At 38.3% G+C, this 144,179-nt stretch overlaps 2 protein-coding genes across 4 annotated transcripts; both read right to left on the bottom strand.

The window, feature by feature from the left end:
* Positions 1-26,520: 26,520 nt before the first annotated feature.
* Positions 26,521-26,949, bottom strand: KCNE5 (potassium voltage-gated channel subfamily E regulatory subunit 5). The gene has a single exon (XM_063083014.1). The coding sequence runs from the start codon at positions 26,947-26,949 to the stop codon at positions 26,521-26,523; it is 429 nt and encodes a 142-aa protein (XP_062939084.1).
* Positions 26,950-40,302: 13,353 nt separating this feature from the next.
* Positions 40,303-113,115, bottom strand: ACSL4 (acyl-CoA synthetase long chain family member 4). Of its 3 annotated transcripts, none has more exons than XM_063083657.1 (16): positions 112,983-113,115; positions 84,625-84,674; positions 72,177-72,413; positions 71,756-71,933; positions 69,977-70,086; positions 69,716-69,854; positions 66,845-66,995; positions 66,566-66,689; positions 63,419-63,490; positions 60,453-60,592; positions 59,529-59,701; positions 57,415-57,489; positions 54,781-54,972; positions 52,865-52,979; positions 50,726-50,883; positions 40,303-43,145 (listed from the first exon to the last, which is right to left on the bottom strand). In XM_063083657.1, exons 3-16 carry the CDS (start codon positions 72,402-72,404, stop codon positions 42,988-42,990), a joined length of 2,013 nt encoding a protein of 670 aa, XP_062939727.1. In that variant the 5' UTR covers positions 72,405-72,413; positions 84,625-84,674; positions 112,983-113,115; the 3' UTR covers positions 40,303-42,987. The 3 variants fall into 3 exon arrangements, with proteins under 3 accessions (XP_062939727.1, XP_062939726.1, XP_062939724.1); XM_063083656.1 differs by having other exon boundaries at positions 72,177-72,416; XM_063083654.1 differs by having other exon boundaries at positions 72,177-72,708.
* Between the last annotated feature and the right edge of the window lie 31,064 nt (positions 113,116-144,179).

A 144,179-nucleotide genomic window follows, 5' to 3' on the forward strand; every position in this document is an offset into this window, starting at 1 on the left:
ACAGATCAATGACCACAGAAAAAAAATAAGAAATTTCTGAGTTTTATCTAATCTTCAAAGAGGTAATTTTTGTGTTACTCAAACTGTGCAAGATTTGTATGGAATACCTTAATTTTTTCTACACCTAACCTTTTAAAAAATGTGATAAAAGAATACCACAAAGAAAAAAAAAACTGTAGACCACTTTTACTTATGAATATAGATGCAAAATAAAATATTAGTAAATAGATTCCAGCATAGTAGTAAAAAAAGGCAATTCACTCTGATTAAGCAGAGTTTATCCGAGGAATATAGATATGATTAAATCAGGCAACCTATCAGTATAATTCATTACATCCACAAATTCAAGGAGACGAACATTATAGAATTGTATCAAAAAATAATAGAGAAGTATTTGATATAACTCAGCAGGCATGGCCAATAATAAAATCTTTTAAAAACAAAGAAGGAAGCCACCTCTATCTGATGATTGTTTATCAAAATCCAATGAATACTTTGGGACATACTGGGGGTAAAAAAGGTAACATTAAGCCTGGGCTGCTGCAGGCCTCCCTGAGAATGAACTTGGTCTCCCACAGAGATGAAACAGAAGAGTTAAAGATAAATGAACCTGAGGAACATTATGCTAAGCAAAATAAGCAAGGCAAAGAAAGAGAAGTACTACATAATCTCACTTTTATGTGGAATCTAAAAATGTTGAACTCATAAAGACAGAGAATAGAATGGTGGTTGCCAGGGGCTGGGGGAGTGGGGGTTGAAGAAAAGACAGATATAGGTATAAAATTTCAAAGGGTATAAAGTTTCAGTTAGACTGAAGGAATAAGTTTTAGTGATTTATTGCACAGTATTGTGACCATAATTAATTATAATGTATATTTCAAAATTGCTAGAAAAGTAGATTTTAAATGTTCTCACCACAAAAAAATAAGTAGGTGAGGTGATGAATATGTTAATTAGCCTGATTTAATCTTTCTACAATGTATACATATATCAAAACATCACATTGTACCCCATAAATATATACTATTATTATTTTTCAATTTAAAAATATTTAAAAATAAATGTAAGTATACAATTTTTTTGGAAAAGGATAAATGGAAAATGTGTCTGTCTTGATGGTTAAAGTAACTGCCTCTGGGTTAGGCCATCTGTGAGCTGCCTCTCAAGCCTCAGGCCCTCAAGGGGCCTGTTATATGATAAAACAGATACTGTTTTTCATTGAGAAAGAATGTACTGTGGCTAGATAACTGGGATCAAATTTTTAGACTATTAGCTTGTGTCACACATTAAATAAATTCCAGATGGATTAAAGATTTAAATTTTCACATGAAAATCATAGAAGAATATAGTCATAACCTCAGAATGGGGGAGGCCTTCTTGAGCCAGATAAGAAACTTAGAAGCCATAAAGAAGACTGACCAATTTGACACCATAAAATTTTAAAACTTCCTGTGGGGCAAAAGACTCTAAAAATCCCACTGAGGGGAATATCTACAAGTCAAATGGAAGAAAATAGATCAATAACCCTATAAAATAAAGAGCTCCTAAAATTTTCTATGAAAAAGCCAATAACCCAAAAATCATGGCAAAGGTCATGAAAAGACAAACCACAGAAGTGGAAACACAGATAAAAGAAGCATATAAAGTTTTCAACCTTACAGGTTGTTAAAGACATAAAATGTAATGAACGATGGGATGGTATTTTTTTACCCGTCACACCAGCACCATTTGAAAATGTTGATAATATTCAGTTCTGGCAAGTCCAGGGTTCGATACCTGTACTGGCCATTTGCCAAAAAAAAAAAAAAAAAAGAATATGGCAGAACAACAACTCTCTTATACCTATCTCTAGTAGACAAGTGAGTTGCTTCAACCGTTTTGGAAGGTAATCTGGTAGTAACTCAAAATTTTTAAATATGCAAACCTTTGACCTGGCAATACCTTTTCTGGAAATGTATCCTAATATGTTATTCTTACAAATCAGTACTGATTTATGCCCGAGGATATTCACTGCAGTTGGTATTGGCGCGCACACACACACACACACACACACACACACACACACACACACACACACACACACACACACACACACAATCTGAAGGTCTAATGAAAGTTGATGGTTGAATAAGTTAGCCAGGAGCCATACACTAAAAACTAAAATATGGAGCATGAGTTGATAGCTCTCTGTTGACTCGAAGAGTTGTCTATGACCTATTGTTGTTGTTGTTGTTTTCAAAAATGATGCAGTCCTGTGCATAGGATGATGTTATTTTTTTTTAATAGGTGGGGGAAGGGGCCACATATATCTGTATGCATATTTAACTACATTGAGTAGAATTCAGAGAAGGATCTGCCCACATTCACATATAGATCCTTCTCTGAATTTCTACTCAGTGTAGTTCACGAAATGGTTCTGAGTAACAGACTACAAATTGAACATTGATTTGGTAAATGTACACTTGTTTATCAAGCCAAAATGCTTCACTTCTGTTAAAAGTTTCTGATATCGTGGCTAGGTATACTTATTAAAGGAAGATGTAATAAGCCACACTGGTAAGTATTCAAATAACAGAGACATCTACAATTTTGGTTAGGTCTTCAAGTCTGAAGAAAGCCTGTATCAAAACTTAAAAACTAAGGTGTGTGTGGGCGTGTGTGTGTGTACTCATGAAAAAAGTGTGAAAGGACACACATCAAACTGTCAAAACTAGTTTTACCCCAGAAGTTGTATAGGAAGGGAAAACTTTTTCTAAATATATCTTTGTATTGATCACAACAAACAAGTAATTTTAAAAAGCATTGAGCAAAATGAAATTAGGCAAAGAAAAAGCAAGAAAGACAGCAAGCAGCAATACAGCCAGATGAGAAAAAGAATGAAGAAAGAGAAAGGGAAAGAAAGAGAGGAGGAGAAAGGAAGGGAGAGGAGAGGAGAAGAGAAGTAGGCGAAGGAGTGGTTGAGGAGCAGGGGGTCTGCGTGGCGCAGAGCCGGGCGCTGGTCACCGGCAGCCTGGGAGCTGCTAATCCCCGCGCGGCGGCGGCCAGCTGCCTGCAGCGGCCTGGACAGGCGGGCGCTCCGGTACCGTGGGAAGAAGCAGGACCTGAAGGAGGCGTGATCTGCACTGAGGGAAAGAGAGCAGGCCTCGGAAGCCCGGCTTCGAGGAGACCGTTCGCCCGCCCGCAGGGGTCAGCTCGCTAGAGACGCCCTTGTGGAAGCTCTGGCTGTGCCGCCCACCTCTTGATCCATTAAGCTCAGATGCAGCAAGTACCTCTTGTTACAAGAGGGTGAGAATCTGAAAGAGGGGGTGAGGAAGCACAGATGATCACAGAGGACAGGAGTGGGCCAGAGAGACAGGCCAGCTATTTCCATCCCGCCCCCCACGGAGCCCTGCCTTTGAAAGGGGAGTCGGTGGAAGGCTCCTGTCCCCGCACCCTGGGGATGGGCAGGTTTGGGGGGGCGGGGGGGTAGGGAAGGGGAGGAGTATTACTGGCAAGACGGGGAGGCCTGACTCTGAGACTGAAGAGCTTGGAGCTGGAGACATTAGCTAGGAAGTGAGCCCCTCATCCTGCCAACCCTGACCGACCACTTTGAGGCCTTTTACACCAGAAAAGAAACTGAGCGCGCAGGCTCTGGATTCAAATCCCCACTCTGCCACTTGCTCATTGTGACCTTAGACAAGTTGCTCTACCTCTCTGAGATTCATTATCTTATTTGTCAAATGGGGACAATAATATCACTACCCCTCCCACAGGGTATTGCGTGATTAAAGATGATAATGCGTATGAAACATAGCGCCTTAGAAAATTTAAGTGCTCAATAAATCTTAGTTATTATTAGAACGTTAATTAATGTGTCATTTGTCTGCAGAGCCCTGGACCAGGTGCTGAGCTTTAATAGTCACAGAGGCTTCTAGATTCCATCTCTTTCCACCATCTCCAGCTCTCCCCATCTCTTCTTCCTGCCCCCACCAATGCCGGATCTAAAATTCTATCTTGCTTTGGAGTGTCTCCAGCTGTTTGCTCATTTTCCACCAGCCCGCTCTGCCCGCCCTCCCCCCGAAACACACACACATTCCCTTGGGGCACACCTTCACTTGGAGAGTGAAGCCCCCCTGCCCAAGCCTTCTCTTGTCCATGTTCTTGTGGAACCGAGGTGGGCTGCTGCAGGGGTTTGAGGGGCAGTCCAGAGAGAACCAAGAAAGGATACATAACCCCACATGTGAGGCCCTTCGGGGTGCTCAAGGCAGCCAGCAAATAGCAAATGCTTAAGATTGGTTTTTTTAAATCAAGCATCTGCAGTTGCTGGGTGTAACCCTAGCCTCCTTCCTCTGCGAAATGTGTCAATGTGCTATGGTCAAGCATTCCACATATTGATTCTCTCACATTTCACTGACTTGATCCCTCTCTGCGCCCATTAACCCCGCATAATGGGCACTTGCTCTTTCAAATCCAGGTCGACCCCTGCAGATGGCAGTGTCATAATTGTTAACCGGCAACCCCCTCTCCCCATCTCTGCACAGATTATGCCATTCTATAGACAAAAATGTGGGGCGTAAGGGGGAAACCAAGGATTATTTCTTTGAACCTCTAGTTTTGCCAGAGTATAAATATGATGCTGCAGAATATGTCCAAATGTTCCCAGAATAGACCCAGTGCTGAGGCTGTGCTCATGCCTGGCCATTCCCAGAACTGGTTTCTCTATCCAACTTCAAGTCACTATCCTCACAGAAGGTGGTGAGAAATTCTCACTTGATGTGGTGCTGAATAGTCCATCCTCCAAGATTAGAAAATCTTGATTTAGGAGACATTTGTTATGGAAAGATCACACTCCCCCTTGGGGAATCTCCATCCCTCCCCCCATGGCGCCCCTCCCCCCAGCGCCTTCTCAGGCAGGTTATAGCCATTGCAGAATGTGCCTGCCTATGGTCAGCCGGAACCACTCTGGGCAACAGTGACTTTCCACATTTTCATGTATTTTCTCCAAGTTGCTCAAAGTAGACATGCTTCTTTTTAGCTGGTTACTGTCAGCTGCCTCACTCTTCCTCATCACCATCCACTATGCGCCTTTAAACAGTATGTATTTTTAATTAGTTTGATCACAAAAGTTAAACATAATTAGTATAAATATTGAAAAGTTACAGAGCCATACTGTAACCATGAGAAAAACATCACCCAAGCCTAAATGGAGAGACATTCTATAACACCTTAGCCGGTACTTCCCAAAACTATCATGATCACTAAAAACAAGGACAATCTGAAAAACTGTCACAGCCCAGAGGAACCTAAGGATACATGATGACTAAATGTAATGTGGTATCCTGGATGGCATCTTGGAACAGGAAAATGGCACTAGAGAAAAACTAGTGAAATCTGAAAACGTGTGGACAACAGTTAATAATAATATATGAATACTGGTTCATCAGTTGTAACAAATGTACCATAGTGATGTAAAGTGTTAATGGGGAAACTAGGTGCAGAGTATATGGGAACTCTGTACTATCTTTGCAATTTTTTTAAATGTAAAACTATTCTAAAATTAGAGGTATATTTAAATATTTTCAAAGTTACAGAAGGGTATGGGATGGAGATTGACTGGGATGGATGTGAGAGAACTTTCTGGGGTGATGACAATGCTCTGTGTCTTGATAGGGTTTTGGATTACACAGGTGTATCCATTTGTCCAAATTTGTTGAATCATTTATTAAGATTTGTACAATTCAGGTAATGATATTCAACTCTGTACCCCACAGATATGTAGAATCAACTATGTTACAATAAAAAATAAATAAAACTTGGAAATTAAAAAAAAGATTTGTGCAATTCATTGCATGTAAATATTATTACAAAAGAAAAAACTGTAAATAAATATTGAGCTCCAGTAAATAATATGAATGCAGAGGTATTTTGGAAAAAAAAAAGTATACCGATGTCAGCAACTCACTTTAAATTTAAATATAAAATATTTCAAAATATGAAATGGATTGAAGGGGTGGATAATTGGAGAGATAAATAATAAAGCAAGTAAAGTAAAGTGTTCATGGAAGAACCTAAGTGGTGAGGTGTTCTCTGTACAGGCCTTTCTTATTTTCTGTATTTTTAAATATTTTCATGATGAAATGTTCGGGAAAAATTACAGACAGATGTAAGGTAGAATGTTCTTATAATCCCCACCTCCATGAATAACCACTGTTAAATCTGTTGTATATTCCTCCACATATTTTTCTACCATACACATATATTTTTTAAATGGGGTATAACGATACTCTTATAACTCTGCACTCAGATTAATTATCATTGCATTATTTATCTTGGGCATTTTCTCAAGGCATTGTTTTTAATGTGGCTGTATAATATTTCATCATATGCTTATACAATTTAATTATTTTTCTAGTGAGGGAAATTTTAGTTGTGCATGAAGGTTTTTGTTTGTTGGCTTGTTTTTACTATTACAAACTTTGAAGCAACAGATATCATTACATGTGTCTGTGTGTGTTTGTGTGAGTCAATCTGTGGGATAAATTGCTAGAAATGGAATTCCTGGGTTAAAAATCTTGTGCCAGTTTGCACTCCCACCCACAGTGGATGAGAATGCTTGGGTCCCCCTGCCTTCACCAACACTAGTTATTACTGATTTGTTTTAATTTTTTAAATCTGACAGGTGAAAAAAAGATAAGTAATTGCTGTTTGTTTTCATTTTAATTTCTACATTAGTGAGGCTGAACATCATTTCTGTGTTTATTGGTTCTTTGTATTTCTTCTTCTGTTAATTACATATCATTCCTTTTACACATTTTTCCTGCTTTCTTTTTTTTATTTTAACATCTACTTAAACATTTTGGGGGAGTACAGTCTGTTTCTTTTTTTTTTTTTCCAAGTTGTTTCATCTTTTATTTATTTATTTTTATTTTAACTTCTCAATATACATTGTAGTTGGTTTTTGTGACCTTTTACCCATTCCTCTTTCCCGCCTCCCTCTCTCCCCTCCCCTCCACATCATATCTGTTCACTTGTCTTAATAAGTACAATGAATTGTTCTGATTGTTGTGTCTTCTTTCGTCCCCGTTATTTGTTTCTGTGTTTATCTATTTATTTATTTTTAGCTCCCACAAATAAGTGAGAACATGTGGTATTTCTCTTCCTGTGCCTGACTTGTTTCACTTAATATGATTTTCTCAAAGTCCATCCATGTTGTTGAGAATGGTAGTATTTCATTTTTTTTTATAACAGAGTAGTATTCCATTGTGTAGATATACCACAGTTTCCTTATCCACTCATCGGATGATGGACGTTTGGGCTGGTTCCAACTCTTGGCTATTGTAAATAGTGCTGCAATAAACATGGGAAGACAGGTATCCCTTCTACATGATGATTTCCATTCCTCTGAGTATATTTCCAGCAGTGGGATAGCTGGGTCATATGGTAGATCTATCTGCAATTGTTTGAGGAACCTCCATACCATTTTCCATAGAGGCTGCACCATTTTGGAGTCCCACCAACAATGTATGAGAGTTCCTTTTTCTCCGCAACCTCGCCAGCATTTATCGTTCATAGTCTTTTGGATTTTAGCCATCCTAACTGGGGTTAGATGGTATCTCAAAGTGAAATGTTTTGATTTGCATTTCCTGAATGCTGAGTAATGTTGAGTATTTTTTCATGTGTCTGTTGGCCATTTGTATATCTTCCTTTGAGAAATGCCTGTTCAGCTCCTTTGACCATTTTTTAATTGTGTTATTTGTTGTTGTTTTTTTTTTTTTTTTTTTTTTTTTTTGCTGTTAAGCTGTTTGAGTTCCTTGTATACTCTGGATATTAATCATTTGTCAGATGTATATTTTGTAAATATTTTCTCCCACTCTGTTGGTTGTCTTTCTACTCTGTTGATTGTTTCTTTTGCTGTGCAGAAGCTTTTTAGTTTGATATAATCCCATTTGTTTACTCTTCCTTTAGTTGCCTGTGCTACTGGGGTCATATTCATGAAGTCTGTACCCACTCCTACTTCCTGGAGTGCTTCCTGTATGTTTTCTTTAAGGACTTTTATTGTTTCAGGATGTATATTTAATTCTTGAATCCATTTTGAGTTGATTTTGGTGTATGGTGAGAGGTATGGGTCTAGTTTCATTCTCCTATGTATGAATATCCAGTTTTCCCAGAACCATTTACTGAAGAGGCAGTCTCTTCACCAGTGTATAGACTTGGTGCCTTTGTCAAAGATCAGATGGCTGTAGGTGTGTGGGTTGATTTTTGGGTTCTCTATTATATTTCATTGATCTGTGTGTCTGTTATTATTCGAGTACCATGCTGTTTTGGTTATTATAGCTTTGTAGTATAGTTTAAAGTCAGGTAGTGTTATGCCTCCAGCTTTATCTTTTTTGCTCAGGTTGCTTTGGCTATGCATGGTCTTTTCTTATTGCATATAAATGTCTGGATAGGTTTTTCAGTTTCTTAGGAAAATATCATTGGAATTTTGATGGGGATTGCATTGAATCTGTAGATCACTTTGGGTTATATGGATATTTTTTCACAATGTTGATTCTTCCAATCCAAGAGCATGTGATATCTTTCCGTCTACTTGTGTCCTCTTTAATTTCTCTCAACAGTGGTTTGTAGTTATCTTTGCAGAGAATTTTCACATCCTTGGTTAAATTAATTCCTAAGTATTTTATTTTTTTGGTGGCTATTTCTTGATTTCTTTTTCTGCATGTTCACTGTTGGAGTATAGAAATGCTAATGATTTTTGTGTGTTGATTTTGTATCCTGCAACTTTGTTAAAATCATTTATCAACTCTAAGAGTTTTTTTGTAGAGGCTTTAGGCTGTTCAATATATAGGATCATATCTTCTGCAAACAGGGACTGTTTGGCTTCATCTATTCCAATCTGGTGCCTTTTATTTCCTCCTCTTCTGTGACTGCTCTGGCTAGTACTTCCAACACTCTCTTGAATAGGAGTGGTGAGAGTGGGCATCCTTGTCTAGTTCCTATTCAAATGCTTTTTCAGGATCTAGAGAGATGATCATATGGTTTTTGTCTTTGCTTTTAATGATGTGGTGTATCACATTTGTTGATTTGCATATGTTGAACCAACCTTGCTTCCCTAGGACGAATCCCACTTGATCATGGTGTATAATTTTGTGTATGTGTTGCTTTGTTCGGTTAGCTAGTGTTTTACTGAGGACTTTTGCATCTATATTCATCAGGGATATTGGCCTGTAGTTTTCTATTTTTGATGTATCTTTGTCTGGTTTTGGTATCAGGGTGGTGTTTGCCACATAGAATGAGTTTGGGAGAATGGCCTCTGTTTCAATCTTTTGGAATAGTTTGTAGAGGATTGGCATCAGTTCCTCTTTGAAGGTTTGGTAGAACTCTGCAGTGAACCCATCCAGTCCTGGACTTTACTTCGTTGGGAGCTTTGTGATAACAGCTTCAATCTCTTTTATCGTTATTGGTCTGTTTAGATTTTCTATACCTTCTTAGCTCAGTTTTGTTAGTTTGTCTGTGTCCAGAAATTTATCCATTTCCTCCAGATTTAAAAATTTGTTGTCATGTAGTTGTTTATAGTAGCCTCTAATGACTCCTTGTATTTCTGAGGTATCAGTTGTAATATTACCTATTTCATTTCTAATTTTCATTCTTCTTTTCTCTCTTCTTTTCTTAGTTAGCCTTGCTAAAGCTTTGTCAAATTTATTTATCTTTTCAAAAAACCAACTTTTTGTTTCATTGATCTTTTGTATCATTTTTCAGGTTTCTATTTCATTTAGTTCTGCTCTGATCTTAATGATTTCTTTCCATCTACTAACTTTGGGTTTGGATTGTTCTTGTTTTTCTAGTTCTTTAACGTGAAGTGTTAGGTTGTTTATTTGCCATCTTTCCATTCTTCTGAAGTAAGCATTTAATGTAATAAGTTTCCCTGTCAGTACTGCTTTTGCAGTATCCCACAGGTTTTGGTATGATATGTCATTATTTTCATTATTTTCCAGAAATTTCTTGATTTCCTGTTTAATTTCTTCCTGGACTCATAAATCATTAAATAGAATGTTGTTTAATTTCCATGTGTTTGTATAGTTTCCAGAGTTTTGTTTGTTATTGATTTCTAATTTTAATCCATTGTGATCTGAAAAAATTCATGGAATAATTCCAATTTTTTTGAATTTGTTGAGACTTGCTTTGTGACCTAACATGTGGTCTACCCTGGAGAATGTTTCAGGAGCTGATGAGAGAATGAATATTCTGAGGTTGTTGGATGGAATGTTCTGTTGATATCTGCCAAGTCCAATTGGTCTAAAGTGTTCTTTAGATCTTGTGTTTCTCTATTGATTTTTTTCCTAGATGACCTGTCCAATTTTGAGAGTGGGGTGTTTGGGTCCCCTGCTATTATGATGTTTGTGTCTATTTCATTCTTTAGATCTAATAGTGTTTGCTTTATAAATCTGGCTGCTCCAATTTTGGGTGCATATATATTTATGATTGTTATGTCTTCTTGATGGATAGATCCTTTTATCATTATATAGTGGCCTTCTTTATCTCTTTTTACCATTTTTGCTTTAAGGTCTATTTTATCTGATACACGAATAGCTACTCCAGCTCGTTTTTCATTTCTATTTGCATGGTATATCTTTTTCCATCCTTTCACTCTTAGTCTACGTGTGTCTTTACAGGTGAGGTGAGTCTCTTGAAGGCAGCATATGTTGGGTTCATCTTTTTAATATAGTCACTCAGTCTGTGCCCCTTGAGTGGGGAATTTAAACCCTTTACATTTAGAGTTATTATTAAAAGTTGTTCATTTACTCCTGGCATTTTATTGATTTTTGTTTAGATGTCCAAAGTATCTTTTTTCTTTCTTTCTGATTTTCTGTTTGTCTTCTGTGTTTGTTGGTTTCTTGGGGTGGTACATAAACTATTTTTTCTTTTTATTGTTAGCACTTTTTTTTACTGGTAGGTTTTGTTCTTTCTTGTGTATCCATGGCAGTGATGGTTGTTTTTCAGGTATCAAACCCAGTACTCCCTCGAGAATTACTTGTAAGGCTGGTCGTGTGGTAGTGAACTCCTGCAGTTTTTGTTTTTCTGAGAAATATACTATTGGCCCTTCATTTCGGAAAGATAGCCTTGCTGGGCAAAGTATTCTTGGCTGGCAATTTTTGTCCTTTAGTATTTTGAATATATCATCTCATTCTTTTCTGGCTTTTAGGGTTTCTGATGAAAAGTCTGATGTTATTCTGATTGGGGCTCCCTTATAGGTGACTTGCTGGTTCTGTCTTGCAGCTTATAAAATTCTCTCTTTGTCTTTGAGTTTTGCCAGTTTGACTACAACATGTCTTGGAGAAGACCTTTTTGGGTTGAATATGTTTGGGGATCTTTGGGCCTCCTGATTCTGAAGATCTGTGACTTTCCCTACCTGGGAAGTTTTCTGCTTTTATTTTGTTGAATATGTTTTCAATGCCATTTCCTTTTTCCTCCTCTTCTGGAATGCCCATGATTCAGATATTTGTGTGCTTAAGGTTGTCTGTTATCTCACTTAGATTTTCTTCAATTTTTAAAATTCTTTTCCTTTTTTTGGTCTGCCCGTGTTAATTCAAACAGCCTGTCTTCAAGGTCAGAAATTTTCTCTTCTGCTTGTTTTAGCCTGCTGGTTATAATCTCTGTTGTGTTTTTTTATTTCATTGAATGAATCCTTCAGCTCCACAGCTCTACTACATTCTTTTTCAGGGCATTGATTTCTTTGTACATTTCTTCTTTCAGATCCTGTATATTTTTTCTCATTTCATTTTGCTGTCTAACTGAGTTTTCTTGTATCTCGTTTCGTTTCCTTAGAATTGTTGCCTGAAATTCCTTGTCAGTCATTTCAAGGACTTCTTGTTCTGTAGGAATTAGAGCTTGAGAGTTATTATTTTCCTTTGGTGCTGATGTACTTCTTGATTTTTCATATTTCTGGTATCTTTCCTTTGGTGTTTAGTCATTGTGGCATGGGGTATCATGGTACACTTGTTCCAACATGATGTGTGGCCTGGATCCTGAAGGGACTGCCATTTCTGGGCAGTGGGGACTAGCCTGGGCTAGGGGGGTCCTGTGGCGCCTGCCTGTTCTGGCATGGCTGGCTCAAGGCATGTGGGCCTGGCTGCTCTCAGGCCTCTCTGGGCAGTGGGGACTGGCCTGTCCTGGAAGTCCTACAGCACTTGCCTGCTCTGGTATAGCTGACTCGGGATGTATGGGCCCAGCAGCTTTCGGGCCTCTCTGGGCAGCAGAGACTGACCTGTGCTGGAAGTCCCACAGCGTCTGCGTGTTCAGGCACAGCTGACTCTGCGTGTGTGTGCCTGGCAGGTCTCGGGCCTCTCGGGGCTGCAGGGACTGGCCTAGACTGGAGGTCCCATGATATCTGCCCATTCCGGCATGGCTTTCTCTGGGCATGTGGGCCCGGTGGCTCTCAGGCCTCTCTGGGTGGTGGGTACTGGCCTGGGCTGGGAGTCCCACAGCACCTGCCTATTCCAGCATGGCTGACTTGGGGCATCTGTTTCTTTCCTTTTGATTTATAAGAACTATTTGTATAGTAAGCCCTTTGTAGTACAGATATGTGTTGCAAATGTTTCCTTTTGGAAATTTCTAGCAGTTTATCTTTCAAAGTGCTTTTGGTAGAGTTGCTTTTCATTTTCTTTGGTTTTGCCATTTTCATGCCTTGCATAGGGCTTTTGCCATTCTCTATCTCCTTTCTTTCACATAACAGCCCTTTTAGGTAGATAGAGTAAGGGATGTGAAAAGGTCACATTTATTGCCCCATGGTCACACAAATGATGATGAAACTGGAACTTGAACCCAGGTCTCTCCACTCCTAGTCCAGTACCTTTTCCATAACCAGAAAAGAGCATAAAGAGTTATTTCCACTTAATAGAAGGAAAATGTCTTTCTTCAGTGCCTGCTGCTAACCCCTGCTGGAGAGATACACAACTGGACAGACACGATAGTCATGATGACCAGTCTCAACTGGGCCCTTCCTGCTGTCACACAATCTTTTTGGTTTCCTAATTAGCTTGTTCAAACCACCTCCACAATGACAATTTTAAACATTTTTCACTTTTATCAAGCCTCTGATCATCATCCTTCACCTTCTCCCTCTCTTATTTCTCAGAGAAAATAGAACTTTTCAGGTGGGAATGCTCAACTTCCTATCCCACCACATTTAAATTGTCTGAATAGACAGGTCCCCATCCAATGCTCCCTCCCCCCTCTAGTCACAAAAGGGAGCATAGGGTATCCAACTCTTCCCTTCCCCTAGAAGACAGGCTCCAGTTATTATCCCCTTCTGTTTCCTGCATCTTTACCTTCTCCCTCTCTGCTAACTCTCCTATCAGCATTTAAACAAGCTCAAGCCTCTAGTTTCTTAAAAGATAGAAACAAACACAAACATGCTTCTTCAACCCTAGGTCGTCCTCCAAGTTGCTCTTTCTAATTACGCAACTGTAAAAGCAAAGACCCTGCCTTGGAATGGAGAAGTCTGAGATACTTCCTCTGTGGTACCAAGTTGCTACAAACTTGCCTTGAAGGGAAGAGAAAAGATACTGCTTGTGGTAGGGGAGAGAGAACTGCTCTGGGGGAAATGGGCTTTCACCTGGGGAGAGAGGAGACTGACGTGGAAGACTGTCCTGGCTCCTAGTCCCCCTCTGGTCCACTGGGCTGAATTTAAGCCTCTCTGGTGAAAAGAGTGGCCAGAAACCTACAGAGATTTTGCGAGCTTCTGGGTGAGTGATGAGGCTCAGAGGCTGATAAAATTCACTCACAAATTGGTGGGACTCTAGGCTCAAGCAAGCCTGGCTCTGAGCTCCACTGACCCAGTGACGAAAAGAACGAGAAAGTATGGTTTTTCCTGCCTCTGACCATAACTTTGCTCCCCAGTGGTGCCCACAGGAGCGTGTGTTGCCAGACAGATCCCTAGGCATGGACACCAGCATACGTATTATGGCCACCCTCAGCAATAACAGCCAATGTGGGCAATGGGTTCTGGAGGAGAAGAAAGAGAGCAGGGTAATGAGTGCAGCTGACAGATCGTTTTATAGGCACAGGGGAGGCGTCACTTTGGGGGATTTTCAAAAATAAGCGGGTAAAAAGCTTCTGAACAGCAAAAGAAACAATTAACAGCATTAAAAGACAACCAACAGAGTGGGAGAAAATATTTGCAAAATATACATCTGACAAAGGATTAATATCCAGAATATATAAGGAACTCAAACAACTTTACAAGAAGAAAACAAGCAACCCAATTAAAAAATGGGCAAAAGAGCTAAGTAGGCATTTCTCTAAGGAAGATATCCAAATGGCCAACAGACATATGAAAAAATGCTCAACATCACTCAGCACCCGGGAAATGCAAATCAAAACCACACTGAGATACCATCTCACCCCAGTTAGGATGGCTAAAATCCAAAAGACTCTGAACGATCAATGCTGGCGAGGTTGCGGAGAAAAAGGAACTCTCATGCATTGTTGGTGGGACTGCAAAATGGTGCAGCCTCTATGGAAAATGGTATGGAGATTCCTCAAACAATTGCAGATAGATCTACCATACGACCCAGCTATCCCACTGCTGGGAACATACCCAGAGGAATGGAAATCATCAAGTCGAAGGTATACCTGTTCCCCAATGTTCATCGCAGCACTCTTTACAATAGCCAAGAGTTGGAACCAGCCCAAATGTCCATCATCAGATGAGTGGATACGGAAAATGTGGTACATCTACACAATGGAATACTACTCAGCTATAAAAACGAATGAAATACTGCCATTTGCAACAACATGGATGGACCTTGAGAGAATTATATTAAGTGAAACGAGTCAGGCACAGAAAGAGAAATACCACATGTTCTCACTTATTGGTGGGAGCTAAAAATTAATATATAAATTCACACACACACACAAAAATAAAAGACCGGGGGGGGTGGGAAAGATATAACAACCACAATTACTTGAAGTTGATACGACAAGCAAACAGAAAGGACATTGTTGGGGGGAGGGGGGGAGGGAGAAGGGAGGGAGGTTTTGGTGATGGGGAGCAATAATCAGCCACAATGTATATCGACAAAATCAAATTAAAAAAAAAAAAGAAGCGGGGGTCTCTGAGAAGGTCAACTTCCAACCTAGAGCAGCTGAGGAATGGGGAAGCATAGGAACTTGAGCATATCTATGAGCATGACCCAGAGTCGCAGGCTGGAGGGGCTGGGAGGCCTTTGATCTTATAGGCCCATGCACAATCACTCAATTTCCAAAGGCAGAACTCACTCCCTGAGACATCCTTTCTTCTTTCCCAAAGGATGACCACCAGATGTTGAACATGGCCCCAGCAGCCTGTGGACTGCCCTTTCTACTCTTCATGGGAGTGAGCAGCATAAGAAGTAGGCTCTGTCATATTGTATTTGGATTGGGGTCTTGGCTTGGAAGAGAAATGTTGCTTTTCTATAGATAGATGAGAACAGGCTTGTTTCAGTGAAGCCTGGGACTCCATTCTGATCAGCTGACAGAGCACGGTGGCAGGTTTCCCTGAATCTGCTGCAGAAACCACTGCTCCCACTTCTCCCCTACCAGGCATTTTACTTGCATTCCAGTTCTCTGCCGAAATGGACTCCCATTTAGGAAAGCTCTGGGGAGCGTCACCAGGCACACAGAGGCAGCAACATCAACCACGGGAAATGGGTCCTTCCAGTTGGCAAATGGCTATGAGGCTGACCTAGGTGAGGCCTCCGAGGAGCAGGAAAGGATGTAATTGTGGGTGATCACTCCAAAGCCTCAAAGGAACAAAGACAAGGAGATAAAGAAACTGGGGTGGGATAGAGAGGAAAAATGCAGAGGAGAAATGAAACATCCCTTTCCATGTAAGTTGCTTTTGGACCTAAGCTTCTGGAATCCAGGGCCTACATTTTGCCCAGAGAGCATTAAGTCAGTACTCGTTCTCTGTAGCTCTGTAAGGTGAGCACTCAACTCAGTTGCCAGACCCAGCAGATGGGCTGCATCACCGCTGCTGTATGCCCTGAGCGTGAGAGGAATTTTCCCCAGGAAAAATGTATCTCTGATAAACTCCTGTTGATCCTGAACTTGGAAATCTCAAATAACAGCAAGTCTGCCTTTGGGTCATGATGCACTAAAGTTCAAGGAAAAGCAGGTGGCAGGAGAGATTATTTTATTAAAGTGAAAACAACTTTCAAAAAGTGACTCAGGATCAGTGCAGATTCTTGAAATTTTTTTTTTTTTTTTTTTATGTGACTGAGGGATTGAATTTTATTTTATTTATTTATTTATTTTTAATTTGATTTTGTCGATATACATTGTGGCTGATTATTGCTCCCCATCACCAAAACCTCCCTCCCTTCTCCCTCCCCCCCTCCCCCCAACAATGTCCTTTCTGTTTGCTTGTCGTATCAACTTCAAGTAGTTGTGGTTGTTATATCTTCTCCCCCCCCCCCGGTTTGTGTGTGTGTGTGTGTGTGTGTGCGTGTGTGTGCGTGTGTGTGTGAATTTATATATTAATTTTTAGCTCCCACCAATAAGTGAGAACATGTGGTATTTTACTTTCTGTGCCTGACTTGTTTCACTTAATACAATTCTCTCGAGGTCCATCCATGTTGTTGCAAATGGCAGTATTTCATTCGTTTTTATAGCTGAGTAGTATTCCGTTGTGTAGATGTACCACATTTTCCGTATCCACTCATCTGATGATGGATTAAGGATTTAAATATACACCCTGAAACAATAAAACTTCTTAAAGAAAACATAGGAGAAACACTTCAGGAAATAGGACTGGACACAGACTTCATGAATACGACCCCAAAAGCACGGGCAACCAAAGGAAAAATAAACAAATGGGATTATATCAAACTAAAAAGCTTCTGCACAGCAAAAGAAACAATTAACAGAGTTAAAAGACAACCAACAGAGTGGGAGAAAATATTTGCAAAATATACATCTGACAAAGGATTAATATCCAGAATATATAAGGAACTCAAACAACTTTACAAGAAGAAAACAAGCAACCCAATTAAAAAATGGGCAAAAGATTCTGGAAATTTTTCTACACTTTGTATAGTCTTCTGACATCTGAGGTCTTGCAAGGTCCTAAAATGCATCCCGAATCCTGAAAGAAAAACTCAGTAACATTTAGGAGAGTTTTGGCATTGCATACATTGCATCATATTCTCATTTTTTGAAAAGATGTAATATTTGTGTGGTGTTTATGGGAGCTTTTCAGAGAGGGGGGGAGGAAGGGAGGAGGAGGAAGGAAGGAGGGAGAGAGAGAACTTCCTATCTTACAAGTGAGCAATCTCCTTAAAAATTTAATGCCAAGAAGCTTTAGGCTTTTATTTGGTTTTTTAGATGCTTAGAGAAAACAGGCCAGGGAGTGTCTGTGATAAGTCATTTCTCCTTCAAAGGGAAACTCTGGTTCTCTACCTAGTGACCCATATACTAAGTTTATACAAGCTTTATCCTTTTCACTGTACAGAGAAGTAATGAGTTGAAGGGTCTTCTATTTTAAGCTGCTCTGATTTGAGTTTAACCCCCACAATGTGGCTCTAGTCTGAGGTGACCTCAGGAGGACTGCTTTTATTGACAGAAGTTGGTGACTCCAGTCCAGCCGTCACTGATCTCAAAGACCCTGAGGAGGCTGGATTCAGAAGTTTTATAGATACTCAAGATAACCGAACTACATTCAATGGCATTTATTGAGCAACTAATAACAGTAGCTAATCATGTGCCAGCTCCCTCAGTGTACATTTTACATGCAACATCTCACTTTCCAACCCTCTGAGGTAGGGAGGCCCTATTATTATCATGGAGAAACTGAGGCTCCAAGAAGTTCAAACACTTACCCAAAGTTACTCAGCAAATAAGTGGCAGAACAGGGACTGATTTGTCTGCATGACCCAAGATGCTGTGCTGATTCCTTCCAAAGATTTATATCATTCCATAATCTTTCTTCTTTACTTCATTTCCAACATTCTCCAAAGAATAGTCCACACTAGCTGCTTTCTGTACATACCAAAAACTCCCTCCTTAACCCTTTCCCTCTGGCTTTCCCTGTCACCCACTAACTAGCCATCTGGAAAGTGACCAGTGACAGTCACTAGGAAATCAAATGTCCCCTTCTTAGCCTTCATTTGCAATATGCCTGCAGGATCAGACGCTCCCTCCTTCTTGAAGCTCTCCTCTCCTTTGGCCTCTGCAATTTTTCCACTTTCCTGTTACTTTCCTTATCTGTCCTTCTCTGTCTTCTTCAATGGGTTCCTCTGATGCCTTTCTCCTCCTGTAGACATGAATTTTTCTTAAGGCTCTGCCCTTTGTCTTGCCTCTACTCTCCTAGATTCAAAATGAAATGGCCTCAGGGAGAGGCATCATAGCATAATGGCTGTGAGCACTGACTCTCAAGAGAGTGTCTGCCTGAATTCCAATCCTCCTCTGTCACATGCTAGTAACTTTGGCAAGTTTCTTTGTGCCTCTGTTTGCACATCTGTAACATGAGGATTCATCAAGATCATGTATACAGAGCATTTGGACCAGTGTCTGACAAATAGTAAGCCTCATACAACTGTCTGCTATTGTATAGGCTGGGCCCCCAGGTTCTAACTTTCACCCACACTCCAGGTCCACTCCAACTCATTGCTTCATATCTCCCCCTGAGGTCTCTAAGAAATTCACCATGGCCGTAACTGCCTTCATATCTCCATTCCTACTCTTGAAAGATCCCACTTTTTAATAACACATTTCTATTAGATATCACCACTATCCCCATTAGCGTGCTGTCAAAACCTCGTGAACTTTACCGTACCTTCTAGCTTTCCATCTATATTCTATTGGTTACATAGCTCTGCCAGTTCTACCTTTTAAAATTCTCCAATCTGGGCAGCAAAAGTGTTTTGGAATTGATAGTGGTGATGGTTGCACACCATGTAAATATACCAAATGCCACCAAATTGTACACTTCAAAATGGTTCTTATGGTAAGTTTTATGCTATGTGTATTTTACCACGATAATAAATAAATAAATAAATAACTGACCATATCTTTCTACCTCCATTGCTATAATCATAGTACAGAGGACACTGTCATTTCTCCTCTGGAATACTGTCACAGCCTCCTAACCAGTCCTTTATGCTTCTGCTTTTGCCTACCCCCACAGGTACTGATCCTATAAGTCTGAGGGTGGAGCCTGGGAATCTGCCCTGTTATCGAGCACCCCCGGGAGTGCTTATTAAAGTTTGGGAATCCCCACCTACAGGATGAAGTTCAAACTCCTTAGTCTGGCAAGATCCTTCATGTCTTCCCCTAGTGTGTCTCTTTTCCTCTTTATTTTACTTTTTCTTATAATTGCTTTATAGTTTGGCCAAGGATAATAATTTGCCATGAACTAATAGTAGGATTAAGATAACCCTCTGACGTTCAAGGCAAAAGAAAGAGAGGAGAAGAAAGAGGAGGAGGAGAGGGAGGAGAGAGGAAAGAGGGAAAGGTGGAGCTCGGGGTTTAAACCTTAGCTCAAATCCTAGCTCCACCACTTAACTAGCTATATGACCCAAAGTAAGTCAGTTGACCTCTCTGACCCTCAGTCTCCTTATCTGTTAATAATAATAATAAAAAAAAAAACTACCACCCTACGTACAATCTTGCTGTGCAGATTAAATTAGATAACACATGCAAAATGCTTAGTATTTATGTATTTGCAATAATTTTGTAAAAAAAAATTAATGAGTTTTTAAGCTTAGAAAAAGAAAAGGAATGATACATGTTAATGACATAGTTTTTCCATAAAAGAGTGTTTTCTCAGTACTTAGCCCAGTGTGTGGCCTATATTGAGGGCTAAATACATTTTCTCTCTTGCTGTTGTTATTAATATCACTAATGTTGGGGCTAGGAGCAAGCACACCAGCAGAGAACTTAACCTTGGCAAGGTAAAGGAGCACATCTTCCTGAGAGCCGGAAGTGTGTGAGATGGCTGTGTGGACATGGCGCAGAGGGGAGCTGAAGGAGCTTCTGTCAGTTGGCCTCCAACTCATCAGTAATGAAGGAGGTGAAGTCATCTCCTGAGAATGAGGGAGAGGGCTGGGGCTGGGGGCTTGAGGAGAGGGCAGGAAGTTTGTAGCAGCTGCTGTAGGGAATGTGATAGGGAGCCAGCAAGAGAGGAATGAACGGATTGCTGAGCAGTCAGAGGGGCCAGCTTAGGGAAGAGAGCAGGCACTGGCAGGGAACCCACTAAGCAATGTTTCTTCAACAAGCCAAGAGTGGAATCAGCTACCTTCAAGGGGTCACTCAGGGCTGCAGATTGGAAAGGCAAGAATGGGACAAAGCGTAGGGGTAGGGAAGGATTCTAGGGTGGGCACAGGAACAGTGGGACTGTCTATGGACCTGGGCTAAAAAGGAAGGTTCATTTATCCTTCAACAGATATTTAGTGAGCACATATTTCATAAATATTATACAAGTGCCTGGGCATGGAGGATGCTGCAGAGAACCAAACAGACAAACTCTTTGCATTCAGCGTGTGTCCACACAAAGGCTTGCACACGAATGTTCATAGAAGCTTTATTCATTATTGTGAAAACTGGAAACAACCCAGATATTCTTCAGCAGGTGAATGGATAAACAAACTGTCAAGATGAGAGGGAAGTACAGAATGAGTAGTAGCACTACTGAACACTTACCCTGGGCTGGGCACTATGTCAACTACTCAGTCATCACAACAGCCCTGGGGAGGTAGGTGCTACTTAGTACATTCATTTTGTATGTAGGGAAAGGAGGCTTAGAGGAGGTTAAATAACTTTCCTGATGTCACTCAGCTAGTGAAAGACAGCCCACAGGTCTGGACTCAGGCAGTCTGGCGCTTGAGCCTACACCCTACGCGCCTCACTCTTCTGTTTTAATGGGTGAAGGAGAAATCAAAATGTGGGGACTCTTGAACTGACCAGCCCCCTGGACTTGCTAGAGGGAAATCCCAAACTTCCAAGGGATGGTGCCAGTTACTCAAGACACAGGATGGAGACTAATCCAGCTGATTCCAGGGCAGACAAACAGGGCTTGTCATTTGACCATGGCCTTGGTTTAGTACACACTTATAGGTAGACGGCAGGAAATTGATGACAATTCCATCCTTACGGTCCTCAGGAGACCCGTCCTAGTTTTTCTCCCCTCACTCCCCTCAGCCATTCCTCTCAGTGTCCTATTTGCTAACCTTCCGATGGACAGAGGGCCAACTGGGGAGCAAGCCAAGGGCTTCTCTCCCCTTCTGGCTGCCCCAATTACTCCCGTCTCCACCCCTATCTCATCCCCCACCCTAGGAGACTCCCATGGAAATGCAGGTGCCCTCCCAGAAGGCTGAAGGTTACAGTGTTCCGAACTCCCCCAGAAGCAGTGGGGTTGGACAAAAAGCAAGAGTTCTGTCCTTGAGGAGCTTAGCACAATGGTGTGACTGCCAGAGCAACTCTTATCCATATCAGACTTGAGTGTCCTTCGTACCTCTCTCCCTCGCCCAGTGTCTGGAAGCTACTGCTAACGATGCATTCCTTGTATCGTTTCTGGGATGAATAGCAGAACAGATGTAAATGAGTAAGATCATTAGATCCTGGCGGGAGGGAAGGAACAGTTTGGGACTACTAGGACTGGGAATGGCAGGGGGAAGCTTGGAACAGGAAGGGGGGAAAGGAGATAAGTACCAATCCCATAGCTATGCCAAGGGCTTTTCCTGACCACAGTGCTCCTAGAGAAATGGCCCCATGAAAGTAAGAGCAAAATTAACAGGTCCTTTGTCTCCATTCTTTCTCTTGCTAGGCCTACTGGAGCTGCTAGCCCTACTAGATCGCATTTAGATCCTAAAAAGAGGCAACGAAAGGCTCCTGTCTTTCCAGGGACCTGAGGTGTTTTCATGAATGGACATGTTGTGGGTCAGGTATGTGGGAATTCAGTAAACTTGTACTGCAATTCAGTCATTTATGGCCACCCCAGTCCTCCCCAGGGTCCCAAGAGCATCTGATAGTAAGAGCAGAATGTGACTTGAGAAATTGCAGGACCACCCCCCCGTCCCCTCCCCAACACATGCAAACATTTCGAGGTATCTCTCCATCCAGAGTCCACTGACATCCACAGCCAGAGATTCTTTCCTTGAGTTTCACCTTTACATTATCCTAAATGATCTATTATAAAATGTGAACACCCTTGGAGGGGGAAGTCATTTGAAGCGATGATAAGCTCTTCCACACCTGTATGAAGTAACTCAGCTGTTTGCCTTTTTCTCTGACTTAAAAGGGCACTGCAGCACCATGTGAACGTACCTAACACTACTGAACTGCACACTTACAAAGTGGTTAAGATGGTAAATTGTGTGTTTTAGCACATCGTAAGAAATGTATCTGAGGTCTGTCCTGCTGTCTGCTCTGACTGCACTCTCTTCGGAGGAAGAGGCACAGGCCACAGCTTTGACTATGACTCTGCTCTCCCTCAAAACACAGCTGATGGGGGACTGGTGGGACCACTTGGACACATGCTCTGAGGCCAAGCACAGAAATAAAAGTTGCCTTAATCACATTATTTGTCTTCCTGGGCAGGCTATAGGTTGTGTTAAGTAACAAAAGGGCTGAAAAGTGACTTCCCATCCAATTTCTTCTCCCAAGGCCATTTTTGGTGAGTGGTTCAAGTTCACCTACGCTGACTATTGACCACTCTAATCTCTTCACCCTTGGCTGTTCTCGGCCATGTTCCCGTACCTTCACAGAGCATTCTAGACTGCTCTTCCTCCTACCTTCCTCACAAAGCCCACAGCTTCTGATTTTTTGCCCTTCATTCCCCTCTCGTATGCCTTCTACCAATCCCTGAGGACCCGTGTCTTCAAAAGTCGAGACCCTGGGCCTGGTGGAACTCTGTAAATTAAGTATTACTGTCATAATTTTTTTAAAGGGCACTGTGGGCCTGACGGTAAAGGGAAATATAGTTAGGATGGTGAGATATTTATGCAGTTTTCTAGCCAGACAAGATTCTAAGAATGCAGGAGACAGGCCAGAAATCTGGGAGCTAGTGGCTAAGTATTAGCAATCCTCTTCTTTGGGCAATAAGAGTAGACTCTACATACTGAAGAATTTTCTTTTCCCCCCACCTCCCCCACCCAACTGCCAAAAGGCACTCCCCAAAGGAAGGAACAGGAAAATATACACTCAACACCTTATACTTCTATAGCTGCTGAGTACACGTACTTCTCCTAGCTCTTTCCCATACATCCTCTCATTTGATCCTCAAATCCCCACAGCTGTGGAGATGAGGGCCTGGAGAGGTTAAGCAGATCAGCCGAGAAACAGCCTGTTAATTGGCACAGCCAGGTCTGGACCCCGGTTCTCCTGATTTCTGGTTCTGTCCTCTCTCCACGACATCCCAGTACATTTGCTCTAGCCGCTAGGCAAGATTGTTTGGAAAACAGCCCAGGCCTTTTTCTCTTTGTTGATACAAATTATGTGCACATCTTGGAAAGAAATGGCAAATTGAAAAGGAGAAGATGGTAACTACAAACAAATGAAAGAAAGACTCCATTTATATCCCTCTAGAAAAGTAAAATTGACAACACAGAAATTTGTCTGTAATGGAAGAAAAGTTTCCTTTTATTTTTGTACTGTCAACGAGCACTGCCAGACATTGGAACTTAAAACATGTCCTAGCCCCTCTTTGGTGAAAGCTTCAGGTTACAAGTAAGGAAGCGCAGGTCTTCTGCTTCATTATTAATAAGGAGCAAAGATCTGAACCTGAATTGAAACAGGATCTGCTTATGCAGAGGGGAGAACTAGACTGCTGGGTGGGGTAAAAAAAAAAAAAAGGGAATCACTCTATTTTATTAGCATGTTTAACATTTTTGAAGTTACGTTAAGGACAAGGCTAGCAGTTCCCCAGTTTTACAGTCAGCTCATGCTTATCGGGGATACATTATCAAAACTGGGGCTTGGCCAAGCACCTAGTTTTCCGTTTTTCTCTCTCTTTGCTCACCATAATATGATCACTTCAATGCTGTTGACATACCAACTCGTTGCTAGAAAATTGAGTGTCCAGTCTTCTGGGAAACTTCATTATCTGGGACACATTGCAATGCTGAAAGTGCTTGAAAAAAACAACTGGGCAGTAAAGTAAATCGCTCTCCCCAGGCCAATTTTCTTACCAGGGGAGTTCTTAATGGATACTCTAAGTCATCATAAAAAAGGTTAAAGTGTCTTTAAAAGCAGGAATATTTTGCTGTGGGATTTGTTTCCCACAGCTGACACATTAATGTGCATTATGGGCATTGCCTCAACTGCTCCCAGTTTTCTTTATTTTATTTTATTTTTGGCAATATATTCTTTTAAATGTCTATGGAAAAATGGTACAAATATGTTTACAAAGTTTCAACACCTAAAGAAGTGATTATGCCTTATTATCAAAATAATTTTGTGTCCTCAGTTATGCCAGATAAATGTGCGACATTGTTGTACTAAAAACAAAGGGCTGGAGACTGTCCCCTCCAGATGCCCTGACATTGCTCTATATCAGTGCCCTCCCTCCATATCTTGCTCAGGCCTCCCTGCCTTTCAGAGATGGCTCTCACAGCACGCCCTCTCTTCCGTCATCGTCTTGAACTACTGCCCAATCCCTGGCCCCCACCTACAAGGAGAGGGGGCGACTTGAGAGCTGGAACTAGGACTGGAGAAGAGCCAGTGGGACAAGGCCAGTAGAGTTTCAAGGAGTGAATCCTAGGAATGAAAGTAAGTTCATTTAAATTATTAATAGCTCCAGTAAAATACCAGATGGGTAGGTCAAAACCAATGCCTTGAATGAGGTTTGTATATTATTGATGCATTTAAGTGACCCATAATATCTTTGTCCTGCTATTACTGAAAAGTCAACTGTATTTAAGCAAATTGGCTTATTGCTAAGAGGTGATTTTTACGTGTGTTTGATGAAGCCCAAACAGCCATCATCAGGTATAAGCATTCTAGCTCTAAGCAGGTAATTTTCTGAAATCCTTCTTGAGACAAAGAGAATAAGTCAATAAAAACATGCCTCTAACTTTACCCACCAGTAGTAAAGATTGCTTAGTTTAAGCATCTTCTCTTTGACTTCAGATTTACACTATTTGGTGGCTTTCTTCTTATTTAATAAGCCACTTTTCTGCGAGAGTTATGAAGGTGGCTTTTAAAAATTACCTTTGATAATGGCTAATACTGATGGGCCTGAGAGCTTTTTTTTTTTTTTAAGCGCAGCCTGAAAAACTGCAAAAGGAAAGTAGGAAATCCTTATTTAGCATTGTGATATTTGAAAGTGCTTCAGAATTAAGAAAAAAGGAGGGGGAAGCAGGTCTATCTTTTGAAACACTTGAAAAAAACAAGCCGGTTAGCCATATAACAAACGGCTTCCTTCACTCACAATCACACCTATTGTATTGAAACTGGATATGAGGGTACTTCAAAAAATTCATGGAAAAATAGAATTAAAGGTAATATTAATGCTTCCATGAACTTTTTGAAGTATCCTCTTATAGATATATAGACTTTACAACAACTCAACCCTCAAATCCAAACATCATTTCCAAAAGCAAGAATTTCTTCTCTATATGGCAGGGGGTCTCGAGGCTGGGATCTTTGAGAGAAGAGTCTTAGGTTATTGTTTAAACGGTCTTTATTACCTGCCTCTGACATTCCCCAGGGTTACAGAGCAGGCGCCATCTGAGCCTCATGTCCCATGGATGAAGCAGACACTTCAATAACAACTGAATCAATGCAGGAGAGGCATTTAGAAGTATTGGGGTGATACACCCAGTAATAGTTCGTTCCCTAGGGCAGAAGATGGCAAAGCTACTAAAAATCAGGCAAGTTACCTTTGGGATGACAACTGGGGAGATAAGAAAACCGTACAGTTAGGGTCATTCATAGATGTTCTCCTCCCCAAATAGACCGCCTCCCCCTTCAGTCCGCATTAAGTCCATATCCCACAGACTAGTCCTAGTGTCCCGCTAGCTCCCTGCTGAAGTGGAGAGGGAGGGAAAAGATGTCTGAGGTCTCTTCATTTTCTTTGTCTCTGTCCCTAAGGCAACAGGAAGCTGGAGCTGCTGCAGCCGGCCTGGCACTGATGGCGAGCCCGTTGGCTCTGCAGAGTGAGCAGTCCCTGGCTGCCCCTGGAGCAGCTGCCAGCTAGACGGCCCAGCGTTCTGATAGACTTCAGTGCTTCCGTTCAATGCCAAGTGTTGGACGTGTTGGATTCAGTTCCCAGAGGGCTGGAGCGTGTTGTCAGGGCTGTCTGAAGACAAGAGAGCAGAGGCAGTTTAGTGCAGTTGGATTTGCGGGGTCGGGGTGGAGGCGGGGGGTGGGGGAGGTGGAGAAGAGGGAGAAACTGGCCAGAAGGGTGGGGCTTCTCCTTCCAGGGCCTTCCAGACAATGTCTCCTGGCCTCTCATCATTGTCTGGGCCTCAGGTGAGGCGAACCCAGGAAGGGGAGGAAAGGGCGGGAGCCGCGCCCAAGGATAAGCGAGACGAGGAGGGCGCGAGCCAGCAAACTGAGGCTGTGGCTCTAGACCCGCTCGGCGCCCTGGGCAAGAGCAGGCAGCCCCCCGGGGGCGAGCTGGCGGCGGCCCTCGGCCGGGGAGCCGGCGGCAGTCTCGGCGTCGGTGGCCAGGGCGCCTCCAGGGGCCCATTCGTGCTCAGCGCAGGCCTGGGACAGCTCGTCCTTGGCCTCGACGAGCTTGCGGGAGCGGGTGTAGGCCAGGATGAGGCCTCCGGCCAGGCAGGCGTAGAAGATCATGATGAGCAGGATGTAGAGATAGGCGTCGTCGCCCTTGGCGCTGGTCACCTCGCGGCCCACGAAAGGGTCAGGCACGACCCCCATGCCCATACTGGGGCCGGGGCCGGCGCCCAGGCCGCTGGCGTTGCCCCGATGGTGCAGCTCGAGCAGCAGACGGCTCAGGAGGGTTCGCAGCCGCTGGCTCTCGCTGCAGTTCATGGCTGTCGGGGAGTGACACGGGGGCTCCAGGACGCTGCTGACCTTTCCCCCGCGCGAGGGCGAGCGAGCGAGCGGGCGGGCCGGGCGCGGCGACCGCAACGACGACGACGACGGAGGCACCCAACTCTCGGGCGGGCGCGCAGTGGCTGGGGGCGCCGGCCGCCGGCCTCCTTATCCCCTCACCCCCGCCCCTCCTCCCCGTCCCCACCACGCCCCCTCCGGCCCGAGGCCGCCTCTTCCCAGGCTCCGGCTGTCTCGCTGCTCCGGGGAAAGGAGACAGCTGGTGGGGGGGGGAGAGGAGAAAGGGACAAGGGAGGGGGCGAGGCCGGGGGAGGGGCGGAGGGGGCGGGGGCTCGGAATGTGCACGGCCCCAGGCAGCAGAGGCTGGCAGGGCAGCTCGCTGGGGCCAGGCCTGGACCCTGGGCTGCGGAAGAGAATTCTTTCCAAGTTCTGGCCACGTGCCCCGCAGGCCCGGCTTGGCCCAAATAAGCATCTGGTCCCCCAAGGCAGGCCCTGCCTGGGGCACTCAAGTGCACTCACAGACACCTTCTGCCTCCCGGCAGCTCCCCCTAAACGTGCCTCTTCCACATCTTATGGCGGTTACTTCCATAGACAAGGTCCCTGGCCTATCTTTCTAGTCCTCAATCCTTTCTCCCACCCCCATCCCCGGTCGGAGGAGAGCGTCTTATTCAGAAGATGCTCAGGCCAAATTTGGTGACTGCGTGGTCCGGCACTTGCTAGAAGGCCAATGCAGAGTAAGACTCCCGGGTTTAAAATGGTTTGTGATAATATACCAACCTCCTTGAAGGTACCCCTGCTCCGGTCTTGTGTCACAATTTTTGAGGGGCCCACACATCTTAGCATGTGAGTGTGCCATCCATGATGTGCCCTGTTTCCTTTGGGTAAGCCAGCTTCCTGGAAATGAGACCAAGTTCTTCCATTAAGAGGAGCTGGGATATTAAAAAGGCCCTTTGACTACACTGTCTAGATGTCTCAGGATCTGAAAAGTGCCCTTTCTAGAAAATCTGCTCACCTCACTCCCAGCTAGGCGAGCAAACAGCTCTGTGCTTGCTTCCCCAGGGCCTGGTTACAGGTCTAGGCCCTGATGGCTTCTGGAGCAGCCATTTTTTCTCAGAGGGTATCTTCTTTTAGGGGAAAACAAGCCACTGAGACAAAAATCAATCCAGAATATGTTAAACTGGAAGCAGGCTGGGCTTCACAAAGGAAAAAGGTTGATTTATAGACCATGAGGTAAAAAAAAAAAAAAAAAAAAAATGAGGTAGTGCTGGTCAGGTCTGGTTGTACAAGTGTACTTCAAAAAGTTCCTGGAAAAATTCTTATCTTTCCATTCTAGTTTTCCAGGAACTTTTTGAAGTACCCTCATATATTGAAGGCAAATGAGAATAGAAGGGAAGAAAGGAACATGTATATGCCCTTATGCACACTTTGAAAACCAACCTGTTCAAGACCATTCTGTCCCAGGGCCATTCAATCTGTAGACGCCACGGGTTGAAAAAGGAAGGTTTTCTGGTGCCTCTGCCCAGCCACCCTTCAGCTCACTATTCTTCTCAGGTGTTGCAGCCTTCTGTCTGTTGAGGTGAGGTTGGCACCAAACTGTATCCCGGATCTCAAACCTGAGGCCTTGCTTCACAGCCTCTACACAGGCCTCAGAGACATTCCACATGACCCTGACCACTGATCACCCTGCCTCAGTGTTCTCACCTCAGAGGGGCTCAGAGAAGAATTGTTAAAATGACTTGGCATGATGAATGCCAGAGTACACAGCTAGGGAATTTCCAAAGCAGTACCAACCTAGGGATATGACTGTTGAGCTAAAGGACTCCTCTTATCTGTTAAAACATGGCCAGAAATAGGTAGGGGTTTTGGTGGGGGAGAATAATCATTTAAACTTCTACTTTTCAACAGCCTTTTGAGCTAGTAGGATTATTCCCATTTTCAGAAAGGGAAACTGAGGTTCAGAATGGTTACATAGCAGGAGAGAATTATAAAGTTTGACTTTGTTTTTCTCAGTCCTAACACATTACTCTTGTCAAATGGGCGGTGTCCATCAGCTACCTCCATTTCCCCTCCTCTCCCTCCTCTGGAATCTTCTAGAGTCCAGTGCTTTCTGCCAAAACTGTTCTCTGTTAAGTTCACCAGTGACCTCCCAGCCAAATTCAAGGGTCTCTGCTCAGTTTGCATCTTTGACCTCAAGGATGAATTTGATACCATCAACCACCCACTCTTTCCTGTAACTGTCCTACCCTTGGCTCTCATGGCATTGCATTCTCAAATTTCTTATCTCTCTGACCCAATCTTTCTCTGTCTCTGCTGGCTCCTCTTTTTTCCTCTTCCCATTAACTGTTGGAATCCCCGAAGACTCAGTCCTCAGCTATTCTCTTTTAACACCCATTTCCTTGGAAAGTGTCTCCTTACATAGTTTCACCAACCAGCTTGCATATATTTAGCCAAATTTGAATCTCTAGCTCTGATTCTTTCTTGGTATGTCTCTCAGATCCATCCGCTGCTTCCTTTCTGGTTTTATTGCCGCAGGCTTAATCCAAGCTCTCCTTACTTCAGGTCAAATATGCAAACTGAGAGTCCCCTGGCAGATCTCCTTGCCTACAACCCAATCAACAATGCTATAGCTAGAATATTTTCCAACACCACTTCCATCAATTCGCCTCTATATTCAGAAACCCAGAGTCACTCCTCAGTGTTTCATTAATGTAGTTCAGTCTTCTTTGGTGGACCTTAGGTCCTCACCACCAATAGACCCCACCTTCTCTCCTTTGAACTTGAAAAACAGCATAGTCCTGGAGTTCTTCTCCAATGCTCTGTGCCTTTCACCTTCCTCAAAATTCACTGACTGAAGGAAACCTTGCTTGACACCCCTGTTTGTGCTCTCAGATTCTTCACCCTAACTCATATTGCAGCATACAGTGAATAAAACTTGGAAAACACAGGAAAGCATCCAAAAAAATTACCAATAGTGCACACATGTGCCACACACACACACACACACACACACACACACACACACACGTACACACACACTCATTATTTTGCGGTTGGTCTTTTTCACTTAACAACATATTTACTATTTTTCTATATCATCATTTTATTGTCTACACAGTATTCCAGATTATGGATCTACCATAATTTATTTAAATTTGTCTTTATTGCAAGATTTCTGTTATTTCCAGGTTTTGCTATTAAAAATAATGTTTTAATGAACACATACAAGGGTACTTCTAATTCCACTAAAAGAAATTATTACCAGAGAGAAAGTGAATTACTAATTTACAGAAGACTGGTGTGGGAGTGGTAGATGTGTAGAAGAGGGTGAAAATAGACATGGAGAATAGTCATCAAATTTAAAAAGGCCCAACCCTCAGAAAAAAACAACAGGTGTATGCGGGGGTGATTATGGCTTTCTTTTCACACCAGGGACTGCTGGGCATTTTTCTAAATCCCAGTCCCAAGCCAGCTCTGAATGGCTGAGATGCCAACGCCTTTCCCCACCACACTTAATAAAACTGCAAATCCATCAAACAAGGTTTGGTTTTCATTCCTCCCCACCCTTCCACACCTGCCCCATACCTGTCGAATAATCATCTGTCTACTTATCATCTAGAATTCACTTATTTTCTGAATGATAATCAATGTGTTGACAAAGAGAAGTGATTTATAATCATGTATTTAGACTTTCAAAAAGTCCTAGAAAAGGTTCTGTTCCATGCCAAGGTTATTTTTTAGAGTACAATAGAGGCGCCATGGACTAGGAAATGCTTTCGCCATTCCTTGAGACTGTGAGTACTTCCTGCCAATAGTGCAGCTCCATGGAAGTTGGTTGAATGGAACTGAGTTTGGCTAGTTGCCAATGGACAGGCACAGATGGTAAGCACTGCTGGAGTCCAGGAGGCTGGCCAGAGCCAGAATGGGCTCTGAAAGAGGGGGAGGAAAGAAGGCTTCATGAAGCACCAACTACAAACTGAGAAAGAATCATTCATTCAACAAATATTTATTGCATGTTACTTTGTGCAAGGCACTGTGCTAGGTCCTACAGACACATCGGTGAGCAAGTCACATCAGTGAACAGTTTGTGCCTTTGTAACTCTCACAGCCATTTCTTTGTGAATTAGGGACAAACAGGGAGCACCAGGACATGGAACAGGGTGAGCAGTGGGCAGGAAGGCCAGCCAGAATTCTGGTTTGTTGAGAATTGTGACTCTTGACCCCAAGCTCTAAGCACTAGAGTCCGAGGCCTTGTTTGAAAAAGAAAGATCCACCTGGGGCTTCTCAGTTGTTTCATGGGAATAGGTACAGTATTTGGGAGTAACTGGGGTTTGACAAAGACCACAATATCTATGTGCTGAAATGGGCCTCAAGGACTTCAAGTGCCTACCTTAAAGACTTCTTGGGAATCTTCATGGGCTTGTGTTTTGATTGCCCTATATCCAAGCCCCATACTGGAGCACCAAACATGGTCCAGGATCTCATTTATTGAGTGCCTAGCATGTGTCAGGCATATCACATACATTATCTTAATAAACCTTACAACAACCCTATGAGGTGGGCTGAGGTGATAGCAACACTATTTAACAGCAGTATGTCTTGAGCACTGACCAATCAGAATGGACTAACAATCAGAACAGATGCTGGCTGGAAACAACTAGTATGGCCTTACAGAGCCATAACATCATGGGGAAAAGAAGTAGGAGAGGGGCACAGACTATATATATATTCCCATTTCCCAGAGTATCAAGCCAGGATCTCATCTCCTTGCACTTCAGGGCTGTCCTGGGTCATTCTGAACCCCCCTTCTCCTTATGGATGCTTCCACCTGCTCCTGGTGCTCATTACAGGTGCATGAAAAGCTCCCTTGCCTAACAGCCCTCCTAAAGCAATGGTATCTATTGCAGCTGCCCTTTTCTCCTAGTAACTTCCTAGGGATGTCACTGTTTGTCTCAAAATTCTTCAGTGGGTTTGCTGGACTGCCAAATGATAACCTTAGTGTGGCCTTCAGGACTCTGTGCTCTGGCTTGAAGATGCCTTCCAACCATACTTGCAGTAATAACTACCCAAAATGTCTTCAATGCCAGACATTTTCTCAACTAGATGAAATCTCACTCTCCTCAGCAATCCAACAGGGCAGGATAACAGTGATGGATGTACTTGTCAGATGGCCCCTACAGTCCTTCTAAGGGCAGGTGCTGTAGTCTTTCTATCCCTCACCTTGCCTGGTGCAGTGCCTGCCTGGCACATAGTAGGTGCTCAGGAAATATTTACCTAGGTCTCAGGTCTGCCTTCCTCTAATGCAGCTTTCCAAGTTTGAAAAAGTTTCCCTCTGTAGAGAATGTGAAATTTTGCAGTTACTTTTTTCCAAAAAAAAAAAAATATATATATATATATTATGTAAAATTTCAAATATACTTAAAGTTCCAGTGAATACCTTGTTACCACCTAGATTTTACCACTAGTATTTTCCTGTACTGGTTTTATCCATTCCTCACCTATCCATCTATCTATCCATTGTCTTTTTTCTTTTTTTTTTTGGAAGTCGAAGCCATTAGTATTTGCTTATTATTCTTTTGTCCTATTGAGGTAAAATATACATACAATGAAATACATTAACATTAATTGTACATTTTCTGAGTTTTGACAAATGTAACCCCTACTAAGATATAGACCATTACCACCACTCAAGAAAGTTTTCCCTTGTCCCTTCTTAGGCAATCCCCTCCCTACATCCCCAGAGGCAACCAGTGTTTTGATTTTTTTCCATCATCGATTAGTTTTATCTGTTATTGAACTTCATATAAATGGAATAATATAGGATGAACCACTGTGAATAAGACTTCTTCTACTCAGCCTGTTTTGGAGAATCATCCATACCGTTTCAAATATCAGCAGTTTGTTCCTTTTTTTTGCTGAGTAGTACACCATTGTGTGACTACACCACAGTTTAGCCATTCTCCTACTGATGCACACTTGGGCTGTTTGCAGTTTCTGGCTAGTGAAAATAAAGCTGTTGTGAATGTTCTCATACAAATTCTTCTGTGGACATGTGTTTTCCTTTTTCTTGGGTAGGTACCTAGGAGTGGAAATGCTGGGTCATAGGAAAGATATAATTTAGTTTTATAAGAAACTTCCAGCCTTTTCCCAAAGTGGTTGTATCTTTTTACATTCCCACGAACAATGTATGAGGATTCTAATCGTTTGTGGTTACTTTTGCAGCTCTCTGCTTCAGTCGCATACTTAGCCTTGTTTTATACCCATGGAATGCATTTACCCTTATACTTACGGAAGTAAGTTTGTGGTTTATTACTTAAAACCTCCCCCAATTTTGATGACTACTAAACGTAAATCCAAACTCCAGAAAGCTGCTAAAATGTGAGTCAGCTCTATGTGATAATAGCTTTTAGTGAACATTTATGTGCTGAGCACTGTTAAGCATTTTACATGCATTATCTCACTTAATCCTTAACAACATCCCTGTGAGGTAGGTGCAATATCATTCCCATTATACAGGCTATGAAACTGAGGCCCAGAGAGGTTAAGTAACTTGCCCAAAGTCATGTAGCTCATACATGGCCAAGCTGAAACTTGAACCAGGGTCCGTGATCTTTACTACCACGCTAAAATGCTGCTGTCTAGGCCGGCCCGTGGCTCACTCGGTAGAGTGCGGTGCTGATAAAATGCTGCTGTCTAATGTCCTTTGTATACAGAATAACAGGGGGAAAAACGTTTCTGAGTTGGAAGTCTCATCTAACTCCCTTATATTACAGCTGAGGATACTGAAGTCTAGAGAGGAGAAGAGATTTGCCTGAAGTCCCCCATTAGTTAATGGCGAGCCACCAGAATCCAAGTCTCCGCCTGCCTCCCAATCAGGAAACCTTTCCACTCCACGGCATGGCTTCCTTCAATGCTTTGGGCAATTCAGATTTTATTTCTGGCTTTTTAATTGTGACAAGGATCTGAAAACTACTTTGAGATCTTTGAAAGAAGTGCATGAATGTAAAAAGGTGGAGTACGGTCAACCTTCCCTTTTGGGCCAAGTCATTAGGTCATAAATGAAATTGTCAAACTTGTGTCAATTCCTACCTAAACGTTATCTTGAAAATGTTTTTCCCACCTATTCAGTCTTCTCTGGGGAAGGAAAGAAAACAATGAAGATACGTGCGGTATTCTGTGGGAAAGGAGTGGGAAAGAGTCCCTGCCGGCACTTTTCTCTTAGACTCCCACAGCACCACCTGGTGGACACTCAGGGTTTTTGTTTTCTTCGTTTATTTATTTATTTTTAATTTTAATATTTACTTATACATATTTGTGGGGTACAGTGTGTTGTTTCAGTGCATGCATATACTGCACAATGATTCACTTAGGACAGATAGCATATGGATACAAAAATATGCTATCTACCACGTTTTTCTCCATTTAGAATGTTTTTTCAACTCAAACGTCTAGGTGCTAGGGATCCAAGTGAGACTTGGTCACTTGGTTCCTGCCGTGGTGGGGTTAACATTCTAGTGGGGCAGAGGAAAGGCAGACACTACCAAGACCATTACAACAAGGTGTGGTAAAGGCGCTGCTAGAGGTAAGTAGAAGAGCATAGTGCTTAAGAACAGCAGCGACAGCCTCAGACAGACCTGCCTTTTGGTTCTGGCTTGGCTACCTACCAGCTGTGTTATCTTGAGCAAAGTCACTAGATTTCTCTGTGCTCCAGTTTGCTCATCTATAAAATGGAGATAACAGTGCTTATCATAGGATTTTGTGGCAAGGATTGCATAAAGCACTTAGCATAGCACCAGGAACATATTAAATGTTCAATAATGTAGGCTGTGGGTATTTCATTATTAACAATAAGCATATGGTGCTGTAGGAACCAGAGGAGAGACATTTAACTGAACCTCCAAGAGCTCAGGGCAGACTTGCCTGAGGATGTGGCACCTGAGATGAGTTTTGACTAGGAAATAGCCACTCGGATCCTTTTCTACATGTGGAAAGCAATGCCTGTAACATTAGGAGAAAGAAAACAACAGGGTTCACCTCCCCTCACCCCTACATCATGAGAGATGGCACAGCATCCTTTGCTTTAGGGGTGCCAGGGGTTTCAGGGAGGGCTTCTGAGCTGGAAGATGATATGGGAACATTTAGCAATTATTGGAATCAGGCTCCAGACCATTTGAGAAGTTCCCATGCAGGGTAGACAGAGCTTTACTTGAAATTGGATACTAAGAGAGAAATCAAGACCAGTTGTGTCCACTACCATCAGTTTGTTTAATTTTGACTTTGTTCTTGGGTAATAATGTTTTGGTGGCTCTTTATTCATCCAGAATTGTGATAAATAGGCATGATGGGGCCTCGTAAATTTCCACTGCCTCAAAACATGTACAGTTCTGGGTCCCTCCACTTCTCACCAAATTGTGCCTGGCACACACCATGACCATATCTGACCCTATTCATGTTTTTCATCTCCCCTGCAAATGCTTAACCCTTCTAGGTTATCCAAGTTTTACTCATCCTTAAAGGCCTAGATTTTCTCATTCATTTTTTCATTTATTCATTCATGAAGTATTTTCTGAGCACTAACTATGTGTCAGGCATGGTGGCAGGCAGTGGAGATATACAGTCACGTGCTGCATAATGTTTCAATCAACGATGAACTGCATATACGACAGTGGTCCCATAAGATTATGACGGCTTTACCATATAGCATAGGCATGCAGTAGGCTATACCATCTAGGTTTGTGTAAGTACACTGTATGATGTTCACACGATGAAATTGCCTAACGATGAATTTCTCAGAACATATATCTTTGTCATTAAGGGATGACTGTAACAGTGAATGAGAAAGACAGTGTTTAACTTAGCAGAGCCTACAGTCTGCCTGGGACTACAGAGAGGAAAACAAAGCATTGAGACCATGTGTTACCAATGCTCTCAAAGAAGAGGGATACATCTAGAATAGTGTCTTCCAACAGTTTTCATCACATAACAGATGCAGATAACATATACTAACCCTGGGATAAATGAGTAAGAAAGCAACCCTGCCAGGGAGCTGTGGCCACCCCAAGGGCAGAAGGCATCAGTATCTCAGGCACACGTGGAATCTCTTGGAGATGTCTGAACCTCAAGCCCATGAGATTCTTGTTGCTCTCACCCCACTTAGTCCTTGAAGGCTGATGGTGCACACAGGGGATGCTGTTGTGGACGAATGCACATTCCTTGGAATTAGGCGGAATTTGGTGAGAGTCACTCTTGCCTCTTCAGCCTTATCCTCAGACTGGAGGCGTTCAAGGAAGCCTTCCCATACAAGTAAAGCTTAAAAAGTTCTCTGTCTTTTCCAAATTCCTACATATGTAGAGTCTTTAGCTCACAGTTCTAATTCATCCCCATGGTCTGATAGCACAAGACTTTCTTTTGTCTCCTCATAGCATCTAGCACTACTAAACAAGAGAGGGCCCAGGAGCACTTATTAGTGTCATGTTTTAAGACAAAGGATATCTAATAATATTGGAACTTAACAGGGCCTTAAAACAAAAATGGCTTTGCTAAGAAAAGTCTAATGCCTGACCTGTCTTTCAAAACTTTTAAGAGAAAAAGTCCCAAAGTTTTAAGAGAGAGAATGAAGTCAACAGCTCGAGCTAACAGATTTGTACAGCCTTACTCCTGGAGACAGGATGCTGAATCCCTGCAGCCCCAGGCCGGTTTTGGAATTTTTCATATCTGAACAAAAGCAAAGACCAACCAAGATAGTCCACAACCCTGGGAGATGGGTCGAGCTACTGTTTATACCATAAGCAAAAGAGAAGAGTTCACAAGCAAAAAGAGCCCAGGGGGCCTCTTGCAGAGAAAACAAAGACTCCTGCTGAAATGAAACAGAAGACTCTGTATCCTTTCCTTCACTTGAACTCCCTGAGAAAGGTTAATTCTGTCACTATCACGAATCCTTAGGGGTAATAAAAAGCAGATCTGGATGAGAAATGATGCCACCTAGAGGAAGGCTGGGGGTCATACTTGATGCATTCTAGCTCATCTCTACATTGCTCCCTTAGTCACTGTCCGGACAGGAAGGCTTCCCGATTATTCTCTCTGGCCCTGTCCTTTACCCACTCTTGGGGAGCCACATTGCTACTTTCCTATGTTGATGCATGCTATTCATCACTGCAAACTGAATGTGGGGCTTGGAATGCCCTATTTTAAGGAAAACCGGAGAAACAGCTAACGTGAGAAGAATTTGTAAGAACAGCTGTTGGCCATAAAGAAGAAAATATATGTGGGCATGTCTGTAATATATATTATATGCATACAAGTATCTGATTCTGAGCTTCTTATAACTCCATGGGCTAGCAAAGAGCTGGAACAAGAATAAATACTTGACTTCAAAAGAATCATTTGCAGATTTCTGCTGCAAAAGCCACTCTAGAGAGACACATGGGTGGGTGAATTACAACACACTTTTCCTTTTTCCATTGTTTCTAGAAGTCTCTTGATGCTTTTTTGATTGATTTCTTGCAAACCCAAGGCAAAAATATGAATTAGGAAAAGTTGGTGTTTAGCACTTCCAAGTGCCCCCACCCCCAAAGCCCATTTCGGATTCATCATACCCTTAGGTGTGTCTTCCAAGAAACATCTTGTTTCTGTAGCTCATACTCTCAGAATCTCTCATTCTTTTCCGTGTCAAAGGAAATAGCTAGTTAACCTGCCAAAGCAAAAGGAAAATCAATCCTATACAAACAGGGGAGGGTTAGGGGAGCCAACAGTTAACCAGAAGTCTCAGACCTTCCTTGGTAACCTGTGAAGACCATTCTCTCTTACATGAATTATTTTGTGGATTAATCCTAAAGAGACGTGATAACAAAGGAGTTTAAAGAACTAGCAGGAAGGCCACTGTTGGCCAGTGAGAGAGGATGAGTCATGGGCAGTTTTTTGGTGGTGTTATTGTTGTTAACCTTCCCATGGGATTCCTAAGTGCAGCCAGGGTGAAGAACCACTGGGAGGAACGACCTTGACATACTGGAGAACACAGAAGTGAAATAGAAGGGAAAGGTCCTGCAGGACAGATAAGGTAGGAAGGTTAATGACAACAGAATAATGCTCTCAACACGGAGAGGAAATTTTCAATTCTACACCCAACTGAATCAAAAAGTAAGGTTTCATATTTACCTCCCATCTACCCTTTCTCAGTAAGCTACTGTAAGATGTGTTCCATCAAAAAGAGGAAATAATCCAAGTAAGAGAAAGACATGGGATACAGGGAACAGGAGATCCAATACACGATAAAAGTAGAGAGAAATCTCAGGATGATGGTGAAGGTGGATCCCAAGATAATTGCCTTCTACCAGGGAAAGGAGAGCAAATGATCTTGACTGGAGTATGCCAGAAAGTTCTAGGAGAGATTTCTTCCAGATGAAATTGTTAGAATTCTTGTTATCTCTAAGTCTTGAGAGGAGATTTAGACAACTGGTGGAGAGTCTGGCATTGAATTAGTGACACGTACATAAAAAACCAAGCAAATGGAAGAAACACAATTACTAGCTCCAGGGGGTTAAAAATGCTGGAAAGGAAAATTAATCATAGTTTTCCTACCAAATTTTCAGCTTGGTATAACATAGTTAATACAATATAATGAAAGTACACATTTATATTAGGAGGATGAACAGCATGCCTGCATATAGTGAGAGGTCAATAAATAGCAATAAAATCAAGAAGCAGCAAATACATGCATGTTATTTAGAAACAAGAGTAAATACTAAAACAATCAAGTAAGAGTTGAAAGTGGTTGCCTCTGAGGCAGAGGAAAATGGGGGAGAGGGGTAAGGGCAGGGGATAGCTGTCTTTCACTGACTTTGTAGAATAGCAGACCTTAAACCTGTGCCTTCTAAACTGTGACTTGCACTCTCTCTAGAGCTGTGCCGTCCAATATGGAAATAAAATTAAAAATTCAGTGCCTCAGTCACACTAACCACATTTCAAATGCTCAACAGCCACATATGGCTGGTAGCTACTATAGTGAATAGCACAGATACAGAACATTTTCAACTTCACAGAAAGTTCTACTGGACAGCGCCATGTTACAGGGTCATCAAATCAATTTAGTGTGTCACAGCTAGCATTAAAATAAATGAAATCGAATAGAAAAGCAGTGTGCATCTCATAAGTATTGTTTTTTCACAAAACATTTTCATAAAATATTTTATATATACACACACATAACTGTGTGTGCACACACTGTGGATCACAATTTCAAAAAGCTTGGAAGCGCTGCTTTTAATTGTGTGTATAACCCTGATTAAAAAATAAAACATGAGTGGCAAACTTCTTATGGCTAGTAGAATCCTCACTTCTTGGGATGGCACCATCCACAGCCTCAAAAACCTATGGGAAACATGGGACCTAAGGGCATGATTAAAAAACTACAGTTCGGGACAGCAATACCACAATACTAAAGCTAGATGTTATGGGGTTTAGGGACTATCACATTCCCCATTTCTTCTAGCATTTGCCTTTCCCTTTTTGCAAAGGGTGTCTTTTTTGGAGTCCAGTCTTTTTTTAAAAAACAAACAAACAAATACGAATAAGAAACTAAGGCTAAGAGGGTGTTAGGAGATTTGCCCATGGTCACAAAACTAGTGATAGAATGAACTCACGTCTCCTGACCTCTAAATCCAGAACTCCTTCCACAAAATCTTCAGGGGCAGGCAATCCATTAAGTCTCTAAGTGTGCTAGTCAATATTTTAAACAACCTGACTGGTGAATATTGTCCGGATACAATAATGATTATGATAATAGCTAACGTAAGCTATAGTTCTGAACACTTCACATGAATTAACTCACTTTAACCCTCACAACAACCCTATAAGGTAGATCCTAAAAACCCTGTTTTTCCAGACAGAGAAATGCAGCTTTGGGATGTTTATTAGCTTGCCCGAAGTCACACAAGTAGTGAGTGGCCAGGAAACAGACCAAAACAGTCTAGTTGCACAGCTCTTAACATCATTTTATATGCACCCTCATATAACTCAGATAAATTAATTTCTCCCTAAATATTAATTACCCTAAAAGTAATAATTATCATTTATTAGAAGCTACTAATAATCCATACAACATGACTATGTTTTGTCCCACAGTATCACCATTACAAAGGAGTTCTACTCTAGTAAGTGCATCGAAGTAATAGCTTTGGGTTCAAATACTCTGAACTAATGAATGGGAATTCTACAAACTGGGTTAACTGCTTAATGCAATTCTATAAACCTAGAGATGTGTATTTTGTGTTTAAAAGTTTGGTTAATAATCTTCAAAATTACAGATGTTATCTTGATGCATAATTAAATACAAACTGGTTTGATAACATGGGTGAATTTATTTTTTAAGATTTGAGTGCAAACTTAAAAACAAGAACAAAGAAAGCTTTTCATCAAGAATAAACACAAAATCTAAAAAACAATCCTACAATCGTGCATTTTAACAGAAAGTACAAAAATGAATACATTATAATTTGTAATTACATTTGAAAATTAAAACACTTTCTCCAACTCCAAAACACCACACAATCTTTAACCTGTTCTCATCTTGTTACCTTAGAGACATTTGTCACATGCTATCAGGAAAATATAGGCAAGGATTACTAATCAGTTCCTATGATCTCTCTTTAACTTCTGATTTTTGAATCATTCATCTATATTTCAGTTCTGAATAGCCATACAATTATACCTCCACTCTAGGAAAAACAAAAAATGAATACAAATATCGGAGGCAAGATACTTTCATGTAATTAAAGCAAAAGTCACAAGTGTTTGACTTAGAAATGTACATACATGTAAATAAATTTTTTAAGTATAACTTTGATGGCAGACATGTAATAATAACTGTGAACGATTTAAACAGGTCTAAAAAATGTGAGATTAAAATCTTTAGGCTCAAATACTTGAAAAGTCACTATGAATATGGAAAAATTTCTGTTTACATAAACATGTATTATTTTTAGATGAAAAATCAGGGGGTAGTGGCATCTCCCTGGTCCCTTAACAATATTTGTATTTTTGCAAAGAATTAGCAGCACCCAACCTTAAGAGTTAATTACATGTTTCGAAAGGACCTATACAACAGATTAGTTGGCAGTGTTCTAGCTTTTGGGAGACGGGGGTGGGTGAGGATGCAAGTATCTGAGATAACATAGTATGCATGCACTCACACATTTAAAATCACCATTTCAAATGGGCAAAAAAAGTCACATATTGGAAAAGTCTAAGAAAATCATTCTTAAAGGATAAACAAACAGTGGGCCAAGAATAATAAAAGCCGAACAGTAGTCTATTTGATAATAATGGTTTTTCACTCTTCAAAGGCAAGGTGGGAAGAATAAGAATGCTCACATATGCATAACTTCAGGGAAATTAACTTTGCAAAACACTGAACAAAAATCTTTACAGAAACCTTCACTTTCGTTTATAATACCAGATGATTTTTTCCTCATTACCACCATATACATAACATTTAAATATTCCTTATAAATATTTTAGAGCAAAAAGAATTTTTTTTTTGCAATGGTGGCCCACATGTATACAAAGCAATGTAAGCAACATATATATATATTTATATATATAAAATGACTAAGAAAAAGTGCAAAGAATGACAGTATTTAGAATTTTTGCTTTTTACAGTAACTATGGTTCAAGTGGGAATATCTATCAATCAGGATATATAATCCCAGATTTTAAAGATTCAAAAAGAAACCCACACTCCAAGTTACTGTACAAACATCAGTTCCTTATCAAGTAACTCTGCCCTTCTCCCAAATCCAGCATTTCCAGTTTCTAAACTCTTCACAAACAGGAAAAAAGTGGTAACAGTGTTTTCTTCCCTTTAACTTCCCAAAACTCATCCAAGTTAATTAATCACCCGTAGGTTCGAACAAGATATTGGGGAAGTCATTCATTGTAACCCGCTTTGCTAAAATTAAAGCAAAATGAAAGGCTTTCTGAAATACAAACTACTGATCAAGAACCAAATCAGCAACAGCAAACAGACCTTAAATTACAAATGTAATTTAATACGAGTGCATTTTAAAATCAATCCCTGTTATCGAAGATAAATTCAGAGTCTAAATCTCTTTCCCAGGTTCAGTGCTGTGCAAGGGTCACAATACCAAATATGTATGATTTCATCATCTTTTCTAAAAGACAAAATGCTTCCTATATTAAATTTTGAGCAACTTTCTATCATTTCATTCTTGGTTTCAGTCTTTATTTTAAACAAACACAGAAAGGCAATTTTCTGTGCTTTTTAAAAGATGTACTTTCCTATAAGTCATTCAAATAATTATAGTTACTGATTTTAGATCTCAAAGTTTCAAAAAAGCAGTTCCATTTTCCTTTAAATATATTACTAGATATTTTTTGGTGTATATGTTCCTCTGTTCATACTTTAGGCACTGTAATTATTCACAAAATTACAATGATTCTAAGTCTAACCTATTACCTTCTAAAGTATTATTTGATTCTGTATATTATATTACGATTGAATTTTCCCTTCAAGATAAATGGTTGGAAGAGAATTTTAAAGCCCTGTAGCACCTTCTGCTTTAAGTAGTGTTAAAACATACTTTTTGTCACGCTTAACATTTAAGCTTCTGAGCTAGGAAGACAACAGACATTGGAATTTCCTCAAACTACATTCTACTCCAACTCCAATTCATTTTGTTCAACAACGAAATTTTTCCTTTATGAATACAAGTATATCTTAGGCTAATTTTTAAAAACAGAATTTCTGCTCTAAAATCAATAACTCAGCTAACAGGAAATAACTTTTCAATTTCAGCTTCACTAAAACTATGCAAAACTAAGTTAAAGTAGACTCCACAACTATAATCAGTTTTGGTGGGTTTCTTTTTTTTTTTTTTTTTAATTATCATGTCTTCATAATGATATATCTTACATTCTAACAGACAGCTCAATGAAGTCTTAAAACTCTAGAACTGAAAAACCACCAGACTACCTCCTGTGAACTGTACATAAGATAGCAACATTTTATTTGCCCCCATACATTCGCTCAATGTCTTTGAGGTAATGGTTCTTCAGTTCCTTCCTTTTCAGTTTGAAAGCATCGGTTACCAAACCAGTTTCAGGGGTCCATGGCTCTGGGCTTAAGCGAACCTTGATTGGAATTTCAAACCGCTCCAATTTCACTGAAATGAGAAGGGGAGGGATGGGAGAAAGGGAGAGAGGGGGGAAAGGAGTGGGGAGGGTGGGAGAGGAGGGAGAGAGGAAGAGGAGGAGAGAGAAAAGCAATTAAAACATGAATTTTGCAGGATTTACTAGATGATGCAGGTTATGAAGCAAACTTATTTAATGGTTTTGTTAGACGGTTTATGAATGATACCACTATCTTATCATTTAATTTTATGTTCTTCAAAGTAAACATAAGTTGTTTCAGTTGGAAAGTTTTAATCTATGTGGCTTTTATTCTAACACACACACACACACACACACACACACACACACACACACACACACACACACACACACACCCCTTCCTCTTGAGAGACTTTATTTGTTGCTCCCTCTGCTTGGGATGGTCTTCCCTACTATAGTTGCATGACTCACTTCCTTACTTCATCCAGGAATCTGCTCAAATACCACCTCCTCAGAAACAACTTCCCTGACCACTCATCACAAAAGAGAAGTCCCTTTGTCTCTCTACATCCTGTTACGCTATGATTTGTTCAAGGTACTTATTACCACCCAACACATTATATATTTGTCTCACCCACTAGAATGTAAGCTCCATGAAAGCAGCGTCTTTGTTTTGTTTACTGTCATCCACAGGGCTACACTGAGAGCCTTCACTAAACACATATAAGTTTATTCATTCTACAGAAATTAAGCCTCTAGACAAATAGTCTTCATAAGCTTTATTGTACAGTATATAAATATGGATCAAAAAGAAGATTGTGAATTTCACACCTTTCAGTGGTATAGAATTGATGTAGTGCATGTTGTATGTGAGTTAGACAACTCAATATGTGTTGGAAGAAATGTAAGAAAATAAGGACACAGATGTAATCGGTACAGTATTAGATAATTTCAAATTCCACAAATTATATTCTAACAAGTTATTCATTACTATTACAAGGTCATCCTTAAACTGCTTCTTAGCAGTAAGGCTAATCTGCAAATGAGCTTTATTCTATATGCGATTATTTAAAACAGCAATTGCTAAGAAGCAAACATCTGCATGTGGGGGAAAAATCAAACTATTTCTAAACAGCTTAGATGACTTTAGAATTAATTTGGTTTCAGTGACAAGCACAAAGAACTCAAATTCATGAAAGTTCTTGTTCTAGTACTAGTCTGAGTTTTATGAAAGCTTGGTTGGATTAGTGAGTTTCTCATTAAAATGAGAGGAAAAGATAAAGCTGAGCGTGAAAAATAATCTTTCAAATATTACTTAGAACCAACTTTCTAAAAATAATGCCTGAAAATGTAGTAAAGGAACGTAAAACATGCTTGAATTAACAATATCTACTCTGTTAATGCATTACAGTTCAGTTACACAGAGTTATCTGAAATGAGCCTACCTGTTCCCAAAGTCACATCTGGATCTCAAGGAAACAGTTAAATGGATTTGGTTCCAAAATCTATAATTTCATTTTACTTTTCCTCCTAACATAGGTCCTATCCCAGAAACACTGACAAAAGTGGGACAAGCCAAGTACCTTATTTCCATGGCACATAAGCAAATTAAAACATATTTATAAAAATTCCTATATTTAATCTTCATTAACTAAATTCCTATTTAAAGGGAAAAAAAAAGGCTGCTTTGGAAGTTTCGTTTTGGGAACTCCTAAATACTACCTAGTGCCACAAGCTACAGAGAACAATGGACAATCACAATTTCCTGTAAGCAGAATAAATTAATTGCCAACAAATGAGAAAGATTAGGAGAAGGAAAAACAAAAACAATTTTATTACTTTGCGGCTGGCCAATACAGGGATCCGAACCCTCAACCTTGGTGTCAGCAGCACCACGCTCTTACCAAGTAAGCTAACCCATGCCAGCCCTAAAAATAATTTTAGATGTGGCATTTTTACGTGAATTAACTAGAACATTATGAAGTGTAACCTGGAGGTGGCAGCAAATGTCGATTTTTATAGCCATTGGTAGTTGCTCAAAATACTCAAATAACAATTAGTTTGCATTCTTACAATACTTCCTAAACCTCACACTTATACTTAAAACATGAAGAGACCTGCTATGAAAGATGTATAATTTCAGACTGATTTGCTGAATACAATTAAGACTATTTTATGCTTTTTTGCATAAGTCTTTAAAGTTATAATTTGAAGCAAAAGGTTGGCAAGATAAATCTTTTGTGGCATAGAAAAGTTTATGATTTATACATTTAGCTCATGATTATCATTCATTATCCAAATCATTAATTGTTCAATTACATGCTCACTCCAAGCACAGAAAAGTTATGCGGGCCTGGTGGGTCCAAGAATTTTATTCCATTTTCTGCCCAATTGTGATCCGGCTTGACTTTCCACGTTGTTGCTTTTATACAGCTAAATATGCAATGACAAATTATTCAAGTCACATTCTCCTTCATTAGTACATTCAGAGTGTAACTAAGGATAATCGCACTACACCTCTAATGGCTAGCCTATTGGCTGAAATACTTTTTGAAATAATACATTTAAAGAAAAATCCAGGGTTTGTATCAAAGAAAGTTCTGGGAACCCGGGGACATTAATATAAAAGTGTGTTATATCAATAATACTATAAACAATACCATCTTGAAGAAGAAAACATTAAGCCACACTGTCTAGTTATAAAATAAGTAACTTTTCAATCTGATTAAGTTAACAGGCAATTGTTGTTTAAAACTTATAGTGTCCAGAATTCAAAAAGTTCTTCTTGCAGAAAAATTACTTGTCAAGTTTAAGTTGAAAAACTTTTACTATAAACTATACTTTTAAAACAACGTGGAACCTACATAATAATTTTTAAAATAAATAGAAATAATAGTAGCCTAGTTAGGGAAAGAGCTGTACTCATATATCTCTGATAGGAACATAAACCAGTACATTTTTTCTGCGGGAAGAGAAAGCAATTTGGCAACAGGGAGAAAACCTTTATATATTCTGTTTGACACAGAAATTTCATTGCTAGGAATTCATACTAAGAAAGTAATTACACTAGAAAATAATTGAGTATTCAAGATATGTGTTACATTTGTTTACAGTGGGGGGAAAAAGTGGAATTCACTTAAAAATCCAACAGGGACTTAAATGGATACTTACGTACTAGAATACTATTTAGCTATTAAATTGTTAAAAATGACAAATGTAATTCTAAAAATGTCGATGACATTGACAGGTTAAGTTTATGTACCAGAATGTAACCTTGCCACCCAAAGATAACTATTATCAAGTGATTTTCACTTCCTTTTTTATAAACTTTCTATACTGTCCAATATTTTATAGTTAGTATAGATAATATAGAATCAGAAAAATGCTATTTTCACTTTTAAGAGAAAAACAAAATTTAAAATTAGGTTAATAGCTTCCAGTTAAACATGAAGAGTACATAGTTTATCTCTGCTCCTCCTAGAAAATAATTTAAATAGTTTAGAATAATTTTTAAAATAGAAAAGGTACTAAACACGAGGAAAAAAACTGAAACAAGAATAAGAGGGCACCGGATAACAGAATTCAATGATATTTTATAAGACAAAAGCAAACAAATTAGTGGTAACTGAGTTAGAGCCGAGAGAGCTAAGACAACTGCCAACAGAGAAGGAAACCGTCAAGAAGCAAGCCAACCCCACGGCAGTGCCTGGGGAAGGACCCCAAGACTCTGAAACAGAGATGGAGGGTAACGCTGAAAAAAGGAGGCTGGTCTCCAGCCTGTCTGGAGAACAGTTCTCCCTCACCCTGGGCTGCTTGTCCCACACCAGGCTGGAGGCAGGCTTACTTTTTGGAAAAACTGAACTACAGAGACTCTGGACTCAAGGACATTAGGCACAACAAAGCGAGAGAGTAAGGTTGAAAACAGAAGGATTCAGTGGGGGTAAGACCCAGCCCACAGGCCCTCCACAGGCCCTTTCCCCACTTTTGGCTACCAGAATACTGGCAGTCAGGCAAAGATCACCCAGGCAAAAGATTGGAGAAGTCTTCTTTGGAGGAATGGAATAAACTAAGAGGAAACACACTAATATTTGAGTAGCTTTTCAGTGAAGCCCAGTATGCTTTCCAGCTTTTTAGGACCTTGTTCTTAAATATAAATGGACAGAAGAATTAGCAGACACTTTTTAAGAGGCCACAACCAAAGCAAGCATAAAGTGGTGGAACTTGGAGGAAACAGAGACAACAACAGGAGAAGAAAACTACATAAAAGGAGTCTTTTTAACATGCTCAGAGGAATAAGAGACAACACACTGATTGCTCCCATGAGAGAGCAATATGGTGCTATTAAAAGGGACACTGAGAGGACAGGGATGAGCTCTTGAAAATTAAAATTCTCATAGTGGAAATTGGAAATTCAGTAGACAGAAGAGATGATAAAGTTAGGGGACTCTTCCAGAATATAAAACAAGAAGACAATGGGATAGAAACCAAACTAAAAAAAAAAAAAAAAAGGATCAAATTAGAGGATGAAAGCAAGCAATCCAACAGCCAAAGTAGTTCCAGAAACACACACACACACACACACACACACACAAAAAAAAAAAACTTGGGGTGGGGGAGAACAGTGGAAATAAAGAAAAAGACAAACGAACAAAAAAAGTGAGTATTTTCCAGAACTGAGGAACAGAGATCTCCAGATCGAAAAGTCCCACAGCAAGTATGCACAACCATAAGTAATAAAAGGCCCACACCAGGCCACATCGTTATGAACTATCAGAATGTCAGAAATTAATATCATAACTCTGAAATATTAGGGAGAGAAAATTGTTCATACACAAAGGAATGGGAATTGGGATGGCACTGGGCTTCTCAGCCAGCAACACTGAAGTTAGAAGACAGCAGAGCACTGCAAAGTGTTAAGAAAAATGATTTACAATCTAGAATTCTAAAATATGCCAAGCTACGTCTCAAGGGTGAGATTAGAATAAAGACATATTCAGACACGCAAGCACAGTCTCAGAAAATTTACCTCCTATGCACCTTTCTCAGGAAGCTGCTGGAGGATGTGCTCTACCCACATGAGCGAGTAAACCAGGAAAAAGCCCTGAGATCCAGGAAACAGGATCCAACTCAGGAGAGAGGCAAAGGAAATTCCCAGGATGATAGTAAAGGAAGCCCTGGGAAGCAAACAGTCTAAATTTCAGCACAAGGATGAAGGGCCCTAAGAAGGATGTCTCCAAGAAGAAAAATATATAGACATGCTATACTTCCTGGATTTGAGAGGCATTTTTACAACTTAATCAGTTTAGGGGAAGAATTAATGACAGGTATACAGAAAACTAGGTAAATAAAGAAGAAAAGCAATTTGAAAATTCAGGACAAGCAAAAAGTTGTCCAAGAAAGGAAATATAATCATAAAACACTGTGTAGTTCAGCTGTGAATATTTTCACAGTCATGGCATAAATATGGATGTAAAACGTAAAATTATACTAAAAATCGGGAAAGAAAGTATGTGTTTTGGGGGAGCAGATATAAGAAAGCTAAGTCATCTTCTATAATAGGAAGTTCATAGATAATATCTCAAATGAAAAAGTCAAGAAAAAGCAATATAACCACTTTCTTTAGAAAAAAATGGAGAAAATGCAAGAAATTTAAAAACAGCTAAAGTTGAAGGAGGGTAAGACTTGGGGATGAAGAGGGGTACAATATGGGCTACTCTTTGATGCAAGTCTCAATACTATTTGATATTTTTAAAATTATGTATACTTGTTACACTGACAAAAAAATGAAAATTAAAACTTAAGTAAGGTTATAAAACCAGCTTACTATTTGGCTTCAGGGTTCATTTTTAATCTACTTAATTTCCTAATCAATGTTCCAGAAAGCTTTATCAGAACTTTCTGCTAATTTGACATTGGTTGTTTTTTTTTTTTTTTTTTTTTGCAGCTGGCCAGTATGGGGGTCTGAACCCACAACCTTGGCGTTATAAGGCTGCATTCTAACCAACTGAGCTAACCAGCCAGCTGCTCTGCTAATGTGATACTGATGATTACTCCCTTTCCTGAAACTCTCTTAGCAGTGCTCTGTGCTGGCTTTGTTCTCTTGGCATTTTGCTGATCATCCCTCCCATGCAAGCCTCTTCCTCCATCCAATCCTTAAATGCTGGGGGTGTTCAGGGACCTGTCCTCTTCCTATTCTCACTTTCCATTCTCTCTCAAGGTCAGCCCATCCTCCTTCATGGTTTTGATGATCCGCAAGTTCAGTCCAGGCCTCTCCCATACTGTTGGGACTAAAATATACACAACTGCCTGCTGGACAATTTAACTCTGATTATCAAACAGACATTTTGAACTATATATGTTCCAAACTGCCCTCATCACCTTTTCATATATACCGGCTCTTCCTCCTGTATTTTTGAGCTCAATCAGTAGCAACATCTACCTTGTTGTTTGAGCTATAAATCTGGGGGCCATCCTGGACTCCTCTCTTCCCTTACCTACATGATCCAATTAATCATCAAAGCTTGCCAATTTTTCTTCCTAAATGTTTCCTGATTCCCTGGTTCAGGCCCTCATTACTCCTACCCCCCATCTGAGCATCTACTACAGCCCTCTTAAACTGGCCTCCTGCCTTAGTCTGGTCCACCTCAAATGCATCTTCAGCATGGCCTCCAGAGTGAATGCACATATCTAAAACACAAACCTGACCACATCACTAGCCTGGTAAAATTTGACAGTGGCTACCCACTGCCTATAAGATTAAGTGCAAATTTCTGAACATGGCATACAAGGTACTACATAACTTGGCCTCTGCTTACCTCTATGGCCTCAGCTTGGACTTTGTACTTTACTAGTAACACCAAACCCCTTGTAGTTCCCTGCACACACCATCTTTTTCACATCTTTGTGCCTTTACTCACGTTGTTCCATGGCCCGAAACGCCTTCCCTAGGTAACTTCTGATCAACCCTTAAGAATGAGCTGAAGTGACATATCCATGAGGAAACCTTCAATGACCTCCCAGGTAGGGTTAGGTGCCCTCATCTGTTGTACCATGATTATCTGTTCATATTTCTTTTACTGTTAAGATTGCTGTCTTTCTTAACGTGCCCCTCTCACTGGACTGGATGAGCTCCTTGAGAGCAAGCAATGTCTTACTACCTTCTGTATTCTTAGTGCCTAACACAATGCCTAACACATAATGTACAGTCAGATGTTCTGCAATTGGTTATTAGTGCACAAACTGAGACAGTTCATTTACAGAGCCAAAGTATAAAAACAGCACAGCATAGTCATGGTTATGGCACTGTTTACTAAAGATGTATTAGTTTCTACTTTGCAAATATAAGGTAGACCTATATAACAGAATTATCTGAAGATAGATCGTTTCAAACACCGGCTAGGTAACCACTTGGCAGGTATGTTATAACATGCAATAGAGATAGGTTATTTTACTATATGACATTTAAAGATCCTTCCAATGTGGAAATTCATTATATATATATATATAAAACAGGTAGGTTTCTTAAACCCTGTATTTTATTATTAAGATAAACAATTATCCTGAAGAGCCTAATACACAAGACATCATTAGATGACTTCTAGGGACTACAACAGACTAGCAACTTCTTACTTACTGGCATTTGCAGCTTCTTGAATTTCTTTCAGTATTTCAGCTTCCATGTCAGGGTTATTGCAGATATCAACCCAAGTTCCCTCCACCCCTTTCTGTTGTGCCAAAAGAGTCAACCTTTTTTGATTAGGAACCACAAAACTGATCACATAGGACTGGTCACTAAAAAATTGGAAAATAAAATAGAAATTAAAACATTTTATGAAAAATAATTCATAAATTATTCAACAAAACAGTCAAGAAAATTCCAAATATTTACTTCTCTTATTTGTTGTAAAGTTTCATTAAGAAGTAATAAAACCCATAGTACCGGTGTAAAGACAGATGTACAGAATAATGGAATAGAATAGATAGCCCTGAAATAAACTCCAGCATCTATGGTTAAATGATCTTCAACAAAGGTGCTAAGACCACTCAATGGAAAAGGAAAATCTCTTCAACAAATGGAGCTAGGAAAACTGAATATCCCCATGCAAAGGAAGAAATTGGGCCTTTACCTTACAACATATACAAAAATTAAATCAAAGTGGATCACAGACCTAAATACTCAAGAGCTGAAACTATAAAACTCCTAGAAAAAAACGGGGGGAAAGTCTCATAACAATGGATTTCATGTTTCTTTAATATGATGCCAAAAAACATAAGCAACAAAAGCAAAAAGAGATAAATGAGACTACGTCAAAATTTAAAATTTCTGTGCATCAAAGGACACAATCAACAGAGTGGGGAAAAAAAAGGTATGGAATCAAAGAAAAGATTTGCAAATCATATATCTGATAAAGGGTTAATATATAGACTACATAAAGATCTACAACTCAAAAACAATACAAAACAAAAAAACCCAAATAGACCAATTTAAAAATGGGCAAAGAATTTGCATAGACATTTCTCCAGAGATGATATACGAATAGCCAACAATTATATGAAAAGATACTGAACATCCCTAACCATTGGGGAATTGCAAATCAAAACCAAAATGAGATATCCACTCACACCCATTAGGATAACTACTATGAAAAAAAAAAAAAACAGAAAGAAACGTTGGTGAGGAGGTGGAGGAATTGGAATGCTCATGCACTACTTGTGGGAATGTAAAAATGGTGTTGCCACTATGGAAAACAGAATACAGTTCCTCAAAAAATTAAAAATAGAATTACCACATGATGTAGCATTTCCACATGTGGGTTTCTGTCCAAAAAAATCGAAAGCAGGATCTCAAATAAATATTTGAATATCCACGTTCATAGCAGTATTCACAATAGCTAAGAGATGGAAGCAACCCAAGTGTCCACTGATGAATGAATATATAAACAAAATGTGGTATATATATTCAATGGAATATTATTCAGCCTTAAAAAGGAAGGAAATTCTGACACATGTGACAATGTAGATGAACCTTGAAGACATAATGCTAAGTGAAATAAGCCAACCACAAACAGACAAACACTGTATGACTCTACTTATTATATAAGGTATCTAGAGTAGAGTAGTCAAACTCATAGAAACAGAGAGTAGAATGGTGGTTGCCAGGGCTGGGGGAAGGGAGAAATGGAGGATTGTTGTTTAACTCGTACAGAGTTTCAGTTCTGCAAGATGAAAAAGTTCTGGAGACTGGCTGCACAATAATGTAAATATACTTAACACTACTGAACTGTACACTTAGAAATGGTTAAGATGGTAAATTTTATGTTATGTAGTTTTTTAAACTCAATTATAATTTTAAAAAATAAACCCCATAAAAATAAAACATTAATATATAAAAATGGTACAATCTCATAGGCTTTTGATACAGAAAAACTTGGATTAACTCATTTCAATATGTACTAGCCATGTTACCTTCTTGGGAAAATTATTTATGCTAATTCTCAGTTGTTATGGATGTTAAGTGAAATAATTTTTGTGGCATACGTATTTGGTAAGACACAGTAGGTGTCAATAAATAGTCAAAATGTCTGAGTTATCTCAAATGATCTTCGTTCGAGCTGTTGAATTCAAGAACTTTCATAAATGTATCATTCCCCAACTCTGATGAAAGTTCTAAGGAGTTTGTTGCCACCCTTATGATTATATATAATGAAATTCTTTTTGAATTAACCTTTTACTGTAACTATCGGAAACACAAAATGCAACTTCTGAAAGTTACCTTTTGGCAAAAGCACAGATGTTGTCAATAAGTGGACAGTTCTTCAGTGCAGCTTCTACTTTTCCAAGAGATACATATTCTCCTGCTTGTAACTTCACCAGGTCTTTCTTACGATCTGCAAGTCATGAAGAATATTAAGTTATCCACAGTCTGTTTTATAAAGGTATAATTTTATAAATGTACAATTCTGACTTTCTTTGAATCTCACTGCCTTAATCTTTATTTGCAAAGATACTTCTTCTAAAATTTTGTTATATAGTAGTCCCCCCTTATCTGCACTTTTGCTTTCCACAGTTTCAGTTACCCATGGTCAACCATGGTCCACAAATATTAAATGAAAAATTCCAGAAATAAACAATTTGTTAACTTTTAAATTGCCCGCCATTCTGAGTAGCATGATGAAATCTCATGCCTTCCCACTCCATCCCGCCCGGGAGAAGAATCATTGTAGTGTAAAAGGGTACTTCAAAAAGTTTATGTAAAGATTTGTATTATCTTTCAATTCTATTTTTCCATGAACTTTTTGAGGTACCCCTGTGTATAAGGTTCAGTGTTATCTGCGGTTTCAGGCATCCACTGAGAATCTTGGAACATATCACCTGTGGATAAGGAGGGACTACTGTATATAACGCTTGCCCATACGTATCAGTTAAAAAGAAAATGCCTAGTTAAAGTACTACTGGCTAAAAATTACACCCTATACCCAAAGCTTTAACATCTTATTATAATCTTAAATACCATAAAAGGTTAATGGAAGGAACAGGACTTTGGAGCATTAGATCTGAATGGTAGCTCTGCCTGGTACTACCTATGTAATCCTGTTCTAACCCTCAGTTTTGTCAGGGATAATGATGTTGCACAATGTCTAGCATATAGAACACATTCAATTTGCTAAAATGACAGTGCTCTAAGAAAATGCTGACACAGGACAGTATGGCTTGAATACTCATCAGGTTGCCTTAGGATCTTCGTGTAAGTGCTGATTTGCCTACCCACAGCCTGGGAAACTACTCTACAAAAACTACCTTTGATTCCAGTGCAATTAAGAATCAAGGAGAAAAAAAGGCTATTGTTTTTCAACTGAACCATGTTTCCTGGGAATTTCCCCAGCAGATCAAACTTCTAGATGAAGGATATTCAGGTCAGATATTGTGAGGTACAGCAACAGATTAAAATGGGTCGCTAAAGATACGACTGAGGAAACTTTACAACTTGAAAAGGACCTTACTGGGATCCTGCAGAGTGGTCCTTATCAGCTAGTCAATTTTTGTTTTAACTTTTGCTTGACTAAAGTGAGTAGCATAAGGGCTCATTTTGGAGTCACTTTTTGAAATTAAAGGTCTATTTCAGTAGCTCAATAAAGGCCATACCAAAGCAACTGACATTCTCGGAAGAACAGACTAGTGCTGAAGATTGATGTCATCATTTTCTAAGGTTTAGAACAGTTAGAGCCATATAAATAGCCACCAGGGGAAAAAAAGTGCCTATTCTGCCCTTTGGATAGGGAAGTAAAGGGTGAGGAAGGCATAGAATAGAGTAAGTTATGGTAAACAGAATCACATATGGTTGACCAAAAAAGAACTTTTCTAAGCTCTTTTTGCTTTCTCATTACCAATCTGCTATTTCCCTAACCACTCCCCTTACCTGCAATGCAGCTGCTGTTGCTACTACATACTAAAGTTCAAGTACTGCTTTGAATATTTTACATATATCAACTCATTTAATCCTAACAACAACCCTATAAGGTCGGTATTGTCCCTATTTTACAGATGGAGAAGCTCATACATAAGTTAAATAACTTGCCCAAAGTATGAACTAATGGAACCATCAACCCTATTAATGATCCGACCACTATTCCTTTTCATGTATGTTGAAGTTACAAAATCTAAAGAAAACCACAAAAACAATAAACTGACCTATAATCTGTAAACATCCATCGGGATGGAATTCTCCAATATCACCAGTGCTAAACCACCTTTGCCCGTTTTCATCCACAAAATAATCCTCTGCCGTTTTCTCTTCATTTTTAAAATATCCCATAGAGATATTCTGTCCACCAATCACGATTTCACCTCTGGGGTTTGGCTTGTCATGAACTGTATAACCACCTAGAAATCATAAAAGCAAATCAGTTATTATCCTAAAACTAAATTTACTTTCCTTAATTCTTAAAGTTCCTTTGGTAATATTTTTCTTTTTAAAATTTTTTTAAAATTTTATTTATTTTTGTGGGGTACAGTGTGTTGCTTCAGTACATGCACATGCTGCACAATGATTTACTTGGGCTAGATAGCATAGTTTTGTGCCCATTAGCCCACCCCTTCTCCTCCTCCCCATCTCCCTTTTTGTTAATATTTTTCTGCTGATCAAATTTTACATCATTTTATGGGAGAATATTAGTTTATATTTATTCAGATTTACATGAGGATAATGGGTGACTGTGATTTCAGGACCAGCAGGGAAGGCCTAAGGATAACCACCACCAACTACCATCCATCCCAAACATTCCCATGACTGTACAATCTCATACTTAGATTATCATTAAAGTTTTAGAGTTCACAGATCTCTGTTAAAATAAAATCACCCCCAAGAAAGATAACACTCGCAGCTGTTAGAAGTAAATTACTAACATGTTGTTATCACTATCTTTTAGATTTTTCCCTAAGGAGGTTTTAATCAAAGAGAACAAGTAGTAAATACCTAAGAAAGGCAACACCATTAAGTGAGAGGGAAAGGGAGGCTTTGGGAAACAGAAGGGAAATTTTATTAATTTTGCCTGTGGCCAGTCATGACTTTAAAAGTTAAAACACTGAAATAATTGGCAATAACTACTAAAATATTTTATCGCTTCTCACTACTTCTTTATTACTAAATAAAACTTACTTTAAGGAACATATACAAAAATTTGAATTTATAAACTGAAACATTAGATTTTGCATCATAAAAGGATTAAGAGCAGAATTCCTTTCAGCTGTTAGCTGCTCTCATAAATTTAAAACTATTCAATAATTCAATATGACACAACCCATTATATGCAAAACATTCCTACTGTATAAAGCCAAGGATCCTTCATAGCAAGGGAAACTCTAAATACATGTCCAAAAGTGGAACCACTCTCCAAAACTGACATTAAAGCATACCAGGAAAGCAGAAAATAAAAATTAAAGGCAAAATTCTCCTTACTAAGTTTTACTACAAATGCTTCTCTGATTCCACTGCCTAAGAAATAACCCATTGAATAAAACAATTCGGATGCTGAGGCCCAATACGCATATACACATACTACCTATATTTTCTTCTCTTTGTAAACTTGGAATGGCCTTACCATAGAAGAAAGTAGGACTTCATCCCAATGTGTAAAACTCTTGGAAATGCAATTGGCTTGTAAATTTTTTTTTTTTTTTTAAAGAGCTATTTGCTCATAGAACACTGACAATAATGCAATAAGTCAAAAAGGAGAAACTTTTAGAAACTTAAGGTTTGTTAGATAGATCCTAAAGCATGCACCCTACAAGGTAACTTGTAGTCCTTTAAATTTCTAGTCTGTGGTTCGATCCTAAGGTAAACACAGCAAATTGTTGAACAACATGGGTTTTCAACTGCGCAGGTCCTCTTATACATGAATTTTTTTCTAAAAATATATTGGAAAATTTTGGGTAAGGTATGTCATGCAGGGCTTGGGGGGTTATAAGTGGATTTTTGACTGAGAGGGTCAGTGAGCCCCTAACTCCAGTGTTGTTCAAGAGTTAACTGCATTGTCTTTTAAAATCTTAAGCTTTTAAATTACTTTTCCTTTATCTGGCAGGCTAGGCTATTAATTGTTTGTTTATCTAACAATCTACTTTATTGTGGTTAATGTACAAGGGTACTTCAAAAAGTTCATGGAAAAATGGAATTTAAAAATAACGTGAATTCTTCTACAAACTTTTTGAAGGCACTTCATATGTGTTTAGTATCTTTCACTAAGTTCCTCATTGGAAGACTGTCTATTTTCACCTTCAGCTGATTTGCAAAAGGGATTATAACCAATGTTTATAAAGTACAGGTTTCCTCTTTCCTCTAAGTGGCTTGCCTCTGCAGGTACATATAAAAAATTCAACTACACAAACAGCTGAACAGTTGAGTCTCAACGATGAAAATCTTTGCTGAGGTCAAGATCTAAGGAAGCTGAGGTATGTATGTATGTAATCAGTCACTCCCCTGAAAATCTGGGGTTTCTTTCTCTGCCCAAATATCCTCACTAGCAATGTTGAGCTTCCAAGGATCTTCACCTTCTCCAAACCCAGGGAAACCCCCACTAAGAATTTTTTTCCTCTTTACCACCAAGTATTCTCAAGCACAGAATCATCAATCCTAGACCCTAAGAGATTTTCTTTTCCTCTTGGGAACCTAAAGATATTACTAAGGAAAAAGCAAGCACAGGAAACAGGCAATGGCAAAGAATCATTTGCAACCTCAGACAACCTAACACTTCCAAGAAATATCTTGAGGCTCACAGTGGTTTTCAGCCTATCTAGCATCACTACAGCTCGTCATAAAATTCTTCTTACCTTCCTGCCAGTCTCTCAGCTTAATTTCACAGCAAATAAGAGGGGCTCCAACTCTGCCAGTAGTATAGTCAGTAACTATGAGAGGAAAAAGTAACAAAGACATTAGCATCCAACATTCCAGATTTGCACCAGTGAACCAGGAATACTGGAGCCAGAGTTTGAAAGATGACGAAAAAGAAGCTGTAGTGAGAGGGAGTGTCAAGTGTGATCATTTTTCAGCATTTCAACTCCATTTCAACAGTTTGCCTGATTTTGATGTGTTACATCATTTTTTCTTTTCATGGTTATATTTTAGATAATTAAATATAAAAATCTCAGTTGAAGGAGAAAAATTGACTCCATCATTATTTACCTTGGATTCTGATAAGACAGATTTTGAACAGAATTCCTGCTCTGCCACTCATTGGCTGTGGAACTTGGACAAGTTGATTAACCTCTCTAAGCCTCATCTATTAAACGGAAATAGTAACGGAACCTACTTCATATAGGAATAGGCTGTGAGGGTTAAATGAGATGATATGTGGACAGTGCTTAACACTTCTTGGCATAAACTACGTGTTCAATGAATGTTAGCTGCTGTTATCAAACATGATGATGATGATGATATTGTCCCTTTACAATTTGTGATTATTGCTAGCAAAAATCAAATATTTATGGGCAGCCTATTATATTGTATTAGACATTATATTAAATATTGTGAGAAAAACACATAAAGAATAAGGAAACCCTGCCCCCAATGACCTTATAAACAAACTACCTGGAAAGAAATGCATGTGAAACAACTTAGAGAACATTTAAATACTAAACTGCATGGTATTGACAGTGAGCACAATAGTACCTTACAGATGAGAAAGATCGATGTAAAATGAAATAGCTGGGAAAGACTTTATTGAAAAGCTGGGCACTAAAAGATGGCTGTGACCAGTCAGCAAAAAGGGCATTCCAACAGAAGCGAAAAGAAAATACAGAGAGGTGAGACCAAAAATGCCTGTATGAGAATGAGGGAGAAGATTGGCTCATCTGGAGAGAAGAGTTAGGCGTGTATACATGTGGGAATAATGGAAAATAAAGATGGATAGGCGCAGTGGTGCCAGATTAAAGAAGTCTTGAAAGCTAGGTAAAGGCATATTTAGATTTGATCCACCAGCTATCAAACAGCGGGTGAAATGGATGTGTCTAATAAGGACACAGGATAAATTAGAAGTGATTTAATGCAGGCAGGCATAGCTGTTGAAGGGCTGCTACCTCAGAGCAGTGTGCAGCAATAAAAGACTGAATGACAAAGGTGGCATGAAGGAGAAGGAGCAACCTAATGAAGGAATGGGAAGATCTGATGAAAGTTAAAGACACTAAAAAAGAAAAAATCAGATGACCTCAAGCCAATACCCTGAATGACATTAAGGATGGTGAAACCATTGACACAAATAATTTGGCAATAGAGAGACAGTTGGGAATAATGGCATTGATTCTATTTCATATTTTCTTATGTGCACTGATGTGGAATGAGGCATTGATTTTAGACATGAGTTTAAAGTGAAAGTGGAATCATTAAAAAAAAAAACAAAACCAATTCTTATACCCCGGTATTTCTCAACCCAGGGGATATTTGGCAATGTTTGGAGATATGTTTCATTGTCACAGATGGGGAGAGCAGGTTACTACTAGCATCTGGTTGCTAAACATCCTACAGTGCATATGAGAGTCCTCAACAACATAGAACTGTCTGGTTCAAAATCTGAATAGTGTCAAGGTTGAGAAACCCTGCTTTAGGCTGTTGAAAATAAGAGAAAGCAAACAAAAGCCAGGACATGAATACAGATTGGAGAGGGAACATAAAAGTGATACTTCATTTCAAGACTACAATTCTCCAAAGATTAAAGGACCAGAGGGACTGAATTTTGAGGACTAACAATGTGCCATAAATATTTACATGGCTTAAAAGTAAAGGGTACACATGATATTATTATCTGAGTTCATAAAACTAAACCTATGTAGGTTTGCATTGAATCTGATATTACTTAAGAGGTATTATAAGTTAACATGGTTTCCAAAGGCAATGCAAATGGATTTTATTAGTAGTGGTTAAAATTATTTGCCACATTAATAATGCTTACCCTCAGTAACTGTCCCAGCACCACATGATTCTGTCAGTCCATAACCCTGGCCAATTGGGCAGCAGAAGCAGACATTCATGAACCTGTGTGTTTGAGGAGACAGCGGGGCCCCACCAGACAGCATCATGCGGACATTCCCTCCCAACAGAGCCTTCACCTTTTTAAACAGTAACCTAGATAAAAAGGGGGATAAATGATTTCAATACATGCAGAAATTATTCTTGGTGATACACTAATTTATAAGCTCTGGGAAAGATTTCTCAACTTTGGCTGAACATCTAAATTTTAGAACCAACTGGTAACACCTTTTTAAAAACGCCAGAAAAACACTTAGTAATGCGAAAAAAAAATGTGCATTATCAGGAAACTTCTCTGACATGCAGCAAATGAAAGCAAACGATGAGGTTAAAGGAAAAAACTTTAGAATTATCTTTCATACATTTAGTCACTTATCTCATTTCCAATGAAAAATGCTTCCTCATCCCCACCCCCAGCATCACATTTAAAATAACTGTTATATTTATATACTTACTACACTATTTTATGAATACATACAATAAAACAAAAACCTTCATGCGGAATAAATTATGAAGATCACTTTCTTTAGTTAGAAATGACACTTTTTAAATTCAATTGTCTTGATTCAAAAGCCCTTCTAGTTTTTCTTCATGATACCAAATTTCATAATTAAATCTTAAATATTTGCTTGATTATTAAAATTTGTTAAATTGCCAAGATCACAGGTCAGGGGACTCTGCTTGCTATATAAGCAATGAGGTTTGGAATAAAACAGAAATTCAACCTTATGATTATGGTGGTAAAATTCAAACCAAACTAACTTGCCATTTACTTGTTCATCTTCCAGATTTAGAAACACAAAAGGATTTAAAGGCTCAAACCACTAAACCTATGAAATGTACTTACAGATTGCAAAGAGGTGCATCATATCCCTTTTTGATCTGTTCCAGTTTGTAATCATACCCTATCTTGAACAGAGTTTTCTGAATATAATTCATCTCTTGAACTTTGCTCATAACATTCTTATAAATTCTGTCCATGATTTCCTAAAAGGTGAATAAAATATTCAATAATCTGAAAAGAACTGAAACAGTCATTAGTTGAAGATACCTTACTTACAACATCTAGGTAAAAGTCTTTAGTATAATGGACAATTACAGAATTAATTTCACTGACTTTTCTCATTCACTACTTCAAAAAGACTAAGGAGGAGTTTCTTCGGTTCTATATGCTAAGTTCAACTAGAGCACAGGGAATTCACTCAGCTCTTGCAGAAAGATTTCTTTAAAAAAAAAAATATCTTCTTTCAAATATATTCACTTATTCTCAATCAGTACCAAAATACCCAACTATGTTGAATCTAAACCTAATACTTCTGGGGAAGTGATAGGTCAGGCAAAGGGCATAAAGAAACATCACGATTTGCAAAAATGAATATGCTAATAAAAAATAAAAATTTAAGATAAAAAAATAAAAAATAAACCTAATGCTTCTGTCTTTATTACTACAACCTTGTGACTCTCATACAGCATGGAAGAGAACATTATATTTCCTTAAAAACTTTATGTCCCTGTAATTTAATTTAGGCATTTCTAATACATTTTAATAGAAGCAAAGATAACAAAAAAGAATAGAACTGTTGCTCACAACTACTTGGAAAATTAGAGGGAAGACCAGGTTTGAGATATACTCCCAGGCTAATACATACCAAACAAAAAACAAGAAACCAACAGCCCAGGCTAACATTAAATGATGCTTTCTTGAAATTACTTAGCACAAATTAATAACAATTGTGGCATAAGAAATGTTTATAAATGTTTATAAATTTACAAATTTATACATTTACAGGTGCAATGAATGGGCAGGATTTATTGTTAGCACACCAAGTCACCCTTTATCTCAACCTAACATTACATGACATTCAATTGAGTCACTGCTTATAAGAAGTAGTGATTTATTCTGAATTTTCACAGTATGAATGTTATAGTACTAAATTGATTTTTTATTCTGACCCAGGAAAGAAACAAACTCAGAAGGCAGAATCTATCGAAAACAATTCTCAATAAAAAGATTTTTTTTAAAGGGCCTATTTTTAGAGGAGTAGGAGGAGCTAAGGGAACCAATGAAGTTCAGTGAAGCACCCACCAATGGACTAGCAACACAGGACACCATTTACTATCCCTAGGCCTGAAGGAGTAAGAGGAGGGAAGTGTCACTGGAGTCTGGATGGGGACTGTAGCCATGAAAAACACCTGGCTACAGCCTATGGGAAAGACTCCATCCAACAGGTGCCTGTCAACTGCCAAAACTCGCAGCCTGGCAGAGAAGGAGCAAAGGTAATTAGTATGCAGACCTCTCTCTATCTCCCTGCCCTCTGATCTCTCATGAGTGCTTCCAATTGGCTCAATCCAACCAACAATCAGAAGGCAAGGAAGCCCTGGAAATTCACCCATATAAGTGAGCTTCCTGGGAGGCAAAGTAGGGCAGGGGAGACTGGACAATGAGCAAATAGAGGATAAATAGCCTATCTGCTAACTCCTGCTTAATTTTCAGGCCTAAGATCAGAGATTACTTCCTTCACACCTCAGCCCTTCCTCCTCCCTATGTTCTCTGATATGATTTACTAGGGAGTCCTATATATACTGAGTAATAAAACCAATATATTGTTTCCCAAAACAAAACAACAACTACATGAAACAGTCCTAAATAGATAGCCATAGAGGTTAAGAAGACTTTGATAGCAGACTGGTTGAGTTCAAGCTTTGATTCTACCACCTATGAGCAATGTGACTTTGGGCAAGTTTCCGTCTTTTTAAGCTGGTGATAACAGGGCCCATCCAGCAAAATCTTAGGGAGGATTAAGTGAAATAATCTATCTAAGGCACTTAGCACAGTGCCTGGAACATAGTAAGTACTACACTAGCTATTATTGGCATCATTTGATTATGTTTTTAGTCAGAAGCTTCTCCTTTCACTTTGAAAACTTGCTGATTCTGAGAGCACCTCTAAGTAAAAAGGCAAAGCCTTCTCTGACCTATTCTATTTCTTCGGTTATTCGGTAATTTTATGATTAAAGGCTAAAAAGACCATAAAGTATCTTCCATCTGTAATTCTTAGTCTGAACACATTATCTAATCTCACACTTTCCATGTGCAAAAGAAATTCTGTGAAAGATACTGGGATAAGTATGATGGTAATACAAGTGATACTGATGCACAGTCTCCCTGGGGTTTTGAAATGTAAATGTGCTAGAATATATTTGATTTTACAAATTTAAAACACTTCATTAAATGTTTCAAAACTCATCATTTCAAAGCTATAAAATGTAATATCTTTTTTTAAAATGGCAGTATTTCACATGAGGATTTTGAATATCTAAAATTAAACTCTTTTACCTTGAGTAGTCTCTCAAATTGACAATTTTTCTTAGTCACCATAAGAGGGTCAGGCGGCTTGGATTCTAGATGCAGCTCTGTCACTAACCAGCTCCATAACTTTGGATGTGCTACCTCAGCTCTCTAGGATGGCCTAGGGTTTCTTAACAAAATGATCTTTATAGTATTTTCTACCTTAAAATATTATGACCAATTTTCACAATAGGTAATTTGAACGAGGTCATTTTCATCACGTAATTCTCAAGTACTAATCTTCAAACAGACACTAACAGTCATACATTTCGGAAGCTTGCCATTTCGCCTTCTCCAATACAATATCTAAGATTTTAAGAAACACATTTGCCATGATTTCAACAAAGTAAAATTATTTTAAAATGTATATGTATATCTAAGAGTATTCCTCTTTAAGAAGTCCAAGTGTAAGCAATAAATTTTATAAACTATCCTCTTCTGTTCATATTCATATTCTGTACTCACTGGAACAGCGGCCATAAGTGTAGGCTTCAAGACAGTACAGTCTCCTTTGCTTCCTTTTTTAATTTTGCTGGACTGCATTGAAGAAAAAGTAAATACGATTAGGGAAACCAACCTTAGGAAAAAATGTTATAATTTAAGTATTAATGACAAAGACAGAAATGATACATGGGATTTGATCTTCTATTGTGATCTGTTACAACTATCATAACCTACAAGTCTGAAGTGTTAAGTGCTGTATCCTTCCAGAGAGGAGAAACTCTGATCCATAATGACAAGAGAACGAGATATTTTGGTGAATCAAACTTTCTTATATAACATATTATGAAATATAGCATAAATTACTACTACAATAAAAAAAAACTCTATTAAGGCAGACAACACTAAAACAGAATTGAAGGTAATTTTAACTTTCTTTGGTAAATCAGTAGGCAAAGCCACACCTCAAAGTCACCACTGTGAGCATCAAGTAATATCATACAAAAATCCTAATTTGATAATATTCTGGTTGGTAAGATATGGAGGACACTGCCAGGGACCAAGTGGGAATATGCACGTTTAGGCATAAATGTGTGCATATTCCTTTTTTCTTTCTTTCTTTCTCATATATACTATTTGGGACTTCAAATGTCAGATCAGTAGGTAAAAAAATTCATAAAGCTCCCCACTGAAAAACATAAAAGTAAAAGCCTGCTGTTTCTCAAAAGAAGATATACAAAAGGCCAACGGGCACATGAAAAAATGCTCTGCATCACTAATCATCAGAGAAATGCAAATCAAAACCCCAATGAGATATCATCTCACTCCAGTTAGACTAGCTATTATCAAAAAGACAGAAAATAACAAATGCTGGTGAGGATGTGGAAAAAAGGGGAACACATACACTGTTGGGGGGAATGTAAATTAGTGCACCCTTTATGGAAAACAGTATAGAGGTTTCTCAAACAACTACAGATATAACTGTCATACGATCCAGCAATCCCACTGCTGTTTATATACCCAAAGGAAGGGAAATCATCATGTGAAAGGGATACTTACACTCCCATGTTTATCACAGCTCTATTCACAATAGCCAAGGGTTGGAATCAACCTAAATGTCCACTGACAGATGACTGGATGGAAAATGTGGTCTATATACACAATGGAATACCACTCTGCCATAAAAAAGAATGAAATTCTGCCATTGGCAGTGACATGGATGAGCTTGGAGTTAAGTGAAATGAGCCAGGCACAGAAAGAGAAATACCGCATGTTCTCACTCATATGTGCAAGCTAAAAAAGTTGATCTTAGAGAAGTAGAGAGTAGAATAGTTGTTGGTAGAGACTGGTAAGGTAGAAGGAGGAAGGGATGGGGAGAGGGTGGTCAATGGATACAAAAGTGAAGAGATAGGAAGAATAAGATCTAATGTTCTACAGCACTATAGGGAGACTACAGCCAACAACAAATTTGTGTATAACTTCAAGTACCTAGTCAAGAAGATGTTGAATGTTCCCGACACAAAGAGATGACAAATGTTTGAGGTGATGGATTTGCTAAACACCAACTCTTACTGTCTTTCCTCCCCCCACTGAGGCAACTGTTCTCAGAAAGGCAGTGAAAAAGAAAAGGGTTGCTAGTGCCCAGCTTCTGTACTTCCTCAAAGGAAAAAAATCATACTCCAAGCATATTGAAATGTGTTTCACATTTTAATATCTCTGAACGTAAGAAAAACCCACTATACTGCCTCAAAACATAATCACCACAGATTTTTCTAAAATCATTTTTACAATTTAAAGCCCAATCTTACCCACAGGTCTATTTTGACTTTTTCTAGAGCAAGTTCTGTTTATTTGTTTATTTGATAGTTTACTTATTGTCTCCATTACTATTCTAGCAGATTTTAAATGTATAACTTAAATACAGCAGCACCCTATCTTACAAAGAGGTTGTATTCCTTAAAGTACAAAGTTGGTAGTTGTTTGAAACAGAACACTTTCTCAGAAAAATCCACTTCAGAAGGAGACTGGATTACCCTTGTGGGGTGGTAATGACAAGGAGGGGACACAAGTAACATCTGAGGTGCTGAAGATGTTCTCTTTTTCTTGATCTAGATGGTAATGATCACAGAGGTCTACATGTGTATATTAAATTTAATCAAGATTTGTGCACTTTAAGTTATAACATCAAAAACAAAACAAAAAAGGTTGTTGGAACCTCAAGTAAATCCAAAAAAATCTATTTAACTTTTTTTCTTAATACTATACAACCTACCTAGCCTTTCCCTAAAATGATATTTCTACCAAAAAAAAAAAAAAAAAAGTACTACAGTTTCTAACTGTGAGCACCAAGGACACATCTTCTTATCAACTGCATGCTCCCTGTTAGCTCTTTTTTCCCCTATTTCTGGTTGAGGGTTTTCTATAACAACTATTCTAAACAAGAAATAAAACAGAACTGTAAACAATATTACATGTGTGGATTCAAATGGGCTTAAAATATATGAGTTAGCTTGACCCACTCTTGGGCTTTCGGCTGGGAACAAGAGATAAGGGAGAACTCTGATTCAGTGTAGTAAGCTGAGGGCTGCCTTTGGAGATGCTGCAGTGCTGTCCAATAGAACTTTCTGTGATGATGGAAATACTCTGTATATGTGCTATCCAGTATGGTAGCCATTGGTCGCACACAGCTATTGAGAAGTTGACATGTGACTAGAACAAATGAGAAGCCGGGTGTTTTAAATTTAATTTTAATTAATTTCTATGTAAATATGTAGTTAGTGGTTACTGTATTAAAAAGCACACCTCTAGAGAAAATTCAGAGGAAGCTGGGACCACAACCCTACCATTACATCTCCTCCCAAAAAACCACCAATGCTCACGGATAGTATGTCAAAAGGGCTTAGTGTATTTATATTCTGTATCTTAGCTCTCCAGAGTAAAATCTAATAGAGAAAAAGAAGATGAAAGTAATTACTCACTCCAAAATAATTTTAAAATATGTAGATAAAGCAATACTAACAAATCCCCAGCTATATATTGCTCATGGAAGCTACCTTCAGAGTTAAGAAAAAAGTTTTAGCCGAACTGAAATATCTCACATTTTAGTAATATGTTCTCAGCCGAACAGTGTAACTTAATATGATCATGCCAATGTGCTGAAAAGTTTGTCACCTGGTCAGACAGTGTAAGTGGAGAAGAATATCCAATCCTACAGCCATAGGTAAAGCAAGATATCTCTGCTGTCAATTCTAGCACATGAGCCAAAGGCAAGTAGCCAATATATGTGTCCTTTGGTCTAAAACAAAAGAAAAGAAACATTTTAACCATTTGTGAAAAGACATTTTAAATTAGAAACATTAAAAACTTTATCATTTTAATCTAGATTGAGTTTAGAGAATACTGAACAGGCACTCTGACTTCTAAGAAGAAACTTGAATAATTCTCTCTTACCCTAGTCCAGGTATTCTTTCACACTGGCCTGTCATTCCAGCTATCAGATTGCTATGATGCATCATCACTCCCTTCGGTCGGCCAGTAGAACCACTGGTGTACATGACGATGGCCATGTCTGAAGGAGTTGGTCTATCTGGAGGAACACTCACTAAAATGAATGAAAAAGCACATTTTCTTCAGGTCAAAAGCTAAATTACTAAACAACAGTAAGATATTTAGATTTTGCATAATGATAAACTATTAATAAAAAGTATTTGCTTTAGATAATGAAACAACAACAGTGATCAAATTCTGGGTAACTGCAATGAAAACTTCAAACTCAATTTGGCCCCTTTTCTAGATGTTTAGCCTAATCCCTGTGTGCTCATGCCTTTCCAATGCCTTTCCACAGTGTTTTGTGCAGAGCAGCATTGTGGAAAGATTTCCAGGACTTTGGAAAAACAGGATAGTGGATTGTATGTAAGCTCCTCAGGCCTCAATTTTCTCACCTCTAACATAAGATGGTCGGACTAGATTGGGATTTCTTAGCACTAGTATGCATCAGAATCACCCGCAGAGCTTAAACAAAATACTATTTCTGAACCCCATTTCTGAAAATTCAGATTCAATTTATTTGGGATGGAACAAAAACCCCACGGGTTACTCACATTTACCCCCTGACTGAAAACCACTGAACTTGATCTTTAAGGTGACTTCAACTCTAAAATTCTAAGATACGAAGTATTTTTTGTTTTTTGTCTTTTTGTGACCGGCCGCACCGCGCTCAGCCAGTGAGCGCACCGGCCATCCCTATATAGGAACCGAACCCGCGGCAGGAACACTGCGGCACTCCCAGCACAGCACTCTCCCGAGTGCGCCACGGGGTTGGCCCAAGATACTAAGCTTTAAACAGCACACTAGAGCTTCCTCTTTCAAGACAGTGTATCGTGCTAACCTAGTAACTGCCTTTCCTTCCCAGAATACACCAAAATGGCCAAGAATCCACAGATACAAGGGTTACCAAAAAGTTCATAGAAAGATTTGTATTATCTTTTAATTCTATTTTTCCATGAACTTTTTGAAGTACCCTTGAATATCATCAGAATCAAATAAAAGTTTAACAAGATTATTAGAGAATCTGTTTACAAAAATGATTTTTCTATACCACTTAAAATAAAAATGTTAAGTGGCTAGATACACTGCTGAAACAACCAAAGATAAAGTTATACTTAAATTAGCTAATTCTAATGCTTCTTAAAGATATCCTCTATTGTAGTTTTTTTTTTTTTGACCGGTAAGGGGATTGCAACCCTTGGCTCGGTGTCGTCCACACCAAGCTCAGCCAGTGAGCACACCGGCCACCCCCATATAGGATCTGAACCCGCAGCCTCGGCGCTATCAACACCGCACTCTCCCGAGTGAGCCACGGGGCTGGCCCTTCTATTGTAGTTGTTGAACCAAGCAAACAGGGATCACATATCTCTTCTGATGATTAACTGAAGCAGCAGCAGTAGATATGTTATGTTCTTCTCAGTCTAAGCACACAATGTGACAATTTACTTCTGCCCATTTTTGAATAAATATGCAAAGTGTCGTCATACTAACAACAGTCTACTCAGGTAAAGCACCACAAAAATATATGTATCCTATCTACTGTAGAAATGTGCAACTATGTGGTATAGGTGGCCTATCAAGTTATTATTGCTCACACAAAATTATGAGGACTGGTATACCCTCAGTTTTGTGCCAACAACCTTTGGTTAATCAGCAGAATCAGCAACTGATCCCTAACAATCAGGATTTCCCAGGCAACTTTACCCTGATCTTGTAGGGTTAAACTGGTGTTGAGACAATTCTCGATGTGTCTCTCATGTTTCTGCACACCTTGCAAGCAGAGGCACTGACTTTGTTCCAGACCACCTTTTCAAGGATGTTTTGCACATAGATAATGTCTCCCTCCAGAGCAAACGGCAAGGATGTACAATATAGATAATAAAATGTTTGGTTTCCCTAAGCTTGGAGTTCCTCTCCTACACACAAACGCCAATACATCAGTCTGGCTACTGCTACTGCTGTGAGTAAAAATCTGTCCTTCATCTCTGTCTCTGGCATCTTGTGTCCCTAAGAAATTTGGCAGGTTCACTTGTTCACCTGCATGTAGGGTAAAATCTCAGACTCCTTGCCATTCTCGACATGTGGTAGAAAGCTATAATCTATACCTGTTATTGTAAACACATTTTTATTCTCTAATGGTAAAATATTCAGAAGCTAAGAAGAGGTTCAACAAACATTTCCTCCTGCCAAAATGAATCCTTACCTTATCTACCAGGGTACTGTGACCTTCACATTAAACATGAGAAGAAAACTATTAATTTCCTCATCTCTGTCCTAATGACCAACTGACATTTTGCTACAAAGTGTCTCTACTTGTTGCAAATGAAATACCAACTACTATCTCAGTGGTAGAATAAATCCAAGCATTAATCCTGGTAAACAGCTTTGCATCCTCTGAAACATCATTAACATCACTAGCAATAAGCATTAAAAAAGTTTACTGAATGAAAGGCCTGAGACCTTCTCCTTTTATGAGGTTGAAATTGGAAGGTTATAGTGAGTAATTTTTTAAAAAGGAGAGGCTTGACAGCAACTGCCATAAATTCTGAACCACAGATTATATCTCAACTACTTAGTAAATTTTAAACAGTGGTTACCATCTTGAGGAGAAAGGGAAGGAAAATCTTAATCATATATGATCTTGATAGATTTTTTAACATTTTTAAACTTTTTTTAATCAAAGAACTTCAGCACTTTCACTCATGTCATTACCTAACCTACTGAAATAGCAAGCCTTGAATAGATAAATAAATTCATTTTAACTACTTTACTTACAGTTTTCTGGCTTAGATCCCAGCTCTTCCACTGATTGCATGCTGTGAATCTCAAACCCTTCAGGGTACTCTGTTTTATTGATAGTCTTACTGTCCACATAAATGATGTGTTTAACACAAGTGACATCTAACAATGCAGTCTGTAGGGCAGAAAGAAAACCCAGCTATTAAATTTGGGCCTGTAACAACGATTCACTTATTGAACATTTTCCTGTTCTGCCAGATAACGCTACCATGAATTAAAAGAAAATTTCATATTTACCTTCAGTTTACTTTCCAGAAGTTCAACACTAGTAATCAGATAGGAAGCCTCTGATTCATTTAGCCCATGAACTACTGCTTCTTTTCCAAGTGTGGCATATAAAGTGACAACTATATAATAAAAAATAAACAAATATTAAATGATAAAACATTTATTAGAAATGTATTATTTAAGTCAGTCTCTAAATATAAATACACTCACAGACTCAAAGACATATTTTAATCTCGTTTCATAGTCTGCTATTACCTTTCAACCACACCTCAAATTCCCTGGCAGCCCAAAGTTTTCCTTACAAAGTCCCAGAACTCTAACTTTCTAAACCTGAAGAACCCAGAAATACTGGCCACACTGGTCAAAAATCAGTTGGTTAAGATGCTCAAGGCCAGCAGGTCCTCCCTGAACTCTTAATTCACACCAGAGCTAGCCCAGCTAGGGTTCCCTTGTGGTACACACTTTCATTGGTCATAGCCCCAAAGAATGAATATGTCCTTTGAAAATTTTGAGGCTCTTGGGCTGGCCAGTTAGCTCAGTTGGTTAGAGCACAACCTTGTAAAACCAAGGTCATAGGCTCAGATCCCTGAACCAGCCAGCTGCCAAGAAAAATTTTTAAAAAGAAAATTTTGAGGCTCTCATGTCAGAAGATTGGCTACAAACAATGTTCATATTCCTTCCAAAAAGCTTTTTTAGTGGGTCCAATGTCTGGTCTGATTGGTGACATCCACACCTTAACTGGAAGAGCCAAGGAGATCTACTCCTTAGGGTCACCATTCAAAAACAATATAAACTGAAACCAAGATCAGTAAGAATTGAAGGACATCTGCTAAACTCAGAATAGACTTAGAAATTCAGCTCTAGGCTGGTAACCAGAAGCAGCAACATAATTAAGAATAGCCACTTTTCATGAGCTGTTGATTGTTGAAGTCAGGTGATGGGTACATAGGGGATCATTTTCATATTATTTATTTTTGTTTGTTTGAAATGGAAATCTTGATTCCTACACTAAACCTATAGTGTTCTATTTCATTCAACAAACAACTGAGTGCTTAGTATGTGACAAGGCATTGTTCTGGACTCGATTTTTTAAAATCATTTTTTACACAATAGCAAAAACAAATGCTTAAGAATCAGAAATATAGCCAATTTTCCTTTCTAACATATCTAATGCCAATTCAAGCTGTCCCTGCTTATATCACACGTAAAATGGAATAAATAAGTCAAATAAGAGGCCTCAAAGTGAAGCAATGAACTAGAATTATCCTAAGCAATGCTTTTTGTTGTTTTAATCATTTTGTATATAACCTCCAAAAAATACCCCTGAACCCCAAATATTTCAGGTACAATTCAATTCCAATTGAAAAGTAAAATTCTAAATTATATCCATTATGCTGCCAATTCCCATACTAGTTCTTAGAAGTCAATATCTTTACCATGAGTTTTGGGCTATCTTTTAACCACAATATTACATACTGTTTTATGGACATAATTTACACAGAATAAATGGCTAAAGAACATCTTCTTTGAAAACAGGAGCACTGGGCTGACCCCGTGGCTCACTCAGGAGAGTGCGGCGCTGGGAGCACCGAGGCCGCGGGTTCGGATCCTATAATGGGGATGGCCGGTGCGCTCACTGGCTGAGTGCGGTGTGGGCAACACCACGCTAAGGGCTGCGATCCCCTTACCGGTCACACACACAAAAAAAGAAAACAGGAGCATCCCAGAACAATTTCCACATGTAAGCAAAGCCCTCTCTCTCCCCCACCAAAAACACAAGGCACTTACGAGGAAAGTTGTACTTAAAGCAGGTCTGTGCTGCAATCATCCATTCGGCCCTGGTTTCACAGAAAATGGCAATGGTGTTCTTTGGTTTTAGTCCCAATGCAGTGAGTCCATTACCAAAGTTATTCACTCTGCAGTTCACTTCGAGATAGGTCATCCATTTATAATTCCCAAGAATTAACTGTTAAAGTGAGACATTCTCTAATATTAGTATATCCATTCAAACAAGCAATTAAAATACTGTTCAAAGTATAGAACTCTAAAAATGTCTTTAAGGAAATATACAGAAGCTGTGAACACCTCCTGAGAATTAGTTACACAGCACTGTAATGGAATGCCAGCGTATTTAAAATACACGCAATATACAATAAAGCAAAATGTACCTTCCTCCTTTTAAAAAATAAAAAGCACAAAAATGCTTTACCTTCTTAAAAACCTTTCCATTTGGCTGCATTTCATTTTCTTCACTTAGGATTTCCCTGGTTCCAAGGCTGTCCTTCTTCCCAAACTTGGATACAGCATGGTCAAACAATTTATCCAGAGTATCTGCTCCGGGGATGTCTATGACAGCTAGTGAGTTGAAGTGTGTGACAGAGCGATACGGACTTCCAGGTTTGGCTGAAGTGGGCTTAGCTTTTATTCTCTTTGCCATAGCGTTTTTCTTCTTGGCATTGGTAAGAAAATACCATGGAATAAATATAAGGGCACTGTATATTGTTATTAACAAGTGGACAGGCAGCAAAATAATGGTGAGCACATTTAGCTTAAGTTTCATAGTTGAAAGGCTTCTAAAATGGTGCTTATTTCTTGTTATTCTTTGGCTTCTGAAAGCCTTACTTTGCTGAAGAAGGCAATAATGGAAGCAGCAGTTAAGAGCAGCAGTATAGCCAAGGCAGTTCAGTTTTAGTGGTACAGATAAAAGTTAGTAATCTTTGGAAGCTGACAATAAAGTACACCTGTAAGTGAAAACAATGAACCAGGCAGAGAGCAGGAAAAAAAACAAAAACAAAATAAAAGAGTATTAACAAGTTGATAGCACAATTGATTTAAATACTCAGGTCTTTATTAGTTTATATAATTGATTGGATACAGAAAGCTGAAATAACTGGTCTGAAAGACTGGCATTTTTCCATTTTTAATCAGCACTGACATAAATGGTTTTTAATGTAGCAACCTCTGAATTTAATTTTTTCTCGGTTTTTAGGTATATTTTGCACATCATTCTGTAAGTCAGTGAACAACACTATTTTAATGTTACACGAATGCATGAACATAATATTTAAGTCTGGCCAAACTCTGGAAAAGTGGGGAATGCCAATAATGAGGTTTCTCTTAAATATGTGTATGGAAACCAGACAGCTTTAAATAGGATTGAGTTTTGCATCCAAAAGAAGGGAAAAACCACCAATATAGGTTTATTTCTCAAAGATCAATTCAGAAATATTATTCTGAGCTCTTCATTAAGGTAAATTTCTGAGGAATGGAAAGAATACAATTATGAAATCATTTCCTAAGTGTCAATTTTGAGTACCAGTTACCTGGGAGGAGTAGGATAAGTCTGAAGTAGTATTAAGTCCTGGCCCTTGCCTATTACAAGTTAACACCTATGAGGCTATTAGCACACAAGACAGAGCCAGAGTTTTTCAAACTTTTTGGGGGGATGGGGGCAGGGGTGCAGCTAAGCCATTTCTTCAAATAAAAATTCATGCAGTCTGCTCATATATAACACTAAAGTGGAGCTGCTCTGGCTGAAGCAAGGATTAGCAATGTCCCGAGTCCTACTCCTGACTTCCTAGAAACCTACTTCCAAAGTGACCACTGAGGCATTTCCACTGAAAAGCACAGAGGTAATACATAACTAAGTGCTACAGTGTGGAGTACAGAGGAAGTGCAAGCTGGCCAGGGGTAATTAGGAAAGGCTTTGTAGAGATTAGATTTAAGCCAGACCCTATGGCGGGCATCTGGAAATGGAGGAAGAACAGAGGGTATTCCAGGCTGGAAAACCACATGAAGAAAGATGAAGTGGGAATGAAAGGATTTTGTTAAAACAGGCAGTAACAATAACACGGACACTAGCCTTACTGGGGCAGACAGCACATGTTGGCTAAGTAGGATACAGTAGTCCAGGATCTGACAAGTCATGCAAAGTTATTTTGATTTGATTAGACAGAAAACTGGGGGCCATTTCAGGTCAGAAAAACAGTGCCACTGGAAAGGAACCGCACAAACAGCCGCAGGGATAATATCTCTCAGGGAGTCTGCCTTCAGCTCAGAAAGCTATTTTGGTGTGTGGCAGCATATTTCAACTATAAAAATTAAAATATTAGTTCACTCCAGAGAGACCAAGTAAAGCCCACCCTTCTGCATCCCTTGTGGAAACAGACTGACGGACTTAATTCAACTGACCCCAGGCTAGTTGTTTGTTTTTATATCAATTTCTACAAAATAGTAGCTTAATCCTGCCTTTGCCTTTCTTCATGTCCTTCAGCTGAGTGCGGTGAAATGAGCAAGAAACTAGAAGTCACTGGGTTTCAGTCCTCACCTCTGCCACTAGCTGGCTGTGTAACCTTAAGCAAACCATCTGTCTGAGTCTGGGATCAGACTGGGTCAGTAGGCCAGTCTTAAAAGTGATGAACCCTTTGAGAATCCAATGAGAACTGTTAAACCCAATTCCCCTCAAAAAGATATGCATGTCATGTAAAACTTCAGGGAATTCGTGAGTTCCCTAAATCCATCCACGAACCCCAAAGGGTGATACCAACCCTGAACTAAGAATTTCTGGCCTAGACAATTTCCTAGGGCCCTTCCAACCTTAAATTCCATGATTTACCCTACCTACAAATTGCTTTCTCAGTCTCTCTGACAAGTCTGGTCATTCACTTCTTCAACATATGGTATGCCAAGTGTCTACCATAGCACCCAGTCCTCAATATGCAAGATCCCCCTTAACAATCTTCTCCTCCATCAGAGATTTCATGACTACCCGAGTCCACAATAATCTTTCCTTTTTCTAATTTCCTACATTACTAGCAAGTATTATTCTGATACTTGCCTATATTACCATCATTCCCAAACATCTGGTCAACCTAAGTACAGAGCACAGATCCATGGTTCTCAACCCTCTCAAACCCAACACCTCTTCCTTATAACAAATAGTTTATAAAACCCCTTTATAAACCTTAAAGGATAGTCACAGACGATAATCTACCTACACATATAATTTTTAAAAAATGATTTCTTACTAGTAATATAAAGGAGTACCGTAAGGAAATTGATTAGAAATTTTTTAAAAATTACTTATTTCAATATATAAATTCTCAGGGACAATATTAGAAGACAAAAAAGCATGTCTTCAAATTTATAAAAGGCCTCTAAGGGGTGAGTACCTACCACCCAACCTTCAACTGAGAAATGGTCAGACTTAGGGCTGAAGATACAGCTTTTGAAAAGCTTATAACAAATAAAGCATAGTTAGATTTAAACTGCATCATATGGGTTTTTTTAGTTATTCATGACGTTATATACATTTAATCTTCCATACAGATTTGTCTTAATTCTTGGAGGAAGGGAAATGCCTTCTACATGATCCTCATAATGTTTAGTACAGAGACATACGCATAAACACAAAGACACAAAGACACAAAGACACACACACACACACACACACACACACACACACAGAGCAGGCAAGGATCAAAGAACATTCAGGTGAGGAGAGACCAGAAAGATCATTTAGTCCCGGTTTTCATATTCATTCTGGTGGTAGTGAGGGTGACATGGGTCATCCATTTGAATAAAATCTTACATGGATATGAAAACACAAATATAAATGAAAGCAAAAAGCAGGGTTGTTCTGGTACAGGAGGCTGTATAACAACAGCCCCTGAAGGGACTCCTCAGGACCTGCAGGTCAGCTGAATATTTGAACCAGTGACACTGATCCCTCATGTTGCAAAGAAGCAAATGAGCTGCAGAGGACAAATTGGCACCAGTGCCCTTTTAAGCACACCAGCCAGCCTCTACCTCATTTTGCCTATTATCTTAATATCCTTTCTTGTTAAAGGTTTTCTGGGGTTACACTCAGTCTATTGATTAACTCATTTCAAAAAAGATTTGAACACCTCATCTCACTTCAAAAAAAGAGTTGGTGTGTAAGGTTATGGTATCGAGCACTTAATATAAAGATGAGTAAAACACGCCTTCAGCCCTTTATATGCTGTACATATGTGTTCATATGCATGGCAGGGAGCAGAGAGAACAACTCACAAATAATCATAAGGTAGACCATGATAAGTCCCATAAGAGAAGCAAGAACACAATGCTAAGGGTATTCACAAGAGGGGGAAAATTGCATCCAGCTGGGAGAAAAAAAAGAGATAAGGGAGAAAGTACAACCATCAAGAAAGGTTTCACAAAATCATTGTATTTGGAATAGGAGTGAAGGATGGGTATGTTTTCAAAAGGAGGGGACAAAGATTGGGAAATGAAGATGGTCCTACCAGAGAGAACAAACATATGAGTGAAAGGATGGGGGCAGAACAGTGCAGGATGTATCTGAAAAACAGCAAATAGTGGAGTAAACACTTTAATGCTTTCTGCATAAACTTCTGCTCCACTTTTATGATCTAAGTTCATGGGAAAATAGAATTATTTCATAGTCAACTTTACTAGAATGCAGCTAGACCATAAAAGACACATGCGTATGATGATTTGGCAACTCAAGTTTAAACACCCTGCTATTGTATGTAAAAGAAAATGAACTGTTGTCTAAAGAAGAGAAAGTCTGATGTCCTGGACAGTAAATGTCCTAAACTAGGTTAGATCTGGGTTCTAACCTTAGTAGTAAATGTGCTAAACTAGGTTAGATCTGGGTTCTAACCTTAGTAGTAAATGTGCTAAACTAGGTTAGATCTGGGTTCTAACCTTAGTGTCTGCTGTTAAGTGTGACTCTGAACAACTTATATGATCTCTCACATAAAAGTTCTGTATCAGTGGCTTCATCTGCAAAACAGTAATACTGCTTGTACTCCCTACTTCTAAGTATTGGGAGAATCCGTTGTCTTCTCCCTCACTTAAATTCCATGGGCAATCATAATCATGCCCTGACATACACTCTCAGCTCTCTTGCCACTCTTTCACTTGTTATACAACCTGGTTCAATACAATTCTCCACCTAATCTGCACTTGGACCTGCGTGGCTGAATCTGACCAGAGAAACACAAGACTGTGCTGAATGTCTCACTTTAAATCAGTGATTGCTCCCTCCAGTGGGCTCTCAGTGCTGCTCAGAGACCACACTGCACTGGTCTATCCACTGACCCACTCTTCTGGGTGAAGTACCTTATTCTCTCTCCTCAGACCACTGGCGTTCCTCCTCCATCCTTAGTCTCAGTTGCTGACCTGGCTTACTATTTTGCAGAGAAAACGGAAACTGCCCTCAAGGAATTTCCACCGATTCCCATCACTCTATCTACCCACCTACCACATCTGTGGCCATGTGCTCTTTTCTCTCCTGTGCCATGGATGGACTGTTGATATTCCTGACCAAGGCCAACCCCTTCACTGCACACTGCCCCCTTGTCTACAGGGCTGCTGCTCTACCAATTCTTCCCCTCCTCTCCTGACTGAGTAATTTTTCCTGCTCTACTGAATCATTCCCATCGTACCATAACAGGCTATTATTTCTTTCATCTTAAAAAAAATTCTCTTTCGAACCTTCTTCTCAGCTACAGCCCATTTCTTCTGCTTCTCTTTAGGACTCCTTGAAAGAGCTGTCTATGCTCTGTCTCCCAGTTCTCTCCTCTTATTTTCTCTTGAAGCCATTACACTCAGGCTTTTGTTCCCTACCACTCCCCCGAATTGCTCTGATCGAGGTCACCAATGACTTCCATATTGCCAGATCCTAAGGTCAATTAAAGCTCGGTCTTCATCTTCCTTGAGCACTGGCAGCTTTTAACACAGTTGACCCCTCTTCTCCTGCTTCAAAGTTCTTCACTTGGCTTTCAGAAGACCACATTCTTCAGGTTTTCTTCCTCCTCTAGCCAGTCCTTTTCAGTCTTCTTTGCTGCTGCTTTCTCATCTACCTGACCTCTAAATGCTATAATGCTCAGTCCTTGAACCTCTTCTCTTCTTTACCTACACTCCCATGGTGATCTCACTTAGTCTCACAGCTTTATTTTTTTTTAAGGGTTTGTTTTTTCCTTTATTCATTTATTTATTGGCGGCTGCCAGGCAAGTGTATCTGATCCTTGACCTTGGTGTTATAAGGCTGTGCTTGAACCAACTGAGCTAATTGGCCAGCCCAGTCTCACAACTTTAAATACCACACATATGATGATGACTCCCAAATTTCTCCCTAAACACCAGATTTGTATATCCAACTATTTCCTCAACAGATCCATTTAGATGTCAGATAAGTATCTTAAACTTAGTATGTCCAAAACTGAGCCACAAACTGTCCTTCCACAATCCTCTTTCACCCAGTCTTGCCTGTCTCTGTATAGTCCAGTTGCTTTGACATCTTGCAGTCATCTTTTACTCCTCTCTCTTTCTCAAATATTCCACATGTAGTTCATCAGCAGACCCTAATGGCTCTACTTACAAAGTAGATATCTAATTTAACTACTTACCACCTCTACTGCTGCCATCCTGATTCAAGCCACTATCATTTCTCACATGGTTAAATGCCATAGCTGATCTAATCTCCCTGCTTCCACCTTGAACCCCTATAATAAATTCTATACTCAGCAGCCAGAGCACTCCTCTTACAACGTAACTTAGATCATATCACTCCTCTGCTCAAAACCTTTCAAAGAATCTCCATATGATTCACTTGGAGTGAAAGCTAAAGTCCTTACTATGACCTACAAGACTACATGATCTTTCTCCTTCCCCTCAAGTTTCTGACTTCACCTCCTACCACTCTTTCCCCTGGCTCATTCTACTGCAGTCCTCCTTGTTCCTTGCTGTTTCTTGAACACACCAAGCATGATCCTGCTTCAGGACCATTGTACGTGCTATTCTCTCTACCTGGACTATTCTTCCAAGATATCTGCATTGCTTCTTCCCTTCACCTCCTTTTTGTCTTTACTCAAATAACACTGTCTCAGCGAGCCTTCTCCAGCCACCCTCTTTTAAAATTGCACCCCCAACACTTCCTATCCCTGTCTTGCTTTATTTTCCTTCTTAGCACTTTTCACTAATATACCACATGTTTTAATGTTCATGTTTATTGTCCATGTCCCCATTAGAATACAAGCTCCATGAAGCACAGAGTTTGTTTGCTGCTGAATCCTCAGTAACTAGAACAGTATCTCCATGTGATAGCAGTTAAATGAATTTGTTGAATGACATAAGAACATGCATGGAATTGTTCTGAAACTATAAAGTAAAAATGTATACAAGTCAATAACTTGAAGGCAGCTAACCTTAGTCATCTTTAAAAAAAAATCAGTTGGTTATACCGAAGTTCTAGGAAATACTGTACTCTTAAAATCCCTGGTAATTAAAATAAATGTGAACATGTTATTAGTTGCTTAACAGAAAACATGAAACTGGAAAAACTGCCTGTTCCACAGAGGGAAAAGATGGGTGTTATAGAAGCATAAAGGTTACACAATTAGCACTATGTGCAAATTTTCACTCATGCCTTTTACAAAGGTGTGCTGTCCTTCCATGTATGAAGAGTGATACTGCTGTCCCACCATTAGCAGGACATGAACTCTGAGTCACGCTTTCTTGAGCTCAAGTAATACATTTGTATATCAGCCCAAAAAGGGCAGGGCATCATCTTCACTCGTAGGATAGTTAATTGCTCCTGTCAAAATTTACCATTCCATATGGGAATCATATTAATAACCACTTACTGAGCGTTTACTATGGGCTAGGCCCTGTGCTAAGTCCCTTAGATATATCATCTCATTTAATCCTCTGAGGCAGTATCCTCATTTTATAGCCATAACAGACTCAGAGAGATTAAAAAATTTGTCCAACGTAGCACAAGTGAGTAAAGATTTGGACCCAGGTTGATCTGATTTTAAAGTCCGTACTCTTGGCTCTGTTGCCTATGATCCTGGTCATACTGGTACAGTCTAAACAGGTGACAGTGACAAACTTTGTGTATAAAGAAATCCTGGCGACAATTTTGAACACTGATCTGACCTACATCCTAAGGTATTTTATAGGGGAAAAAAGCGCTTTAGATTCAGCAAATCCTAGAAGCCTTAGTTAAAAACCGAATTTAAATTTATTTATTTTTTTGTTCTGAGGTCAAGTTTAATGATAAGTATTTCATTCCAGTTACTTCAAACACTCTGAGATAAGTTAAACACAAAAAGCGTTAGTGATACCTGAAGCTCTAGTACACAAATACTACATACTGATTAAAGTCTGCATTTAAAGAAGAAATCATCTTCCCCAGAAGCATGTGACACAACACCAATTTAAGAATGAAATAGAAAAACTAATAAACTCAAGTCAGTTAGTGCTAAGACATTTTTTCAAGTTTTAGAAAATGGATTAAACCAAGCAAGGATTCATGCATCTGCCAAGTTGAAACGCACAGCAGTGACAAATTAATTTCACCTGTCTTTGACATAAGGTCTCATGAAAACATAAAAGTAAATTTGGAAATCAACAGTTAACTATATAAGTGCTGCTTCAAGAAATCACATTTTCAAGTCACCCATTATTTAAGAGTACTGTAAAGACCAAATAAAGAGATAATTTGCCTTCTGAAAAGGATTAGCTGTATCCACTAAATATCAAATCAGAGAACAATTACAAAAGTCCCAAGAGATTAAATAGATAAGAATACCTGTTGTACTTTAAAAGATCACATTTCCAAATAGATGTTGCATCACAAAGACTCTTGTGAAGGGGTGGAGTGTTTCTTTAAAATCTTACCTTCTCTCCCACAGTATTAAAAATATCCAAATGATTTTAAAACATACAAGACAAAACTCAAGTACTATATTAAAAAAGAATGGTTGCCTTTAGTCAATAAAATCAAACTTTACACAAGCTATATATTACAATATAATTAACTTTATACTTTAATATTAAAACTAACAAAATGTTAATATTTTAAGAAAATAAAGCATTAAGTTACTAACAGGATTTTTTGCTGTTGGTCTGCAAGACTGAATAATCATGTGAAATATATATCAGTCTGCCTCTTGTAGGTCTCATCTGACTCTGACTCAAACTGTTATACTGCAAATAATGACCAGTCTAATCAATATGAAATAACTTGTACAATCAAACTTTAAACTCAGGTATACTGTAATTATAATAAACACATTCTAAAACTGAAATAAAGCAAAACACACACCAAAGATGAATATATAGATGCCCTACACCAGCACATTACACCTGCGCCTAGCTATTTTCATTCAAAGCCTCTCACAACTATGACTGATCTTTGGGTGCGTCTCTCACAAGATTAACCAAACCTGTTTACTTCATCACCTGAAGAGGTATTAACTCCTGAAGTCGCCATCCTGCCAGTCTCTTCCCAGCTTTTCCCAGCAAAGAAAGCACCTCAGCAGCCATGCTGGAGATGCTCTCTTATGTTCAAGCTTAAGTTCCCTCCCATAATGCCTTAAGAACATCCCCAGCATGCATCAGATAATGTGTTTTCTAGGTCAATGGATGTTATAATTCGGATCCTATCTATGTATGTTAAAATGCAGATAGCTAGGAGCCAATGTTGCTGCCTACACACTTCACATACACTCTGCATAATTATATATCTATTCCTCAGTTTAAGTTATTGAGACACTTGATTTTTAAATATGTGGATTTCTAAAGTCAGGAATTGGTTGGATATAATTTAATCCAAAGCTTACATTTAAGGAATTTTGAGGATAAATCATGCTAGAAGTGGAACCTACTGTCAAAGCATGATATTACAATCCAACTTCATTAAACACCATGAAAGAGGGAGAATAAGTTCTGGGAATTATGTTTTTGAAGAGACATATAAATGGTTCAATGCTGTAGAAGGGGAACAGAGAGCACAAGGACAATTTCAATGATCTACAACTGCTGCTAAAGAGTAAGTGCTACCGGACCCTGTACAAAAAACCTTGCCGCTAAATTTAACTGAACATCATGCCATGATGTAGACTTTCATTTCATCTGTAAAGCCTTTGATTTACCAGATGCTTTTTCTCTATTGGGACACATTTATTATTTTAATGTAAGTTAACTGAAAAATAATTGGGTTATAGAACTTGAAAGTTAACTTATAATAAATGAATTTCATTCAAGTGAGGAAGATACAGATTATTTCTATAGGTTACACATCTCTCTCGTCATCTTACATATTTATTATAATAAAATAATACAGTTTAGAGTTATCAACCATGAGTGTAGGTTCCAAAAAAAATCTCTAACCAGCAGTATTATTTCCCATAGGAATATCTTTGTGTTACAGGGAGAATTTTGCAACTGTGCCTTTTTTGCCACATGACCTGCCTCTGCACTTGCTAGAGGAGGAATCGGTTTAATAGGTTAGTTCTTTGCCAGTGTAGTTTCCCAGTACTTTATACTGCTAAAAAATATTCAACAATATAAATTTAAACTCTTTCTTATAAAATGGCCAAATAAGTGACTACCATTCAGCTGCCTTACCACTGTGATGTGAAACTGTATCATAATTTAAAGAAGGAAAAAAAAAGCTCACTCTGCTCTACTGTATTAAATATAATTAAATATATCTTCTAGGTGAAACTAATAAAAGAATTGAAAGACTGATAAATCTTTTGAAGATTGAAATCGTATCAGTCAACACTCACATTTTCGCCCTAGTAAAGAAGGGCACATATACCAAAGACAACAGATAATTCAAAAACCCACTTTCATCCTTAACATTTTATTATGGATATGTCTGACATTTCAGAAATTAAAGAATTCTTAACTAAAGAAGGAAGCCATGCAAAGCCAAATACAAAAAGCCATGGGAAAATACTCCTAGAGTTAACATTTCCATGTTAAGGATGGGAATATATTCCATTCTGTTCTCTCTCTTCACTTTCATTTGCTTCACTATGGTGAGTGAGAAATAAATAACCTAATTATTTCTGTTTTGAAACATATTTTGGGATAGGAGAGGCAAAGCCAAGACAATTGATGGTGAGCTTCCAAAGTGCCACAGGGGTCTATAAAGTCCTGAACACAACGGGCCAGATGTTCCTGGCAACTCCTACCCTTCACCTTGGTAGATTTTTTCCCTTCCAAGTCTGGATGGGTTGCAGGCTGATTGCTATAAATGTGTATGTGTGTGTGTAGGTGTGTGTGTAAGAGAGAAAACAGTACTCTGTGGACAAATAAGTTAACTATAGATGCTTGAATACTACTCCCCTCACAATGGCACCATTCTCTGTCAATTTCCCCAAAGAAATGCTAGCCTTATTGATATCTTACCTCCTTCATCAATCATTGGGTAGCATGCAACCAAAGTAGCTGAATTCAGAGACAGCTAATTCTGGCCTGCTGAGGAAAATCTTTGGCTATGTTTAAGATTTTCCTAATATAGGCTAATCAGTGGACATCAGCATTTAGCTATACAAGGACATTAGGTCTTTTCAATTTCTATATTTTTGGAGGGATTAAAAAGTAGTTATTAGTACATAAGAACTATTAAATCTTCTGTTTCAAGTTCATAACCTATTATATTGAAAGGAATTCTCAGAAAACCAGAAATTCTAGAGAGGCAGTATCAGATACAGGGTTTTGGTCTAGGTTCAAGAGCTGCTAAGTTGTGAGACCTAGAACAAGTTAAATAAACTTTCACTGTCTGTTTCCTCATCAGTAAAATGAGAAAGTTGGGTTCAGATTTTAAGATATTATATCTGGTAAAATATTTTATAAAAGGAAGGATGGGTGGGGATATGACATGGAGCTGCCAATTTTTTGCCAGATATGGAAATAAAAAATAAATAAATAAATAAAAGCCCTACTATTTACTATCACTATCATTTCATAAAATAAAAAACATGTTTAACTCCCCAAAATTAGAAGGATATATCCTATAATAGGAAGCAATCCTTTAAATTAAAAATATTTAGTATTAAAAACCTCGACCTGCTGTCCTTATTTTCCTCACTTCACCATGGACCACTAAAAACTTCTTCACTAACCAGCATTGGTCTAAAAATCAACACTTGAAAACCACTGGACTAGGTTATTTTCAAGATCCAAGGCTCAAAACACTATGATTTTAATTTTAGATGCTCTGTTGTATGTCTTTCATGCCATATCATGGTTTCATCTCAGTGAAGAACAGTGCTAATACTTGGTTTCATCTCAGTAAAAAACAGTGCTAATACCTAAATTTATGAAGAGCCGAAATATATTTAAATCAGTTTGAGAAACAGCCACCAAACCAGAACAAGCTTCTATTTATTAGGGCAAGTATAAACTGCTACAGATTTAAATTCATCAATAATATTAAACCATTGATTGTATGTTTATTATTAAGTTCATTTTACAGATGAGGAAACTGAGGCCACGGGAGGCTAGCAGCTTGCCAAAGACTACACAACCTGAAAGCCTCAGGAGTCAGAACTGGAACTCTGATCTGTGGCTGCATTTTGGGGTATGACTCAAAGAACAAGATTCTATTTTGATTTTAATTACCACTTGACCTTTTATAAATAAGTGGCAAGTGGTTTAAATTTAAGAAGTTGCACACGGTAAAACGTTTTCCTATTTTACTTTTCCAAATATTACCTTTTGAACATAATCCTAAATATTGGTAGGGTTTTTCCACTATAAAAAGAGCCAAGATGCCTGTTAGTATGGTCACTTAATTTTCTCAAAAAGTCAATAAAATTATATATTTAGAATTTCTAAAGGACAATACTTACAGATTTCCTCTTTTTCTCTTAAGAACACGTATATCTTCTGTGATTTCAATCTGCAGTAAGAGACAACATTTATGAGTATAATGACATGAGAAAAGAACCCCTTTAAAAAAAAAAAAGTCAAGAGCTGTTTCCACTTTACCTGTGCACCTCAGCTCATGAGAAGCCAGGTACCAAAGGAAAAACAAGAAATGACTAGAGAGGAGTGTCTGACTAGTAGTAGTGCTATTAGGGTCTCAGAAAAGCAACTCAGCCAGACTCTAAGAGACCGCAGTTGAAAATATCTATTTTTTAAATGTCACATACTAGCCTCTTACTGTTTATGCCTAAATCTTGCTTTTTAACATTAGTCAGTTCTTTTACGGAAAAAAAATAATCTTCTGGTGAAGAAATATTTTTCACTTTAGTTTTATTTTTCTTCTACTAAAGTCAAATGAAATATAAACACATTTTATTAAAAATAAATAAAATTTTTAAAAAACTCTATGAGGAAACAGCAAGAAGCAGAACTCATGTTCTTCTTTGGCTCCCCACTGTCGGGACTGGGGCCAAGTTTAGAGACAGAGACAATATATGACCACAGCATGCATCCGCACACCCAAATACTTGTAGGCTTCTAGCTATTTTCCCATCAAAACCAAATTTGAATAATTTCCTTTAAACAATGCAAAGTTCTTTCTAAAAACAAATACAACACTGGTTTAAGTAGAAACCTAAACATATTTTCATTTTCCCTCAATTTATAAACAGATCATTTCTGTGATGCTCTTCACGATACCTACACCAAAAAGGTTTATGGGTCATTTTATGGTTGAGGATTGACCTATTTTGGACAATGCAGGAGAAAACCAGTTACCGTACGAATACTTTGGACATTAAAATAAGGCCCTTCGATAATTTGATACTGCTTACTTACATTTCAGCACCACTGGAGTGTCCTGGACATGATGCTAAGTGAGGCTTTATTTCATTCAGCAGTATTCAGTACTATTTGCATAAGATTTTGTTATGAGGACAACCCTTCAAGTTTTTTTTTTTAATCTAGACACCCCAATGGAAGTAATAAAAACAAACATCCATATAACTGTAATCACCACACTAACTAGCTGGTGTTAACTCAGTTAATTTTTTCCTCTGGTACCATTAGAAAGATGAAAGAAAGAATGATTTATACTCAGACCTATCACAAACTAACAGAGGATGCCTATTGTTTTGTTTAATAGAACTACTTTCAACTTCAATATCCACAATCTACTTTGGGGAAGGAGGTGTTGGGGACTGTATTAGCATATGTCTGAACACAGATGGTTAAGACTACTTATAAACAGGACTGGCCGGTTAGCTCAGTTGGTTAGAGCATGGTATTATAACACCAACGTGAAGGGTTCTGATTTCCATACCGGCCAGCCTCCAAAAAAACAAAACAAAAACAAAAAGACTACTTATAAGCAGAAGTCATGCTATTTATTCTTATTTTTCTTCCAGAAGACTAACATTTGCTAGTAACATAAACAAGGGGGAAAATCCTGCATATACATGATAAAATGAGGTCCAAAGAGCTCACAAGGAGAATGTTGGGGAAGAAAAACTTCACTGTTCTATATACAAATGTATATATCTTCCCCACACATAATTCTAATAACTGAAAAATGACAAAAACCACCCATCTATCAAATCACTTAAAGATCTATAGGTGGCAGGAGGATGGGCGAGAGGGAAAAATACAAAACTATCCACTAGTTTGCTTAATTTGGAAAATAATTCCATCAGTAAATACTTGCAAATGATAGTCAACACTTGAAACTTGTTATTAGAGAGGGAGAAGGTGGAGAGGATGGTCAGTTCTCTTGAGAATTCTCCTAGCTGGATGAGGGCCCCATTTCAACCTTCTGCTCATCCCAGTCTCATAGCCCAAATCAGCTGGGCAAGAGAAGCGACTATCGGAGATTCTTTAACAAAAAAGAAAGACAACATTTTTTTCAATGCCTATAACGTTAAAGGCCATTTCTTTCATCATAAAAATGAAAGTAACAGCTATCCAGCAATGAAAAGGAAACCAAATTACATCTTCTAACCTAGCCTGAGTTTTTCTACACAACAGAAAAACTGACCCTGCACTGTCCTCTCCCCCAGCCTCCCCCTACAAAACAGCACCCTCCTCTTTAAGTCATTCTATTAAAATAAATTGCAGAAAAAATTTAATAGAAAAAACTAAGCAGATTACCACCATGCAGGCTCTATTCACAGATGATCAGGAATAGGAATGATTTGGTTAAACTTATAGTGTAAACTTCACTCAGACTTTTCAATTTCACAGATATGCAATTTTTTTGAAATAAGAGTATGAGGAAGTTGGAAAGTCTTAGCTTAGCAAATTTTTAACAGACTAAAGCACATATGATTTGTTTCTACTTAATAACATCATGGCATTAAAAAAAGAGATAATACAGGGGTACTTCGAAAAGTTTGTGGAAAAATAGAATTAAAAGATAATATGAATCTTTCCATGAAATTTTGAAGACCCTTTGTACAGCATCAAGAGTTTATCATCTTACAGTTAGAGAAAAAGGCAACTCACCAAATACCAGGGAGCAAAATAATGTCTATGCAGCTAACAGGACAGTAAAAAGTGATACCAAAAAAAAAAAAAAAAAAAAGAGTAAAGTAATACAAATACAAGGCAGTGTTGTTCAGCTTAAGCATGCATATATCCTAATAAAGTAAATCTTATACAAAAAAAAACAAAAACAAAAAAAACCATTTATGTGTTTGGTTTTTGGTCCTCTCTGCAAATAAGTTAGTCTGTTAACCAATATTTTGAAAACATTCTTCCAGAAGTAAAGTCAATACTAAACTTGTGATAGCATCTGCTGGAAATGTTTCAAGCATGATGAATCGTCATCCTGTACTTAATGTCACAAGGACCAATCTTAATAAGTTTAAAATAGAATGTTTCAGAAAACAGTGGAAAAATATGAGGAGAAGTCCTTAGCACTTAGCGTTCAAATCTAAAAGTATGAGGGTACTTCAAAAAGTTCATGGAAAGATTTGTATTATCTTTTAATTCTATTTTTCCACAAACTTTTTGAAGTGCCCTTTTAAATTCCGGCAAGTCCTTTTCAAAACGATTCACTTTCAAAGCAATGGTCTTTTACAGGTCTTATTTTAGATAACTATATGTATATAAATCATATATTGGCAAGGACTGGTAGATAAAAACTGCCATACTAGAATACAGTTCAAAGTTTAGAAATGTTGATATCAAGAAATAATACAGGTCCAAACAGTATGTATGATTCAATTATACGTACATATATTCTGTGTTACATATTCATAGAAAAATTAGCAAGATATGCACCAAATATTACTGCTAGTTATTGCTGGGTAGTAGGATTACAGATTGAATTTATGTTTTAATATTTTTATATATTTTGTATTCTTTTGCTGACTTAGTATCTTCCAAAATTTCCATAAATAAAACATGTATATTTGAAATTAATTTTAAAAATCATAAAGGAACAAAAAAAGACTCCTCTAAAATAGGACTAAACAAGTGTCACAAGTCAATCAAACTACTGGAGGATACTGTTCAGATTCTAAACTGTGGCAGAATCTTTTCTTTTCACCTTAAGAATACATGTGAATGTGAGTGGCACAGGAGGCTCCAATGGTCATAAGATTGTGAGTCACTTCACTCATATTACATATAGTGTAAAGAATATGGAGTTAATTCCAGACTGTCATAGACTAGAATGTTGCTTCATGGAAAAGTTAGATAAACTTTTAAAAAGTGTTTTAAAAATATTCAAACATTACAAAACATATTAGATAAAGCAAAAGTGTCCTTTTTATTCAATCACCTAGAAATAACAGCTTTTATGTCTGATGGTTAACTTTGAAGCCTTTTTTCTAAGCATATTCTAATACACACACACATAATTTTTAAGCAAAAATTGAATCATACTATCTACACAGGTTAGCAACTTGCTTTTAAAAAAAACTGACTCACCTACATGTCTTTCCACTCCAGAACACATAGACCTACTTTTTCTATGTTCTATGGTATTCCTTTGTATGACCATATCATAATTAAGTCTAACCAAAATTCTCTATGGTGGACATTTTGGATTTTTCTAATTTCTCATAACTGAAAATATAGCAATGAACACCCTTATCAATATATTTATGCCAGTACTTCTATAGGATATATTTCTAACAGAATTGCTGAGTCAAAAGGGTATGATCATTTTAGATTTTTAGTCTACTAAAAATTGCCCTCCAGGCCTAGAAGCAGTGACACACCAGTAACAAAGAGCATATCCAGCACCGAGATCTTGGGTTTCCAAATACCACTTTCCAATAAAAGGAACCACAGCTCTTTACAATAGTTGATTTCAGGGTCAAGTAGGAAAAATGAAGATGAGCCCTGGTGTTGTTGTCTGGTGCCAGAAAATAAGGAAATGTTTAAAAGAAAAAATGGATGGAAACGTGGGAAAAGGACACAGGGGCCAAACTAAAAAAGAGCTCCCAATGGTGAAAGCTGTATAATTGGGCAACAAAATAAATAACAGTAGTATTAGATTATATCCCAAAGAATAAAATAATATCCATGAGTTCATACTAACACAAATAAATGACTGAATAAACAAACAGATGAGGGAGAAAGAACAAATCTTCCTTACAGAAGAATTCTAATTAATAAATGTAGAAGGAATAAAGAAAATAGAAAATCTGCATTAGAAAACCACAGAAATTCAAATCAGTGAAACTGGATATTGCATGGTCTCAAAGTATATACCCCAAATATGTATTAATAAAATATAACATAGTGTGTTAATATTTCTCTATTGCAAAGGAGAAAACAGTAACACTACTGCGAAGAAACACAGCTTACTCCACCTTAACCACTTGATCCACGTTGCCATCGCCAGCAATAAGGCACACTGACAGCATGTAAGTCCTGGCATGATGCACTGAGGACACAAGATCACTTCTCTGTTATTCTTGCCCAAATTGTATCATCTCAATCCAATCACGAAAAAACATCAGATAAGCCCAAATTAGGGACATTCTGCAAAGTAACTGACCAGTACTCTTCAAAATTATCAAGGTAGTGAAAGACAAAAACTGAGAAAATGTCACGGATTAGAGGTGGCTAAGGAGACAGAGCACCTCACTGCAACATGAGATCCTGGATTGGATACTCTATCAGAAAAAGGATATTAGTAAAAATACTGGTAAAACTTGAATGAAGTCTGTAGTTTAGTTAATAGTATTGTACAACGTTAATTTCATGTAAGATGTTAACATTAGGGGAAGTTGGGCGAAGGGCCCATGGAAATGGTGTGCTATTTTTGCAGCTCTTTTGTAAAAGTCTAAAATTTATTTCAAGAAGAAGTAAAAATGCCCTCTGAAAAAGAATATATGATTTCACACTCCTACCAGCAGTGGACTGAACTGTAATAGGTACCAAAAACACTGTTTTAATTTGATATTTTTCATTATTAGCCAATGAACATATAAAAATATTTCACTCTATCTAAATTTCTCATATAAAATAAGTTGCTCAAGTCCTTTGCCCATTTTTTATTTGGTAATTTATCTTTTTTCTTATTGATTCATAAGAACCCTTTGCATATTAAGGAAATAAGCCCTTTGTCTGATATATTGCAAACATTTTTCTCAGTATAGCTGTTCTTTTTGTTTTGGGTGCTTCTTTTTGGCAAATATTGGTTAAGTTTTAGGCTGTATAATGTATTTAACTCCTTGTGGCTTCTGGGTCACTTTCCCGCTTTAAGATTATAAAATTATTCCTTCTTATTTCCTAAAAGTGTGATTACCAGGTCAAAGATAGATCTTTTTTGGCTGAGTATAGGAAGGTGGAGGTGAGAGGGAGGCTCTTGACATATACAACAAAGTTATTTTCCAGAAAGGCTGCACCTATTTATACTCCCATTAGCAGCACTGAATATTTTACCGTAAAATAATTTTACTAATTTAATAGACAAAAATATCTACCTTACCTGTACTCTACCCAAAATAAACCACTGAAAAACTATGTCATATTCACATCCTCTGAAGCCCTCTTACTTCAGAGACTTTATTCATGCCCTTCTACCTACCCTACCTTTTCTGGAGTACCTTCACTAACAACTCAAGCTAAAATTTCTGGTTGTCTCTGAAGTCCTATAGCCCTTCACTAATAGCTCTTAACTTGTATTATATTACCTTGTATTATTTATGAATTTCTCTTAATCACTTACCTAAACTGTAAGCTCACTCAGGGCAAAGACTGTTTCTTATTGTCTCTGTATCCTACTTTGGTTTGTAAATAGCATCAGATATTTGTTGGAACAAATAAGAGAAACTAACACTTGTCAGAGAACACAGCTGGTTTAAGCCATTATTTTTTCCCTCGCAATTAATATCAGCCTTCCCTTCAACTGTTTATAACTATTTCTAAGCTAGGATTTTTTTAGGTTTATAACCTTCAACAGATATTTTGGGAAAGTACTTATGACAAAAAGCTAGCACTGTATTTTAGAATGATGATCATCTATTTTAGCCAAACAAAAATCCTTGGTTCTACTCATAAGCCACAAATTACTCTTTTCGGTTCTAGAAGAACATATAAATTGCATATCCACGACAACAGTTGATAGTTCTTTGCATATTTAAATCTGCAGTATTCCGATAAAGTCTCACTTTATCAGTTTTGAAACAATGCTTATTTATACTAGACCAATTGTCTTCATCCAAGCTCAAAGACAATTTAGTTTGAATGCCGAGAGATACTCCAACTCTAGCAAATAATTGTTATCGCCCATTTTACTACATAAGTTCTCACCCTATAATTAGTATGGCAACAGATATAAACATAGATCAATCAAGTGCCTAACATACAATGAGTATCAGACTTAACCTGTGACAGGAAGGTAAGCTGCATGCACACAAACTTCACCTCTTACTTACAAAGTTGCAGACTCTCAGAGCCAAAATAGGCTTTAAAATGAGGGTAGTGAACTCATTTCTAAAAAAGAAATTCTTCTCATGGACAAACCTAGAGGACATTACGCTAAGTAAAATAAGCCAGACACAGAAGGATAAATACTACATGATACCACTTATAAGACGAATCCAAAATAGTCAGTCATAGAAGCAGAGAGTACAATGGTGGTTGTCAGCAGCTAGGGGATGGGAAACAGAGAGGTATTGGTCAAAGGCTACAAAATTTTAGTTATGCAAGATGAATAGGTCCTAGAGATCTACTGTACAGCATAGTGCCTATAGTTAACAGTACTATATTGTATACTTAAAAATTTGCTCAGAGGGTAGATCTCACGTTAAGTGTTCTTACATACACACACACACACACACACACACACGCAATAATACTAATAAATAAGAGGGCAGGAGGAAACTTTTGGAGGTGATGGATGGGTTTATGGCATAGATTGTGCTGATGGTTTCACAGGTATGTACTTATCTCCAAACTCATCAAGTTGTATACATTAAATTTGTACATATTTTTGTATGTCAATCATACCTAAAGGAAGTAGTCTTAAAAAAAAAAAGGACAGGATATCAATTATTGTCTATTTCTGATACCAATAGTTTTCAAAGCCAATTTTTAATTATATAGTTGTAATAATTCTCCGGTGGAAAATGAATATAAATTAGGGTGTGCAGCAATGGGGCACCCAGTGATTCCATCTGTTTCTTTTTGGGAAGTCTCTGCAGTGTACATTTCTCAGGACGGTTTTGCTTAAGGGTGCTTTATGTGTTGTGCTACTACGGACAGCAGGGTGAAGGAGACAGGGAACTAAGCTGTGGGACGTCTACTAAAATGAGAAATGAAAGATGCACAGACAAACTTTGCCAGGTTTGACATTTTGTCTGGGTAGTTTCTCCTGCCCTTTTGCTTCCTTTACCCGATGCTTAGTTGCAATCTCCAGTTTCTGAGCCACACTCTTTATCTCAGCTTTCAAATTCAGTATAAATACCTACCTTTTGGAAAACTGTTGCTGTTTAATTTTTCTACCCACCCCCTCCCTCATATTTAACTAAAAATAGAAGCTATTAACACAGGAGAGATTTTCAACATCTGATCTAAGTAAAGACAAAAAAGAAAGGTAAGGAGAGGACCAAAAAGTTCCATTTACTTTTTTTGTAAAAATGTTTAAATCTTAAATTTTGAATAGGGTATATTCTAGTTAAAAATAACTTATGGTAAAATAAATTATGGAGTGAAGTATTTACTTGTAGCAAAACTAATTCAACTACTCTTTATCTCACAGATTATTTTAAGAATAAATGGAATGGAAAAAAAGATTGAATATAATAAAAACTGTACAATAGTTTTAAAAAGAAACTGTTCTCCCCCCAATGACAGTAGAAGCAAAAATAGGCTCTGCTTTCTAGAACATTTTAAAAGCATCCTATGTGCTTCGCCATAGAGAGAAATTAAAAATTTCTTTCTAATCAATTTTGATTATAGTTTTACTCTTAAGATCATTTTAAGAGACTAGATAAAAGATGAATGTGAGAATATAAGAAAACAATAAAAACAGTACACCATTCCTATCCTTTTGGTTACCTAACGTTAAATTAACAATGGTATCAAGAGGGAAAACACATTCTCTTTACAAGCTCTCAATATATCAATGGCCTTTAAATAAGAATTTTTAAAAGGCATAAACATCAATAGATCATACTATTGAGGTCCATGTAAGATACAGCCTGACTATCAATGAAACAACCACTGAGGGAAAGAATTTCAATAGACGAAAATTGCTGTCATACTGGTAATTTTTGACTCAGGGGATCAAGAATCTTATGATACTGATTTTTAAATATTTTTGACAAATAGATTACCTAATGGCAAACATTGAACTTACCAAATGTCTCCCTTCCAAGTTTATTCAAGAAGTGTGTTGATAACATTAATTAATCTGAATTGATAAGGCTTTTGTTAAAATACTAGAGCTGAGCAATACTTGAAGGAAGTATTTGTTACCTTAAGTGATCCTGACCAGAAAGTACTCCTGTGTGAAAAGACTTTCCACAAAATTTGTATAATTTTTGCCAGAATTTACCATTTTTAAAAATCAAAAAATCATGAGTCAATATACATACAAGAAATAATTTACATAATGAGCAATAAGCACTCATGGAGTAATAATTCTAGTAGAAAAATGAGAATTTTCCCCTAGATTAAAATTAAGATTGATAAACTATTTGAGAAAAGGGAAATGTATTTTTAGAAACAAAGAGCTTAGAGCTAAACATACTTAGAGCTAAAATATGGCCTGTTTTGATGATTCTCAAAGTATTACCTGGGGCTACCAGTACCTCATGGTACTACTGTTTATAATATTACATGCCTATTTTCATTTCTGCCATGAATAATTTTTATTTACTAAAACAGACAGCAATGCAGTGCAGTTCCATCAAAAGTAGTGCCAATTAAGAAAAAATTACTCAGTACTGCCAAAGGTATACAAAAAGGCACTTTATATACTACTGACAGAAGGGGAAATTGGTACATGCTTCATAGAAAACAATTTGCCAAATAATGCCAAGAGGTTTTGTCATACTTCATGACCTAGTTAATTATGTTTTCCACTTCTAGGAATATCCTAATGAAATAATCTGAGATGCAAGCAAAAAAAAAAAAAATAGAGGATATATTCGTTTAGATAACAGAAAAATTAGGAACAACTTCAAATGCACAGTAGGAAACTGGTAAAATAATGATGTATGCATACGATCAAATACTATGCAGCCACCAAATGCAGCACTGTCAAAGAGTGTTTAAGGATATGAGAAAGTGTTCAAGATATACGAAGTAAAATTGGTTTAAGATGAAACAAAGCACAACATCAATTTCCTCAAATTTATGTAGCCTACAAACCAAAATGTTAATCTCTGGGTTGTAGAATTATAGGTGATTTTTAGTTTTACTCATATTTTTCCTACATTTTCTAAAACTTCTACAGTGAATATATTACTTTTATCATTTAATAATAAGGTAGAAAATACAGCACCAGACTTTCAATTAATTCAAGTGTGTCTCTGTGTACATTTGTGTTGATAAGTGACAATGAATATGGCACAAAATGTTGTTTCGCCCTACTCAAGTGGCAAAATGATACTGTAAAATGAGCTAAAAGTTGGCTCTAACTGTATCAAGAAAAACAGACTAGACACTTCTGTTTTTAAACTACACTGAAAGTAAAATAAATTTTTCTTTTCCTCATGTAATATAATCTGTAAAGCTAAATAAAATGAGATTTCTTTTCTCTTACTATAACTACAAGGCTAACTGTTTCCTAAAGCTAAGCATCCTTGTGGTCCACTATGTCAAAATATGACCAACGAAAATTGACTACTACTAGCAAGGGAATAGATAATATCAAAAACCCAGACAATCATGAGGGGTTCCATACACATGAAAGTTCAAATAATTTGTTTGGAGCCCAGAGTTCCACTGACTTATCCTATGAAAACATATAGGCTCTCAGATGCCAGAGGATACCTGCATAAGATTTCATAGGTACCACATCATACTAACACCTTTCTGCCCTATATGAAAATGTTTTTCAGCTGACCATAATCAGTCCCCTATGGGGAGTGAGGCCTGCCCCAGGAGAAGGTATCACAAGCAAAAGGCACCAAATGGGTGTCCCTCCTTGAATGTCTGTGCTTAGAAGGCCCAAAGTACTGCTTTCCACAGAAGTGATCAGAGGGACTGCGAAGGGAGGGGATTTCAGAGACCAAGTGCTCAAACTTCAGAGAATATCATCTTACCTAAGACTGCCTCACTTCAGACATTCCAATCAACTGTGGTATCACACTACCAATGTGTACTAGCTAACTTCAAAAAGAAGTAGGAGGCAGAAAAGGCTGAATCATTCTTTTTCCCCTCAAAGTTTTCATTTCAAAATGTTTCGAGCAACAGTAAAGTACCATGAAGTAATCTCACTTCCAGTAAGGCCCACACATCTATTAACGTGTCCTGCAATAACCTCGACAGGGCCTAGCAGCATGGAGTTCACAATAAAAATTATAAAGAGAACACAGCTGCTACACATACAATTCTAATACAACATACAACAATGTGTTTACCCCAAAAATAATGTTTTTAATCCAAAGTTCAGGGAAGTTCTCTCTGTGTCCGATAGTTAACCTAACTTGGGTTGAGCTAGCACTTCTGAAGCTAAACTCACAAACTTGATCCCTGGATGAACTAGCTAAAATGAAGGTGATTACATTTCTCAGCTTACCAAGGACAGTCCTGTGATTTACACCTGTTGTTCCAGCACAATTATTATCAGAGCCTCCTTTCTTTTGCAAAAATATCCTAGTGATGACCCTAATTAGACCCTAACTCTGGTGCCATGGAGAACAAGGCAAGAACGTATGGCTATGTTAGCAGAAACCAACCTTCACTACTGGAAAAACACTTCCAAGTACAAACTCCTGTTTGAATCCACAGGCATATCAATGTCCAAATAAATGAAAGCATCAGCTATATGCCATTAAACACACATATACATGTACATATACACACAATTCTTTATTCCAAATGTTTCAACAATATCAAATTACTACAATCTTAAAATAGTTTATGTACAACTGAACATTTATAATCCAACTTCTTTTTTTTTTTTTTTTTTTTTAAAGATGACTGGTAAGGGGATCTGAACCCTTGACTTGGTGTTGCCAGCACCACACTCTCCCAAGTGAGCCACAGGCCGGCCCCAATTTCTAAAATCTAGATTAACACCTTAAGTGATGACTTCAAACTGAAGTCAATTCCCCATCTTATCAAAAACAAACAAACAAAAAAAACCCACAACACTTGTATTTTAAGTTTATAAAAAATAAATCAGATGCACTGTAAGAAAATACCTCCATTTACAGGTTTTTAATTTATATGACTTTACAAGACTACAGTCCTATTTAAGAAGTTGCGTTCATCCTTTAACTAACTTTAAAAATCAGAGAAAAGAATATTGCCAGGTTAATTTTAGCAATCAAACAAAAATCCTAGCCTTTTAGGGAATACATACTTTACACTAATTTTATTTTTTATATATAATAATAATAATAATAATAATAATAATAATGATAATGTTAAAATTTCCCTTCTATGATTTTCTGGAAAATATGGGTTAGATACCATAGAGTTGCATATCAAATGAAGTATATGATTCCCAATCAATGATAAAAGACTAAAGCAAACCTGAGAGTTCCTAAACTAATCCAGATCCTGTAAGCTCCAGCTCTTGGAATAGTCTGTGTCTAGAACAGCCTAACATTTACTTTACTAAGGAAGATTTTATCTAAAATGACCCATCAGAAAAAAAACCCAAAGATTAACAGGATAAAGTGCTATGTTTCATCGAAGGCTAAGGAGGCAGACATTAAAGCTCCAATAGAACACTGTGCCCAGCTGAAAGTTAACCTAGTAGGGGGATTAGGAGCCAATATGCTACAGCCAGACAGCCTATGGCCTAGGTTCAATTCCTGGTTGTGCCACTTACTAGAGATGGGAGACCTAGGGCAAGTTATTTAACCTCTTTGCCTCATTTGCCACAACTATAAAATGGAGGGACTAATACTACTACCTACTGAGACTGTCGTGAGGTTCAAAAGAGTTGTTCTCACAGCTCTAGCCATTATGGACTTATGGTTTCTCAAAAGCACCAAGCTTAATCTCTCACCTCTGTTTCTAGCACATATTTTTCCCTCTTCCGACAACATTGTCTTCTTCCTTTAGATAGGTCTTAGTTAAAATGAAACTTGTAGAAAGCCTTCTTTGGTCTGCTACATTATGTCAGGTGCCTCTACTATTTGCCCTCAAAGCATCCTATAGCACAACACTTAAATTTGTCTAAGTTTCTGTTCCCCTGCTAGGCTGTAAGCTCCTTAAAGGTAGAGGTCATGTCTGTCTTGATCGCCAGTGTAGTCCCCAGACATAGCACAGTACAGGGTCACAGCAGGTGCTTAAGAATATTTCTTGAAGGAACATGGAATGAAATAACATGTCATCCTATGGAAAATGGAAACCAAAGAAGGATTTCCAAGTTAAATCTTCCCTCTAGGTAAAAGTTTATGCCTCTCCACATTTGAGATATATAGGAGTGCTTCCTCTCATATATTGAGAGGCTTGCCATTAAAAATGTGAAGTGCCATATTATGACCAAATACAATCTTTACACCCATTTGGGTAAGAACCATGACTGCATAAGCAGAGCAAATAATAGTCTGTTCAGTATGTTTACACTTATTACTTCATGTCCCATACTCCAAAGGCTTTATTAAAATAAGGATATCACAGCAAAATTATATGGCCCATGTATCTCCCTGGATATTATCAGCTGGGCTAAATGAAACCCATAAGTGCCAGTGGCATAGGCGGTTAGAAGAAATGGAAGGTGAGACCATGAACATGAAAGAGCATACAAAAAAGAAAAAAAAAAGAGTCAAAGTACTTGATAGGGTAGAGTGACAGAACAACACCAGCAGCTTGTCTACAAGGTGCCACTGGGTGGCATCAGTGCCCCTGGGTAGCCACGATAGATAATGGAACCAGGAGAGAGAACCATCAGGCAATCATGCAGGGCTTAAGCTGAAAGCTCAGAAGTCTACCTCCGTTACACTGATGGGCAGATGCAAGTCACTGGAGTGGGGATAGGTTTTAAGGATGTTATGTTTATCAAAGACTCCCAGAAGGTGAGTTTGTCAACATTTGTGCAGAGATGCTCAGTGAAGGAGTGTGGAATATACTAAAAAGCACATGTACTTCACAGGGCCTGGTTTTCCAAAGTCTTGCAGTTTCAAATATTGACCTTGTGGAGGACTGGAAATTTTCCTCAGGCTATAAGTCTCTGGTTCAAGATAAAGATTTGAGGCACAGCAGGTTGCTGGCTCAAAGACAGGCTATTACTGACTGTTATATAAAGATACTGAGAAATTGCTATAAGAAGGAATGTTTGCTAAGATCAAGCTTGTGTTGCTAAGACCACTTAATTGTCTACTGGAATGTCATCTGGCTTTTTCACTGAAAGTTACCAGCCTATACTGTTAAACTATAACCCCACCTATGTCTCTTCCTGTAACTTCCTGGTCTGGAAAATAAATGCAGGAAGAGAAACCCAATTCGGCTTTTAATTTCCCAAGGGTTCCAGCAGGAGATTAACCACTTCGGGGCTTCTCACTGCTCGAAAGAGATGGACTTGGAGTAATCCTTTCATCTCCGTCACCCAGGGGAAGTGGGGTGTCAAATCCGTGGAGGTCGAAGCAACACAAAGCAACAAAGGAGGGTCCAGAATAACCTGGAAAGCTTATTCCAACTATCAGGTTAAACTGTAAACTATAAAACTGCTGATAGTCAAAAATCTGTTACATATAAAAAAAACCCCAGCAATTTCAAATAGTTCAACGTAATAAACACATATTTAGAATCACTGGCTTACTGAGCCATTGTTACTGATCAGAGTACAACATATTTCTCTGATTTGTTAAGGGGAATAGGGTTGAGAACACACACACAGTTGGCCTTTTACTTAAAGTCATGAAGAATCAACTGAGCAAAGAAATGGAAACAAAATACCTAAGGATAGGGACTAGATTAAACTGTAACTATACATATTAAAACAGCAGACCTAGGGACTGGCCAGTTAGATCATTTGGTTAGAGAGTGGTGCTGAAAACACCAAGGTCAAGGGCTCCATCCCTGTACTAGCCAGCCGCCAAAGGAAAAAAAAAAGAAAAAGAAAAAAAGTCTTTAAAAACAGCAGACATGGGAAGAGATTCACACACAAAAAAGTAAATGCTATATTAAGTGTAAAAAAGCAAATTACAAAACAGTATATAAAATACATTTGTAACCTGTCTTTTACGGAATTCAAACAGTTTTTTGGGGACTGGATTTATATTTTCCATACAAAAAAGCATGGAAGGATATATACTAAAAATATCAGTAGTTGTCTCTGGGTAGGATTACCCGTACTTTGTCTTATTTCTATATTTTTATCTACATACGTTTTCTAAAATAAACATGTATAATAATGTGGGATCCTGAAACAGAAAAAAAAAAAGACTTTGGTAGAAAAACTAGAGAAATCCAAATTAATTCTATAGTTTAATTAACAGTATTGCACCAATGTAATATAAAATGTTAACATTAGGGGAAGGTAGGTGCAGATTATACAGGACCTCTGAACTCTCTATAACAAATTTTCTGTAAATCCAAAATTATTCTAAAATAAAATGTTTATTTAAAAACAATGTGTCATACATTAAGATCACATTTTAAAAATATACATTAAAAAGTAAAAATTAAAAAAATATATAGAAAAGAAAAAAATTCATTTGGCTTATAGGCCCTACATATAAACGGGAATATGCTAGAATAAAATTTCCTTTGCAGTAAGTCATTATACCCTCTAGCATTACAACACAAAGTTGTAAAGACAGTTAATTATATCACCTGGCCTCTCCTAAATATGACAGTGATCTCACCCTACTGGGCACAGACTGACAAAAGCAGGAAACAAATGGTTAAGTCTCTATTTTATTTGGTTTTATAAACATCACTGCTGAAGACTACCCACCATAACAACAAGTTGATTTGAGGAGGGAAGGAATTAAAAATTAAGTATAGCTGGTGACAACCCTTTTCCTTCATAATATTTTTAAAACTCTTATTTCCCAAATCCTGGGAAGTTACAAGTGTATTTGCATGTATTTGTTCAATATTCAGTGAGTATATACTATGCCCTACCCTCATGGAGCTTACTTTCAATAGATAATTTTTTAAATGGACAGCAAACCAACACAGAGAGCTAGACATACAGGTAGAATAAGAAAGGAGAATCATCTACCAGGCAATCCTCATCCCTATAATAAAGCCCAACCAGACAATTACATACTTTTTAAAAAACTTAATAATAATAGCAACCCTCTGGGATTATCCAGTTACACCTTTACTGCTTAGGTATCAGCTGGCTTGCCTAAAAAAAAGATTTCATCAAAAACTTCCTTCAAATATCAGGGTAAGGGAAAGTATGCAGAGCCAAAGGATGAAAGTGAGGTTCTGAAAACGAAGAATAGAGGAAAGCAAAATGCAGAGTCAGAAAGCACAAACCGAAAACTAAAACATCTTGATCAATTTCATCTACAGACTAGCCAGCTGTTACAAACAACACTGCTACCTGGTTGTAATACTACTCCAGAAAAGGTGTAAAATTTGAAATAGGTTAGTTCCACTGTGGAACACACCCAACGGAGATTTCATTACTTAGGTATTTTAAATAAAGTGCTTTATGCATAGTGCTAAAGCAAGAACTCTAAGAAGAGATTTAAAGAGAACTGCCGGACTAAAACACCCCAAGCACAGCAGAAGTCTTTTTCCCATCTCAATGAAATATTGTTTAAGGAAGAAGAGTTATGTATCGCCACATAAAGGTCAGCCAAAAACCTGCTACAGTTTCAAGTATTGCTATTTCCTACTAGTAGATACTGTCCATATATCCCTAATGCATTTAGCTTCTGCTACACCTGCAATGTAATGTGCCTTTAAGACATCCTTTTACAGTTATTTCTGTGATTATTTAATCTAAAATGCATCATCTTCGAACTAGGCAGTCATTCAATCCTCCTTGAAGTATCTGCAGCTAAGGTGAGTAGCAGTAAAAGATAAGAAGTTAGTTAGCTCTTTCGTATGTACGGCGCAATCTGCTCCTTGCCCTTCTTCAAAAGCAAAACTAAGGTCAACGCAAGACAGTTTTGAAAACAAAGGTCAATACAGGACAGTTTTGAAAACAAAATGTTCTCTCTCTTACCATACATTTTGAGCTGTCATGATTACGTGACAGTGTCTTACAGGCCAGATTTTTGTTTGTTTAAGAAAAAGGAAAGGTATTATCAAAATGCTTTCAATATCCCCATCTTATGGTTTCCAGGGCCGCTATTCCTGAAAGTAGAAGAGAACAACACCGAGGTTCAGAGCTGGGTGCCAAGCACAGGCAACATCCTGATTTATCAGCAGCAATGAGGCAGTGCCGGAAAAAGTGGTTTAGCAATAGCAAAACATGGCCCCAGACCTGGCCAAGGACCAAACAACACCAATTCTAAAAGTTTAGAAGATTGTTCCACATAACAGTTTTACGCAACCCAAACAGGTAACTGAAACTTTGAAATATCACTGATTTTAACTCAAGAGTTAGATAGAGGTCATCAGCAGAGTCCACAAATCCATGAATTGATTTTCTGTCCTAAATTAATTTCTAGTCACTCCTCCCAATGCAAAAGAAAGATTTTCCCATGATTTCATGACAAAATATTACTACATCTGGAAAAAACTGGACAAATAAAATGACCTTAATTGTTAGATTAGCAAGGAATGACGCAATATTAGAGAAATCAACGCTAGGTTGAAAAATGATTCTTTTAACCAAAATCGGCTGCTTGAAAATGAGTTGCTTTCATCTCATTAAAGACATTAAAGTAAAATGTAAGTGTTACATAAGAATAATCCCATCTTTGAAAAACATATAGTTTTGACTCAATTTTGCAGATTTTCACTGGAGACTGTGATCATCAAATTAAATTATGCAGGCCTTCTCAATATAGGAGGGTACCTCAAAAAGGTTCTGAAAAAATAGAACTAAAGATAATATAAATCTTTCCATGAACTTTTTGAAAACCCTTCATACTACTTAGCTTATGAAGCCCCACAGGCTACAACTTGCTTTTTAAATATGTCTCTTAAGTACAAACTGGATTTGAGATTCCTGTTTTTCAAAACTCAAGGCACTCTGGCTATAGGCCATAAATTCACTGCTACTTCCTCCTCATCTTTGGTGGTGCCCTAGTATAGCATCCACCTCCTCTTTCCTGCTGGCAATGCCCTAAGCAGGGTGATCCTTCCATCAAAGGGAAGGGCAGGGAGGTCAACAGTCTTCCTCAGTTGAGGACAAAAAACAACAAAAAACTGTGGTCTTTAGGGTTAGAGTTTTTTTTGAGAAAAAGATCAGCTATCTGAAACTTATGTTAGGAACAAATCTCCCATTTTACTGTGTTAACATTGCAATCATAGGCCAATCACTCCACAGAAACATTTCATGTAACCGAACAACAATGACATAAAGGCAGGTTACAACAAAGATAAGACAGGGGTTGGGACACTATCCCACCACTGGAATGTTCTCCTCCCAAGTGCCAGGGGTGCCACCTTATGCCCTTGAAGGTGACCCCTACTGACGTAGGATTCAAGACAGCTGGCAGGGCTGGTATAAGTGTATTTTTAACCCCCTATTTTGTAGTCCTGGACTGAGAATCATCAATCATTCAGTTCTAACCAACCAAGTTCCAAAAGAAATGCAAAGATATGGATGAACTGTAAAAATGATGTTGGGGAACTCCATTTCAAAACAGGAATAAAAAAGAAGGTGAGGGATTCACCATGAAAGTTTTTATTTTGCAGCTGTCACTTCTAAAACAATCTGTACTTCATTATACCACCTGTAATGAAATAATTCTTTGGAGGCCATTTCCTAAAGAAAGCTACCCTCCTACAAACATTTTAATACTTAATCTCTTGGTGATAAAGAGAATGTTAAAATTAATGTAAATATGTATATAAAATTTTTAAAATCCTGCTTCCACATAAAAATCCTGGCCTTTACACTTGACACTAAAAACAAAATCTAAGTAAAGCAGTCCAAAAATTTCTGGGGGAAAATCTGGGTTGTATAACATCCTTAGGAGGTCAGTCATTCACTTAAAAACATAAAACTGTATTTGAATGAATATGCTAATACTGGCATTTCTTTCTGTTTAGGGAAATAAACACCACATAGCTTCCCATCTGCAGGTTACTATAATTCACCAACAGTGCACCTGAACCCTGCCTTTTCTAGTTTCCAAGTTATGGAAACAACTTGCTTCACAGAAATTCTAGCCTACTCCTGTAAGGAACTGTCTGGGCACAGAAGAACCCCAATGCCTTCCAAAACCTTTTCGATCTTGCCTTGGTTCCTGACACTTTCTGAACCCCAAATATTCCACCAAAGACCATACCATCCTAGACTAACTTTGCAATTGACCTTTGACCGAATTTGGAAAGTGGTTCCAGGCGTAAGAGTACTATTCTCTCTGGCCTGCTTTTCTCCTTTCTGCTCTATTTGTCTGAAACATACTCATCTGACAATTGTTATGACTTCTGCCCAGTTCTACCCTTCAATAAAGTTAAGATCTTTCAACTATTCTTTTGAGCTGCTCCTCAGCTTAGTATCTTCAGTGGTCATGGGGAACATAGCATCTTTTCCTGGGATTCATCCCATGCGATATTAATATTAGTTCTTTCTTCTCTTCTCAAAGTTGTCACTGAATTGTAAGTTCATTCACCAAGTTCCTGTCTCCTACTTGAGGGAAGTTTTCAGCTTTCAGTTAATTTGAGAAGCAGAAATAACTAACATTCTGAGCACAATGAACGATCCCCATCTCAGCAGTTAGCAGCTCTACCCATTTCTTTTCTTTTCTCTTTTTTTTTTTTTTTTGATGACTCATCACCCAGGCACCCCCAGGGGAGTGGTCCTTCAAAACCCTATCATTATTTTTTATAGTATTAAAACACATTAAACACACATTAAAGGTAATACACTGCACACCTAAGAGAAAACAGGTTTTTCACCATGCCTCCCCACTGCATTTACCTCATAACAACCACTAGAATCACTAACATTTTCAACATTTCTCTAGTAGTCTAATCTCACATGCCCCCTCATTAACGAAGTGAGAAATAGGGAACCTCTATCCTGACTTCTCTGTAAAATCTGCTAACTTGACACCACCTATGAAAGAAAAATCTTTGTGCTATGAAATCAATTCCAAAAAGGCCAAGATGCATACATAACCTTGGAGAACAGGGATTCACGTATTCGCAATAACACTATTGTCTACAAGGCATTATCTTCTTTTGTAAATTGTTCTACTGGATTCATGCAAAATAATTAAAGTAACAAAAAGTCTTCAACTAAAGTTAGTTTTGTTTTGTTTTTTTAAGTCCCACAGCATAAAGCCAGATGAAGTTATAATATGCCTCCAGTGGATTTAATAAATGCTTCTGGATGAAACGAGAAAGCAGCACACATACATATTTGCCCAAATCAAATTTGGTCCCCCAACACAGTGCTCCTAATATTCAGTTTTATACACTATAGACCAAGATACCACAGACAAAGATTTGTTTTGGTACAGATACCTAGGCATTCTTTACTTTTGGAAGTTGAGAAAGAATACAACTATGCGCACTAACACTTTTACCAAAAACTAGTCACAGTAGTGGGTTTTTCTTTGAACAAAAACAACCATTCAGGTTGAGTTTTTAAATCTTCATTACAACCAAGCTCCACCCAAAAGAGCTTCCTAATAATATTTTAATATATTGCACTTAGACATCATCACTAGTAACTACAATTTACATAACGGGCTCATAGTAAAATTCAAAACAGAACTGAACTGGTTCAACATTGAGAACTTAAAAATTTCTTGGTTATTTACTTTTGGTGACTATGACTATTTTTTAAGATTATAATTTGTCCTAGAAACCATTTATTTTAACTATAACACTGTATTTGCATAGCGCAATGTTCTTTTCCCACCAGATGTTTTTCACTTATTTGGAGTTACTGATCCTGAAAAAGGCTCACAATACAGTGTCAAGTGAAAGAAAAGAAGTTACAAATCAGTACATACAATAAGAACCCGTTTTTGCAGAAAGATGACATATTATGTGCACACATATGCATGCAAACATATATGCACAAGCATATGTACCCAAAAGTTGACAATAGATCTCTCTGGGCACAAGATCACCTTCTTTTACCCTTTATATATTTATTTATTTTTTCACTTAATTTTTTTGGTTTATTGGTTATGAATATTCATTGAGCACAAAGGAAAATGTCACCACTCGTGCCTAAGATGTGATGGCCAAATCCATATTGGCAGCATGTACATTACCACAAATTGTGATTATACCCCTTGTCCCCCACTTACCCTTTATATTTATATTTTTGGTGTAGAAAATGTAGAAAATACAAATAGTACTTCAACAATGGAAGAAAAAATTATTTAAAAAAACCTGAGTGTACACTCAGTACAAGCCATTCCATTTCTAGCAGTGTCATGCAATGAAGGAATCATATTGTAAGCATCCCCCAGTGTGCAAATGTTTCATATTATTAATTTACATAATTACTATCAAAACAGTAATTATAAATTATAAAATACACTATAGAATTGTATAGGGTAAAAAGTAAAAGTATCTCTATACCTACACTTCCTCTAACATCACTTTCTTTTTCTCTAGGGATAACTACTTTTGGTGTTTATCAATCAAACCTTTTTGTATTGTCAATACATGTGATGAGTTTGTTTTTAGATAAGTGGAATCGCTCACAGTATACAACTGTTCTGTGACTCCTTCCTCCTCTTATCCCCCACCTAACAACATACTTCGGAACTTCTATGTCAGTTTGTATAGGTCTATCTAAAGGTTTTTTAAAACTTTATTCTTTTTAATAGCTCTATGGTACTCTACAGCACAGCCTATTATTATTTAAATCATTCCCCTACTGATGGATATTTAGGTTGTGTCAAGATTTCACTGTTCAGAACATTTCACTGCAGTGATCTTATACATAGCTTTATACACATGTGCAGGTATTTCCATAGAATTGATTAATAGAATTGCTGGATCAAAATATATGCATATTTAAAAATGAGAGCATTTGGGTATTCTTTATCAAAATGTTATACACTGCACTCTCATTAACAGTGTATGAGAGGGCCCATTTGCTAAAAGTAGAAATGTTTAGTTTTTCCCAAATTTTTTGGTGAAAAATGGTGTGCATTTCCCTAATTACTAGAGTGAATGTGAGCATCTTTTCTTTTTTATACATGATTTTCATTTGTTTTTCTGGGAAATGCCAATTCATAATGCTCTGCCACTTTCTTTAATGGGTGTTTTCTCATTGACCTAGAGGAGTTCTTAATATATTACTGATATTACACAGTAGAAGCTCTTTTTTCTAATGTGATTTGGAACAGTTGGTAGTAAATTGAAAATGTCAATTCAGGTGAACCATCATAAAAAATATGTGCATGACAAACATTTCATTTTATCAGTGGCAAATGTACATTCATTCACCAAACTTTCTATATGGGGCCAAGAGGCCAAAACATTTTTTCTTTAACTCCAGGCCCACTAACTGTAAAGAATTTAAACTGAATTCATAGGGTAAAACTTCAAAGAACTTAAAAGACACTTGCAACGCAATGTGAGTGCAGAACACTTTTACATTATTATATTTATATTACACAAATCTTTTATAGTTGACCCACACCTAACTGGACATTATTTTTTTAGCAACTTGCTTTCAACAACTCTTCCCAAAACACTTCAATTTGTTTCATTACCCACCTTCAAATGTGCTGAATTGTGTTTCTTCCATACCTACCCACTTCCAGCTCCATCCCTCACCTCCTGTATAATGTGAAGCAAATCCCAGACATCATATCATTTCTTCTGCAAATTTTCAATAAGAACTCCAATTCCCCCTCCTATTTTATCAGATTACAAAATATTAAACAAATTATATATTTAAAAAACAAATACAACCAATACATACAGGTTTAGTAATAAAAACATCTGCTCTACTGGTAGGTACACAAGCACACTGGAATACTGGAGACCAACCTACTGATAGCAAGTGTTCAGTGCATAGTGTATTTTATAAAGGAAATGAAGATCATCATTTAATGTGGTGAGTCAGTTAAGTGGAAGTCAATTAAAGCTTCTACTGCATACATAGAAGCTATTTTCCCCCAGTCTGTCACTCGCCTTTTTAACTTTGTTATGGTGTCTTATGCTTTCCAGAAGTTTTTTAAATATACACTTACATTTTAAAAATATATCCTTAATTTATTTTTGTGTATGATGGGAAGTGGAGATCAATTTCTTTCCAAATGTATAGCCAACCATCCTAACTCAATTTCCATTTTCAACATCACACTTAGGACATTTAAAAGAACTAATGTGTCAACTTCTAACTTATATAAGAAGGAAGCTATGCAACCAAAATAATAAACTAACAGTCTAAGTTCAGTTTGACAGGCTCACACTACTATGTATTTAAACATTACATAGCAGTTTCAGAGCAAAAACACTGCCATCCCTGGCTCTCTCGTTACCACTCTGGCTCACAATAGGATCTCCAAAGGCCATCCCAACTCCATAGGTCTCTTTATGAATCTTACTAATTGCCATACCTGTAAATTTACACTCACATTGAAATAACCCACACTTAACAACAGCAGCAGCAAATCAACCTTCCCAACCCTCTATGCATTCCTAAATGTGGCTCCTAGAGACTTGGTAAAGAAACAAACGCACTCTTCTGAAGCACAGTATCCCACGGAAATGTAACCAAAAGATACAAAAAGTCAACGTAAAGTTTGTTCAGTTTCCTTTGTAACAAAGTAAATCAATAATTTATTAGGTTGCCTCATCTCTGGGGTCGGCAAACTTTTTCTATAAAGGTACAGAGAGTAACTATGCTCTGCAGCGCATAAGGTCTCTGTTTCAATTCTGATGTATTGCGAATGAAGCCAGACAATACATAAATGAATGGATGTGGCTGTGTTTCAGTAGAAGTTTATTTACAAAAACAAGTGGTGGGTTTGGCCTCAGGTGGTATTTTACCAGCCCCTGCCTTATACCAATATTTGATCTTTTTCAAATAGGAATCCACTACCTTAGCTGAACATTTAATGAGCAAATATGGTAACACTGAAGGGACAAGTAATAATTTCAGTTCCACCTTACAGAAATGAATATTCTCAAAATGAATCACTAACCTTTTCCTATAAACCATTCTCATATGTGCACATATTTTTCAAAATATAAAATTGTGTCACCTTAAAGTTAATATTTATTTTAAAAGACAGTTAAAATGAATGTTAGGGAAAATATGCAGTCTAGACAGTCAAATTCAACAATCTTTTTCATTATTCTGATAATCAATAGTGAGGAGAAAAGGCCTACTAAATATGTAGTCATTAATTTGTAACTTCATTACTCAAAATGTAGAAGTAGACTTTCAAAGTACATTTAAATGAGAACACAAATTCGTTCTTCTGATTACTTACCACAATCCTTGATTTAAAAAACTATATGGTTTTGCCAAAACATTTTTAATTTAGAAAGTGAAACCAAAATCCTCCTCGGCACATCATGTGTCTATTTAATTAATTTTAAAATACAAATTTTAATGTTGCATTTCACAGCCTGGTGAGGTAGACGTTACATTGTTAAAGCACAAAAGAGTGGCAGCACTTTTAATAGAGTAAGAGCTCGTGTGAGCAGCTATTCATACCCTAAGCCATCAAGGCCACTTGTTCACAGAATATATTTGAACTCCAGGACCACTAAAAGAGAGATGCTCACATTGCTTACACAAATAATGGATGTTATACAGAACAGAAAAGGACAAAATTAAATAATAAAAGTACATCTTGTAAGACCCCTTGTCACCAAAGCACAGGAAAAATTAATAAACTGGATGTTATCCAAATCAAAGCCCTTTGTTCTGTGAAATTCCCTGTGAAGAAGGTGGAAAAACTGCAAAACAGGAGAATACATTTCCAAACCACATGTCTGACAAAGGATTACCATCTAGAATACATAAAGAACTCTCAAAACTCAACAGTTAAAAAAAATTCATCTAGAAAATAGACAAAAGACATGAACAGGCATTTCACTAAAGAGGGTACAGAGACAGCAAATAAGCACATGAAAAGATGTTCAACACCATTAGCCATCAGGAAAGTGTAAATTAAAACTACAAGGAGATATCACTACAGACCTATCAGAATGGCTAATATAAAAAATAGTGACAACACCAAGTGCTGACAAGGATGAGGAGCACGCATACATTGCTGGTGGGAATGTAAAATGGTACAGCTGCTCTGAAAAAGTTTGGCAGTTCCTCAGAAAACTAAACGTGCAACTACCATACAATCCAGCAATTATACTCCTGGGCATTTATCCCAGAGAAATGTAAATTTATTTCATATAAAAAGCTGCACATAATTGTTCATAGGAGCTTTATTCATAATAGGCCAAAACAAAACAAAGAAAACTCTGGAAACAAACAGATGTCCTACAACAGGTGGATGGTTAAACAAAGTGTGGAACATCCACACCATGGAATGCTACTCAGAAGTGATAGGGAATAAACTACTGATAAAGGATAACATTCCCTGCATGAATCCCGAGGGAATCAGGCCAAGTGAAAAAAAGCTAACCTCAAAAGGTTACATACTGTGTGATTCCATTTATACAACATTCTTGAAATGACAAAATTATAGACATGGAAAAAAGATCAGTGGTTCCCAGAAGTCAGGGAGGGAGGAAGATGGCTGTGGCTATAAAAGGGCAACACAAGGGAGCCTTGTGGTGATGCAACTGTTCTGTATCTTGATCATGGTGGTGATCGCATGAATCTATCTACATGTGATAACATTGCATAGAGCTAATACACACACACAAATGAGTGCATATAAAACTGGTGAAATCGGAATAAGACAAATCTATTTCAATATTCTAGCTGTGATGTTATACTGTAGTTATGCACAATGTACCTTTAGGGGAAATTAGACAACTGTATGAGATGAGAATCTACAACTATCTCAAAATAAAAAGTTAAAAAGGAAAGAAAGAAAAAGACTATATAAGACCAGCTAATGGCAGGAATGGAAAAATACAGCTTTCATTTATGCTAAAGGTTCAGTAACTGAATGTCAAGGATGGAAAAAAAAAGTAATGCCAAAAAGAGTCTACAGGCTACGATTAATACAATCATCTCCTCCTCCCCTATGGAGGCTTATCTTCCCTGGGATTTTGTTTATGTCCCTAATTTGACTGTTGTTTTTAATAAAAATAAACTACACATACCTCCACCACCATCACCACCATCCCAGACTATAAACTCACAGGGTAAGGGTTGTCTTCTTAACCATCATATCCTGAGGGCCTAGCACAAAATAAGTGACAGATGAAGGAATGTGACAGTTGAATAAATGAATGAATAAATAAATGAGATGCCTGCATATTCTTTTAAAGTTACTAACCAATTACAGTTATAAGGCAGTACGTGTACATTCCTGTACAAATTTCTAAAAGCCATGAACATTTAAAAAACACTGGTAAACTCACATTTCATTTGCAAACGTAAGTTAACAATATAATACTACCTGACTTTTGTAAAATGCTTCCTAATTTCTAGACTTCCACATATAGTAACTCACTTAATCAGGATGAATTAAGAACTAAGTGCATCTACATTTGAACTAGTATATGCAGACCTTTGAGAAAAACACTTTAAACAACTGATATAACAGGATTTATGACACAGACATAATGCAAATTTATATATATATATATATTCAGTATAAGAATATAGAATTCAAATTGGGAGACTTATAAATCATCCTGCCAACCATGAAGAGCCTTACTTTACAGATGCAAAAACTAAGAGAGGTAAAGTGACTTGTTGAAGGTTATAAATCTAGTAGAGCCGGGACTGGAACCTTAGCCTCTCCAGTGTTCCAATTCATTTCTCTTCTCACTAAATTGAGCAAGACTCTTCTTTCTCCATCCATCTCACCCCTACCCAAAATACTCAATCAGAAATCTTAATCTGAATCACTTGTGTTCTTTTAAAATAGGTGGGTCTTTTTTTTCAAAAAAGCATAAAACAGAATTTACTCAAGCTTTTAACTGCTGCATTATACCTCCCATGGATTTTAGATGACACATTTCTTCCATATCAGGACAATAAGGTACTCAATTCTAAGGTACAAGTATACTGACAGTTTAATGTTTCATCCCCCACCAAAACGGCAGAGTGTGTTAATTGTAACAGGAGTCTTACGTGTCTTACACTTTAGCGGCTTCAACCCAAAAGATGAGCTATTTTACAATTTAAGGACGAGGCCTTCCGCTATTAACATCTTGACTGATATGCTCATTAGCAGTACTGTAATTGAATCTCAACTTGCTGTCTTATGCATCAAAACATTTTAAAACTCTTTCTTGTTACAGACAAAATAAAAGAAAAACTAAACTGACAAGCGGCTTTCATCAGGTTAAGTCTCCATAATGCAGCAACATGTTACTAAGCATGAATTTAGAGGTCCTAGAATCAAACACTAGAAGGAACCTCAGTTTTGCTCTAGTCCAACATGCCTATTTTTGTAGAAGAGGAAACTGAGGTGTGGATTAAACCATTAACCAATAAAGCAAACTGCTTACTTTTCCAACGGGATTCATTTCAATGCCATTTTACCCTTATTCTGCATCTTAACTTCGTTTCTCAGAGCGACGACTGACTTCTTTCTTAAGGTGGAAAGAGCGAATCGAGCAAATTAATTTCAAGAAAAACGCCTTTGAAGGAGGAGATGCTGGAGCGAAGAGGAAAAATGACGTCTTATTTAAAATATGTAACCCCTTGATGGTGTTAGGCAATGAATCATTTTCTCCTAAATTTTTCTCTGTCTATAGACATCAGTCACAGTCCTTTCGACCACTCAAAAGAAAGGAAGAGGAAGTGAATAAAGCTAATACTAAATATACAGCACCCGCTGAATGCAGGGATGTAGATAGAAAGAACGGGGCGGGGAGCATGTTTCCGCTAGAATCCAGCAGTTTTCTAACACACCAAAAGGTACGTTGGCTAAGAAGATTTCAGAAGGCAGGGCATCCTTCAAATTCAAGAGGGCGGATGCTTCTGGAGCCGAGAGACCCCCACTCCCACCCCGCCCTCAGTAACGGAACGACCGGGAGGGAACAAAATGGAGTTAAGGTCTAGGGGCGCCCTAAAGGTCGTTTGGAGGTCTAGTAAGAAGCTGATGTGCTCCTCTGGAAAAGGTCCGGGCAAAGCCTAGTATCCCGACCAGGAAGATGACTTCTGGCCCTCGTGATGCGGTGAGCGGCAGGAAAAGGCGGGCCAGGGTCTCGAGGACCCCCGACTCCAGCAAAGGAGCAGCTACGGGGACCTCGGGAATCTTCCCGGCCTCAGGAAAGGTTGGGGGGGTTGGCGCGGGGAGAAGGCGGGTAGATCTCCCGGGCTCCAGGAAAAAAGCGAGCCGATTCTGGGAACTGGAATGCCCACCCAACCTCCTGCCGGCTCAGGTGAGGTACGCTGCCCCGCCGGAGCCGGGGCCCTAAGACCCACAGGACAAGGGGTGCCGGGCCCGCAGCCTCCTCAGCCGGGGCTACTCACCGGAGGCGCTGCCCAGCGCGTCTTCGCAGCCGGCCCCTCGGGAAGCAGGCAGAAAGAGCCGCGTGTCCGTTAGCGCTCGGGCGAGGAGAGGCGCGCCGCGGAGGCCGGAGAAAAAGCCGCAACGGCGGGCGCGCACCCGGACTGCCAGCGGGGGCGGGGCGCGGCGCGAGCCCGGAAAAGACGCGCCCGGAGGGGCGGGCGGAGCGGGGGCGCGCGGTGGTGTGGCTGAGTCGGCCGAATCGCAGGCGGCAGACGCCTCGGCCCACCCACGTGCCCGCCCCCCGCGCCCGGGACGTCAGCCGCCAAGGCGGAGCCGAGCGGACTTCCAGCAGCCGGGGAGGGGTGCTGAGGGGGTGCCGAAGCGGCTAACGGCTCCCCGCCGGTTGTGGCTCCCGCTCACGAGCCGCCAGTTTTGCTGGCAGTGCTGGTCAGTGTGTTTCCGACGATCCTTGCGCCTAGTTGCAGTGATGTGCAGAATGGGCCCACGCCCACACCTGTTCTTGCTACCCAGGACTCCACCCCAGGAAGAAAGTTCCCCTCGGGTCATGTTCCAGCTAGCTGCCTTTTAAAGATGGTCATCGCTGCTCTTCCTTTAGAGAGAGATCTTAACACTCTGTGACTAAAGGCATCCTGCTCCTGGAAGACTGAGCTAATGCCTCTTATCCATTTATCTTGCCTGTCACTGCGTTAAGATCCCCGTACCCTCCACACTCATAAAATGTCACAAGGATCCAGGGGTTTCACGTTATGCCTTCCATTTACGCGATGGTATAATGGCAAAAGAGCCCACATTGATAAGAAAAAGTCACTGCAGCACTGACATCTTACGGGTCCTGACTGCTTATAAGACAGCCTTACAAATGTTGTTCCAAAGAGATTCAACAAATTGCTGTTAAAGGGGCTGGCCAGTTAGCTCAGTTGGTTAGAGCGTGCTGCTGATAACACCAAGTCCAGGGTTTGATCACTATACTGGCCAGCCACCAAAAAAAAACCAAAACAAACAAACAAACAAACAAAAAAACTGTTAAAAATAAAATTCCAGAGAACTGTCTCAGGACTTAAAAAGGAACAGACCATAATTGCAAATGAGCCTCGACAAACTGACAAGAATATATCACCAAAAAAAATAAATCTTGAGTATTTTTCCAGTTCCCTGATGCATAGTGGTGTACTAGCTTCCTGTTCCTGCTGGTAATGAACATTTCTCAATTCCTATTTTCCATTTTCCCAATGGAAAGTGTGGTGTGTGTGTGTGTGTGTGTGTGTGTGTGTGTGTGTGTGTGTGTGTGTGTGTGTGTGTGTGTGTGTGTGTGTGTGTGTGTGTGTGTGTGTGTGTGTGTGTGTGTGTGTGTGTGTGTGTGTGTGTGTGTGTGTGTGTGTGTGTGTGTTATGCCTCACCATCTCAGAATACAGACCATCTCAGATTACAGACCATCTCAGATTACTGGCTAGAGTACTTAAACTACTGTGCATCACAATTGGCCGGGATTCCTGTTAAAATGTCGTTTCCTGGAGCTACCACCCCCGGATATTTTGGTTGGGATCTCAGTGGGGCTGAGAAATTTGAATTTGCAGTAAGCATCCCAGGTGACACTAAAGGTGGCTGGCTGAGAGCACAGAGATACAGCTCTTGCGTATTACTGCTCTGAAGTCAATACTACTTGTTCAGTTTCCGACAGACCCATCCACTTATATAAAATATGCCTATAAATATTGCTAAGGCAGTCATGTTGCTCCTTTTTTCAAGATTGACCTAGAAAGTTCAGGACTTCAAACACCTAACTTTCATGTTTATTTCATAAGATCTTGTTGTAATACCAGAAATAAGTAATTATTTGTCAGCTGTATAATTCACTGGGTACCTAATGGTGCACAGGGCACTGTCATCTATAGTAGGGTTAACACAAAAGAAAGTGAAGGAATGATCATTCCCTGCCTTCAACAAACTTAGTGTTTAGTTGTGAAATTAAAACACAGACACAATACAGACCTATTGTAGTACATAAATCAGTGTATTGGACCAAGATGAAAAAGAACGTGCAATCAAAGAGTACTTTTTCTAGTTTCCTGTATGTCTCTTAGCCCAGACATTTTCAATTAGGTAATTTCCTCTGAACACTGAGTGCTCAGCTTAGTGAAGTTCTTCCAGCTTTACAAGGTATAAAGGAAAGAAGAGCCTGAAGCTATCAATTTCACTAGAGCCTGAAGCTATCAGTTTTTGTTTGTTTGTATGAATGTATCTGTATTTACATACATATATATATATACATGTGTGCATGATATAGATATATATACGTGTGTATTTATCAGACCAAGAAACTACATGAATTTTCAAGATTTTTATCACTTAAGCTATTCATTAGTGCACACAGTTCTGGCTATCTCATCTTGGCTCTGCATTTAAACACATCCAGGGTCTAAAAATTAATATATAATTCACACACACACACACACAAAAGAAAAAACCGGGGGGGGGGGAAGAAGATATAACAACCACAATTACTTGAAGTTGATACGACAAGCAAACAGAAAGGACATTGTTGGGGGGGAGGGGGGAAGGGAGGGAGGTTTTGGTGATGGGCAACAATAATCAGCCACAATGTATATCGACATAATAAAATTTTAAAAATAAATAAATAAATAAATAATAAAAAAAAAAACACATCCAGGATGAAGAGGAAAGAAGAGCTACATCTCCAAAAAGAACAGCAAGTGTATCCCCACTATTTCCAGCTTTTCCTTTTTCACTTTTTCAGGGTCAAAATAAATCTTGTTTAATTTCTTGTCATCAGAAACCCTCCAAGACTACTACCCAGGAGAAAATCATTCCCCAAGCAGCTGTCTGACATTTTAGATAGAACATTTGCACTGTTGTTTACTAGGTAGGAAGGCAGGGTATTATTATCCCTGTTTTACAGATGAAGAAACAGATGCAGGTTAAATGATTTGTCCAGTCACACAACTAACTAGTAACAGAGCCTGGATTTCCTATCACATTTCTCATGACTCCTACGTGAAGGTGTTTGCCACTACCTGCAGGCTCCCTTGGTAATAAGTCCTACCCAGAACTACCAATGCAATTAGAAATGGAACAGATAAACACATGCAAATGGAAGAGTTAGGGAAATATACAATGCAACTTACAGCATCATACAACATAAAAGGCACTGAAAGCATGAAATTTAAACAGTTAGAAGCTAAATAGAGTTTAAGAAGACAGCTCTGTTAGCAGGCACTGATATTTAGTCCTTTCCCATTTGACTCTTCTGTAACCAGAAGCTGAAACAGATAGCCAGGCTGCTCTTGGCATTAGTTATTTATGGAAGGGCAGAAAACAACTGTTCTTCATTGACTGTGTAACAAGCCTTTGCGTGTTAAACATACTTCGCGGGTTTGTAGAATAATAATTTCCTCCTGTGGTCCAGGCAAACAAGACTTTATAATAATATTTGCACAGACAAGTTATGTTAGGTTTTGTCATTAACAAACTTTATTTTTTGTAGACCCAATAACCAAGCCAAATATTGTCTTCAGTGGCATGTTTTAAACAACTGGTGAAATCAGAAACCTAGGCATAAGATGATCTCACTGTGAGCATAAATAATAACCAAAGCCACTCCTTTCAAAAATGGTCAAAGACATAATAAAACGATTTGTCTTTTCAAATAACTTTATTTTCATTCCAGTGCATTTTACAGGTTTTAAAAACAATTGAAAAACCAAAACAAATGGAAAGACATCTAATGCACCTGGACGGGAAGACACAATATGTAAAGAGTCAGTTCTTCCCAAATTTAATCTACAAAGTCAGTGCAGTCCAAATCAAAATCCCAGCAGGGTTGGTTTTGTTTTGTTTTATTTTGTTTTCCCGGCAGGATTTTAATGGAACTTAATTTCACTTTCTCTCATTAAACTTGTTCTTTGGTCCTCTTTAAAGCTAACTCCTATCCCCTCTAAATAAAATCCTCCACAATTATCCTTGAAAATTGCTCTTGCAACCTTCCAAAAAAGGTAAATAAGAAAACAAAATATTCCTATTATCCACGGGCCAGGAGCAAGTAAAATGTGCTGTGATTGTCATCAAAAATGCAAGAAAGTTAACTTTGGTATATTTTTGCCCACTCTCTGTAGTGATTCTAGCCCAGTAATGTTAGGGGGAAAAAAGTAGGACATTAACATCACAACCTACCTTAAATCTCTCTTTATTACCTTTCCCTTTCAAACACAAGAAGATTCCAATTGTCCCATGCTTAAAAGACTAGTAAAATAACCACAAAATTTTAAAATGTCTATTACTGAGAATCATCAACTATTAGAGCTAGGAGGCCACTTAGAGGCAGAGTAGTAGGACAGAAACCATATGGGCTTTGGACTTAAGCCAACCACCCTAAACCAAGTACATAACTTCTTTTCGAGCCTCTTTTTTCAACCTCTTCATCTGTAAATTTGGGATAATAGTGCTACCTCACTTATAAAGCTCTTCTAAAGGAGGATTAAATGAAATCGTGCTCATAAAATGCCTGATTTATGGCAAGTGTGTAGGAAATGGTGGCTGTTAATTACCAAGTTAAACCTCCTTATTTTATAGATGAGAAAAAAGGAAGCTAGAACCAGAACAGTCTTTCTCCAGATTTTCCTACTTAGTGAGTGACATTCTATAAAGTCAAGGGCTAAAGTCCTTGAGAGGTGGTCTACAGCCACTTCATTCACTAAATCACTGTCTGACCTCCAAGCTAATCCCAATTCCCTTCGATCCTCCAAATATTCCCTTTGCTAATGCCTTCTATGAAATGGACAAACCCCATAATTATATCTAAATATTCACTCTGCTTAAACCTTCAGATATTTATTCAAAGCAGTCCTTCACACTAAAATGCTGTAATAAAACTGTCTGCTTCACTTGGACCCTGGTGTAGGCCGAGTTAATATTGTTATTCAAATAGAAAACCTTTAGCAATATGTTTGAATAATAAAGAACACCATTTACTGAGCTCTTACTATGTGCCAGGCACTGCTCCAAACACATTACATAAATCAGTTCATTTAACCCTCACAACAAGCCCATGAGGTAGATACTCTTATCATTTCAGAGGAAAATACACATATGGCTGAATAAGTAATGTTTCACATCCATCTCATTATCACATAAACCCATCTAAAAGAAAAGCAACGTCTCATTTTGGGACATGCTCTTCCATGAGGAGACATTTATAGCAAATACCTTGAAGGTGAATTCATAGATTTTAAGAAAGTAATTTTTGGCTACTATATGTATCTAATCCAGACCATCTATACAGGCAACTTTCAGAATCAGTGGCTGACCTCAACTTTCTGCAACCATAGGGCAAAAATTCAGATATGGTGAACTAGATCAGCTTATGAATCAGTTCCTTCTTGTGAATGTACTCTCTTTATTGAGCCATGGTATAAATTAGGCCCTATGTGAAGATGTCCAAACTCTTTATAGCTGTACAACACTGTGCATGGACTGAATATATTCCTGAAAGCTATTTGTAAAGCAAAAATTCACTTAGTAAGCCCCACTTTTCTACTGATTGTCTCTATTATTACTTTTATTAAAAAAGAAGTGCATGTTAACTTCTTTTGTTCCAACAGAAGTATATAAAGTAAAGGTATCTCTGATCCCCTTCCACAGAGATAACAAGTGTTAATTATATGGTACAGATCTTTCCAGATGTTTGCTGTGCACATATATGATCATGTATACTTATTTTTTCAAAATAAGAATGTATTATATACATTGCACTACGAATTGCTTTTGTTCACTATCACTCCATGTCATTTTGTTTGTATGTAGATATCTAAATAGTTTTATCTCATTCTTTTTTACGAAATGTTCAGGATTTTTCCCTAATTTTTTATTATTAGAATTAATACTGTGGCTAATATACCTATGCGTGTATCTTTGTGTATTTGTTCAAGCTTTTCTGTATAGTGGAGCTCTGTAAGTGGAAATGATGTCAAAGAGTATGTGCATTTTGAAAGATACTGCCAGATTGTCTTTTAAAAGGGCCGAGCCAATTTACACTCCTACTCAGAGTGTGTAAGAGTGCCAGTTTCTTCATGTCCTTGCCAAAATTGAATATTATCAATCTAAAAAACTTGCTAATCTGATAGGCAAAAAATGCTATCTCATTGTTTAATTTTCTTTCATTAAAAATGTTTTAATATTCCAACCTGGACGGTCAAGGGGGAAAAAAAAGTTTAATACCTTTTATATCTATTTTTAAAAGTCATCATTACTCACTGTAGAAAATATGGAAAACACCATAATATACCAAATACATAAAGATTGCTTTTTAAATTTGCAATTCTACCACGATGGGAGAGCCACTGTTAATATTTTGATAAATCTTTTACCAGATTCTTATGCATATTTTTTTACAAAATTGGAACCGTTCTGTGTACAGTCATGCACCTCCTAATGACATTTTGGTCAATGACAGACTGCATGGCGGTTGGAGCCATCGGCTGTACCATCTAAGTTTGTGTCAGTACACTATGATTTTCACACAATGATGAAATCACCTGACAACGCATTTCTCAGAACAGATCCCCATCATTAAGTGACTCATAACTATAAGTATTTTTTTTTCACTTAACATTTAACATTTCACTTTTTGTCACTTAACATTTGACATGAGCTATCCTGAATGTTACTAAAAATTCTTTTAAAACAAAATATTTAGGACTGCATAATGCTCTAGCATGTAGATGTCACATAATTTATTTAACCACTCTCCTATTGTTTGTGGGACATTTAGGCTGGTTTCTAAATTTTCCCAGTATTATAGATGATGCTGTTATGAAAATCTTCAAAAAGAAATTTGTTTTTCTCTCTAATTAGTTTCTTAGAAGAGCTCCTAGATGTAGACTTGCTGAGTCAAATGATATATTTTAAGATAAATGACTCATATCACCAAAACCTTTCTTCTGATTTTCCAAAGAAATTGAAAACAATAATTTGTAATAATAATCCTATTGATGAACAGACCGCCAATAAGAAAACAAATTCACACACTGATCTGCTGTAAAATCACAAAGATAATTTTCAATTAAATTAAATATAATGAATCTTGAAAAAAGTCACCAACCCAAAATAGTGTTTGGTTCAGGGTAGAGAGAGGGGTCATTTCTTTTGTTTAGGATATGAGTTTGGGGAGTTTTTTTGCAGGAGTAAAATATTTTAACATTCCACTGGGAAAAAAAAGTGGGGGAATAGACTGCTTAATTGAATAGAACACACTAACCTTAAAAGATCCTTTTTTCTACAGCCATACCATCCTAAATGTGCCTACTCTTGTCTGATCTCAGAAGCTAAGCAGGGTCAGGCAAGGTTAGTACTTGGATGGGAGACTGCCTGGGAATATATGGTGCTTTTTGAAAAACAAATAATAATAGTACATATGAAAAAAGACCCTTCAGCTTCAATCACACCTTCCTCCCCCACACCCTATACTCTACCCTGTTTCTCAGCATTGCAGAAGCTGCTGCTTTTTTGGAAATAACCAAGCTGACCTAGGGCTGAAAGAAAGACTAAATACAGATACACGAGGAAAGCACTGATGCAAAGTACACCTGTAAATTAACAACAACAACAACAAAAAAGCCAAGAGGTAATAAAAATATCAAAAACGGGTCTTCAGATAATGCAGATCAGATCAGTTCCCTAATAAAATTATCTGATAGTGAATTTTGATAGAGCCTTTATGTGCAACAGTGGTCAAAATTACAAAACCTATTTTACAATAAATTTCCAATAAATATCTATTTCCAATAAATACTAATGCAAAGACCATGTCAGCTACACTCATCTGAGATGACCAGCCTTGCCCTTTCCATTGGATACTTATTTTAATCCCAAAATGTAACATAACCCTTCCCAGGTAGATCTTATGCTCCTGGCTCCTCATCAGAGACTATATTAGCCAATTGCACTCTCCTGGCAATGAGATGACCTGGAGCTCCCTGGGGCCTATTCTAGAAGGCCTGAAGGGATGGTGGTAGGGCAGAATCACCTCACCATTTATTATGACTTTTCCTACAAGTGAAGGGGGGAAAAAAAGGAGTTTCAAAACCCAGTACTTTCCTGTAGAAAATAAAACATTTCATAAGATTCAGTGAAAGTCAAGGTGTCCTCATTTGAGGTCACAGAAGTTGCAGAATGAAAGACTGGAACAATTCGGAAGATGAGAAATGTTTTAGCCACTAACTAGGAAATACTACTATGTCCTGTCTGAGTCAGTTGTGCTATGACTGATAAACACACATTGCAAAACATAGATTAAGAAACCTCAGGACAGAGAGCAGATCATCTCACGTACAAATGTACCAAGGCACTTAGCCACTACACAAAGAGGAGCACAGCTTCTGCACTTCAAAGTCTGTGTCCCTGTGCCTTTTAAAAAAAAATTCTGTTGATATAGGTTTAACTGAGACAACAGTTTTGCTTTCTATACACATAAACAAAGAAAGAATATGCATTTGCCTTTGAAATTTAAAGTACATAACACGTAAACTTCTCAAATAGAATTTTGGAGCTATAAAAAACTTTAAGCATCATCTAGAGTACAGTCATTTATATATTTACAAATGAGGAAACTGGAGATTTAAGAGGTTAGGTAATCTATACAAGTTTACAAAAGTGGTTATTTTAGAAGTGGGGACTGAAACACAGATCTCCTGACTCTCAGTTAGACGCTCATCTCACCTCACCACATTGCCTACGTCAGACCAATTTCCCAGAGGTTTTGCAATCTAACCTTAAGCAAAATTACCATAAACACACTTACTAAAGTACCCTGATTTGCTTAGATAAAAACCCATCAGGAATATCTGAGAAAAACAGAAAAATATGATCTATTCAGTTTGTATGGGATGTGTCCAAGAAAGCAAACAGAATTTTTGAAAAGAAAAACAATTTCTTCTCCTTTACATAATTTGTTAAGGAAAAATGCCTCAAACTTTCCCAATGCGTTTGTCAATTATCTGCATGTGCTCTATCTACCCCTCGACAAAGGTCTACTCCAGTTTGCAAACAATCCCATACCCAATGGATTAACCACTGCTTTCCTTATTTCCCATCTGCCACTTTTATGACATTCTTGCTATTTCATTTAACTGTATCAACAAGTATTCCAGGCCTGTAGACTTGATATTAAAAAGGAACTTCCCAGTATTGCAGAAAATATGACACTCTCAGGGGCCAGGAAGACATTGGTGGCATCTGCCGAATATAATTTGGTAACACTAGCTTTCTCATCTTTGTTTACTTCTGATTTTTCCATCTTCCGTACTATATGAAAGAAACTGTGAAAATTCAGAAATATTCTAAAGTAAGAAATAATCTGCATTGAAAATGACCAGGAAACACATGAAAAGATCCTCAGCATCACTAGTTATTAGGGAAATGCAAATCAAAACCACAATGAGGTACCAATTCACACCCACTAGGCTAGATATAATACTAATTTCATTTTTTTATTTTTTTATTTTTCATTTTTTTAAATTGGTTATGAAATGGGGTACAAAGCTAATTGTCACCACTCATGGCCAAGATGTGATGGCCAGATCCATACTGGCAGCTTGCACATTACCACAAATTGTGATTATACCCCATGTACCCCACCCAGTTATCCCCAACCTCCCTCCCCATCCCCCTTTCCCCACTCCACTTTGTATCCCTCTGCAAGTCTAACACACCACTGTAGTCTGTCTTTCTTTCCTTCCTCTCTTAGCTCCCATTTATGAGTGATTACATGCAGTATTCATCTCTCTGTGTTTTGCTTATTTCACTCAACATAAGTTTCTCCAAGCTCATCCATGTTGCTGCCAATGGCAGAATTTCATTCTTTTTTATGGCAGAGTGGTATTCCATGGTGTATATATGCAACATTTTCCTTATCCAATCATCCATCAATGGACATTTAGGTTCGTTCCATATCTTGGCTATTGTGAACAGAGCTGCGATGAACATGGGAGTGCAGGTATCCCTTTGACATAATGATTTCCATTCTTCTGGGTATATACCCAGTAGTGGGATTGTTGGATTGTATGGTAGGTCTATCTGTAGTTGTTCGAGAAACCTCCATAATGTTTTCCATAGTGGTTGTACTAATTTATGGTCCCACCGACAGTGTAGGAGCATTCCTTTTTTGCCACATCCTCGTCAGCATTTGTTATTCTCCATCTTTTTTATTATAGCCAGTCTAACTGGGGTGAGGTGATATCTCAATGTGGTTTTAATTTGCATTTCCCTGATGACTAGTGATGTTGAGCATTTTTACATGTATATGCTGGTCATTTGTATGTTTTCCTTTGAAAAATGTCTATTTGGTTCCTTTGCCCATTTTTAAATTGGGTTATTTGTTTTTTTACTGTGTAATTGCTTGAGTTCCTTTTATATTAAGGATATTAATCCCTTGTTGGATGCATAGTTAGCAAAAATTTTCTCCCACTCTATAGGTTGTTGTTTCACTCTGTTGATTGGTTCCTTTGCTGTACAGAAGCTTTATAGTTTGATATAGTCCCATTGTTTATTTTTTCTTTTGTTGCTTATGATTTGGGGCTCATGTTCATAAAGTCTGTGCCCAGACCTAGTTCCTGAAGTATTTCACCTATATTTTTCCTTAGTAATTTTACAGTTTCGGGTTGATACTTAAGTCTTTAATCCATTTTGAGTTGATTTTAGTATATGGTGAGAGGTGCATATCTAGTTTCATTCTTCCACATACGGATATCCAAGTTATGCAGCACCATTTACTGAAGACGCAGTCTTCTTCCCAATGTATATTTTTGTTTCCTTTATGAAATATCAATTGGCTGTAAGTCTGTGGGTTGATTTCTGGGTTCATTATTATGTTCTACAGGCCCTAGTATCTGTTTTTATGCGAGTACCATGCTATTTTGGTTACTATAGCTTTGTAGTATAATTTGAAGTTAGGCCCTATGCCTCAAGCTTTTTTTTTTTTTTTCTTTTTTCCTCAGGATTGCTTTGGCTATTTAGGATTTTTTGCTGTTCCATATGAATGTTAGGACTGTTTTTTCTATTTCTGTGAAGAATGTCATTGGTATTTTATGGGGATTTCACTGAATCTGTAGATCACTTTTGGTAGTATGGACATTGTCACAATGTTAATTCTTCCAATCCAAGAGCATGGAATGTCTTTACACTTTTTTGTATCTTCTTTAATTTCTTTCAGTAGCCATTTGTAGTTCTCATTGTAGAGATCATTTATCTCTTTGGCTAATTTGATTCTTAGGTATTTTGGTTTTTTGGTGACTATTGTAAATGGTCTTACTTTCTTGATTTCTCTTTCTGTTAATTCATTGTTGGAGGATATAAACACAAGTGATTTTTGCCTGTTGATTTTGTATCCTGCAACATTACTGAAATTATTAACCAGCTCGAAAAGTTTTTTGGTAGAGTCTTCATGTTTTTTAATATATAGTATCATGTCATCTGCAAATAGGGACAGTTTGACTTCATCTTTTCCAATATGGATGCCCTTTATTTCTCTCTCTTGCCTGATTGCTCTTACTAGTACCTCCAACAAATATGAAATGTACTATGTTATTACAATGCTAGTAATATGTTAAATGGAAGTGGTGAGAGTGGGCATCCTTGTCTCATTCTTCTTCTTAAGGGAAAAGATTTCAGTTTTTCCCTATTCAGAATGATACTGGTGGTGGGCTTGTCAGAGATGGCCTTTATTGTGTTGAGATACTTTCCTTCTATAGCTAATTTGTTAAGAGTCTTTATTATGAAGGGGTGTTGAATTTTGTCAAATGCTTTTGTGGCATCTATTGTGATTATTATACAGTTTTTGTCCTTGATTTTATTGATAGGATGTATCACATTTATTGACTTTCGTATGCTGAACCATACTTGCATGCCTGGGATGAATCTCACTTGATCATGGTGTATAATTTTTTTAATGTGTTGCTATATTCTGATTGCTAATATTTTGTTGAGGATTTTTGCATCTTTGTTCATCAAGGCTATTGACCTGTAATTTTCTTTTTTTATTGTATCTTTTTCCAGTTTTGGTATCAGAGTTATGTTGGCCTCATAGAATGAGTCTGGGAGAATGGCTTCTGTTTCTAATTTTTGGAATAGTTTGAGGACAATTGGTATTAATTCCTCTTTGAAGGATTGGTAAAATTCAGCTGTAAAGCCATTTGGACCTGGGCTTTTCTTTGTTGGAAGATTGGTGATTACTGCTTCAATCTCCTTGCTTGTTATTGGTCTGTTCAGATTTTCTATCTCTTCTTGTTTCAGTCTGGGTAGTTTGTATGTATCCAGAAAATTATCCATACCTTCCAGGTTTTCATATTTGTTGTCATAGAGTCGTTTAATAGTCTATAATGATTTTTCATATTTCTACGGTATTGGTTGTAATGTCTCCCTTTACATTTCTGATTTTTCTTATTTGGATCTTTTGTTTTCTATTTTTTTTTTTTTTTTTTTTTTGGTTAACGAGCTAATGGTTTGTCTATTTTATTTATCTTCTCAAAAAACCAACTTTTAGTTTTGTTCATCTTGTCTATTGGTTTCTGGGTCTCTATTTCACTGAGTTCTGCTAGGATCTTAATTATTTCTTTCCATCTACTACCTCTAGGATTGGATTGTTGTTGCTTTCCAAGTTCTTTGAGGTGTAGTGTTAGGCCATTTATATGAAGTCTTTCCAGTCTTTTGATGTAAGCATTTATTGCAATAAATTTGCCTCTTAGTACTGCTTTTACAGTATCCCACAGGTTTTGGTATGATGTATCATTATTTTCATTAGTTTCAAGAAATTTTTTGATTTCCTGTTTAATTTCTTCTTGGATCCATAGGTTGTTCAGGACTCTATTATTTAGTTTCTATGTAGTTGCACAGTTTCCAGGGTTTTGCTTGTTATTAATTTCCAGCCTTAGTCCATCGTGGTTGAAAAAGGTACTTGGAATGATTTCATTTTTTTAAAAAATTGGTTGGGACTAGATTTGTGACATAATATGTGGTCTATCCTGGAGAACATTCCACATGCTGAGAAGAAAGTATATTCTTTAGTTGTTGAGTGAAATGTTCTGTATATATCTGCCAGGTCCAGTTGATCTAATGTGTAGTTTAAATCCTGTGTCTCTTTGTTGATTTGTTGCCTGGAAGATCTGTCCCACATTGAGAGAGGGGTGTTCAGGTCAACCACTAATAAGGTATTAGGGCCTATTTCTTTCCTTAGGTCTAATAGTGTTTGCTTATTATATCAAGGTGCTCTAGTATTAGATGCATATATATTTATGATTGTTATGCCTTCTAGCTGGATTAATCCTTTTATCACTATGCAGTGGCCTTCTTTGTCTCTTTTTATGTTTTTTTGTTTAAATTCTATTTTATCCAATATAAGAATAGCTACTCCTGCTCCTTTTTGGTTTCCACTTGCATGGTATATCTTTTTCCATCCCTTCACTTTTAGTCTGTGTGTGTCTCTATAGATGAGATGTGTCCCTTGAAGACAGTATATGCTTAGGTCTAGCTTTTTAATCCAGTCAATCAGTCTGTGTGTTTTGAATGGGGAATTTAATCCATTCACATTTAGGGTACTTATTGACAGGTATTGTTTAATTCCTGTCATTTAATTGCTTTTTCTTTCAATGTATTAAATATCTTTCCATCAATACTTCCCCTTTAATTTCTCTTCTTCATTGTTAGTTGGAAATTCGAGGTGGCGGGATTTAGCTTCTTTCTCTTTCTCACTGACATTTTTGTTTTAATGACAGGTGTTGCTCTTTCTTGTGTATCTGTGATAGTGACATTCATTATTCAGATTCCAGGTGAAAGAGTCCCTTGAGAATTTCTTGCAGGGCTGGTCGAGTGGTGATGAACTCCCGCTATTTTTCTTTGTCTGGGAAATACACTATTTCTCCCTCATTTCTGAAGGAGAGCCTTGCTGGGTAAAGAATTCTTGGCTGGCAATTTTTTTTCTTTTAGTACTTTGAATATATCATTCCACTTTCTTCTGACCTGTGTAGGGTTTCAGTTGAGAAGACTGCTGTTAGTCTGATGGGGGTTCCGTTGTAGGTGAATTGGCACTTTTCTCTTGCTGCTTTTAGAATTCTCTCTTTGTCTTTGAGCTTTGTAAATTTGACTATAATGGGTCATGGAGAGGATCTTTTTGGATTGAATCTGTTTGGGGACCTCTGAGCTTCCTGGATCTGAAGGCTTGCATCTCTCCCTACCCCTGGGAAGTTTTCTGTTATTATTTCCTTGAATAGATTTTCAAAACCATCTCCTTTCTCCTCCCTTTCTGGAATACCCACAATTTGGATGGTAGAGCACTTGAAGTTGTCTGCTATCTCTCTTAGATTTTCCTCATTATTTTTAATCTTTTTCCTTTTTTTGTTCTGCCTGAGCTATTTCAAAAAGACCACTTGGAGATCTGAAATTCTTTCTTCTGCTTGCTCTAGCCCGCTGCTCAAGTTCTCTATTGTGTTTTTTATTTGACTGAGTGAATCTTTCATTTCTAGACGTTCTGCTACATTCTTTCTTAAGTTATTAATTTCTTTGTAAATTTCTTTCTTCACATTCTGGATTTTTTTTCTTGTTTCCTTGTGTTCTCTAATTGAGTCTTCTTTTATTTCTTCCTGCTTTCTTAAGATCATTGCTTGGAATTCCTTTTCAGACATTTCAATGATTCCTTGTTCTATGGCATCTGGAATTTGAGCATTACTGTACTCCTTTGGTGGTGTCATATCTTCTTGTTTGTTTGTAGTTCTTGTATTTTTTCACTGATGTTTGGTCATCTGGTACTTGCTTCTTCTATTACTCGAGGGTTGGCTATGAGGATACAGATTTCTTCCTCTATTTGCAGGCTCTACTAGTATCTCTTCTCATATCAATGTCATCAAGTGAGTGGTAGGTGGCCTGTAGAGTGGCCCTGGCTGCTACTGTGGTGGTGAACTGTCCTTGTGGTGACAGAATGTGTGGTGGTATCTATATTACCACCATGGCTCCTGTTCTAGCTTTCCATGACTGCAGACTGATCCCCTGGTGCTGTGGAGGTCTCAGCTCACCTTGGGCCCTGCTGGGCTGTGTGCCTTTCTCTTCCCCCACAGGGTTTTAGACTGGACCCTGAAGCCACGCAAGTCTTGACTTACCTCAGTGGCTGTTGGGCTGTGTGTGCTTCCCTTCCCCCCTGGGGCCTTAGAGTGGACTCTGGTGCCACAAGGATCTGGTCTTGGCTCACCTCGGCAGCTGCTGGGCCATGTGCGCTTCCCTCTGGGCCTTAGACTGAGCCTTGGTGCTATAAGCATCTCCGCTCACCTCATCCTCTTCTAGGCTGTGTGCACTTCCCTTCCACGCAGGGCCTTAGACTCGGCTCAATTGCATTAATTTTAAAATAATAAAAATTGTGTTCAACAAGTTATGGGATGTTTTTCATGCTCATGTACCTTGGCTTGTTTTCTAAGAATGAAAGTTTTCTATATCTGCTTGAGGCTCTAAGTCCTAAAACCTAACAGCTTCATTTGTTTTGCTATAGCTTTGATGTTTTCATCTGTCCTGTGGAGTTTTCCTGCTTTTCTTAAATAGGCAAAAACTGGGAATAAAATTTTAATTATTTTTTGAGAAATTCAGCATTGAAGTCATAATTACCTGAATAAATTCATTTACATGCAGTATAACAAGAATAATTATTTTATGATCTAACCATATTTGCATACTCTGTAGCATCTTCCTAAATGATGTAGCATTAAAACCATAATCAAGTCTTTAAAAATATTCTGTGCTTTGAAATTTTGCTCCCAAATGTCCATTTTTAAGAGGCTAAAGAAGCAAAAATGTTTTCTACAAATTCAGAATTTCCAGAAATTTAAAATCTTTACTCCGGTTTCATTCAATCATTCATTCAGTTATTCAACAAATATTTATCTAACTCTGGTTCTGTGCCAGGCTGGGAGTGAGGCACCCAGATATAGTGACAAACTAAAGAGATATGGTCACTGCTCTTAGGGAGCTTATATGTTAACATAGAAGTCAAGCAAATGAGATAACTTCAGAAAGTAACGTGTCATAGACAACGTAAAATGTGACTGACTACGAGATCAAAAGTTTGTTTTGTGTACAGATGTACTTTAGATAGGGTGATTTGGAAAAGCCTTGTTGAGAAGGTAACATTTGAGCTGAGATGTGAATGATGAAAAGAACCTAGCCATGCCCAGGTCAGAGAAAAGAGTGGTCTAGGAAGAAGGATCATCAAATGCAAAGGTCATAAAACCAATCTGGGCTTGATCCTTGTGCAGCTGTATGGATCATAGAGAACCAAGGGCAGAGGGTCATGGAAAGACATCAGAGGTGTAGGGAGGAGCCAGTTTTCCAGGGCCCTGTAGTCCAGGGTAAGAAGTCTGATTTTATTCAAGTGCACCTGTGCTCTGAGATGTATTTTTAACACCAGCAGTAATCTAGCCAAAGCAGTAGCTAAAATGGATTGGTGAAGCCAGTGTACATGCACACACACACACACACACACACACAGACACACACACACACACACACACACACACACACACTATTTAAAATAAAACATACCAAGACATATACCTCCCTCTGGTTGTGAGAAATTTTGGTCAACCTGAAAGATTGTTTTCCTTCCCCCTAGTCCAGGATTTCTCAACCTTGGCATTATTGATATTTGGGGCTAAATAATTACTTGGAGAGCTGCCCTGTGCATGTAGCATGTCTAACAGCATTCCTGATCTCTACATACTAGATGCTATAGCACTCCTCCCCGCAGACTGTGACTACCGCAAACATGTCCTGATGTTGCAAAATGTCTTCTGGGAGCAAAAATGACCTTGGTCAAGTACCACTGTTCTAGGGCAAGGCAAGGAAGGCATTTTCTTTTTAATTTTGCCATTCTCACCTCCAGGATCATTAAAAGCCTCCCTTGATTCCCCTGCCTCTGGAACACATACAATGGTGCTAAGTAAATATTCAGTAAATTCATAAAATGCAGACTGCCAATCTGTACACACTGAGCCAAAATTTTTCTTCAGTAACAGGGTGGTGGGTGGAGGATACCATTGGAGTTGGGTAGTCTGGGTAGCTGCCTCAACCTTCCAGCTCATTTTATTTATAGAGAGCCTTAGAGAAGCAAAACCTCCTACTGTATGTCTACAGAACATCAAAAAAATTATTCATTTTATACATTCCAAGAAAGATTTCTGAAAAAACACAACTTTTAATCACTGACTTCAACTATAAAATTAGAGTTGCATTTCCATACGCAGCATATCCTAACAGAGTGGAACATCAGAGGCTCTAGAGCAGGGTTTCTAAACCTTAGCACTGTTGACATTTTGGGTCAGATAATTCTTTGCTGTGGGGATCTGATCTGTGTGTGACAGGATATTGAGCAGCGTCCCTGGTTTCTGCCCAATCAATGCCAGAAGCATTCTCCTCAGCCCCTTTGCAAAAATAAAAAATGTTTGTAATGCATATCCAGGAGTCCATACTGTTGTAACTAATGATGGGCAAGTAAATCAATATGGAAAAAAAAAGACAAATCTCCCAGACAGAAGAATTCTAAATAATTTATTTAGATATACTCTCCTCGAGGAGGTGAAGCATAACTCCTCACCCTTCAAATAAGGGCTGCGCACAGTGACATGCTTCCATAGAGAATGGAAAGGCTGGAAAACAAATTTACAATGGAGAAACTCACAAACACTATCTTGGACAGGTAGTCAAGGTTAACATCATCACTAACATCACATTGATAGCCTTAGATATGATATGATGAAAGTGGCACTTTCAGTCTATGGTCTTTCCACAAAAATCCTATAATCCCAACCTAATTATAAGAATAACATTAGACAAATCTCAATTGAGGGACATTCTACAAAATACCTAATCAATACTTCTCAAAACTGTCAAGATTATCAAAATCAAGGAAAGTCTAAGAAACTGTTATAGCCACGAGAAGTCTAAGGAAACATGACAACTAACTAAATGCAATGTGATTTCTTGGATGGAGTCCTAAAACAGAAAAAAGAAAAAAAAAAAAACAAAAAACATTGGGTACCAACCAAGGACATCTGAATTAAGTACAAACTTTAGTTAACAACAGTGTGTCAATATTTGTTTCTTGTTATAACAATATATCATAATACTGTAAGATTTTAACAATAGATGAAACTGAGTGCAGGTGTACAGAAGTCTGTACTATGTTTGCAACTTTTTTGTAACTCTGAAACTATTCTAAAAGTTTTTTAAAGTTATTTTTTTTAAAATGTCTTCAAATATTCTCAAATGTCCCCTACAGGGCAAAATCTCCCTCAGCTGAGAATCACTATTCTAAGTCAATCTAGCCATTTAATTTTTCATTATACAAGGGTACTTTGAAAAGTTTATGGAAAAAATAGAATTGAATTTTTGAAGTACTCTTATAGAACTTTTCACCTTTTGCAATATTTTTACTAACTCCAGGTTCTCCTGTATGTTGTCAGCATCTCTTGATGCTCAAGAATTCTTCTTAAAACTTTAAGATCTCCTTTATCCTCACTCACAGCTTCCAGAACTTTTCTCCTCTCCACTTTTGTCTGGCTACTCAGGACATACCAATTGAAGTGGGGTTCAACGTCATTTTCCTCATGGATAACACGATGTAACCAATCAAGTCTGTAAATTCTTCAACTTCAAGACATGAACTAACAGTTCAACTACTTAGGGGTTGTTGTTTTTTTTTCAGTTTGAAAATCTGCACATTGATATGACTGATTAAAAAGGGCTACTTGCACTTTATCACTGTTGTAATAACTGTAGTTCTAGAGTGATACTGTCTTCATATTATGGCTGCTTTGCCCTGAAAATATACCCTACTGATTTACAGAACATCAGGCTTCAACTGCAGATTTGAAATAAGATCATTTTAAGGCAAAGAGGTCTGCCAAACTGAACATCATCAATTACCTTCTACAGCATTTCGTGATTTAAAAAAAAAAAAAATTAACTAGTTGTTCAGCCATGAATACTAATTTCTGTCTTCTTCTGGGCCAAAATATGAAGGAACAAAAGCATTCGACCCAATATTGAAATTAAACCTGAAGAAATGAAAAACAGCAGGAAGAACGAAAGACAAGTGCAGTCACTGATTCTTTCAAGATTTAATTGTCTTTCTGAAGTGGTGTTTCCTTTTATACCACTGTTTCCCTCCTCTGATTTGCTCTTCCTATTCCCGCCTAGTTCTACCAAAATATAGCCTACATTTCACTACACGTGTAACAGAGTGTCTTGGCTGGATTGAAGCTAGTGCTAGAACCTTTTTCCAAGAGAAATTAAGTGACACTTGCCCCATCCCCACCTTTCCACACCTGCATAAGTTTACATGCATGGAGACTGAAGGAGGAGTGATAAGTTAGTTTTTGTTTGTTGTTTTTGTTGGGGTACACAGAAGAGAAAGAAAGCTGAAAAGAATAGAGGGGAAAGCAGAGTGTCAGTGCTTTAGCTGGCCCTTTGGATTGGAGGCCCTGTGGAGAGAAGGGTATATAGCCAAAAGCCAAGGAAGCCATTTTCATGAAGAACTTTCTGTGATTCTGGGCTCAAATAATGGTGTTCAAGGTCTAAGTGACAAAATTATCATAGAGTTGGATGAGGGGCTCAGATCCCAGTACCTCAAGGACTGGAAACTTTGGGAAATTTGGGAGCAAATACCCTTGACACAGACAATGCTCTTTGCACAAAGGGCATCAGCAGCAGAGGCAGTGATGAGGTGCCTTGACTAGTAGGCATATGTTACAAGCATAGGTGGTAACCCACCCTGCTGAGGATGGCCAGAAATACCTGGAGAGTCTTTGGAGGGGGTTAAATTCTTCTGTGAGCAGGTGGGGGCTTGCAGCTCGTGAAATTTGGATATTAGTGTTCGTGTGACCTTATTTCACCAACTGGAAAAATCTGGGATATTTGGGTTATATAATTGTTGTTTCTAGGCCTCAATTCTAAGAACTGAGGCTCTTAGAAAAATACTGCTCCACACCTGAGCCATCATTTCCCTCCCAGGTCTAAAGAACCCTATTTCAGTTTCCATTGAGACTTCTTTGAGCTATTTTATCTAACATAATAGTAACTGGCTGTAGTTCTTATCCTCTGTAAGTACTCAGAGTTAGTCTTCCTCAGATAGCTCCTAAGCCTCCTTTGGAAGAGTCAGCCAGCTTATTTTTACTTTATCTCCCTCTGTAAACTCTAAATATACTTCTATAAATACTTCCTACAGGGAGCCACTCTTATTTCAATGACCAGTGATTCTTCTTATGAAAGCAGATCTCTTCATACCATTATTTTGCTGAAAATCCGGACTTTTGTAACTCTTGGATAACTACAATCATTATTTTTCTCCTTGTCTCATTTGCTTTGAACTGTTTAGTCAATATGGAAAAATAAGTATTCATGCTTTTTGCATTGTGGCAAGTACGAAAAAAAAATTTTTTTTTTTTTTTAAATTTTATTATGTCGATATACATTGTGGCTGATTATTGTTGCCCATCACCAAAACCTCCCGCCCTCCTCCCTCCCCCCCCCACAATGTCCTTTCTGTTTGCTTATCGTATCAACTTCAAGTAATTGTGGTTGTTATATCTTCTTCCCCCCCGCCCCCGGTTTATTTGTGTGTGTGTGAATTATATATTAATTTTTAGCTCCCACCAATAAGTGAGAACATGTGGTACTTCTCTTTCTGTGCCTGACTTGTTTCACTTAATATAATTCTCTCAAGGTCCATCCATGTTGTTGCAAATGGCAGTATTTCATTCGTTTTTATAGCTGAGTAGTATTCCATTGTGTAGATGTACCACATTTTCCGTATCCACTCATCTGATGATGGACATTTGGGCTGGTTCCAACTCTTGGCTATTGTAAAGAGTGCTGCGATGAACATTGGGGAACAGGTATACCTTCGACTTGATGATTTCCATTCCTCTGGGTATATTCCCAGCAGTGGGATAGCTGGGTCGTATGGTAGATCTATCTGCAATTGTTTGAGGAACCTCCATACCATTTTCCATAGAGGCTGCACCATTTTGCAGTCCCACCAACAATGTATGAGAGTTCCTTTTCCTCCGCAACCTCGCCAGCATTTATCGTTCAGAGTCTTTTGGATTTTAGCCATCCTAACTGGGGTTAGATGGTATCTCAGTGTGGTTTTGATTTGCATTTCCTGGATGCTGAGTGATGTTGAGCATTTTTTCATATGTCTGTTGGCCATTTTGTATATCTTCCTTAGAGAAATGCCTACTTAGCTCTTTTGCCCATTTTTTAATTGGGTTGCTTGTTTTTATCTTGTAAAGTTGCTTGAGTTCCTTGTATATTCTGGATATTAATCCTTTGTCAGATGTATATTTTGCAAATATTTTCTCCCACTCTGTTGGTTGTCTTTTAACTCTGTTGTTTCTTTTGCTGTGCAGAAGCTTTTTAGTTTGATATAATCCCATTTGTTTATTTTTCCTTTGGTTGCCCATGCTTTTGGGGTCATATTCATGAAGTCTGTGTCCAGTCCTATTTCCTGAAGTGTTTCTCCTATGTTTTCTTTAAGAAGTTTTATTGTTTCAGGGTGTATATTTAAATCCTTAATCCATTTGGAGTTGATTTTAGTATACGGTGAGAGGTATGGATCTAGTTTCATTCTCCTGCATATGGATATCCAGTTATCCCAGCATCATTTGCTGAAGAGGCAGTCCCTTCCCCAGTGAATAGGCTTGGTGCCTTTGTCAAAGATCAGATGGCAGTAAGTGTGTGGGTTGATTTCTGGATTCCCTATTCTATTCCATTGGTCAGTGTGTCTGTTTTTATGCCAGTACCATACTGTTTTGGTTATTATAGCTTTGTAGTATAGCTTAAAGTCAGGTAGTGTTATGCCTCCAGCTTTATTTTTTTTGCTCAGCATTGCTTTGGCTATGCATGGTCTTTTATTATTCCATATAAACGTCTGGATAGTTTTTTCCATTTCTGAGAAAAATGTCTTTGGAATTTTGATGGGGATTGCGTTGAATTTGTATATCACTTTGGGTAGTATGGACATTTTCACTATGTTGATTCTTCCAATCCAAGAGCATGGGATATCTTTCCATCCTCTTGTATCCTCTCTAATTTCTCTCAGCAGTGGTTTGTAGTTCTTGTTATAGAGATTTTTCACCTCCTTGGTTAACTCAATTCCTAAGTATTTTATTTTTTTGGTGGCTATTGTAAATGGGCAGGCTTTCTTGATTTCTCATTCTGCATGTTCACTATTGGAGAAACAAAATGCTACTGATTTTTGTGTGTTGATTTTGTATCCTGCTGCTGTGCTGAAATCATTTATCAATTCCAAGAGTTTTTTTGTAGAGGTTTTAGGCTGTTTGATATATAGGATCATGTCATCTGCAAACAGGGACAGTTTGACTTCATCTTTTCCAATCTGGATGCCCTTTATTTCCTTCTCTTCTCTGATTGCTCTGGCTAGTACTTCCAACACTATGTTGAATAGGAGTGGTGAGAGTGGGCATCCTTGTCTAGTTCCTGTTCTTAAAGGAAAAGCTTTCAGCTTTTCCCCATTCAGGATGATATTGGCAGTGGGTTTGGCATATATGGCTTTAATTATGTTGAGATACTTTCCCTCTATACCTAACTTATAGAGGGTCTTTGTCATGAATGAGTGCTGAATTTTATCTAACGCTTTTTCAGCATCTATAGAGATGATCATATGGTCCTTGTGTTTGACTTTATTAATATGGTGTATCACATTTATTGATTTGCATATGTTGAACCAACCTTGCATCCCTGGGATGAATCCCACTTGATTGTGGTGAATAATTTTATGTATGTGTTGCTGTATTCTGTTTGCTAGTATTTTAGTGAGGATTTTTGCATCTATATTCATCAAGGATATCGGCCTGTAGTTTTCTTTTTTGGTTATATCTTTACCTGGTTTTGGTATCAGGATGATGTTTGCTTCATAGAATGAGTTTGGGAGATTTGCATCTGTTTCAATCTTTTGGAATAGTTTGTAAAGAATCGGTGTCAATTCCTCTTTGAATGTTTGGTAAAATTCTGCTGTGAATCCATCTGGTCCTGGGCTTTTCTTTGTTGGGAGCCTTCTGATAACAGCTTCAATCTCCTTTATTGTTATTGGGCTGTTCAAATTTTCTTTTTTTTTTTTTTTTTTTTTTTTTTTTTGTCGTTTTTTCGTGACCGGCACTCAGCCAGTGAGTGCACCAGTCAGTCCTATATAGGATCCGAACCCGCGGCGGGAGCGTCGCCGCGCTGCCAGCGCAGCACTCTACCAACTGCGCCACGGGCTCGGCCCAGCTGTTCAAATTTTCTACGTCTTCATGGCTCAGTTTTGGGAGCTTGTGTGTGTCCTGAAATTTATCCATTTCCTCCAGATTTTCAAATTTATTGGCGTATAGTTGTTTATAGTATTCTCGAATGATTCCTTGTATTTCAGATGAATCAGTTTTAATATCATCTTTTTCATTTCTAATTTTTGTTATTTGAGTCTTCTCTCTTCTTTTTTTTGTTAGCCATGCTAATGGTTTGTCAATTTTATTTATCTTTTCAAAAAACCAACTTTTTGATTCATTGATCTTTTGAATTGTTTTTTGGGTTTCAATTTCATTCAGTTCTGCTCTGATCTTAATGATTTCTTTCCGTCTGCTAACTTTAGGTTTGGATTGTTCTTGTTTCAAAAAAAAAAAAAAACATTTAGTGAACACCAAAACCTTTAGACTATATTAACAATTGACAAAAGACTTAGAAACACAAATTCCTTGGACTCTAGCCACATATAATATCTAGATTCATATAATATCCATTTAATATTTCATAATAATATGGTAGTCAGTTATAACATAGATGTTGGTATACTGATCACTCTTCCCTATCAATAAAGAGGTGAAAGAAGGCTATATAGTAAGGTCATTTTTATCTTCGGCAGTCAGGGCTAATAAATCCAACTTAGAAATTGGCTTTGGACTGAGTTTGCTTCTCAATTGACATGTAGTTTCTACAAGATCCAAGTGCTCCTGTAGTCTGTGTGTGTGGCATGGAAAATATTCACAGGATATGTGGAAAGGATCAAGAAAATAAATATGAATACTACCAAGGTCATACACTAGTCTTTACCATGGAGATTTAACATAGCATCCTAAGAAATGTATGGAGATAGGCAACTGAAGAGTATGGAGATAGGCAACTGAAGACTAGTGTCAAATCTTGCTATCTAGACAAAGCAGGAAACCAAAGTTGTAACATAGATGTCTCAGGAGATGTAAGTAAGCCGAAATAGTGTTAAAGCTGTATCAATCCAAAGGTCATCAGAGTTGGGTCTCAGGTTTCTTTACTAATTACATCACCATTGCCTTTCAGAAATCCTTAAAATCAGAAAACAAACGAGGACCACCAAAAAAGAAGTCTTTGAATGAAGGCGAGTGAAATTATACTAGACCTAATGCACATTTCAACAGTTTGCATGTAACAAGCACAAACTGGGTAGCTATAAACAGGTAGCTCCCTTTCCCAAGAAAATGCCATGAAGTCAAAGTAAAGCAAAGCTTTGAGGATTTTCCCATAACTATGGAATTTTAGACATCCATACCAATAAACTTTCCAGTGTGGCAGACAACAATCAAGCAAGCCATCAGCAAGCAGATGCTGCTATGTGCCTTCCACTGTACTAGATTTTGTGGGGCATACAAAAGAGGCATAAGATACAATCTCTTATTGAGAAGACAAGACTTGAATACATAAAACAGAGGACACTGTAAAAGAAAACAAACATGCTAAATGCTGTGGAGCAGACTGGAAGTGTCAGAACAAGTCCCAAAAGGCCAGAGTTGTGGAGGGTTTCACAGACAAGTGTGGATTTGAGTTGGATGGCAGAGAGGATGACAGAGTGCTTCCTTGGAAGAAGAGACGATATGAGCAAGGGCACAGACCAGGAATGAAAAGGCCATGACAGGAAAAGTCCAGAGACTGGCCTGACAGGAGCAGAAGATTCAAGTTGGAGAAGAGTGAGAACGAAGTTTGGGAGAGACAGGCTGCAACTTGGAATAGAACTTTAGAGCTGTAAACCATGAAAGCCCACTGAAATGCTAGCTAGACTTGCCTGTGCACACCGATGTAGAGAGAACTGCATGACTAATAAGACTCTCCAGTCACTCCTTCACATGTGAAGGACTCTGCCAACAGTGTCATCTTTTAATAATACCAGGGGAGGAGATGATGATGCAGAAATTGAGCAAAGTAAACATTAAAAAGAATGGCTTAGGGTATAGATGCTGTCTTCCAAAGCAAACCATTATTATTCATCCATTGAGATTAAAGTTCTTTTCTTAAAGAAAACTTAACCTTTGCCTGGGGAGAATAATACCTATTTGATCAATTGTATAGTTAATAAACAATGTAGTGCCTGCCTTTCTAGCTGGTCAATATTTTAGTAAGCAACTTACTCTTTAACACAGATCAGATTACTTTCTTTTTTTTTAAAATTATTATCTAAGAGTTGCAGAGATAACATCTACATTGAAAGATGGTATTAAAAACACCACAGACATTTCCAGTTTCCTGTCCAGCATGTAACAAGCTTGGAAGTTGCCAGCCATTCTAAGACAAGTGAAAAACTGAAAACTCAACAAGTCTTCTTAGATCTATCACAAGAGTAAGGTCACAGGGCAAACTGCTGCCCCTAAAATTGGAGAGACAGACAGGTGGATCCAGAGAATCATAACTCACCTGAGCAGAAACCCACAAGCAAAAACATCCACAGGAACCAGTACAGAGTAGGAAAACCTAAATTGTAATTGATGAATTGCTGAAGCCTCAGTATGGACAAATTTGTGAGTTAAAAACTTCTTTGTGAGTTTTACCTCCTGGAGTTGTGCAAGGTTCTCACAGTGAAGATCAGAGAAAAATCTTCCTGGGATTTCAGTAGCAGGAGGGGAAAAGTAACCATTTTGAAATAGGCCAGAGTATTCTGTTCTTAACAAGGCTGCTCTCAAGAGAATCTATTTTACCACAGCCTAATCTATTGGAGTTTTATCAGAGTCAAACTGAGCTGGGGAAAGGGAAATATCCAACTCCAATTCCAACCCCCTCCAGTCATTCTATTCCACCTAAGGTTGGGAAGGGAGGACACCAAGAGGCACTTGTGAACTTTACATCCCAGGAGCACAGCATTATTAAAAGACTGAGACCTAATCACAAAACTATAGAATGTTGGCTGGCCAGTTAGCTCAGTTGGTTAGAGCATGGCCTTATAACACCAAGGTCAAGAGTTCGGATCCCCATACTAGCCAGCAGCCAAAAATAAATAAATAAATAAATAAAATGATAGAATGCTTCCCCTCCCCCCAAACCTTATCACCACTTTGCTAAAGGCTGATTTAACAGAATTCCTTTCACCCAGTACATCATAGCCAGATCACAACAAAAAAATCACAAGGCATACTAAGACACAAAAAATAAACTTTAAAAGACACAGCAAGCATCAAAACCAGACTCACATGGCAGGAATGTTGTAATTATCAGACTATGAATTTAAAACAACTATGATGAATATCTTAAGGGCTCTAATGGAAAAAGTAGACAATACACAAGAAACAGATGAGTAATTTTTTTTCTTTTTTTGTCTTTTTCGTGACTGGTACTCAGCCAGTGAGTGCACTGGCCATTCCTACATAGGATCCGAACCTGCAGCGGGAGCGGGGGGGGGGGGGGGGGGGGGGGGTGGTGGGGGGGGGGGGGTGGTGGTGGGGGGGTGGTGGGGGGGTGGCGGGGGGGGGAGGCGGGCGGGGGGAGGGGGCGGGGGGGAGGTGGGGGGGGCTAAGGGGATATATGGAAATTCTCTGTATTTTCTCCTCAAGTTTTCGGTGAACCTAAATTGCTCTAAAAAAATAAAGTCATTTTAAAAAGAAAAAAACACAATGAAAAAATGTTAAGAAATAAGTTTTTCTAATGGCCTTATAAGGTGACATTCTTTTCAATGATTTATATCAGAAATTCCAGTTGTAAAACTCTATTTTTCTCATTACACTAGTGTTTAAATTTATGGGAACCATGACTAGGTCTAGTTTTTCACCATTGTAGAACATACTGTTACAAAACATAGGCAAATATTTGAACTTAGGTGTGGATATGTAATCTAGTCAGTAGTTTAAAAAAATTAAAAAATGGAAAATGTCCAGTACTTTGTTCCTAGGGAAAAAAAATACTGACCCAATGCACTTAAACATATTAAGTCATTCACTCAACAAGTATTTATTAAGAATGTGCTGTGTGCTGAGCACTGTGATAAACACTAGGAATACCATGGTGTGTTCTTGCTCTCAAGGAATTCACAGTCTACTAAGGGGAGACAGACAATAACCAAGTTATCGGGACCTAGGGACCACTCTCTGAGGTCAGTTGTCCCTTGGCATACCCTTAGAAGGGCAGCGCTCCTAAAGGAAAGCTGGATGTCCAAAGTCAAGGAACCCTGGGTGGTAGGCAGGCTAGAGGACCTGCAAGAAGTCCCTAAAAGAGGAGAACCCCATTGCTCTGCTCCTTGACAGAGTAGAAAGCTGGACTTGTTGTTTCCAGAAAGGAGCCACAAGGCTGCATAAAAAGAGGGGTTGGGGTCAGTGATGTGGCCCCTGACAAGGAGGGAGAGGGCTAGGGCTCTTCCCATGCTGGCTGCCACTTCCAAGTGTTGATCAGTATCTATTTTTTGAATGAGAAAAAGTAATCAAGTAATCACACTAACAAATGTAAAAAGGAACTGTAACAAGTGCTACAAAGGCACAGCACACAGTGATATGACACCTTAGTGATAGCAGCTGGATTGACATAGTCAGGAGGATCAAGGAAGGCTACCCTGAAGGGATTACTCAAAATGCGATCTGAAGGATGAATGAGGGCTAGGTGAGAAATAAAAAGGAACAAGTGTTCCATTCAAACAGAGAAATCAAAATATACAAAGGCTCCGCATCAGGAGAGAGTATGATAACTTGAACTTAAAGACAAATATGGCTGTAGTGTGGAGAGTGAGAGAGTTCAAGATGAGACAGGAAAATAAGTATGTGCCAGATCATGCAGGCCCTTGAAGCCCACACAGAGGAGTTTTGTGTTTATTGTCAGAGTAGTAGGAAGCCATAACGTTTTTTAGCGTAAGGATGATATGCCATTCCTTATGATAAGACCATTCTGTCCACAGTCAGAACAGATTGAAGGGGAGCCAGAGTAGACATGGGTCGATTAGGAGGCACCACAGTAGTCTAGGAAAGAGGTGATGGCACAACGGTGGCAATGGAGATGGAAAGAGGTAGATGGATTCTGAATATTTTTAAGAAGCAAAATAAGCAGAATTTAACAAAACACATGTTTCGGGATGGGGAGAAGTACAACTGGATAGAATCATAGGGAAAGCCACTGAATTGGAGGAGTCTGGAAGAGGACCAGGTTTGGGGAGCAAGTTGAATTCAAGGAGGCTTTGAGATATCCTATAGGAGAAGTCAAGTAGGCAGCTGGATATACTATTTGGAAGGTCAGATGAGAGGTCCAAGCTGGAAATATAGATTGGGGGGCTCATCTGTGGTAATTAAAGGTGTGGATATGGGCGAGCTTGCCTAGGGAGAGAGCACAGAGTGAGAAAGGAGAGAACTGAGGACTGGGCCTCAGGAAAAGCCAGCATTTGTAATGGAAAAGAAGTTGTGACAATACAAGGATTATTCTTTCACCTCTGGAATTCAGAAATCCTGAAATTCTTCTTTTTGCCTTTCCTTCCAATTACTTGGTACCATCCAAAAAATAACTCTCCCCTGTTTAAATAAGCATTTATCCATTTGTTGAAAGAGGCTGTGACATTGCGTGGGGGGGGTACTTTTACTTTTTACCAAATATCATTAGGAAGATGCTGGTAAATATGTTGCAAATTGAGAATATGATGGCAGAAGTTAAATTTGTTAAAATATTGAGAAAAATTAGGACTCAGAAAGAGCTGCTGTACTCTTTCAGAGTGGTTGCTGCCAGGGTGGAAAAAGGGATGGCCCCTCTACAATTGTGATCTTTAGGGTGGCTGGGGCCTACGTGCCCAGCCATTCCCTGAGAATAGAGCTGTGCTTTCAAAGTATATGGGCTTCCAGTCAATGACCCTGCTCTGGAAAGAGAGGAAGAAAAAGATAAAAAGCAAGGATTCCCTGCCCTCTTTGTTAGCTCAACTCTGTAGTGCATATTTTTATGCCCTTGGGAGGCGGAAGGAAGGAACAAGCTAATAATTTGGTCAATTCAACATTCTGACTTCTGAGTCAAAAAATTACTCAATAATTCTTTTAGCGAGCGATGAAGGGGTTGTGTATTCAGGCAGGAGTCTGAGCCTCTGGTGATGACTCACATGCTGAGTGATCTTGGGGTAAACCATACAAATTCCGTCCGTTTCGATATCGGTAATATCATCTGTCCTCCCTATCTCTTGGGATTGTTATGAGAGTCTGATGAGATCACAGATATGAAAGCAGTTTTAAAATGTCAGACATTATCATGCCAAAAAGTAGCCATCCAATAGCTAGTTTATTTTGATTATAACTTTGCTACATTGCACATGTATCAATTCCTGTCCTAATTTTCTATTTCCAAATTATGTTTTCTTTGAAAATAAAGGCTTCTGATTTACTGAGATATACATAGGCTAGCTTCTTCTACCACTGCAATTAAATATCAAAATATCTAAATAAAGCATTGTTATATTAATAAATGGTCCAGGTTACAAATGGAAACTCTAAAACAAAAACTGTAAAACCAAGATTAGTTTTTATCATAATATGTCAAAGGCCTTGACAGCCCACAGAGCCCCACATTATCTAGTTCCCAACTATCTCTTTGGTCTCATCATGTGCCATTTCTCCTACCCCCACTCTGCTTTTAGCCCTTTTGGAGTCCTTCTGTTCCTTGAATAATCCAAGCATTGTCTTATCCCAAGGCCTTTATGTTGCTGCTATTCACTGGGAATGCAATTCCTCCTGACATCTCTCAGTTCATTCAGGTCTTAGAGGATGCGATGCAGAGGCCTTCCCTAACTACCCTATGTAACTATCCTAAATACCTTATCTAAAGTAGCACATACCCCTAACACTTGCCATCTATGTCTCTATCTCCCTCCTTTAGGCTTGCTTTATTTTTATTCATAGCACTTATCATCACCTGACATCCTCCATTTGTTTTTCTGTTTTCCTCTCATCAAGAATGTAGGCTTCACGGGCTGAGCCTGTGGCGCACTCGGTAGCGTGCTGCGCTAGCAGCGTGGCGACGCTCCCACCGCGGGTTCGGATCCTATATAGGAATGACCGGTGCACTCCCTGGCTGAGCGCCGGTCACGGAAAAAAAAAAAAAAAAAAAAAAAAAAAGAATGTAGGCTTCATGAGAGCAGGGGATTTTTATCTGGTTGGTTCCACTTCTGTATACCTAGCACTTAGAACATGGCCTAGCACATAGTAGACACACAATAAATACCCGTTGAATGAAAAAGTAAAGGAACATATTCCTGCTGCTCTTCTGGATGGCAAAATCCTTCCTAACACAGCACCTCACAAACATGAACCCAAGGAATTGGAATGGGACTTAAAGCTGCAACATGCTTCTGTGTGCATGATTTTGCAAAAATGTGGGGAGTAACAACAAGATTGCATGTGGTATTTTGGCCTAACAAAAGCCCTTAATACCATCAACAGAACTGAGCTATGCCAACTTTTGAATAAATCTGGTTGCCTTGAAAATTCCTGCAGGTTCACAAGTTCCCCTATCATAAAAACAATATGGGGCTGTTGGCAACAATTGGACGTTTCACTGAAGTGCCCCTTAAACTTATTAGCTTACCAAATTAAGTGTGTTGGGGTCAGCTACAAGCTATAATTAGCATTAATTGTCAGAATAGACTCACCAATAACCAAGTCCTGGAATATAATCAGACTATTGGCATTGAAACATTGTTAGTTCATTGCAACACAAACCAGAGAATAGGGTCATTGAAACATAACTACTGCCAATGCGGACCCAAAATGTTGCAGTTATCATCACAGAAAGCAGAAGTGAAATGTTGTGCACAAACTGAAATACAATGTGGATTTTCTGTTGGTGGGAGGAATCTTAACTTTGTTGGAGTTGGGGCATTTATTTTTTCTTTAAGTGATCCTGTGTCTGAGATC

The sequence above is a fragment of the Cynocephalus volans genome, chromosome X (assembly GCF_027409185.1).
Source record: "Cynocephalus volans isolate mCynVol1 chromosome X, mCynVol1.pri, whole genome shotgun sequence".
NCBI lineage: Eukaryota > Metazoa > Chordata > Mammalia > Dermoptera > Cynocephalidae > Cynocephalus > Cynocephalus volans.

Excerpts from the sequence above, each read along its gene's own strand:
- KCNE5 (XM_063083014.1), bottom strand. The coding sequence starts at position 26,949 with ATGAACTGCAGCGAGAGCCAGCGGCTGCGAACCCTCCTGAGCCGTCTG.
- ACSL4 (XM_063083654.1), bottom strand. The coding sequence starts at position 72,527 with ATGAAACTTAAGCTAAATGTGCTCACCATTATTTTGCTGCCTGTCCAC. Across the intron at positions 57,490-59,528 it reads TGCTGGGACAGTTACTGAGG|TTACTGACTATACTACTGGC; the intron begins GTAAGCATTATT and ends TTCCTCTCATAG. Across the intron at positions 43,146-50,725 it reads TCAAGAAGCTGCAAATGCCA|TGAAATTGGAGCGGTTTGAA; the intron begins GTAAGTAAGAAG and ends TTCTCATTTCAG.